The 123,960-nt window shown below is 45.1% G+C and overlaps 2 protein-coding genes, 1 non-coding gene and 1 pseudogene across 7 annotated transcripts; 2 read left to right on the top strand and 2 right to left on the bottom strand.

The window, feature by feature from the left end:
* Positions 1-8,544: 8,544 nt before the first annotated feature.
* LOC125996000 (zinc finger protein 585B-like) lies at positions 8,545-116,517 on the bottom strand. Of its 5 annotated transcripts, none has more exons than XM_049764949.1 (5): positions 116,299-116,517; positions 114,103-114,229; positions 13,502-13,582; positions 13,043-13,102; positions 8,545-10,801 (listed from the first exon to the last, which is right to left on the bottom strand). In XM_049764949.1, the coding sequence occupies exons 1-5, from the start codon at positions 116,329-116,331 to the stop codon at positions 8,730-8,732; spliced, it is 2,373 nt and encodes a 790-aa protein (XP_049620906.1). In that variant the 5' UTR covers positions 116,332-116,517; the 3' UTR covers positions 8,545-8,729. The 5 variants fall into 5 exon arrangements, with proteins under 5 accessions (XP_049620906.1, XP_049620907.1, XP_049620908.1 ...); XM_049764950.1 differs by lacking the exon at positions 114,103-114,229 and adding an exon at positions 14,805-14,931; XM_049764951.1 differs by lacking the exon at positions 13,043-13,102.
* Positions 22,864-28,136, bottom strand: LOC125996161 (nuclear receptor coactivator 3-like). Its single transcript, XM_049765110.1, is given in 11 exon segments — positions 22,864-24,112; positions 24,114-24,491; positions 24,493-25,024; positions 25,027-25,317; positions 25,320-25,424; positions 25,427-26,309; positions 26,311-26,381; positions 26,947-27,013; positions 27,219-27,550; positions 27,553-27,626; positions 27,628-28,136. Coding segments are annotated over 11 exon segments (4,284 nt in total). The 5' UTR covers positions 28,125-28,136; the 3' UTR covers positions 22,864-23,058.
* LOC125996874 (small nucleolar RNA SNORA22) lies at positions 87,054-87,183 on the top strand. Its single transcript, XR_007491536.1, has one exon. It is a non-coding gene; the product is annotated as a small nucleolar RNA SNORA22 (small nucleolar RNA).
* Positions 116,518-116,891: 374 nt separating the features above from the next.
* LOC125995960 (protein phosphatase 1 regulatory subunit 16A-like) lies at positions 116,892-119,824 on the top strand (annotated as a pseudogene).
* Positions 119,825-123,960: the final 4,136 nt, after the last annotated feature.

Genomic DNA, 123,960 nt, shown 5'->3' with positions numbered 1-123,960 from the left:
CTGGGGGAGGAGCGCCTTCCCACGTGCTCCAGGGGGCTGGGGGAGGAGCGCCTTCCCATGTGCAGCAGGGGGGAGGGGAAGGAGCAGCTTCTCACGTGCTCCAGGGGGCAGGGGGAGGAGCAACTTGCTTGCCTCCATCATCCCCGGAGTCCTTGCCGGATGAGAGCCAGCGAGCAGGGCCAGCTGCGGGAACCCGCAGCAGGCAAAGAGATCCGACATTTGGAGCTTTGCCAATCATGCCGCTGAGGCCAGTAGGGCCCATGATGTACAATGGGGGGGGGGGGAGATGCCTGCCCTCCAGTATTGGCCCTTCCCCACTTCTGACCTTTATAACTGGAAGCTTAACCATCCCTCTTTCTCTGAAGACCCTACAAGGTTAATTAATCTTTTAGATTCTCTGATGAACACCCACCAGCCTACTTGGGATGACTGCCAGCAGCTGCTTCGTACCCTGTTCACTACTGAAGAACAGGACCGCATTTTGGCAGCAGCCCAGAAAAATGTGATAGGATTAGATGGCTTGGTGACAACCAGACCTGATGTTATTGATGACTCTTTCCCCTTGCGGAGACCGGATTGGGACCCCAACACATATGAAGGTAGGGGGAATCTGTCCACCTATCGCCAGACTCTCATGAGAGGTCTCCGGGAAGCGGCTAGAAAGCCCACAAACCTGGCCAAGGTAAAAGAGGTAATACAGGGACCCGATGAGCCTCCCGGGGTTTTCCTAGAAAGGCTGATGGAAGCCTATAGGAGGTATACTCCTTTCGATCCAACCTCTGAAACTCATCAGGCTTCAGTCATTATGGCTTTTGTAGGACAGTCAGCAGCAGATATTAGAAAGAAACTCCAGAGGCTGGAGGATATCCAGGGAAAGACTTTACAAGACCTAGTAAAGGAGGCTGAGAAAGTGTTCAGTAAGAGAGAAACAAAGGAAGAAAGAGAGGAGCGACTAGAAAAGGAGAGGAGAGTGGCAGGAGAAGAGAGACAGAGAAAGGAGAGAAACAGAGGAGAAAGAGAGGGAAGAGAGAGAGAGGAGGGAAGAACGAAAGGACAGAAGAAGGAATAAGGAACTGGCAAGGGTCTTGGCAGTAGCAGTAGACAGATCTAGCACAGGTCAGAAAGGTAGGGACCTGGGCCTACGAAGACGCAGACCCCTGGACAAGGACCAATGAGCTCGCTGCCGCCAGAGGGGACACTGGGCTCGGGAATGCACCCAACCCCCACGATCCCCTCGTAGCACCCAACCCCCACGATCCCCTCAACCTTCAAGGACCCTGGCCCTTGAATCTGAATAGGGGGGTCAGGGCTCCAACCCCCTCCGGGAGCTCAGGACTAAATTTAAGGTGGAGGGGACTCCCATAGACTTTGAACTCGACACAGGGGCAGTATACTCGGTCCTAAAGAAACCTTTGGGACCCCTCTCTAGTAAGCAATCCTTAGTACAAGGAGCAAATGGAAGTAGCTATCGTTCCTGGACTACTTCCCGGACTATGGACTTGGGGAAAGGAGAAATCAAGCATTCTTTCCTGGTCATACCAAACTGCCCCTCACCTCTAATGGGACGAGACTTGCTAACCAAACTCAGAGCCCAGATAACCTTTGAAGAAACTGGTCCAGAAATTGCTTTTCTTAATCCCAGTGTCCAACCACTTACCACCTCCATCCTGACCATCAGGGCTGAGGATGAATATAGACTATTTACAAATGACCCCTTGCCATTTGAAAGCCAAGACACTGACTTTTGGTTGAGACTAGTTCCAGAAGCTTGGGCCGAAACTGCTGGACTGGGGTTGTCTACCTTACAGGCTCCAGTAGTGGTAGAGTTAAAAACTACTGCTGTCCCTGTGAGAGTTAGGCAGTACCCCATGAGTCAGGAAGCGAAGAAAGGCATAACTCCTCATATCCGGAAACTTCTCCAACAAGGGGTCTTAGTAAAATGTCAGTCAGCCTGGAATACTCCATTACTCCCAGTTAAGAAGCCTGGAACTGGGGACTATCGGCCAGTACAGGACCTAAGGGCAGTTAACAGTCAGGTGGAAGTCATCCATCCCACTGTGCCCAACCCATACAATCTTCTCAGCACCTTAAGTCCTGAGAGAGTATGGTATACTGTATTGGACTTAAAGGATGCTTTCTTCTGCCTGTCCCTACATCCAGCCAGTCAACCCTTATTTGCTTTTGAGTGGAGTGATCCTGAGGCAGGAATTTCAGGCCAACTAACCTGGACCAGATTGCCTCAGGGATTTAAGAACTCCCCTACCATCTTTGATGAGGCCTTGCACCAAGACTTAAGTCTCTTCCGCAGCCAGCACCCCCAGGTAACCCTGCTCCAGTATGTGGACGATATTTTGATTGCAGGAAAAACTGAAGAAGATTGCAAGCAGGCCACCCATAACCTGCTGAAGGAACTTGCTCGGCTAGGGTATAGAGCATTAGCTAAGAAGGCGCAGCTGTGCCAGAGAGAGGTGACGTTTCTGGGATACATGCTACGAGGGGGAAAGCAATGGCTGACGGAGGCCCGGAAGAAGGTCGTGGCACAGATCCCAGCACCTACTACTCGCCGGCAGTTATGTGAGTTTCTGGGGACGGCAGGTTTCTGCCGCCTCTGGATCCCTGGTTTCGCCAACCTGGCAGCCCCACTGTACCCCCTCACAAAAGGGGATGCAAAGTTTGAGTGGATCCATGAATGCCAGAGGGCGTTTGACTCTATCAAAACAGCTCTGCTCACAGCCCCAGCCCTGGCCCTCCCTGATGCTAGCAGGCCTTTTACCTTATAACTAGAAGAGAAAGGGGGAATGGCAAGGGGAGTGCTGACACAGACGTTAGGTCCGTGGAAAAGGCCGGTTGCCTACCTATCAAAGAAACTAGACCCAGTGGCCAGTGGGTGGCCTAAATGTTTGAGGGCAATAGCCGCAGCTGCACTTCTGGTAAAGGATGCAGATAAAATTTCCTTGGGACAAAAGCTAACTATAATAGCCCCTCATGCTCTGGAAAGTATAATTCGACAGCCCCCCGACCGTTGGCTCTCAAATGCCCGTATCACCCACTATCAGAGTATCCTTCTAGACAAAGGCAGAATAACTATCGGCCTACCTGTGATTCTCAACCCGGCCACCCTGCTCCCTGAAGAGTCAGAGACACCAGTGTTGCATAACTGCCAGGATTTGCTGGCTGAAGAGAGTGGGCTGAGAAGGGACCTACAGGACCAGCCATTAAAGAACCCTGACGTCATATGGTACACAGATGGAAGTAGTTTTCTCCAAGATGGAGAGAGACGAGCTGGGGCTGCAGTGGTGAGTGATCATGACATTATCTGGTCCAAATGCCTGAAAGAGGGGACCTCTGCTCAGCGAGCTGAGTTGATAGCCCTTACCAGAGCACTGGAAATGGCAGCAGGAAAAAGGGCAACCATCTACACAGATAGCAGATATGCTTTCGGAACTGCACATGTCCATGGTGCTATCTACCAAAGGAGGGGACTCCTGACATCTGCAGGAAAAGAAATTAAACACAAAGAAGAGATATTGCGTCTTTTATCTGCTCTTCTCCTACCCAAAGAACTGGCGATAGTTCACTGTCCAGGTCATCAAACGGGAAAGGAAACCGTCGCGTCTGGAAACAGAAGAGCTGATGAAGCGGCAAAGGCAGCGGCATCCCGCATGAAGGAGATCCCTGCACTTATTGTTACTGAACCCGACAACCTCCCACCAGTGTCAACTGTAGACTCCCTTCTTTCTGGAGAACCAGAGGTAAATCAGTATCTGCAAACTCTTCACCAACTCACCCACTTAGGGGTCAGAAAAATGATGGAGTTAATTAAGGAATGGCCTCAGGTACCAAAACCAGAGAGGCTAAAGGAAATGGCCGAAAAAATTGTAAGGTCCTGCCAACCCTGTCAACTGGTAAATGCCTATCCTACTAAGATGGGAACTGGAAAGAGACTGAGAGGGGAGAGACCAGGCCAACATTGGGAGATTGATTTCACTGAAATCAAGCCTGCCAAATATGGACTAAAGTATTTGCTAGTCTTTGTAGATACATTTTCAGGATGGGTGGAAGCCTACCCATGCAAGAAGGAAACAGCCCAGGTGGTGGCTAAGAAGATATTAGATGACATCTTCCCCAGGTTTGGACTTCCTCAGGTAATTGGGTCAGACAACGGACCAGCTTTTGTGGCCCAGGTAAGTCAGGGATTAGCCAAGACCCTGGGCATAAATTGGAAATTACACTGTTCGTATCGCCCGCAGAGCTCAGGGCAGGTAGAAAGGATGAATAGATCTATTAAGGAGACTTTAACCAAATTATCTCTAGAGACTGTCATAGGGGACTGGACTACCCTCCTACCTTCTGCCCTCTTCAGGGCTAGGAATACCCCTTTGCCCTCTTTGTGTAAACTAACTCCCTTTGAAGTGTTGTATGGTGCTTCCCCCCCCCCCCCGGTGCGAATGCTTTTTGAGCCTTATGATGTTTTCTCTCCCCCCTCCACTCCCTTAGCAGCTCGGCTGGCTGCCATCGCTGCCCTACAAAGCCAAGTCTGGAAAGAACTCAGACAGGCATATGAACCCAGAGAATTGACGGTGCCACATCCCTTCAAGCCGGGAGACCAGGTCCTGGTGAGGCGGCATCACTCGCAGACACTGGAGCCTCGGTGGAAGGGACCTTATGTCGTCCTTCTGATCACCCCTACTGCTGTTAAGGTGGACGGCATTGCTTCCTGGGTTCACGCCTCCCATCTGAAACCTGCCCCTGCTGACCTCAACCATAATGAGTGGAAAGTGGAGCGCACCGAGAATCCTCTCAAGATTCGAGTCCGGTGAACGCACTCTAGCCCTGATATGCCCTCTAACAATGCTCCTCCTGGCACTGGCTGAAGGAGGACTCGATCAGCCCATAAGCCCAGAAGAACTGGTAAAAAAACTATTTGGAAACCCCTGTGACTGTATGGGAGGCTATCAACTCAACAGTAGGCTCCTGTACACTCGAGCAGTAGACTGTGGAACTAGAATTGCTTACCTCCAGTCCCCTTCTTCTTCCCATGGGGGGGGAAACCAGAATGGGTGTGTAGAGAAAAACCTCAACCCTTGCCTCCCTCTTCGGGGGGGAAATGCCCTGCTGGATGTGTGGAGCTTACTCAAGTTCACTCCCAGTGCTATCGGGAGTATCGAGAGTGTACCAAAAATAACCGGGCATATCTGGTGGCCAGACTCACTGAAACTTACAAGGGGAGCATAGGAGGGAAATGGACAGTTAGTGGCTATAAATCTCCCTATGGAGCCGCAAGTTGCATGGCTGAAGTGGGAGACTTGGTCTGCTGGCCCCTAAAGGCGCCCATTCACATCTCGGATGGTGGAGGGCCAACAGACCAGGAAAGAGAGAAGAAGGCCATAGACTGGGCTACAAAGGAGGTGGAGACCCAAATGCCTAAGTGGCCTCGGCACCCCTCCCTCCGACCCCGGATGCCTGCTGAGAAGTTAGATCCAAATACTCATGGCATCCTAGAAGAAACTCACAAACTTCTTAATTTCTCTAACCCTACTTTAGCTGCTGATTGTTGGCTTTGTATGAGAATGGGGGAAAATTGGCCTTTGGCTATCCCTGTCCAACTAGGTAATCTAACCTTTGCTTCTTCTAGCTGTACCTATGTCAAACCCTTTAAGGTAGTCCCTTTTAGCTTTGAATCATCTGTTTTCTATTCGCATAACAGCACCGAATCCGTAGACCTGGGTCAGGTAGGGGCTACTCAGTGTTCAGAAGTCCTACCTGCTCCCTCTAGCCCAGGGTGTTTACCTCCGGGACGGGCATGGATATGTGGTGGAAATTTGGCTTACACTCTTTTTCCCCAGAACTGGACCGGAATATGCGTCCCAGCATTAGTGCTCCCCAACATTGACATCATCCCGGGGACAGAGTCCATCCCTCTGCCTAGCATAGATCTCTTAGGCGGCACCCGACGGTCTCGACGAGCTATAGTGTTCCTGCCCCTACTGGTAGGGCTAGGGGTAGCGGGTGGACTAGCAACCGGAAGCGCAGGGCTAGCCATATCAATAGACAAATATAACAAACTCTCGCAAAAATTAATTTCAGATGTGGAGACAGTATATAATTCCATTAATGATGTGCTGGACCAGCTTGACTCCGTGGCTGAAGTGGTATTACAAAACAGGCGAGGGTTAGATTTGATCTTGGCAGAGCAAGGAGGACTTTGTGTGGCTTTGCAAGAAAAATGTTGTTTTTATACTAACAAGTCAGGAATAGTGCGAGACAGGATCAGACACCATCAAGAGGAGCTTGCCCAAAGAAGAGAAGAGCTATTAGATGGTCCCTTATGGTCCTTATGGGGTGGGATTCTCCCCTATCTAATACCCCTACTGGGGCCCCTTCTGAGCCTTTTACTTCTGGTAGCCATTGGTCCATGCATAATCAATCGGATCACTGCGTTCATACGAGCCCAGGTTGGGGAAGTTAAACTTATGGTATTACGTCAACAATATCAAGAATTAGCTCATGCAGATAATTTTGACCAGGAATATCAGGAAGTGGAGGCCCCTGATCACATTGACTTCTAGGATTAGAAGTTTTACTACAGGAAGTGGGGAGATGAAAAGGAATAAAACCCATGCCAGGTTTTACTTAGGAAAGGACCACATGTTCACGAGCTTGCGTCTAGTGAAAAGGAAGTTCCGCATTCACCCCTACCTCACCAATGATTTGTGTATCGCGGCAGAAGTCCCGCCTTCACTCCCACCTCACCCAATGATCCGCATTATCGTGGCAGAAGCCCTACCTCACCAACGATCTGTTATTGTGGCGGAAGTCCCGCCTTTACCCCTACCTCACCAATGATTCGTGTTATCATAGTGGAAGCCCAGCCCTCAAGGAAGTGGCATCATTCTACTTCCTTCCCCTCCCATTTCCCATCTTATATAAGGGGGAACCAGCAGTAGCACGCGGTCTTTCTGGCTTTGCTCTGTTGGGAGGAGGCTATAGACCCTGGTATACCAGAATAAAAGAATCCACCTGAGCGTTTGCTTGAGTTGTTCTCCCTTCATTTCTCTGCGACGGAGCAGAATTTGGAATCCTCGGACCGTACAATAGCATCTTTGCATAGTATTTCTCCTTAAAGGTAACTTTTAGAAGTTTATTCAGAAGGCATTTAGCCCTTACTCGGTGTTAAGGTATGGGTTTAAAGACAAATGTACCAAGTTTCAGAAATCTTGAGTCTCTTCTCCGGATTCCTCCTTCTTCAGGGTCACTCAACCAATTGTGAAGAGCTTTGCTCTTCTTGGGTTTTGGTCACCCTCACCTATTCAGCTATGGTCTCTAGAAAGCTGGAAATAATCTTTCCTAGGTAGGAGGGTTAGCCTTGCTGATGTGGCAGCTGCTGTGACCAAGTAACTGGATGAAGGGAATGGACGCATCTGGGTTCACCACTCTTGCCTCAGCTCCTGCTTTCTATCAGCCATGAACCTAGATCTGCCCCTCTGGAAATAATTATCATGGGGTCAGCAGTGACTGTAGATGCCCAAAGGTGGCATAGATAGGATTAGGTCTTGTGAAGTTCTCTCTGCTGTTATATAGGAGACAAAAATTTGAGACCTAATGAATGCATTATTGTCCCACCTCTAAGCTTCCTCCAGCAGCAAAAGATGAGAACAAAAGATAAAGAACAAGCCACTGCACCAATGAGTGGGAAGGAAGTGGTCAGCATCTTGGAGTAGAAGGCTGAAGGCAACATACCTTTTCATGACTCAGCTTTAAGGTCGCACACTCCCTTTTTCAAGAAAGGCCATTTTGCAGGAAGTGAAACTGGAGACACCCTGAAGATTGTGATCACATTAGCAATGTGGTGTATTGCTGATAAGGAGGACAGGAAGGGCCTTTTGCTCAACCCTGTAGGGTAACTTCTGGAGGGACAAGTACATAACACTTAACTGAAGTTTGACATCCCCCACACTCCCACTACTTTTGCTTTTTTGAACTGTCCTACTGCTCCACCAGAACCAAGATAACCCAGTTGAAGTTACAGAATGTAGAGTGTGTGATGCTATCTTTGAGTGGGGCTGCCCAAGAAGTTACTGTGTCCTTTTTTTCCCCAAAGCACAAGAGAGACACTTACTCCTCCTAGAAGCATCCAGTGAAAAGAACCTAATACCAGATGTTTTAATTTTGGTACTGGAGTGATCAATTGCTTTGCACATGGCTGACCAGGGTTTGATATCCAGAACTCCAAATGACCCACCCACATGTAAATCTGAACACAAAGCAGTCAGCCGTAAGCACTGACAAGTGACCCAAACAAAGTACAATCGAACACACACAAGATCTTACTTCCAAGAAGATCTAGATGTCTCCTTCTATGACCTCATCTTTAATCCAAGATTTCTCTCCTTTGGCCTAGCAATCACTTTATTAATAAAGTATCATGACTGCTCTCAAATACTTGTTCAGGGACTGATTCTGTTTAGAACTGGGTGATAGTATGGATATACATCCATGCGATTCCTGCTGCTTTAAAGTAGGATGAAATATTAGGGTCAAGACTTTAAAAAAGCCACGTTTATTAGTGTACTGGACAAAATACAGAAGGAGTGTGCGCAGTCAACACACTTCCCTGGATGGCTACCTTCTCAGCTGTTATGCAGTTTGTGGTGGTTGCATTTGTTCTCTGTGGATGCTGAGATGTTACTTATGGTACACTAGTCACCAATGATTCAAACATAAGTCTTCTAACCTGTATGTGTCCTCTGGTGTGTGATGAGATTTGATTTCCATCTGAAGCCTTGTCCACACTCACTGCAAACACATGGCTTCTCATTTGTATGTACCCTCTGGTGTAAGTTCAGACCTGAGAGCCGATTGAAGCCTCGGCCACACTCCCTGCAAACATACGGCTTATCCCCGGAGTGTGTCTTCTGGTGTCTGGTGAGAGTGGATTTCACAGTGAAGCTTCGTCCACACTCCTTGCAAACATGGGGATACTCCCCCGTGTGTTTCCTCTGGTGTATTATGAGATGTGACCTGTAACTGAAGCCTCGTCCACAATCCCTGCAAATATGGGATTTCTCACCTATGTGTGTCTTCTGGTGTTTGATGAAAGTTGATCTCAGACTGAAGCCTTGCCCACACTCCCTGCAAACATGGGGCTTCTCTCCTGTGTGTGTACCTTGGTGTATGATGAGAATTGATCTCCATCTGAATCCTTTCCCACACTTTCTACACACATGAGGTTTCTCTCCTGTGTGTATCCTCTGGTGTGTGAAGAGAGTTGACCTGTCACTGAAGCTTCGGCCATGCTCCCTGCAAACATAAGGCTTCTTCCCGGAGTGTGTCTTCCGGTGTCTGGTGAGATTGGATTTCACAGTGAAGCCTCGTCCACACTCCTTGCAAACATGAGGCTTCTCCCCAGTGTGCAACTTCTGGTGTCTGACAAGAGATGATTTCAGACTGAATGCTTGCCCACACTCCCTGCAAACATAGGGCTTTTCCCCAGTGTGTGTCCTCTGGTGTGTGATGAGTTCTGACCTACATTTGAAGTCTCGCCCACACTCCTTGCAAACATGAAGCATCTTCCCTGTGTGTGTCTTCTGATGTGTGATGAGAGTTATTCTATCACTGAAAACTTGCCCACACTTCCTGCAAATATGGGACATCTCCCCTGTGTGCATCATTTGGATTTGGTGTCTGTGGAGATTTGACTGCTGACTGAAACCTTGCCCACACTCCCTGCAAACAAATGGCTTCTCCCCTGTGTGTGTTCTCTGGTGTGTGATGAGAAGTGACCTATATCCGAAGACTCGCCCACAATCCCTGCAAGCATGAGAACTCTCCCCTATATGTGTCCTCTGGTGAGCGATGAGACGTCTCCTCCCTCTGAAGCCTTGCCCACACCTCCTGCAAACATGGGGCATCTCCCCTGTATGTGCACTCCGGTGTGTGATGAGTAGTGACTTTGAAATGAAACACTGCCCACACCCACTGCAAAAATAGGGCCTCTTCCCCTTCCCCATGTGTGTCTTCTGGTGTGTGATGAGAGTTGACCTCCATCTAAAGTTTTGCCCACACTCCCTGCACACATGGGGTTTCTCTCCTGTGTGTATCTTCTGGTGTGTGAAGAGAGTTGACCTGTCACTGAAGCTTCGGCCACACTCCCTGCAAACATAGGGCCTCTCCCCTGTGTGTATTGTCTGATGTCTGATGAGAGATGATTTCTCAGTGAAGCATCGCCCACACTCCCTGCAAACATAGGGCCTATCCCCTGTGTGTATCTTCTGGTGTCTGATGAGAGATGATTTCTGAGTAAAGCCTCGTCCACACTCCCTGCAAACACAGGGCTTCTTTCCTGTTTGAGTCCTCTTGTGTGTGATGAGATTTGATCCATCATTGAAGCCTTGCTGAGGTGCAACTACTCGACCTGTGTTCTTTGGATTTTCTTTCTGCCCTGTGTTAGTTTCTTCCTCTATTGCCATCACATGTTTACTAGAGCTAACTATTTGACTGCAAACTAAACTAGAAAAGGTTGTTGGAATTCTTTCATGCCTTATATTCTTAGCCAAAGGTACGGAGCTTTCTTTGTGCTTTTGATTTTCAAGTATGTCAACCCTTGATACATCAACTTTGTGTTGCTGCCATTGGTTCTGATCACCTGGACAAAAATTCTCAGATTGAGGTAGCTTTCTCACAGATATTCCTGGGTGGATTCCAGAGGATTGATGAAGTTTCCTGTGAGGACTGAGGAAGTTCTGTATGGAGAAGGTCAGAGAGCAGAAGTGACATGGATGGATTTCTTGCATTGGTTCTGCTGAAAGAGGAAGGTTTGAGTCAGAGTGGATGTTGACAAGGCTGTCTGGACCACAGCTCTGTCTCCTGCTAAAGTGTATTCTCATAGCTTTCCTTATTTTGTTGATAAAGTAAGAAAAAACATGCTCCCAAACAGTATAGTGCATTTCTTTCTTTGGTTGGATTTGTGGTATCACCTAGAGGTGCCCAGAGCTTACTCTTAGCTCTGTGCTCCGGGATCACTTCTGGCAGGCTTGGAGAACTGTATGGAATGCTCGACTATATCTCTGGCCCCTAAATGGTTTCTAGTCATTCCATCTCTATTCACTAAATCTTTCAAAATTCAGAAAGTATGTATCTAGAAACAACTTTTTTTTTTTTTTTGCCCAGAACTTTGCTCAGGAGTTACTCCCATTTTTGAACTCAGCAAGTACTCTTGGCTGATTGGGAAAGACCAAATAGGGGCAGAGAATTTAACCTGTGTTGGTGCATGAAAGCCAACATCCTACCCACTGTACTACCACTTTGACCCCTATCCTGGAACTTTTTGAACCTTATGGTCTCATATGACATGTTCATACACAGCACCCTAAAATCATATTACTCTGCGATGTGGGTTCTAAAGATATTTTACTCTTCATGAATAGAGACACTTGAATTCATGAGGTCAAATTATCCTTAGTGACTTCCTATGAGGGGAAAGGTATTAACCTGGTTAGGAAGCATCTAGCTTGGAGTTGTACCAAAGAAGTAGGATTCAGTTATGGAAACAGAGATTATATTTGAATAAGTTTAATGTGAGCCTTGCCTTCTAAAATGGCATTTTAAAGCTAGAGATACAGTATAAGGTTTATAGTTTATGCCTGGGGTATGGCCAATCCCACTTCAATCACTGACACTCTATCCCCCAAGCACTTTGAGGAGTGATTACTGAACAAAAACCCAAGAGTCATCCCTCTGTATTAATAGGTGTAGCCCAACTTCTCTCTTTCCAAAAAGCCCAAAAGCCATAGTTAGGGAAAAAAAAATCATAATTCAACTGGCATGGCCCTAGTTTTTATCCATGAGCACTGTGTGGCCATGGAGCACTGCTGGATATCACCTAGTAATACTGAGCACAATAAAAAAAAATGGGAAGAACACCCAACTCTGCACACAGCTTAGATCCCCTTTATCACTGGGAACCTGTCACAGGCATGTCATCACGAGTAGCCTCTGAGAACCCGTGAAAAAAACCAGTACTGCTGTGAATGCAGGGATAAAGGAACTCTCATTCATTGCTGGAGGCAAAGATGTCTAGTCCAGCCTTTCTGGAAAACAAAATGGATACGCCTCAAAAAAGTGGAAACTGAGCTCCCACATGCTCCAGAAATACCACTCCTAGGTGACATAAAAATGCAGGTACACTCTAAGAACACAAAACACAGTATAAACATGCCCTCCACACACCTATGTTCATCACAGTACTATTTATAATAGAAAGAATTGGAAACAACCCGGGTGCCTGACATTGTTGTACATCTATACAATGGAATATTATGCAGTCACAAGGGAAAATGAAATCATGACATTTGCTTAAACATGGATGAACATGGAGATTATTATGCTCTTATTATGAATCAGAAGGAGAGAGATACATAGAAGAGACTCAATAGTCTGGGGGATATAAGTTAGTACATGAAAGATAATATGGTAATAATATCCAGAAACAATACAAAGGAAGGCAGGTAGGACAAGCCAATGATATGAACCTTGATACAAAGAGCAGTGAATACAGTTAGAGTACTAACTGTACTGATAATGACCATGACGATAGAGAGAGAAGCAGAATGCCAATCTCAGAGACAAGTGGGGTTGTGCAAGGGAGGAAAATGGGGGCAGAAAAGTTGCATTAATGAAGGGTGGTGTACAATTTATGACTGAAACTCAACTGTGATCATTTCTCTAAGCACAGTGCTTAAATAAATTTTTTAAATAAAAGCATTAATTGAATGAAATCTGGTTGAATGTAGTAACACTGATGAAGTGAATACATGTTGCTTTCTATTGCTAAATCAGTTGATATGATAAGGCAAGACAGGTAGGGAGCATCATATGAGGAGTTTGTCAAAATCCACGTTAGCTTTGTGCTGGACTCACTCATCAACGGTTTAAAACTACAGAAAAAAAAATTTGAGTGGGCCAGAGAAAGCACAGCAGGGAGGTTGCTTGTTTGCTGACATGAGTTGAATTCCCGGCACCCCATAATGTCCCCTGAGCCCACCAGGAGTGACTTTTGAAGCATGGGGCCAGGAATAATCCCAAGTCCCATCACTGAGTGAACCTGAACATAAAAGGAGAGGAAAGAAAATCACATCCCTGCAGATCTCAAAAACCCCAACATGATCCAAAAACAAAGACTAAAGTAAAGAAGAAAAAAAAAGAGAGTGGCTAAGAAGGGCACCACAACATGGGGTTGTGCAGCCACAGAGATCACAGACAGGGAGTGAAGAATTACAATCTCAGGACCTGCTCTAAATACACAGACAGGAACCAGAAAAAACAAAGGCAAGACAGCAAAGCTCCAGAACATTCTGGTACGAGGCAGCAAGGACACTGAAAGGGAGAAGAGGTCCTTCAGCAATCATCTGGGACTCTAATGCACCCCACCTCCAGCCCAGGGCCCCACTATCACACAAGCTCAGGCCACTCCACACCTAACCCAGGTCCTAAACCCACTCACCCGAAAAAACAGCTCTCTGCTGACTCTGCAGGGCTCCTCCTTCCAACCAAGAGATCAGCGCAGGCTTAACACCACAATACCCTGCCCAGAAAGATGATTCACAAGTTAGAGACACGGAAGGAAACTGAAGCCCGCACATGAGTCTAGAACCATAAAGAAAGTGGCCAAATCATGGAAAAAAATGAAGAACAGAATCCCTGTTCTCCATAGGCATGTGGGTTATTACCCAGAAGAAAACAGGTTGAAATGAAAGAGTCCAATCAAGGGGACCGGATAATACAGCAGGGGGATAGGGAGCAATAGGACAGTGTTGACCTCGGAACCCTCTGTAGTTGCCTGAGTCCCTCAGGGAGTGACCACTTAGTGAGGAGCCAAGATTAAACCCAAGCACTGCCAAAGCCCAGAGGTGGCTTAAAAAGAAGAGGCTGGAGTGATATTACAGTAGTTAGGGCATATGCCACGCACAGCTTTGACAATGATTCGATCCCCAGGACTACAAAACCCCACCAGAAGTGATTCCTGTATGCAGTCCTGGGCATAAGCCCTTGACTCCCTCTATAGTCCAAATACAAAAATAAACAGAAAAATCAAACTCTCCCTCGCCAGGCACAGGATGCAATGGTTTGGGGAACATGTTCTGCATGCAGGAACATCAGATTTTATCCCTGCCCAGCATTATATCCCAAGAGACAAAAGGGAGACCACAGGACGTGCTACAGGCTGGATCTTCTGAAATCATGAAAAGAACTTAAGTCACTTATCACTTTTGCAGTGATAGTCTCATGAGGATTCAAACAATAGCAGAGAGGGGAGCACAGGACCATAAACTAGGCCAAGCCAGGAATTATCACTAGCATCCTAGATGTTCCCTCAAACCTGTCAGGAGTGATCCCAGAACTCAGAATCCAGAATAAGTCTTGAGAACACACAGGTATGGCTAATACTGCCCCAGTTCACATCCCTTTCAGCCAAGCCCACAGTGAACAGGCCAGACTACAGGTTCTGTGCTCAAGGAGGACACCTGGCAGGCTCAGGGGAGCATATGCAGAGCCAGGGATCTAACCCAGATTGGTCTAGAGAGATGGCAAACCCACGACACAACATATGAATGATTTCTCTGGTCACTAAAAGGACATTTAAAAATATAAAGATGGACTCATCTAAGAAATGAAGTCAGAGGCTCAGGGGGTCAGAGCAATAAGGAATCACCATGTCCCCTGTTGCAACCAGATCCTTGCCTGATTCTGGGCACCTCCTCACCCCAGGATGTAGGCCATAGCAGAGGACCCAGGGCAGCTCTCACCTACAGCCTGCAGGTGCTCGTAGATCTCCAGCATGACGTCTCTGTAGAGGTCCCTCTGAGAGGCATCCAAGCATGGCCACTCCTCCTGTGAGAAGCTCACAGCCACATCGGGAAAAGTCACCATAGCCTGAGCACAAAAAAGAGGAAAGGGTCAAAGGCAAGGCTCACCCAGGGCCATGGGGAGAGGACAAGACCCCTCAGAGTCCAGAGGGACTCAAGGTCTCTCCCCTCTGCCCTTGTGAGCAGCAAACCTTCATGTCCCTCTCTCCATGGGTACCCAGAGGGGATGGTCCCCAGACATCGTGCTAGAAAACCAGATCAGACAGTATGATATGCTGACAGAATTCTAGAAGGTTCTTGGAGGTGCTGCTCTGCACACAATCTACCCCGGGCCAATCCTTCCACTAGATTCACTGAGCACTGGTGGGTGGGTGAATGCCTGACTACAGAGCCAAAAGAGCTGAAAAGGCAACTCTGCATTTTAAAGTTTGTTTTACACACACACACACACACACACACACACACACACGATTCATTGAGCACTGGTGGGTGAATGCCTGACTACACACACACACAATTCCTGACTACAGACTCTCTCTCTCTCTCTCTCTCTCTCTCTCTCTCTCTCTCTCTCTCTCTCTCTTCTCTCTCTCTCTCTCTCTCTCTCTTCTCTCTCTCTCTCTCTCTCTCTCTCTCTCTCTCTCTCTCTCTCTCTCTCTCTGCTCTCTCTCTCTCTCTCTCTCTCTCTCTCTCTCTCTCTCTCTCTCTCTCTCTCTCTCTCTCTCTCACTCTCTCTCTCTCTCTCTCTCTCTCTCTCTCTAGATCTCTCTCAATCTCTCTGTTCACTTAACCCTGGTGGGTGAATGCCTGACTACAGAGTCAAAGGCAACTCTGAGTATCGCCATAAATGCTAAACACACACGTGTTAGTTTAAACATTGTTTTACACACACACACACACACACACACACACACACACACACACACACACTCACTCTCTGAGTCATTCCTGAATTCTTTGCATGTTTGTTTGCAACTTGGTTTCACCCAAAACAAAGACTGTCTTCTATATAAACATGGACAGGACTGGCTCAGAATAGCCTGAGCTATCTGTCTTAACACCACTTGGGGGGTGGTCTCTATACTCAATAAAAATGACAGTTCTGGCAGGCAGTTTGCTTTCCATATGAGGGAGAAGACTGCCAGAATATAAATGCTTCACGCTCAGCCTGGTTTGGCTTATTTTATGCACAACCCTGATTAAGACTCCTTCACCTGGGATTGGAAATAAGCTGTGTGTGGGGATTTAAACACACCTGACGCTTCTGCCCTCAGAGCCTATCTCTACCAGAATACAAGTGGCAAAAAGACAAATTCAGGGCCAGAGAGATAGCACAGCGCTAGGGTGTTTGCCTTGCATGTGGCCGACCCGGGAGGGACCCGGTTCGATTCCCAACATCCCATATGTTCCCCAGCCTGCAAGGGGCGATTTCTGAGTTCAGAGCAGGAGTAACCCCTGTGCACTGTTGGGTGTGGCCCCCAAACCAACCAATCAATCAATAAAATAAATAAAGATAAAAAAAAAAAAAAGGTTAATTCAGTGTCCAGTGAGTGACACTGTGCTGGGGTTGTCAGCACTCACAGTTCACTTCCAAACAAATCCCTCTGGTGCTGGTAAAAATGACTCGAATACCAGCAAGTTTGGCTTCCAAAAAGATCCTATGCTCCTGCTTTCCAACTGAACCACAGCCACAGGACTGCAGGCAAGGAGACTTTGGAATTGCAACTGGTTTACTGAGAAGAAATGTGGCTACAAGGAGGAGGCCAGCTCTGTAGAGTGAAGGACGAAAGAGCTGAACTGCGAGTTCTGGGACCCAGGACAACAGTTCCAGGAAGGGCGCAGACAGGACCAACCCGAGGTCAATACCAGGCACAGACTAGTGTTCCCTGATGTCATCTGGAGCGAATCCTCTGCATACAGTCAAGGAAAAACCATGTGCACCTCAAATGTGGTGCAAAATTCAATACAAAACAAGCAGACACTGCACGGCACAATGCACCCAAAACTAAAACCAAACAAAAACCCAGAAGAAAATACACATGCAGGAAAGGAGCCTGCTGCATTCTTTCAGGTATAGAAGAAAATTCTTCACTGGGAGTCCAGAGTTAGGGACCCAAGGGAGAGTGTGCCATGTTCAAATAGAGGGTCTAGACTCTAGAGTGAAAACAGAAAGGAGACACGGGCATGGACATCGGCCTGGCATCTGGGAGCAGCAGCAAAATACAAAATACCTTTGTGCTAGACATACAAGACAATTGGGTAGGTGGTGGTGTTGGACAGCGCAGTCACAGGCTGAATCTCCGACACCCCATAAAGCCCCCAGCAACAGAAGTATGATTACAGGGCGGAGTCATAAGAATTCCCTTTTTACTGTGGTACTATAAATGACAAATCAATCAAAGAACTTCTCCCCAAGAAGGCAGGAATGAATGATGCAATTGGCAGAAATCCTGGAATCAAGTTCTTCTTTCTCACCAACACCAGGCTTCATATTACCAGCTCAACCCTGGAACCTGGCATCCAATAGAATCTTGGTCTAGTCAGGGTGACTCAAGAACACTGAGTCCGGAGGAAGGTCTGAGCACAATCTGGCGTGCCCTCCCCCCCCCCCCAAAAAAAATACAAGACAACAAACAAGGGAAAAAGTGGCCTCAAACTGCAGAGACCAGAGCCCCCAGATTCCTTCCTAAAATAGCTCTGGGCCCACAGGTCCTGGGTGACTTCGCAGTCCTGTCCTCCTATCTTGTCCTTCTCAAAGTCCACACTGCACAATTACCTGGGGATAGGATGTCAGACAGTGTGGGCCCATCTTATATCCGAACAGAAACAGCAAGGCACATTGCAGAAAGTCCTGGAAAAAGACAAAGCCTGAGCAACAAAGAGGAGCTTAATCCCTGCCCAGCTGCTTCCTTCTGGGTCTTGCTGGATCCTAACCAGATCTGCACATCTGAACCCGGCGTAAAGCACCTGCTGCTTTGTGAGGGGAAACGTGGAAAGCGCCCACACAGCCTGTTGTCCAGCAGAGGCATCCTAATATCCACAGCGCTCACTAAGGACCACGATGTGACCTGTGTCTGGCACTGGGAGAAAAGACGAAAACCGACCTTTTCAAGAAACAGACTTTAGGGCAGGAACAACAGCCCCGAGGGAAGGCGTTCGCCCTGCAGGCCACGGAGCCAAGTTGCATCTTTGGGATGGACCTAAGTCGCCCTGACCTTGCTGGGGTGGCCAACACGCCCTTGCAAAACCCACTATTTCGCATACAACCCGTCCTCAGAGTGAAACTCCCCAACAGCCACGAGAGCGCGCGGCAGGCGCTGTCCTTGCACAGGGACCACCCTGTCCTCTGGGCACAACCCAGGCCAGGCCGCCACCGTTCCAACAGGGGCAGCGCGGTGGCGGCTGAGGAGAGCACTGGGCGCAGAGCCAGGCACGGGGGTGGGGGGGCTGGACGCGAACTGCAGGGAACCCCAAGTGGCCGGGCCGGGCCAGGCGCGAACTTGCAGCCTCCCCGGGCGCCCCGCCGCCCACCTGGCCGACACACGCAGCGCCGGGCGCTCAGAAGGCGGCGGACGCACGCGGGGAGAAATCCATCGGGGCTCCGAGGGCCCGCGGCCGCGAGAGCCCCCGAAACTCGGCCCGGCAGCCAAAGGCGACTCCGCCCAGGCCCGCGCGGAGGGCGGAGGGCGGAGGACGGCGGGCGCGGGCGCGCGATCGCCTTCCGGCCGGCGTCTTAAAGGGCCAGGGCCAGCCCGAGCCCGCCACGGCCTGCCCTGGAAGGACAGCGCTGCCTGCCACCGGGACTTGAAGGAGGCGGCGCCAGTCGACCTGGAGGATCCCTTTCTAAGACTTTCCGAACGCGCCGCGTCTCTGGGGCTCGGCTGGAGCGCAGTGTGGCGCCAAGGAGCACAAGTGTGAAGGACAGTAGGGGTGCCCCAGAACTGGAAAGAGGAATGCCCTGTTTGCCATTTAGCCGGCATCACTGGGGCCTGATCGGTAGGACAGAGGGAGGGCTAGTGCGCTTCAGGCCGCCGGCCTGAGTTCAGTCCCAGGCATCTCGAGAAGAAGGTCCCTTAGGCAGCGAGGTGCAATTCCTCTGTGCAGAGCAGGAGGAACCCTGGACATTGCCTTGTGGCTCCTAAACAAGAGACTTTTTAAAAGGTCCCGCTCTAGCATACTCCTCTGAAACATCAATGAGTTTATATTTCCTTTTTAATTTTTTCCATATGAAATAGAAACCTTTATTTACAAAGGATGAGCAGCCGGTCAGTGTTCAGCAGCCGACCCTCTCAACCTCTCATAAGTCACCCCACACAGTTGAGTCTTTGCAGTGTTAAGTATGGTTTATAATTTTTTCTTAAACATTTAATTAATGTAAATTTGATTTAAACTGAATTCTCAATACTGTAAGTCAATTCCTGAGAATGTAAATATTGCTCTCAGAATGACCTTTCCATCTACTTCAAAGTTCTACCTTGTGGAAAAAGAGAAGAAAACATTCTGCTCCTTTTCCAAGCAATGACTCTGACTGAGCTTGCTATTCCATACAGCAAGGAACTCTTCTCTATCCAGAGGCTTCACACCAGTGGAGTTCCAAATGGAACCCATGTCTTCTGCAAAGAAGGACCTGAACAGGCATGTGGACAACTAGCAGTCTGGTCTGTACTCTCAGATGCATCTACTTCTGGCTCATAATGTCTAGAACAGCAAGCCAATGATGTTCTGTAGCACCCCACCCACCCCCTAAACACCCAACTCACCTTAGATATTAAATACTGATTAAGCAGATTCTGTTGACTGATATTTACACTTTTCCCATCAAGATGCACAATTCAGAAAAGTGGCATCATAATATGAACATTAACAATGTGTTTTTAAAGGAAGAAACATGAATCTCTATTTCACTTTGATCTTTATAAAGTATATATTTATATTTATATATCTTTGGATTCAGCAAAAAAGTAGGTACTGGAAATATCTCACATTCTAAAAGCAGATGAAAAGAGTACTTAAGTTGTTTACCCAACAGATACCAAGTTTTTAAAAAGTAGTGAAAGGTTGGGAGTAAGCAGAGGTAGGCAGCAAGAGTAGAAAGATTAGGCCAGAGAGATAGCATGGAGGTAAGGCATTTGCCTTTCATGCAGAAGGTCATCAGTTCGAATCCCGGCATCCCGTATGGTCCCCCGTGCCTGCCAGAAGCAATTTCTGAGCCTGGAGCCAGGAATAACCCCTGAACACTGCTGGGTGTGACCCCCCCCCCCAAAAAAAAAAGAAAGAAAGAAAGAAAGATTAGAGGTCAATAAATATAAATTATCTCAAAGACAACATCTATTTAAAGTAAAGTCAAAACCTTACACTTGCACTAATAAAATGAACAAGTAGAAAATATAAAAACTTAATAAACTTCATTTTTCTTCCACATGAAAGGGGAATGGCTGCCTTCCAGTTAACCTGGAGTCAGGGCTAAGGAAAAGAATCACAAAAGTTTTTAATTTTTAAAAGTCAAAAAAGGTGGGCCCGGAGAGGTGTTTTGCCTTGCAAGCAGCCAATCCAGGACCAAAGGTGGTTGGTTCGAATCCCGGTGTCCCATATGGTCCCTCGTGCCTGCCAGGAGCTATTTCTGAGCAGACAGCCAGGAGTAACCCCTGAGCACCATCGGGTGTGGCCCAAAAACAAAAACAAAAACAAAAACAAAAAAGTCAAAAAAGGGTTAGGAAGAGCACCATTCTGTGTCTCCCTCCCCACGCACACAACTCAGACACTCCTAACACAAACGTGACTCTAACAATAGGCTTTTTCTCAATGAGGCTTCTGTGGGCAGACAACACGACATGGGCTCTGATGAACTGACAGTCTTAGATTCGTTTTGTAACAAGTAGGGAAAGATGGTGTCAAATGCACTCTAGTGGGGGTGCTGCAAATGGCCCAAATTTCACATATTAAGTCAGAAATTGTATGATCTTACCTTCAATGTAACAAGAGACATTGTATGAAAGAAAAAACACACACACTTTAGACCTCGGTTATTGCTAGAAAATGACATCAAGGCTAGCAGAAACATTTGAAATAATTATATCATTCAAATGCCTGAACCTCGCAAACCAAACTCTTGACATTTCTGCCAAGTGTCAAAGAGTCAAAGTCCTGGGAAAAGGAGGGATGGAAGCCCTCAGCCTGAAGCTCAGGGGACTGCAGGACCTCAGACACACACACGTGAAACATCCCATTGGGGAATATACAGACAACTTGGGTGGACACCAAAAACTGCATATCAAATCCATCTCCCAGGACCTCCATGCAGGAACCAGGTCTTACAAGACAAACTAAGTGCACCTGAGTGAAGAAACACCACCCCATCTCAATTTGTTGATGCTATGGTTTGCTGCTACTGAACCTTGAGACTGCTTTGAATTTAGGATTCTTTTAAATTTGATTCTTGATTTATTTTTAAATCTGCCCTTATCTATCCAGTCTTTCCCCCAACTTAACCTGGTAGAGGAATTTTTTAAAATTGCAAATGTCTACATCTAAACAAAGTATTTCTCTTAAAATAAATGAGATTAAGAGATTGAAAAGGGGGCCGGGCGGTGGCGCTGGAGGTAAGGTGCCTGCCTTACCTGCGCTAGCCTAGGAGACGGACCGCGGTTCGATTCCCCGGCGTCCCATATGGTCCCCCAAGCCAGGAGCGACTTCTGAGCGCATAGCCAGGAGTAACCTCTGAGCGTCACCGGGTGTGGCCCAAAAACCAAAAAAAAAAAAAAAAAAAAAAAAAAAAAAAAGAGATTGAAAAGAGCGAGGCATCTAAGATTGGGAAGGAAGAAAGCTGTAGACCCCTGTCCCCTCCCCTAGACCCCAAAATCCAGGGATATCATTATGTTTATAACCTCACACCAATGTTGAGCTTACTGAAATCAACTATAGTAAATACTCAACTTCACAAACTGTAAAAATTAGTTGCTGTGACCCCCCAAAAAAGGAATGTACATATTTTACATAAATCAATATCTTAATGGTCCTATTTACAAAAGAAAACTATTCACAGAAACACTGCAGAATTCTGATTCAGAATGTAGTACCTGGCCTTGGGTTTTCTGCAGTTTATTTTCAAAAAGCATTATTGCTTTACCATATAGGCAAAGGGTGACATCAGTACTTTCAATAACAACAAAGCAGTTCTTGTCCAAGATTCAATAGACAAAAATCAGGAATGTGGTTCACCATTCCTCAAGACCTCTGAATATTGCATTTATCCAGTACTTTTTAAATAAAGTGCACTCATCTGCACATTAGCTTGTGAAAAAAAATGGCTACTGCTGCAATTAAATACTGTCAACTTGTTTTCCCTTCTACCAGACATTTACAGCAAGAACAATTCCTGGAAGTGAAGTATTTATTACAGGGCATTAGTTGCAGATGAAAATCCTAGTTAAGGGCCCAGAGAGATAGCACAGCGGTGTTTGCCTTGCAAGCAGCCGATCCAGCACCAAAGGTGGTTGGTTCAAATCCCGGTGTCCCATATGGTCCCCCGTGCCTGCCAGGAGCTATTTCTGAGCAGACAGCCAGGAGTAACCCCTGAGCACCGCTGGGTGTGACCCAAAAACCAAAAAAAAAAAAAAAAAAAAAAAAGAAAAAGAAAATCCTAGTTAAGAGAAAGTCCCAAACCACCAAAAACAGTGACAGAGCAACTGGACACTATCATAAAAGGAGAGCTCAGAATTGCCAAATTCACAAAACAGAGGGACAACACAGAGCTACTTGATAGTGACACAAACACAGAAAGGAGGCCAGGACTAAGTCCTTCGTCCAATATGACAACTAGAGAAAACATTTTCATCTCTTGATTTCTCTGATGTCCTCTGGCCCACTTACATTTATTTGAAAAACTGGATAGCCAAGCACAAAGAAGTGACAGAGAAGTTTTGTGATTAGTAAAACACCAGCCATCCAGAATAACATCCCTAAGAGGCGGAATGCTGAAACTAGTTCAGATTTGAACACCTTGAGACACAGGTAGATACTGTGCTTCAGCTTCACTTTCATTCCTGCTCAAGTGACATCCCTTGGACTACCCTTAACAGACAGCAAAGCTGTTCCTTTCTTCAATGACGAGTATCTGGAACAATAATTCTTCCTGATAATTCTGGTGCAGTATCATCTGTACAGTGATTTCCCTGTAGTTCCTCATGTGGAAATGTCAGCAGTATTTCTGATCAGGAGGCATAGGCACGCCGGACATGGCCATGGAGCTCATGTTCATCTGTGCCAGGGGCCCGTTGCTGCCATTCATATGCACCATGCCGTATGCCGCAGGAGTCCCCTGGTGGGCAAACTGCTGCTGGGAGAAGGAGCTGTGAACAGAGCTGTTTCCTGAAGGCCAGCCCTTCATTTCTGAGGACTGATACATCTGTGCTGCCTGAGGATGCTGCATCATAGGGTTCTGGGAAGGGCCCATTCTTGATGACATCATTGCATTGGGAGGACTCGATAGTCGACCAAAGCCTGGATCTGGTTGTTGTCCCATCCCAAAATTTGGTGGATATGGAAACTGCTGGGGTGGAGCTTGTGGCATTGCAGGTCCCGCCAAAACCCCATCCATGCTGGGGGACGCAGTCACATTAGGTGGTGGGCTGAAGGCCTGCGTCTGCTGCTGTTGCTGCTGCTGCTGTTGTTGCTGCTGCTGCTGCTGCATCACTGCCACCCTCTGCTGTCGGATGTGATGATTGATCAACTCTCTGCTGCGCTGGGCAACCATCTGAGCATTCAGAAAGCCCTGCTGGAAATTGGCCTGAGGCTGCATAATGGGCCTCATGACCACAGCTCCACCAGCAGTGGGGTTCTCCATTTTCATCTCAAGGGCCTGACGGCTCTGATTCAAAAACTGCTGGCCCTGCAGCCTCTGCTGAAGCTGCATTCTAAGTTGTTTGGGGGTGTTGGTCTGTGGTCTCATGATATTAGCCCTAGGGTGCATTCCCTGGAGAGGGAAATTGCCTTGCTGGTTCATCTGATTCATCATCGAGTTAAAAGACGGCGATTGTCCCTGAAGATGAAAGCCTCCTTGCATGGGAGGCCCCTGTGTTGGGTACATCTGCCCATATAATGCTGCCTTTTGATCCATTAGTACTGTTGCATCTTGACCTTGAAAAACATCCTGTTTGGGTTCCAAAGCTTGTCCTTGATTTACAAGTTCAGGTATGCCCAAAGCTCTGTCAATTTCCTCTAACCTTGTAGCATCTGTGTTGCTCAGAAGAGTGTAGTTGATCTAATAATGCCCTTTCATCATTCTGGCCTTCCAAGTTAGAAGGTGGGCCAAGCAAGTCATCCAATGAATTCCTAAGAAGTGGTCAGTTCTGAGTCCCATGAAGGCCTTGCTCCATGGACAATATGCCGTCTGGCCAAGAACCTGGTTGGTTAGATGGTGCTACTTGGCCATATGGACTGACCCCCATTCCCATGGGAATTTCACCAGGTCACATTTGAAGCATCTGCTGTTGCTGCTGCTGCTGGTGGTGGTGGTGGTGCTGCTGCTGCTGGTGTTGCTGCTGGTGTTGTTGTTGGTGCTGCTGTTGCTGTTGGTGCTGTAACATTGGTCTTGCACCTGGGATGCTATTGGACCGAAGGGGCATTGAACCCCCCCAAAGAAGGCCTGAGTAAATTATAATCAGCTGCTGGTCTTCCCATGGAATTTGAACTCATAGATTCTAGTCTGCTGGTCTTCGAGTTTGGTAATCCCCACTCTCCTGAGGACGGAGTCTGATTCATGGTCATATTTCTGTTTGGTCCACCCATATTTGAGACATAATTGTCCTGACTATCCATCATTCATGGATTCCCACCCAACATGGTTTGCTTTGGTAACATGGAGAAAACATTCGTGTTCTTTATTGGAGGGCTAGAACCAACAGTAACAGGACTTTCGAGAGATGCTGCTCGGTTATAAGGAGGACGGATGGGCTGCACAGATGGGGAACTCCTCAAACCCAGAGAATTAGTTCCTTGAAACATCTGTTGCTTGGTTCCCAGATTACTACCATTTGTGGGTATAGAATTATTGTAAAAGTCAGCACTAGTGAGATCACCAAGAATAGCATCTAGATTATCCAAGTCTCCAGGTCCCTCTTCATGTGTCTCTGTCTTAATTTTAGAGTCTTTCTCTTGACTGAGCTGGGAAGGGAGGAGCTGCTGCATAAAACTGGCTTACTATCCAGAGCTTCCACTTTGGGCTGAAGCTCTTTTGATAGTGTGTCACTAGGGTCATCCCGGTCCAGCAAATACCTAAGCAGAGCATTATTTTCCTTCTTCTTAGGACTTAATTGCTCCTGCTTGACAGTTCCATCCACACAAGATGCTGTACTACTACTGCTGGTGTCCTTCCCAGTGGCTTCTGCTGTGATCTTAGCTACTTCAGCGGGTGAATTCCCATTCTGCAGCAACTTGTGCAAAATCCGGTGCTTTCCTGCAGCAGTGACCCATGCATATTGGAAGTGGAAGACACACCTCCAGATGTTGAAGAGGAGACACCAGAGGGGCTGGTGACACTAATGGAAGAGTCTTTACAACTTGATCCAAGGGAGAGTTGGTCAGGGAGGAATGACCTCGCTCATCAGAAGAGCAGGTTAGTAACTGCAGTAATATTTTATGGCCTTTGCTTTCCAGAGGACCCCTCTGAGTCTCAGACCCTTCGACACTGCTCTCCTTACTTTCTTTGTCACTGAGATCCCTGTTATTATTAGATGGGCACAATGAACTTTCCACTGGATTCTGGTCACAATATAAGCCTAAGGGACTCTTAGAATCCTGACTATTTACTTTACTTGGTTGGTTAATAGTCATATTGGGAGAGTTGTCCAATTTGGGACCAGGTGAAGACAGAGTGGATAAAAGAGAAGTCCCCACACCCTCGCTGATAGCTTGAAGGGCACTGAGAGAACTGCTAGGAAAGCTGAGGTTCCCAGTATTGTTAGAAGATCCCATGGGAGAATTTACACCTGCAACAGGAGAAAACTGATGTAAAGCCATCTTCGGACTCCCACGATTTCGTGGAGAAATCATGATATTCTGCTGGTTGGAGTCAAGACCAGGACTCCCGTGTGGGGGGCTGCTCATGTTCAGACCATAGTTGTTATTCTGGTAGGAGGATGGGGACTGCATGCCTGGTCCAGCATTCATTGAAGTGATGTTACTGGAAGTTCCATACCTAGTTCCACTCATCTGCCCAGCAGTACTGGGATCGTTCAAGCCATATGTCCTATTGTTCAGCATCTGAAAGCCTTGGTTTGGTGACACGTTCATGCCACCTACTGAATTGCTGCACCCAGGTGCTGGAGGTCTAATGTCTTATCCCACAGGATTAGGATTTGGTCTATACCCATTCTGTTCCCGCTGAAGAAAATGGGTTGAAACAAAGCCATGACGATCGTTTGTTACAGGATTTCGGAAGAGTTTACTTGTTTGTTTGTGCAGATACTATGGTTCCATCTGCCAAAGAAAATCGATACACTGGGGTTTCTGCATGGCCATGTGTGGGGAGCCGAGCTGATGGAACCTAGAACAAAAGGGTGTCTCAGAAATCCCTGACCTTGCTATCCACGTGACCAGAGGCATCCATGCCCTGAGGACAAAGAAAATAGATAAACTCTATAGTAAATTCAAAGCAGCCCAATACACCCAGCCAGAGGAGAGTTACCCATGTAGAGTAACTTGCCTTTGTGTTAGCAAAAGATAAATGTGTTTACAGCTGATGTTTTATTTATGCTTGCTGAGTAAGATTTATAAGATCCTGTTTGGTAACGTTTTACATGCTTTCAGGACAAACATGTGCTCAGGTCTACCTCTTTACCCCTCCCTATTTCCTGCCCCCAGCTTATGCTAATGAGTGCTTGCAATTGTAATTGGTGGAAACTTGTAACACCCCCCATGATGTATTTTGCCTTTAAAAGCTGATCTCCCCGGGCAATAAATCCCTTTTGAACAGCGTGAGTTGCCTTAAGAGTCTTTCTTACTAACCTCTCAAGTTTATTTCACAGATCGGATCCCACAAATTATTAGCAACCCTCATTCCCACACCCCCGAGGGTCACAGCCATGTATATAGGCTTCTTGATAGTGCCGTTTCTGGGACCATGACTGCCCATCATTAAGACTAAAAAATCTGGGCCCGGAGAGATAGCACAGTGGCGTTTGCCTTGCAAGCAGCCAATCCAGGACCAAAGGTGGTTGGTTCGAATCCCGGTGTCCCATATGGTCCCCCGTGACTGCCAGGAGCTATTTCTGAGCAGACAGCCAGGAGTAACCCCTGAGCACTGCCGGGTGTGGCCCAAAAACCAAAAAAAAAAAAAAAAAAAAGACTAAAACATCTCTGAATACACCTGCGGATGATATCTTCAAAGTCTGGTCTCATGGAGGATCTCAGTGAATTTGTATCTATATTGACCACTTTACCTGAAAGATCATGTCTAGTGATAAAGCTCTCAGGGTTTGATGGAAATGCTCTTTCTCCTGTGGTAATGTGCCGTGCCACACAAATCATGCAGGACTGCAAGTCTTCCCCTTCTTCCATCATAGTTCTCGGCTGAGACAGAGCAAAGCACTGCATTGTTTCATATCTCTGGCATAGTTCAGGACTTGTATTTATATCTTCCAGGATGTCATGAGGTGTTTTCATCAACATACGGCAATTAAATGTATGCTTTTTTGTCTCTGGGTCTCATTTGTCCAAGTAACTCCATTAACTGTAGATTTTGGTAAGTTTTTAAGAAAATCCTTTGTCTTCTTCATGCAAGATACTATAGACACTTGTGTTAACCAGGTCCTCTTGCTTATATTGCAGGTACTGTGTAACATTTTCTGACACAAATACAATGTTTCCATCACAATTCACCACAAACAGGAAGCCATCCAATGCCTGAAGTAAAAGTGGTCCCAGGGAATCTTTATCGATAACTCCTTGTCCTGTGGAAGATACATCTACTTTCTGAACATCATCATCATTGGAAATAGCTTTTCCTTGCTCTTTTATTTGACGTATTTGTCTTACTGTTTCTTTTAAAACTGCACATTTATCTGGTTTGACATTAAAAGTGTCAATGTCACTAAGATTAGCAGATATTAGTTCAGCCAATTCTTCAATATATTTACTCTCCTGTTCCCATTGCCACTTTTCACCACTGTAGGTAAGACCTTGTCCAGGTGTATCACATGGCAACTTGCGTTTTCGTGAATCAGGGGCCAGGGGGTCCAATGCATTTTCTCCTAACCCACTCATGGTGACTAAGCATCAGCAACTTGTACTTGTCAACCTAGGTTTGATTCCAGTCACATTGGTCCCTCAAGCACAGCTAGGATTGAGTCCTAAGAGTGTAGAGCCATGGGGCCGGAGAGATAGCACAGTGACGTTTGCCTTGCAAGCAACCCATCCAGGACCCAAGATGGTTGGTTCGAATCCTGGCATCCCACATGGTCCTCCGTGCCTGCCTGCCAGGAGCTATTCTTTTTAATTTTTTTTTATAAACTATCACAGTTCCCACCAAGGCATGCTCATATTTAACCTGCCTGTGAGCTCCTGGTGAAGAATTTTCTGCCATACCTGAAGCATGCAACAAGTTCATTTCCTGCATGTTTATTTTCTTTTTTCCTTTTTTTTTTTTGTTTGTTTGTTTTGGGTCACACCTGGCAGAGATGGCTCTATGCTCAGAAATCGCTCCTGGCAGGCTCAGGGGACCATATGGGATGCCGGGATTCGAACCATCGTCCTTCTGCATGCAAGGCAAACGCCTTAACTCTATGCTATCTCTCCGCCTTGCATGTTTATTTTCTTGTGGGTTTTGTTTGGTTTTAGTTTTGGGTGCTTTGTGCTCTGCCATGTCTGCTTGTTTTGTATGGAATTTTGCACCACACTGGAGATGCACCTGGCTTTTCCTTTACTGTGTGCAGAGGATTCGCTTAAGGCGACAACAGGGATCACTAGTCTGTTCCTGGGGTTGACTTCGGTTTGGCCCTGTCTGCGCCCTTCTTGGCACTGTTGCTATAGTCCTAGGACTCGCAGCTCAACTCTTTTGTCCTTCACTCTGCAGAGTCTGGCCTTCTCCTTGCAGCCACATTTCTTCTCAGTAAACTCATTGCAATTCCAGTCTCCTTGCCTGCAGTCCTGTGGCTGTGGTTCAATTGGAAAGCAGGAGCAAAGGATCTTTTTAGAAGCCATAGTTGCTGGTATTCAGGTCATTTTTACCAGCACCAGAGGAATTTGTTTGGGAGTGAACTGTGAGTGCTGACAACTCCAGCACGGGTTTGATTCACTCACTGGACATTGAATTTGCCTTTTTGCCACTTGTATCCTGGTAGAGATAGGCTCTGGGGCAGAAGAGGCTGGTGAGTGTAAAATCCATGCATGCACCTTATTTCCAACCCTGTTGAACAGGTCTGAATCAGGATTGCACATGAAATAATTCAAGCCAGGCTGAGGGTGAAACACATATATTTTGGCAGTCTTCTACCTCATATGGAGAGGAAGCTGCCCGCCCAAACTGTTTTTTATTGAGTACAGAGACACCCCCACCTCCAGGTAGGAGAGTTAGGACAGAGTCAGGGCAGATAGCTCAGGCTATCCTGAGCCAGTTCCACCCAGGTTTACATGGAGACAATCTTTGTTTTGGGTGAAACCAAGTTGTAAACAAAGAGATACAAAGAAAGCAAGGATGATCTTTGTTTTGGGTTAAACAAGGTATAATCTAACAACTGCCGTTTTTTTGTTCAAAGTTTCAAGAGGGGTACTTAAATCCTGTTCTGTTGTGCTCTGCAAGAGGCTGGATCTCAGACCAGACATATAAAAGTGGTTGTTACTTTGCTTAGGTATAGTGAAAGTTGGCTGTACTAGCATCAAAGTTTAAATCGTATACATCCATCTCAAAACAATCAACCTCTTTCCAAATCTTTCCTTATCTTTTGCACATCACAAAATTTTTTCATAAACTTCTCTGCACATAAACATTAGAATCTTTCTGCAGAGACACTTAATTTGAAAATTCTTAAAACTCCTTACACCGGACACTGTAATATGAGTTTAGAACATCTAAAGTTCCTTTTGATAAACTTCGCTAAACAAATCACAAGAACATTTTCAGAAATATATATACATATATATAAATATATATGTATGTATGTATGTATATATATATGTGTAGTTTGAAAATAAGTTTGCTAATCATTCTTGTATTTGACTGTAGCAAAAGTCTGTAGTATTCATTTCCTTTTGTCTACTTCTGTGGACAAAGACATCAGAAAATTTTTGCAGACATATTTTGAGTATAAGTTGCTACATAATATAAACAATCAAACATAGCAATTGGGAAACATTGACTAGGTTAGCTGAGAATTTTTAAAACTAACAGGTTATGCATTTCCCTGGACTTGTGCAAACTAATATTAAGCCAGTAAAGTTGGACACAAAAGTTTTTGTTTACAGTGGGGTGTAGAACAAAACAGTAGCTGTTAAGATCCATACAGATAAAACACCATCTAACCAGCAATCTAGTTACTGACTGATGCAAATAGGATCAAGAGATTATCCTAAAATAAAGTTAATTTTCTGGAGGTAACTCAGGTGCAGGAGGTTCTGAAAGCAGCTCCTCCTCAGTTGGGTTTAGGTTGGACTTGGATACTCCATCTCCACTTTCTGTGATGACTGCTGCTGGCAAGCCAAGTTGGGGGGTCCCAGGTTACTACAAGCTACTACAAGTTGGGGGGTTCCAGGTTCTCGCTAAAAGGGTCTCTGGTAGAAGAAATATGGTAGATGTCGGAGTCTGGGATGTTGCCCCAGAGTCTTTGGCTCTCTCCCTTTCATCGCGTGCTTCTGTGTGTCTGAGGAGGCCTCTGCCACCATAGGTGGTGGGCCAGCTGAGTGCGGCCAGGGGATGAACCAACATAACCTATGCTGATTGGCAGCATATTAAATACCTTTCACTGGCCCTCCACCAGATCCAAATACATTAATAGCTTTTGGACCCCTCTCTTCATGACATCAAACTCCAGTCTCCTCATCTACAATGCTACAAAGAAGCTTCCTGAGATTGGTTTTCTTAATAGCTGTCCAGCAAACAAAGGCATCTCATTTGGTGTCATTTCTGTTGATAAATCCCTCACCATTCTGGACAGTGAATCATTTGACAGTGGCCAGGACTTGGATTGTCAGCACCAGTCTGTCCACCTGACTCAGTGCTGTGGATGCAGGTATATCTTCAGTTGAGTTGTTTTCAGACTCCTGAGTCTGCAGAGATGGTAGTGAGCTCATCCTCTTTGGTGGGAGATGGTGTTCTCTCTGGTTTAGTGCCAGTAGTAGATAATAAGTTATCAGCCCTGGGAAAGCCTTTATACCAAGAACTCGTCATCACTGGGAAGACACCCTTCCCCTCTTTTGGCATGTGTACAGGAGAATCTCTAGGGAGCCTGGTAATACAATCCCAAGTACAAAATGCAGGTAGATGGACCAGAGCAACATGAAGTCATTTATAATGGGGTGCCATGTGCACTGATGTTTCAGTGAAAGGCATAACACATTCAGTCCAGCTCGAGGGGGCCCATCATGGTGATTATCCACCAGAGGGTCAAGTCACTCACCATTGTTAGGTTCTTCTCATGTTCTTGATTAGCTGTTTGAATGCCAGTTGTAAAATTACCCCATGAGTCATATTTCCAAACTTGGGTGAGTGAGTCTGAATCAGGGTGTGCATGCAATAATCCAAACCAGGCTGAGGATGAAACAAATATATCTGCAATAGTGTACCTCATATAGAGAGCGAGCTGCATACCAAAACTGTTGTTTTTATTGAGTATAGAGACGTCTCTCAAGTGGGGGATTAGGGCAGATAGTTCAGGCTATCCTGAGCCAGTCCTGCCCAGGTTTACATATAAGACAATCTGGGTTCTGGGTGAAAGAAAGTTGTAAAACAAACAGATACAAAGACTCCAGGAATTGTCAGGCTCTGGTGCCAGCCTTCCCCTCCCAATGAGGTCAATTGTCACCCCCCACTTAGGGGGGCATGCACCAAAATTGCCTTCCTGGCTTTCCTGGTGCAGTCTAATTTTTTCTTCCAAGAAACATCTGCTAGAAGGCCCGCATAGAGGTCTATTATGCATGGATCCTTTGCGCGGATGGCTAGCGATATTTCTCTCATACCCACCATGTGACTGTGACTCTGCTCTCTATAACCAGGCCTCAGTGTTTCTCCAAAACAAAGAATATACAGTACAGAAAAAACCGCCAAAAGTCTCCTGCTGAGCTCTTTTGTGATCTCTCTCTCTCTCCCCCCATTTCCTTAAAGGTATCTGGTTTCTCTTTACCTGTCTCTTCATATGCTAATTCTAGCTCTGATCTCATTGGTTCATCCCCTTTTCTTTTCTCCCTGGCTATGCCCCAAAAATCCGATTCAAGAAATAAACTCTCTCTCTGGCCTCTCCCTCACAGCTTGTTTTCACCATGTAATTCTGTGTGGTTTCATTTATTTCATATCTCATAATTCATATTTCATATTCGTCCGCTCATGCATCCGCTTGATTGCCAGTGGAAAAATAAACCCACTAAGGTTTGCTTCAGGGACTTTTGTCTAATTATGATAAAAGTCCGCAGCAACCAATGCAAGAGTAGGTTGTCATCTCTTCCAGCCCATAGCTTTAGGCTGGACTTGGGAAAAGGAGGGAAGACTACGAGCCACAGACCATTCAAAGGAAAGCATTATCAGAGCAATAGACTTGTTTATTGAAGATTGGGACAAGGATTTTAAAGGAAATCTTTAGACAGGACACAGAATATGGGTAATACAGCTAAGGCATTACAGCAACAAGATGGTATATGAAGACAACAGTCACAAGGTACATGGCATCATTGACTCAGATAGACTCAGATAGTGGTTACAATGCCCATGGCATCATTAAATTGGGAAGTATGTAAAGATAGCAGTTGCATTTCTCATGGCTTCATTAAATTAGGAAGTATGTAAAGATCATGGTTGTAATACTTATGGCACTATTAGCCTAGATAAGTAGTTTAACCTGGATGACTTTCTCCTTAGCTCATCCCGCACTCATAACAGCAGGGACACAAGTCTCTAAACAGAGACTTTTCTTTTTATTCAAGGCCAGCTTGCAGAAATCCCCTTATTTCCTGGCCTCTCTCCCCACATCTCCATCTTTTTACTTTATAAGATCCACGTTTGTTATGCAGGAAGGGCTGGGGACCTATGGAGTTTGTGCCTGGCTTAGGTTGTCCTGGTAACATCTAAAGGATGTCCCAGAGTCTTACTTATCAGCCTATGGGTTATGGGTTTCTGCTAACATAATATATGCTGTAGCCTCTCTGTTTCCAGTTTTTACCATGAACTCATTTACTACATTAGCAAGCATTGCAACTGTGTGAAAACGGCTCTTTATCATGGCCACCAGATGATTTAAAATGAAAGGTCCAAAAGTAATAATAATACAAAAATATTTAACAGTCAACTGGAGTTTAGAAAGTAATCCAGAATCATGGCCAGATTCATATAATTCTAATCTCCACATCATTCGTCTTTTAAATATTTCTAAATTTTTCTTCCATTTTCTGTAAATTGTAAAAGCACACAGTTATGTTGAGTAACCCCAGATGAGCACACAACTGATGGTGTTTTGGTAATTTTAATAAAATCTTCAGTGTTATGCTTTATCCAGCTGCCTAAGCCTGTAGATTCACACCCCCATGCAGCACAATAATAATCCCTTTCGGTTCCACATGTACTTGTAGAAAAGAGACCATGACCAGGGCATATATAAAATTTAAATTATGAAAAAAGGTTTTTTTGCACTTAATGTAGAGCAATCATAAGATGAGTCATATGGGTCATGGTACCCTGGACCTATCCAAGGTATTTTTTGTTTGTTTGTTTGTTTTGGTCACATCTAGCATCACTCAGGGATTACCTCTGGTTGGTTGCTCAGGGGCTCTGGTTCTGCAGAATGGATGGATCTAGAACATGTTATGTTAAACGAAGTAAGTCAGAAGACCAAAGATAAACACAGAATGATAGCACTATTCTGAAGCACCCAGATCATACATCTTATACACAACTAACACTCAACAATCAAATAATAGGGTTTAATAGGGTAGAAACTCTAAACACTGTAATAGCCAACATATACTCGAGTGCAGCGCCCAAAATACATGAAAAAAGGAGCAACGCAAAATCTTGACCGCATTATACCACAAAGAAAACAGCAGCACTAGAAATAACAGCATAGGGAGAACAGGTATGTAATCAGCCTTCTACGACAAAGGCCCACAATAATCCCTTGGAGATCGTAATCAGGATCACAGGTAAAGAATACCACTGGAGGGGCCGGGCGGTGGCGCTAGAGATAAGGTGCCGCCTTGCCTGCGCTAGCCTAGAACGGACCGCGGTTCAATCCCCCGGTGTCCCATATGGTCCCCCAAGCCAGGAGCGACTTCTGAGCGCATAGCCAGGAGTAACCCCTGAGCGTCACCAGGTGTGGCCCAAAAACCAAAAAAAAAAAAAAAAAGAAATTGCTCCTGGCAGGCTCGGTGAACGATATAGGATGCCAGGAATCAAACTGAGGTCTGTCCTGTGTTGGCTGCGTGCAAGACAAATGTCCTACCTCTGTGCTATCTCTTTGGCTCCTGTCCAAGGTATTTTAATACTGGACCAAAAGGGGCCTATACAGTCACATAAATCAAATTGCAAGACCAGAAACCAGGATCTGGTTGGGTAGGCAGAGGATTCAACCATAAGAGCATCAACACCAGTTGCAGTTTTAATAGCTTGCCATTGCCACTTAACTGGTTGGTGCTGTGCAGGGGGTGACGCTAGGCGGCAGCTGGGTAAAAAAAGAAAGTAAGAAAATCCTTGGGGCTGGTGAGGTTGCGATAGAGTTAAAGTGTCTGCCTTGCAAGGGCTAGCCAAGGAAGGACCTCGGTTCGATCCCCCAGCATCCCATATGGACCCCCAAGCCAGGTGCAATTTCTGAACGCTTAGCCAGAAGTAACCCCTCAGCATCAAACGGGTGTGGCACCAAAAACCAAAAAAAAAAAAAAAAAAAAAAAAAAAGAAAATCCAGCAAATCTTCATCTTGCAAAACGAAAAGGAGCAGTAACTTCAGATTGGATTAACCAGGGTTAAGTCATCATTATCAGAATTTTTACTAGGTATATATTTGATATTTCTTTCTTTTTCTTTTTTCTTTTTTTGTTTTGTTTTTGTTTGTTTTTGGGCCACACTCGGCAATGCTCAGGGGTTACTCATAGTTTTCTGCTCAGAAATAGCTCCTGGCAGGCACGGGGAACCATATGGAACACCGGGATTCGAACCAACCACCTTTGGTCCTGGATCGACTACTTGCAAGGCAAACGCCACTGTGCTCTCTCTCCGGGCCCTATATTTGATATTTCTGCATGGGACTCAAATGAGTTCAGGTTTCTGTGGGAAACCACAGCCAAAGCCACGGCCCGCTAACAACAAAGGATCTAGATCCCTTAATTTCCCTGATTCTGGGTTCTTTCAAGAGAGCATCTCTTGGGGCTTGGCTTATTCCTTTTTTTTTTTTAATGTTTGGTAAAGGCTGACAGCCAATTCTATACTAGAAATTGAGTCAACTAAGTGTATAGGGGATCCTTATAATTTTGCACCTCGTGGAGAGAAGCTCTTTGTGATACACCTATCAATATTCTTGGCACAAAGTTATAAAAATCTTTCAGTTGTCTGTCAGCAAATATAAAAGCTGATGAGACAAAAATGTGACTAATTATGTCTAATAATCATTCGATTTGCTTATACAGTTTCTTCACACACATCCTGAAGCCTTTCTGCATATTCCTTTATATTCAGTTTGCAAATTTTCTCCAGTCCTGTTTGCAACCAACTGGTAATTTTTTCACAGAATTTCCTTCCTTTTTCCAGTATTCATAAATTCACACATCATTTTTTTTTGCATATATCACACACCAGCATTCCTTTTTCCTTAGCCATCTCTTCCTGGTTTTAGCCTTTGAGGGTACAGCTAAAGGATACAGCTTATTTCAGAATAACATAAAAAATAAAACAGCTGCAGTAGCCTATTTTAAATGCTCCAAAATAGTGAGTATTCCTTTTTAAATTTATTTAGGTCATATTTGATAATTAAATAAATTTAGAAGCTATGGTCTCTTATTGTTCCAATAAGTATTTCATGTTAAAATTTTATATTTCAGATTAACAAAAATTTTAGACCATTAAAAATACAAATTTTCTTAAAAGGATTATCAATATTTTTAATCCAGAGGAATCAGGTATGTCCTCACCACATACATTATTAGTTACTTTGCTCTTTTATTTTAATAACTTAGAACACTAAATAGTTATCTTTAACTGTTTCAAGCTTATAATTTTGCAGTTTCTTTTTTCCCATTCTTCTTTTTTGTCTTTCATTTTTTTTATTTTCTTTATTTAAACACCGTGATTACAAATATAACTGTAGTTGTATGATTACAGTCATGTAAAGAACACCCCCCTTCACCAGTGCAGGATTCCCACCACCAATTTCCCAGATCTACCTACTCCCCACCCCACCCACACCTGTACTCAAGACAGGCTTTCTTTTTCCCTCATTCATTCACATTGTTGTGATAGTTTTCAGTGTAGTTATTTCTCTAACTGCACTTATCACTCTATGTGGTGAGCTTCATGTCATTAGCTGCACCTACATGGGAGGATGGGGGGAAGTAAGGGTTGAGACCGAGGCAGTAAAATATTAGAAATGAGCTTTTTAGGGCAGTATCAAGGTCCCAAAACAAGATGGATATTATGGATATATAGAATATATGCACACAAAACTATCAATATGAAAACAAAGAGAAAGAATTTCCACTGACTGTCCCAACATAAACCAGTGCTAGAACAGCCTGCCCTCCTCCCAGAGCGCATTCCCATTAGTGTAGGGAGAGATAGGGGGAAAGCCTGTTGACCCCTATAGAGTCCACCTAGACCGGTGCCCAGGGAAAGACTGAGGTCTAGGGGAGAAAAACCCTATACCTGGCATGAGCTGGTCTCCAGAATCAAGGAGGAAACCGGAAGCCAGATGTCTGCTCACCCTCCTCCCCATGCACCTCCCCCCTGGAGTACAGAGGGAGGGGGGAAGCCTGAGGACCACTAAGAGTCCACCTGAACCCACTTCTGGCCATCTGAGCTGGCACCCAGGGAAGGCCTGGAGTCAGGGGAAAAAGACAAGGATGGCTGGGGGCCTGCCAAGCCTCCCAGCACTCCCCAGGCTAGGGAGGAAGGCTCTGGTATGGGGCCTTCCCAAACCCCATACCTGGCAAGAGCTGGTTTCCAGAATCAAAGAGGAAACTGGAAGCCAGATGTCTGCCTGCCCTCCTCACAATGCACCTCCCCCCTGGAGTACGAAGGGAGGGGGAACCTGAGGACCACTAAGAGTCCACCTGAACCCACTTCTGGCCATCTGAGCTGGCACCCAGGGAAGGCCTGGAGTCAGGGGAAAAAGACAAGGATGGCTGGGGACCTGCCAAGCCTCCCAGCACTCCTCAGGCTAGGGATAAGGGCCCCGGTAAGCTCAGTTTTTCTGATCTGTTAATTTAGTGTGAAAATTTCTAATTTCAGTTGACAAATCTTCTTCATGCTTAATTTTGCTCCAGTCAAGTTTATTGATGCTTTTTTTTTTGAGCTCCCTGAACATTTTCCATAGTTCTACTCTAAACTTCTTATTTGAGAGTATACCTATTTGTTTCCTACTTTTTAGATTAGAGGAGCCATCTTGATTTCTGTAAATATGGGGGTGTACTGCAAAATTAGTCCATTGGCAAGGCTGTAGATTGTTTCTTAAAATGTGCAGAAATGGAATTCAGGGGTTACAAGACAAGCGCGGCCGCAAAGCGAAGCAGAGCAGCCGTGTTTTGTGTATGGGTCCTGAAAAGGTTATAGTCCTTGGAGTCTAGGCAGGCTCAGTAGAAAAGAGGCAGAGAGCATGGCCACCGTACTTTATAAGTCTCTGGGTACCCAATCACATGGCAGGAATTGGCCCCACGTGCATTGGGTGGGGACATCTTAACGGTTGTGTAGTCCTTAGAGTCTGGGCAGGCTCAGTATAAAAGAGCCATTTTGCAGTTTCTAAAAATATGTCTCATAATATTTTGCTGCTTCAGTGTTTTTACTGACAGCTGAATTGCTAAATTTAGTAAATGCAAATAGTTTAACAAATTATATTAATATGAGGCAAAGATTTTGCTTCTTGCCCTGTAATATAAATAAGAGGCTTTTATCTGACTTTTAGTGTGTGTGTGTGGTTTTTTGGGGACCACACCTGGTGACGCTCAGGGGTTACTCCTGGCAATGCGCTCAGAAATCACTCCTTGCTTGGGGGACCATATGAGACGCCAGGGGATCAAACTGAGGTCTGTCCTAAGTTAGCACTTGCAAGGTAGACAAGACACCTCTTACCGCTAGCGCCACTACTCCAGCCCCATATCTGTAATTACTTCTTTTGTTTTGTTTTGTTTTATTTTTTTGGGTCACACTCAGCATCACTCAGGAATTACTCCAGGCTCTATGCTCAGAAATCACTCCTGGCAGGCTCAAGGGACCTTAAGGGATGTCGGGATTCGAACCACCATCCTTCTACCTACAAGACAAACGCCCTACCTCCATGCTATCTCTCCATCCCTGCGGGGTCCTGCAAGCCCCCCGGAGGGGCCCGGCCAGCAGGAATCAGTCGAGAGGCTCACGGACAACCGCACCTTTATTTAGCAGGGCTAGAAGCACAACCACACCTGTAAAAAATCTGAGAGAGGTTAGTAATAATGACCTTAGACGATCAGACCGTTCAAAGGTGACTTTATTGGGGTCCTGCATATCTTATATAGAGAAGGAGAAGGGGGCAGGTAAAAGGTGGTGTCAATCATACTTTTGGCGCGAAAGCCATGAAACAAAGGCAGTAAATCATTTTCCAAATAGGGCAAGTGGGAGGTGGGCTAGGGGGCAGGACAACCTACAAGTCATTTCCAGGAAAACATTTTGTGACCTTCTTAGCTGCATTCCTAACTCTTAACAATTAGGAGGTGGGGGTTAATGTTCTACAGAAATGATCTTAGACAGACAAAGTAACATATATCTAATGATAAATGCCTTATTAACTCAGGAATGTAGTTAAGGGAGTAAAACCTTAATTCTGGGAATGGTGCCGGGCTATGTTTGCTCTTCTCTGGGCCACAGAGTTAATTATCTCCTGCAGCTGCATTTTTTTTCCTGTTAACTCAAGGACTCACAGCAAAACTGCATGTAGGCAACTTTTAGGTGAAAAGCTGCACTAGGGCAGAAGACAGCAAAAATGGCCTTCGACAGGTCACAGTATCCAACATCTCCCCCTTTCTCTTCTAATAAAAGAAGGAAAGTCGTGAGTGGGTGGAAGATCCGTGTTTTAGGCTACAGGGTTTGACCAGGTTGGACATGGCCATCAGCCGCATTTAAAATGGTGACTACAGACGCAGTGGGTGTGCGCAGAGGTCCGAATTATGCGCCGTAGCCTTTTGGGGCCATGCCCTAACTGGGACCCTGCTAATCCCGTCGTAGGCATCTCCACAGCCGAGAGCACAAAGACCGGAGCGAGCTCCGTTTGTTAGCGATGCGCTCAATCTCCTGGAAACTTAGTGGCTGGAAGGGCGGCTTGGTGACTATAGCCAAGTTTTCACAGGAGTCACGTGGGGCCAATTGCTGGTAGTGAACCTGAACAGAGGTTTTTTCCTTATCATCTGCCTGATTTTTAACAAAGTCAGTGAGTTTGCGGAGAGCCCATGGGCCAAGGGAAAGGAGCAGCATAAGGCTAATAAGGGGGCCCAAAACGGTGGACAGTATCGTGTGGAGCCAAGGAGAAGAGAAAAACCAGCCCTGGTACCAACCTCGTTCTTGATCAAAACGGTTCTGAAATTCTTTCATACCATCACCAATGTGTTGAACACTGTCCCTAACTAGTCCAGTTTTGTCTTTGAAAATACAACATTGTTCCTTAAGGGCTACACAGACTCCCCCTTCCTTCATAAGGGCAAAATCTAAAGCACGGCGATTTTGAAGGACAACATCAGCAAGGGAACTGACGGTATCAGTGAGAAATTGTAAACTGGTTTTGATTTCATTAACGTCTTGTTCTACTGCCTGAGTGAGGATACGAAAGTTGGATTGAGAGGAGACAAGAGAGTAGATACCTGTGCCAGCGCCGGTAGTGCCAACAGCGAGAAGAACGGCAAGTGTAACAGTGGTAAAGGGCTCGCGACATTTGCGGGAGAGGGATGGAAAAGAGAAGGGATTGGGAGATGTTCCAGAAGAGGGAAAGATATGTTCAGAATGAATGGTAATTTTTGGAATGAGAATAACAAGAATGCAATAGTCATGAGAAAGGAGAAAAGAATGAATGACAAAAGGAGTAAGGCCAGAGGCACAGGCAAAGTAAGTGCCATTGGGTGCTAACAGATAAGTGTCAGAAGAGGAGGAATTGGAGATATCCACAGTGTCGTTGCACACATCGAGCAGCTGGCTAGGGAGCAAGGAGTCAGCAGGCTTGAGGCAAAGACCAGAGCCTACGACTTGACCGACCGTTATGCCATGTTGGGGATGTGTGTTCCAGCGTAGACGGGAGGGGTCTGAGGTAGAGGAGAGGTTGCCAAAAACAGCAACGCCTTCATAGAAAGGAGGTTGAGGAGAGAAACAAAGCCAACAGCGTTCATAGGCAGGATCCGTAAGAGCGAGAGCAGAAGCATTCATAAGGTTGAGAATAACTTGAGAGGATGGAGCAGGACCGAAGGGTAAAGTGAGTTGACGAAGAGAAGTAGAGGCAGAGGGGAGAGGGGAGGAGGGGAAGGGATTTGAAAAGGGGTACCTAAATTGGGGTGAAGAAAGGCATTGGAGCCTACAACAAGGGGGCGGGAGGCTGGTAACTGTTTAAGCAGGCGGAGGGAAAAAAGAAGACCATAATTGGTACCCTTAATGTAAAGTCTGAGTCCCCATTGGGCAGCCTGAGTCCAGTGATGTTTACGGCCAGCAGCGGTGAAGTTGATGAGAATGGGATTGCACCAACCACGGGTGGTAGAGGAAGCATCGCAGTTCAGAAGGGGCAGAGAAGGAGGAGGTCGTGTAACGGTGATGAAGTCCCAAGAGGAAGATGGGTGCCAGTAGGTAGTGCCTGTGGTCTCGCAGCCCCAGGAGGCGCAGAAATACTGTTCATGAGATCCGCATCTGATGTCGTCGTAGCGGGGATGGTGATGGCCGGGGCAGACGTAAAAGGTGGTGGTAGGGTGGCTCAAAACCTCTCTGCGGATGACAGAGTTACAGCCACCAGCGGCAGAAGCGTAGTAGTCGTAGTGGTCGACAGCACGGGGTTGAGGTAAGCGAAAACTGGAGGTGCCCCAAAACGAGCTTGCACCCATGGCGAGGGCACAAAGGTCGACTTGCAGGACAGGCCAAGGGATGGAGGTGGAGAGAATGGAGGTTTGATTGGCGACGTCGCCAGTCTCATTGATGATCTGCCAGGAATAATTGAAGACTCGGTAGCGGTCATTGGTCTGGGCTGGGCAGGCGGAGGGGAGCAGGAGCAACAACAGCAACAAGAGGGCGTGCATGTTCAGTGTTGATTTCAGGGACGACAGCGTCAACGGTGTTGGGTTCTGGAAGAGAAGGGGGAACGGGATTCTCAGGGCTAGGGGCCCTAGGCGGGTTATAATGCTTGACCAGCTGGTCCGGAAGCCAGCGGGTGTCACCGGTGTCGGTGTCATGGACACAAGCATGGCCTTTACCCCAGATGAGAACTGGGTGGGGCCCTTTCCAGAGTCCTGATCAAACATCTTTCCAAAGGACAGACTGGAAATTATTGGCAGTGTGTGGGTGCCAATAACGATCAGCTGCTGAGCGGCTTTGAGGATCTAGAGACAAGAAATTGAGCACAAAAAGTGCATGAGCAAGCAGAAGGCGGTGCTTGCCTCGGTGGGCATACAAGGTTTCACTTTCGCCTGCGAGCTTAAAGAGCATGTTTTTTAAGGTTTGATTAGCTCGCTCAACAATGCCTTGACCCTGGGGGTTAAAGGCTATTCCCGTTTTGTGCTTAATGCCAAATTTAGCACAAAAGTCTTGAAATTTATGGCCAACATATCCGGGGCCATTGTCTGTTTTAATAATTTTGGGCACTCCTAGAATGGTGAAGCAGTGAAGCATGTGGGCGATGACATCGGTAGAAGATTCTCCGGTATGTAAGGAGGCACAAATAAAACCACTAAAGGTATCAACAGTGACATGAACATATTTGAGCTTGCCAAAGGCTGAGAAATGCGTGACATCCATTTGCCAAAGTTCACCGGGCACGATGCCACGGGGGTTAACGCCAACGTGAGGTTCAGGGAGAAGAGAAAGACAGGATTTGCAGGAGCGAACAATTTCGCGGGCTTGTTCGCGAGTGATAGCATATTTAAGGCGTAGAGTTTGAGCATTGAGGTGGTGGAGGCGATGAGCGAGAGAAGCTTGCTGCAAAGGGGATTGTGAGGAGGGTGGAGCGGAGTTGGAAAGGAGGACAAGGGCGGAGGAGGGGGTACGGGAGGCAGCATCAACAAGGGCGTTGCCAAAGGTCAGAGGACCGGGCAGGCCTGAATGCGCTCAAATGTGGGACACAAAAAATGGATTGGAGTGTTGTAAAATAAGCTGTTGTATATTAGAAAAAAGGGTAAAGGTGGGAGTGGAGGGTTTGATGAAAGGCACTGTTTCTAAAAGGGGGAGAGAGGATGCAATGTTATGGCTATCTGTGTATAGGCTAAAGGCCTGAGGGACAGAGAGAAAAACTTGATGAACGGCCTCCAGTTCAACAAGTTGGGCAGAGTCGTGGGCGGTTGTTATAGTTTTTTGAGTGCCATCAACTGAAAGGGAAGCCGTACCGTTGGAGCTCCCATCGGTAAAGACAAGGGAGGCAGTGGAGATGGGTTGATGTTTAGTAATTTTAGGGAAAACGACAGGATGCTTGTTAAGAAAGTGTAAAAGTTTATCGGCTGGCATGTGTGTGGAAAGGGTGCCTTGAAAGTAAGTGAGGAAAAGGAGCCAGGCTTGGTTCTGGTCTGCAAGCCAGGCTAACTGTTGTGTAGAGTATGGGAGAATGAGGAGATCAGGATGTTTAGCAAAAAGTTTGAGAGAGATATCGCATCCTTGGTGCAAAAGTTGAAGAATAGATGAAGGGTATGTAGAAAGAACTTTAGAAGGAGAGGAAGGAAGATGAACCCAATAAAGGGGGGCAGTTTGCCAGAGAACTGCAGTGGGTGTAAAGGTGGTGGAGCAGACAATGAGTTGTAGGGGGATAGAGGGGTTATAGTAGGTAATGAATTGGTTTTGAATGGCATGATTAACGAGGTTGAGTGCAACACGAGCCTCCTCAGTAAGCGAGCGAGGGCTAGAGGGGTTGGAGTCTCCTTGGAGGATGTCAAAAAGGGGTTTAAGATTTCCCGTAGTGAGCTTAAGATAGGGGCGAAGCCAGTTAATGTCACCAAGGAGCCGTTGGAAATCATTAAGTGTCTTGAGGTGCTGCGTACGAATTTGCACCTTTTGTGTTTTTTACTTGGGAGGGCAGAAGTTCAAAGCCTAAAAACAGCTGAGGTGGAAACACCTGGACTTTATCAGCTGAAATGTTAAAGCCTTTGGAGGATAAAAGAGAAATGAGATCGGAAGAGGCAGAGTGTAGGAGAGATTCATCAGCACAGGCAAGAAGAATGTCGTCCATATAGTGCAAGATATAAAGTGAAGAGTGCAAGGTGCGAAAGGGATCAATGAAGGAAGCAACATATTTTTGACAGAGGGTAGGACTATTGGCCATGCCTTGAGGCAAAACCTTCCACTGGAAACGAGGACAAGGACCAGCGCAGTTGGAAACTGGGAGGGAGAAGGCAAAGCGTTTGCAATCATCAGGATGAAGGGGAATGGAAAAGAAACAATCTTTGAGATCAATAACCATTTTAAAAGTGTTAGAGGGAATGGCGGACGGTACCGGAAGGCCTGCTTGAGCGGCTCCCATAGGGACCATTGTCTTGTTAATTGCTCTTAGATCATGGAGAAGGCGCCACTTGCCGGACTTTTTGCGAATTACAAAAAATGGGCGTATTCCAAGGGGAGGTGGAAGGTTCTATATGACCAGCTTCAAGCTGTTCTTTTACAAGCGCTGAAGCAGCCTGGAGCTTTTCAGCGGATAGCGGCCATTGCCCTATCCACACAGGTGTGTCGGTGTGCCATGTGATTTTTTCTGCCGGGGGTACCGGTGTGGAGCTAACTGACATGGAGTACACAGAGTTGTAGCCAAGCCCTTGGCGGCCAGGATTGGGTGTTGGCTGAATAGGCTTGGGAATGCCTTGCAAATTTTTACCCAGGCCTTTGGAAGGCGTATAGCCTTGATGCATCATTTGGGCCAGAGCAGCAGGGTTTCTGCATTTGACGATATAAACACCCATTTGCTCCATGATGTCCCGACCCCACAAATTAATGGGCAGGTCTGGGATAATGTACGGGCGAACAAGGCCAGTGTCTCCATCCTCGTCTTGCCAGACCAATTTATTGGCACTGATGAGGACTTGCTTTACGGTACCTGCGACTCCAGAGACGGAGTCAATGGAGGCAGTCGTCGGCCAATCGGGAGGCCAGTCAGTGGGAGAGAAGCAGGTAGTATCCGCGCCAGAGTCAAGAAGGCCCGTGAAGGGCGTGCCTTCGATTGTGATTACAAGCGGGGGTCTAATTTTACACATGGCACGAACCCAAAATATATCGGAGGAGCCGGGATCTGAGTTGCCGCGGATTTCCGGGAGAGAAGGCAAAGTGGCGTTGAGGGGGAGCGGAAGGGCTTGCGCGATACGCTGCCCAGGCAATACTTGGACGGGGTAATAGGGGGCGACTGCGAGAAGTATAATTTCTCCAGTATAGTCATTGTCTACTATGGAAGGTTGTATGATTAGACCTTTGATAGTCATGGATGCGCGCCCAATAATCATAAAGAAATGTCCGGACGGTGGCGGACCAAAAACGCCTGTGGGAATTTGGCAAACACCATGCTCAGGGGTTAATAAGTGTGGGGAGGAGGGGTACAAGTCCAGTCCTGCGCTCCCCGGGGTTGCCCTGACAAGGGAGGCTGCTGTGGTGGGAGCATTGAGGGGGGGACTAGTGGCTGATGCTGGCAAGGCTGCTGTTGCTGCTGGTAATATGCCTGGGGAGCTGGGTTGGGGTGGACCGGCTGGCTGGGCTCCGAAGCCGGAACAAAGCGTTGGATTTGAGGGCACGGGGCCCGGGGCCGGCCCCTGGTGGAGTTTCCCTGAGCCGAAAGGCGGTGGTTAGGCTGCAGGGGATTGCCAGCTATGTCTTTAACGGCATGACACTCCGCCACCCAATGGCGGCCACGGCGGCAACGTGGACAAAATGGAGGGCGGGGGTTTGCTGCGCCTGTCTGCATGACAGGGGCTAAACGCTGAGGGCATTGAGAGATAAAATGTCCAGCTTGTCCGCACGAATAACAGACTTTGCCCGAGGATTGGGTTTGAATGGCAGCCATAGCATGAACAACTCGATGGGCAATGGGATCAGCATCACGGCAAAGATCAATCATGTCATGAATGGATTTGTGAGCCATGCGTTCCTTTAAGAGGGCTTTGCAAGGCGTATTGGCGTTTTCATAGGCAAGGTGCTTGACCAAAGGATTTGTCATTTCAGAGGAAGAGATGCCTGCAATTCTCTCTACAGCCTCTAGGAGGCGACTGATGAACGCATTATAGGGTTCATCTGGTCCTTGTATAATTTGACTAAGCGGAGCATACGCATCACCCTCTTTAGGTAAATTTCGCCAGGCTTTCATGGCGGTGAAACCTGTGTTGGTGAGGTAATCAAGGGGAAATGTGCGTTGCTGCTGCATAGTATCATATGGGGCAGAGCTGGAAAGCATAAGGCAACATGTTTTATCTCCTCTAGCTAGGTCACGACAGGTTTTATAAAAGTCAGTCTCCCAGAGCAAGTAAAGCTTATGCGGCAGCGCGTTGGAGACAACACGCTTCCATTCAAAAGGTAAAAGAGCACTGCCATTTCCCAGTGACTCAAGGCAGGATATAGTATAAGAGGCCTGAGTGCCATAATTTTTAACTGCCTGGAGCAGTTCATTAAGGTCCCTTTTGTTAATTGTCTCGTAACGCAAGTGTGTCTCACCCTCCAGAGGTCTGGCGCCGCTAGGTTGGGCTTCCTCTCCTTCCGAGTCTGTGTTGTGCTGGGAGCCGGAATCAGCCGCTGATTCGGCGGTGGCCTGGGCCTCGCGTTCACGCCGCACCCGGCTACGGGTGCGGGGACCAGCGGGCGGCGGGGGAGGGCAGGAAGTGTTGGGCGGTGGAGGTTGCTGAGAGGGAGGCGGAGGAAGATTTTCTCCATTAGGAAGGAGAACAGGGAAGAAGGATTGTGCAGTTGGATTCATTTTATGGACTTCATGGGCAAGCTGAGAAATCATGGAAGTAATGGTGGTGAGGTGAGAGTCTAGGGCAGTAGGAGGAGGAGGTAAAGGCGGAAGGCATGTTGGAGGAGCAGGAATAATGTACGGCGGAGGCCCTGCAGCAGAAGGGCCTTGGTAGTGAGCTGCTTCTTCCCCTGGGGCTAGAGTGTCTGGTGGATTGAATTCCTCAGGTGGAGCTGAGGCCAGGGAGGGATACAGGCGAGAGGCACCTGAAAGGTCTTTGAGAGCAGTTTTTAGCTTAGAGGCAAGGGAAGGGTTAATAGTATCAGGCATAGACGCAGGGGCAGTTGTAGAATTTTTAGGAGGAGGTGTAGTGGCGGTGAAAGCTGAAGAGGAGGAAGATGGAAGGTGGGATAGAGAATTAGAACGAGAAGGAGCCCTGGAACACTCACGAGAAGCTTGTTCGAGATGAGATTTGGCAGCACAGACAATTTCTTTGGCAGTTTCCTCAGTAATTTTAGCTACAATGATGTCTCGCAGCAGGCTCCAATATTGCAATATTATTTTCTCTGTTTTGGGTTCCTTGTTAACCGTAAAATGATCACTTAGCTCGTTGCCTATTTTATCCCAAGTGGACGCAACAATTTCTGGACGGGTAATAACAAACCAAGGACAGACATCATGGATAAACATCAAAAAATTGCAAATATCTTTTTTGGTAACCTCTACATGTCTGCTTTTCAATTCAGACTGTATTTCTCTAATGAATTTAAGTTCAGTACTCAACGTGGCACCCATGGTAGCGAATCCTATGGGTGAAGCCCCAAAAGCCAATCGGGGCAGCGGGGAGAACGACTTGAAAAACTGCAGTTTATACTTGTTAAGGCTAACTCGTTTCTACGCTACCCTGATGGGGTGTACCTGCGTTTTACGAAATGGCTCCGGATTCGCCGCCCTGTAGTCATTCGAGTGTGGTGGTGGTCTTCGGGCCCAGCATTGGGCGCCAAAATGCGGGGTCCTGCAAGCCCCCCGGAGGGGCCCGGCCAGCAGGAATCAGTCGAGAGGCTCACGGACAACCGCACCTTTATTTAGCAGGGCTAGAAGCACAACCACACCTGTAAAAAATCTGAGAGAGGTTAGTAATAATGACCTTAGACGATCAGACCGTTCAAAGGTGACTTTATTGGGGTCCTGCATATCTTATATAGAGAAGGAGAAGGGGGCAGGTAAAAGGTGGTGTCAATCATACTTTTGGCGCGAAAGCCATGAAACAAAGGCAGTAAATCATTTTCCAAATAGGGCAAGTGGGAGGTGGGCTAGGGGGCAGGACAACCTACAAGTCATTTCCAGGAAAACATTTTGTGACCTTCTTAGCTGCATTCCTAACTCTTAACAATTAGGAGGTGGGGGTTAATGTTCTACAGAAATGATCTTAGACAGACAAAGTAACATATATCTAATGATAAATGCCTTATTAACTCAGGAATGTAGTTAAGGGAGTAAAACCTTAATTCTGGGAATGGTGCCGGGCTATGTTTGCTCTTCTCTGGGCCACAGAGTTAATTATCTCCTGCAGCTGCATTTTTTTTCCTGTTAACTCAACTGCTAATCATAGGTCCAAAAGAGTTCACTATTAAACAACCCTATATATATTTTTATCAATAAAAATCCAAATGCCAAATTTCATTATAGGGCCAATAATATATTAATTTCTAAATACCAATTGCCAAGTTACCTAGGCTTTACAAGATTAACTCCACCACTTCAGCAAGTGACAAATAGGCACTGTGGAATAGTTTCCAAATTAACATATCAAGGATAACTAGTACTTTTTAAATCCAAGCCTTATGGTAACTTAAGTTGTAAGGCCTCAGAAATATAAAATATGAGTAATTTTACTTTAATTTTAAAAGTTCTGCATTTTATACCTGGTGGCAACAGTGTTATAAAATTCAGTTATCTAAATTTGGTTATCTCAGCAAAGGCTAACCAAAGCACTTTGGGCACAATTTTCTATTTTTAGATATCTTTAAAATTAAAAGCTTCTTTTATTGAAGCAGTATAAAAACCCTAATTTTTAATACTGTTGTATACAGCCCATTTGAATTTTTTAATATAATTTTTATTTTGATCATAGTGGCTTACATATTGTTGACAATATTATTTTAGGTATATATTTACATGAAATCAGGGGGGATTCCCATCACCAAATTGTTCTCCCTACACCTTCCTTTTTTTTTTGTTTTGTTTTGTTTTGTTTTTTGGTTTTTGGGTCACACCCGGCAATGCTCAGGGGTTACTCCTGGCTGTCTGCTCAGAAATAGCTCCTGGCAGGTATGGGGGACCCTATGGGACACCGGGATTCGAACCAACCACCTTTGGTCCTGGATTGGCTGCTTGCAAGGCAAACACCACTGTGCTATCTCTTCGGGCCCACACCTCCGTTTTTGTCCTACCTCCCATATCCTCTTCCCTCAGCCCCAGGGCTGCTAGAATATGTGGTCCCCTCTGTATCTAACCTACTACTTAGTAGTCTTGCACCTGTTTGGTCTTGGCGCCTCACTTATTTCCCCTCTAACTGGGAGGCAGGACTAGCTAGTTCAAGTTGCGTGGTTTTGTTTGAAGAAGAGAAAAATAATAAACTGGGGTAAGAGTCTAATACGCCAAAAATGGGCGGAATCCTTCTAGAGGCTCTCATCATCGATTTGAGAGACGAAGGAGAAAAAGAAGGTGAAACACTCCACCAGTACAAAAATAAGTGTCAAATACCCAGTGAGGACTCCAACAATAATGATAAGCACCACAAACAAACAAACAAACAAAAAACCTCGCCATGGTCTTGAAATAAGAAACCTGGCATAGCACATAAAGAAAGAAAAGAAAGGAAGAGAAAAAAATAAGTATAACTGGGGACAACAACTTCAATAATCACACCCAAACAGAGAAATCAACCAAAAATAGATAGGTAAATGATAATGATAATAATAATAATAATAATAATAATAATAATAATAAATAAAGATAAAAAATAATATATAAAAAATAACCAAGATTTTGTGCTTTTTTTTCCCTCCTGCCCTGGCACAGTAAATATTGGGGTCATTCGAAAAGGAATTCACTTGGCCTAAGAGATATGGGTTTTCTCTGTCCTTGGAGTATATTGTCATGGGATTAACTATAGACTCTGTTCAGGATCATTTACTCTCCTGGTGGTGCTTTTGTGGTGTTTGGGAGACTTCTGCTCTGTCCTGGGTGATACAATCAGACCTCTGTGTCTAGAGATCTCAGTATCTGCACAGACCCAGGGGTGGGACTTATGATGCAGTCAGTCTTTGTGGTTCTAGAAGTTCTGTTCCCTCAGTGTCATTTTAATCCATCTTCTGTTGTTGGTGATCTTGGTCTTTGCACTGAACCTAGGATGGTACCTAGGATAGCGTCTTTCTTTGTGCTTCCAGAAACCCCATTCCGTTACAATTGTCTCTGCCAGACCTTTGGAACTGGGGATCATGTTTATTGTGCAGGTTGTAGTTCAAATCCTAAACTAGGGCGTTTTTTTATTGGTTCCAAGATGTATACAGTCTGGTCATGGTTCTAGCAGCCAGTCATCTGTAAATCGCGATCTTGGCTTTTGGGCCTACAAAAGGGTGACAAGTCTTCTGATTTTGTCTTGTCGTTAGCTGGTAAGGTAGGATAACCTGCTCTTAGGTCAAGTTGTTCCCATTTTCCTCGTTGTAAGGATATCATATTAGAGCTGGCACTTGTTGGTGATCCCGCAGTATTAAGGCTGTCCTGGATGGGATTTGTTTCCTACAGCTGTTGTGAAGAACTGTGCCGTTTCTATGTCTGGGATCCAGGGTTCAAGGCTGGACGGGTGGTATCTAATCACCTGAGGTCTAAGTTGATTCCACATGACATATTTTCAAGGTAGGAGATATCCCTGTATTGTAAACAACTATGAGTTCCTATCTCTAGTAGATAAGAGCTCTTTTTTATATGTAAGATTTCCCCTTTTTATAGTGTGCCTTTGCAGGGAGAAATGGTGCTACATTATATTGTCGGTGTATTTGGGGGTGGACAGAGGGGAAAACAGAAACAGGTCACATACCCAAAAAAGATAAAAGATAAAAAAAAAGAAAAAAGAAAAAAAGGAATAAAAATGTATGTGCTCACATATGTATATGTAGGACAGACATTTTTTTTCAATTTTTTTTGTGGTTTTTGGGTCACACCCGGCAGTGCTCAGGGGTTATTTCTGGCTCCAGGCTCAGAAATTGCTCCTGGTAGGCACGGGGGACCACATGGGGCGCCGGGATTCGAACCGATGACCTCCTGCATGAAAGGCAAATGCCTTACCTCCATGCTATCTCTCCGGCCCCTAGGACAGACATTTTTTTTAAATGAGTTAGTGAAATATTTAAAGGACCAAAGTGATGCAAAAGACTACCTTACATTTGGGGAAAAGCAGGTAAAAAGGTGGTGTAATACAGGTCTTGTGCTTATGTTGGAAGTACAGGTTTTCCCATTGTCTTTTGGGTTTTTCTTGTGGTGTGTGGGTTCCCAGGCATCTTTCTATCACACCCCCTGACCTTCTTCAGATTGGCAAAAAATTTGTGGCAGGGAGGTCTTGGAAGAGTTCTTGCATTGGGGATACTTTTGGACCTAAGTCCGGTTTCAAGTAACAGTCCATGTTAGGGGGAGTTGGTAGGGAGCGCCGCGCAGCATGAGTCCGCAGGGGAGTTGGCTGTCTTTTCTTGCAGGAGACAAGGTGTGGGTTTGACTGGGTGTCCCCTCGCCTGGGTGCTGGGTACTGGTTCATTGGGGTAGGAGGTCAATCTTGATGCTTAATAGATTAAGGACTGAGGGTGAAGAGTTTTTATACAGTGGGAGGTCTGGATGGGATTGAGGGGTGAAGGGATAGTTGGATTTCCAAAGGGGAAGGTATATGGAAGGGGAAGGGAGAAAAGAGAAAATACATTAAAAAGAAAGGGAGAAGAGAAAAGGAAAAAAGTAAAGAGAAGAATAGAAAAGAAAAAAATAAAAAAAAAAGTAGTGAGAAGAGAGGAGAGAATAGCAAGGGAATGCTAGTTTGCTTGAATGTTTTTGATGAATAGAGCCTGTAGTTTAAGTCTGTATGTCGCAGTTACTGCTTTGGTGGTCTGACTGGTCACGTGCTTCAATTCCTAAAAGAAGGTATAACCTAGAGATAAAGTGTATGTTAAAGAGTTTTCTTGGGGCCATCTCGTAGTGCAAGCTAGGTATGGTATCTTGTGTGGTATCCTGAGCTGCCATCTTAGTTTGTCCGCCCTTTATATCCAAGGACGCCTGTGGACAGAAAAGCTGAGAGGTTATTTTAAATATAGTAAGATAAAGGCATTAAAACATAGTGTTATGGGATGTTTCCATTGGAGTCAGTGATTTCCCGTGGTGTTCTTTATCTGTGTTCCTGTATACAATCTCTAAGGGATTATTGTGGGCCTTTATTGTAGAAGGCTGATTACATACCTGTTCTCTCTATGCTGCTGTTTCTGGTGTTGCTGTTTTCTTTGTGGTATAATGTGTAGTCAAGAGTTTGCGTTGTTCCTTTTTCATGTATTTTGGGCACTGCTCCCAAGTATATGTTGACTATTGAAGAATCAAATAATTAATGATGGTGGTGGATGGTGAAGGATTTCTCTCTGCCACCCCAGGCCACGTGGCTCTGCAACCCCCATCCAACCGGAGGGTCCCAGGCCCAGGTGAATGGCGGAATCAAGACTCACTCACAGGCAGGCATCAGGAAGCATCAGCTTTATTCATCCCTATTCACCACATGTGTGTGGCCTATCTCATAACCTTTTAAGTATTCAGCCATTCTTAGCTACCCTGAATCTTAACTCCTTTCAGCCATCTTCCTTTGACTTCCATCCTGGTCAAAGACCACAAGAGGCAAAGACCCAAAAGCCAGAAAGCCCAGCAGGGCAGAGAGCCAGCAGGGCAGGAGCCCCTAATCCCCTGGCTCAAAGGCTTATCTACTTTTTTCCAAGACTCCTCCCAGGAATGGGCGGGGTCTTGCAGGTAAGGTTACACATAATATCTGGTTCCCAAGACCCCTCCCAGAAATGGGTGGGTCTCAGGTAGCTACACCTAAATCCAGGGTGGAGTTACATTTCCCCCTTCTGTGAAATATAAAAGAGCCTTTTGTAATTCTGACTCCACCTTTAGCCAAAGGTGGGTTAATATTTTCATACAACAACGTAATAAAGTGAAAATTAATATACCAGCCCTTTTCAAAAACATAACATTTTTGCAAAATATACTATACACCTGTAACTTAAAATTGTCTTAATGCTTTTTTACCAAGCACTATTCCAGAACTTTCATGTTCCTATACTTTTAAACTATATTGGGGGAACTTTTTGTTCCTATTAACCTTCCCTACACAGAGGTACTACAGCATAAATGCATAACATATATTTTAAAAACAGGCTAAGTACATAAAAATACACACAGTAAAACATTTTGCAACTGAAAATATTAACTATGGAAAACAACACATTTAAATTATAAAGAAAATGACTAATTAAGACAAAGATGCAGGCGGTTAGAAATCAGATCTTTAAATGGGCTAAACTGCTAATACTCCTATTTTTTTTAAACCACTAACTAACTAAAACTTATCCCATCACCAACTATGAGTAAAATATATGACTACCCGCTTAGTCCCTACACCTAAAGTCCAGATGCTGGTTTGTCCCACGCTGATCTCACCACGTGGCTTCTGTAAACTTTCTGCAGGCCAGTTTGCTCGAGCCATTTCACCTTTGTGATTTGGAGGGTGGAATACAGGTTTGCCGCTTTTCCGGAGCAGAGTTGAGCCGAGCTGAGCCCCAGGCATTCCTGCTTCTGGGCTGATAGGAGCTTTTCACCGCTTTTTTGTTGCAGGGCGCACGTTTTGTGCTGATTGTAGCTGCCTGCAGAACGGGCATTTTCTGCTGATCATTTTGGCCGCTGCTTTTTTGCAGGGGGCTTTTGGATGTTCAGAGTTCAAAGTTATTTAAACTAAAAGTGCAGTCTGAAATTTCCAAAATCGAAATCCAAATTCAAGCCGAAGGTTGTTCTCAGAAAATCAGTCCACTTTAAATACAGTCTTTTTTCTCCTCCGTTTCCAATCTAGGCTTTTAATCAGTCTTTGAGGAGGTCGAGGTTTTTGTTTATTGTAACAAAGTCTTAGTCCTGGGCCTGGGCCTGGGATGGAGGTGATGCAAGCTTTCATCACCTTTGTTTCAATGGCCTTTGAGCCCCCAGATGGGGTGTTGGCCATCTTTGAAAATTGTGGCACGTGGCCCAGGGTTTTGGGCTCAGCGCATACAAAAAGAGCCAAAATGAAACTGAAAAGCAGAAATCTCACCATCATTGCTGTTTTCTTGGGTCCAGGATTCAAATCACAGTTCGAGTGCCAATTGAAGAATCAAATAATTAATGATGGTGGTGGATGGTGAAGGATTTCTCTCTGCCACCCCAGGCCACGTGGCTCCGCAACCCCCATCCAGCTGGCGGGTCCCAGGCCCAGGTGAACGGCGGAATCAAGACTCACTCACAGGTAGGCATCAGGAAGCATCAGCTTTATTCATCCCTATTCACCACATGTGTGTGGCCTATCTCATAACCTTTTAAGTATTCAGCCATTCTTAGCTTAACTCCTTTCAGCCATCTTCCTTTGACCTCCATCCTGGTCAAAGACCACAAGAGGCAAAGACCCAAAAGCCAGAAAGCCCAGCAGGGCAGAGAGCCAGCAGGGCAGGAGCCCCTAATCCCCTGGCTCAAAGGCTTATCTACTTTTTCCAAGACCCCTCCCAGGAATGGGCAGGGTCTTGCAGGTAAGGTTACACATAATATCTGGTTCCCAAGACCCCTCCCAGAAATGGGTGGGTCTCAGGTAGCTACACCTAAATCCAGGGTGGACTATTACAGTGTTTGGAGTTTCTACCCTGTTAAACCCTGTTATTTGATTGTTAGGTATTAGTTGTGTATAAGATGTATGTTCTAGGTGCTTCAGAATAGTGCTACCATTCTGTGTTTATCTTTTGTCTTCTGACTTACTTCGTTTAACATAACATGTTCTAGGTCCATCCACGTTGCTGCAAAGTCTGTGATTGTATCATTTCTGACTGCCATGTAATATTCCATTGTGTATAGATACCACATCTTAATGATCCATTCATCTGTTGTTGGACATCGAGGTTGGTTCCAAGACTTGGCTATTATACTGAGTGCTGCAATAAATAGTGGGGTGCACACGTATTTTGGAATGAATGTCCTTCCAACTTGCAGCCCATTTAAATTTAAAATGACAAAAGTTTTCCTTGCTTCAAAATCCCTAAGGGGTGGGTGGTGGTTTTTCTTTATCTGTTTTAAAACATCTAATTTTATTTGAGAAAGTGGCCACTGCTCCACACAGACAGGTTTTCCCAGTCACCAGGTTATGGTACCTGAGGGGTAGTGGCTTCTGGTATTGGGGGTGGACTTGGCCACCACCTTTAGGTGTTTTGGGGACAGAAGCCTTAGATTGCCCTGCCAGAGGCCAGACCCTAAAATGAAATCCAGCAGGACAAGCCAGTCTTGTGTGGCCTGAGTACGTAACCTAAGGCATTGGCTATTGCCCAAGCCCCAGAGCCCAAAGAAATACCACAGTGTCCTATCAGTCAAACATTCCAGGCAGCTTATGACATCTTTGAAGCTTCACTAGCCTTGAATTAAGAGTAACACTGGTCCTGTGTTTCTGATATAAAGATAGCATGTAAGATTAACCACAAGATGCTCTCTGTAAAGTTGTCTGTACTGCAAGCTGTTTCATCCTGCCTTCTCTCCACCCCCTGTAAAACTGTGCATAAAAGAAGCCTGTGTGCTGGGGCGAGGTGGCGGTAGAGGTAAGGTGTCTGCCTTGCAAGCGCTAGCCAAGGAAGGACCCACGGTTCGATCCCCCAGTGTCCCATATGGTCCCCCCAAGCCAGGGGCAATTTCTGAGTTCATAGCCAGGAGTAACCCCTGAGCATTTGTCAAATGGGTGTGGCCGAAAAACCAAAAAAAGAAAAAAAAAAGAAAGAAAAAAAGAAGCCTGTGTAGCTCAATAAAGTCGGAACCTTGACAAGCCTCCATGCTTGGTTCCCTTCTTTCCCCCCAATTCTCTTTCAGGCTGGATCCCCTTTACACCCACAAATAACTGAGTCCCGCTGGACGGTACATTGCCCCAGTATATTCTTGTCCTAAGACATTAGAGGATAAGCCTCTGGCTATGAGGGGTATTATAGCTCTTGACTTTTTTCTGAATCTTTCCATATTAACTGATTAATGGTTTCAATAGAGGGGATATCTCCCCTACTTTGGACACTCCCCATCCAGTAGGCTGGGGACCCTACTTTAAGGGTGAAGAGTCCTTAGCCCCAGCCTTTTTAGTACTTCCCCTTGGGGAAATGGGTCTCAGGGCTGCCCAGATTTAGGTTAAAGGTTAGTTACCCCATTTTTTTTTTTATCAAATTTAGATTTACAGTCAGCCTGCCATTGAAACCTGTTTTTTGTACCACAGGCATGAAGTGAAAGAATCTTTTTTGTTGCTCCCTCTCCCTGTTGATTAGGGCACTCACAATATTTTTGATATTATCTTGCAACCAATTTTTAGAAATTTCTTTTTTTTTTTTTTTTTTTTTGGTTTTTGAGCCACACCCAGTGACGCTCAGGGGTTACTCCTGGCTATGCGCTCAGAAGTCGCTCCTGGCTTGGGGGACCATATGGGACACCGGGGGATCGAACCGCGGTCCGTCCTAGGCTAGCGCAGGTAAGGCAGGCACCTTACCTTTAGCGCCACCGCCCGGCCCAATTTTTAGAAATTTCTAAAGTCAGAGAACATTTTTCTTTATTTTCAGTAGAAATTTTTAAAAGCCCAGGGCTGGAGAGATAGCATGGAGATAAGGCATTTGTCTTGTATTCAGAAAAGCAGTGGTTCAAATCCCAGTATCCCATATGGTCCCTTGAGCCTGCCAGCAGCGATTTCTGAGCATAGAGCCAGGAGTAACCCTTGAGCGCTGCCGGGTGTGACCCCCCCAAAAGAAAACTTTTAAAAAGCCCAACTTTTTTCCTAGCTAGTTTATCTATTAGCATAGAGACAATGATTTTCCTAAGTGATTTCTCTTGTTAGATAACAAGCAAGTTCCAAGGCCACTTAGTTAAAACACACAAACACACTTTTTTTTTTCAATACAGCCTTTTAAATTTTTATTTATTTATTTTTGTTTTTGGGTCACACCTGACAGTGCTCAGGGGTTACTCCTGGCTCTATGCTCAGAAATCGCCCCTGGCAGACACAGGGGACCATATGGGATGCTGATATTCAAACCACTGTTCTCCTGCATGAAAGGCAAACATCCCACCTCTATGCTATCTCTCTGGCCCCAGACTTTTTTAATTTTGTTTTGTTTTGGGGTCACACCTAGCAGCAATGCTCAGGGATTACTCCTGGCTCTGCACTCAGAAATCGCTCCTGGCAGGCTCAAGGGACCATATGGGATGCCAGGATTTGAACCATCATCTGTTCTAGGTTGGCTGTGTGCAGTACAAACACCTTACCACTGTGCTATATTTTCGGCCCCTCTACAGCCAATTTTTAACCTAAAATGTGGCAATACTCAAACATAAACATAGCAAACTGCACAGCACAATTTAAACACAATTTTTTTTTTTTTTTTTTTTTTTTTTTGGTTTTTGGGTCACACCCAGCAGCGCTCAGGGGTTACTTCTGGCTCTACACTCAGAAATTCTCCTGGCAGGCTCAGGCGGCTATATGGGATGCCGGGATTCAAACCACTGTCCCTCTGCATGGAAGGCAAACATCCTACCTCCATGCTATCTAGCCAGGCTCTAGTTAAATTATTTAAAGAAAATGCATTACATAGTTGACATACTGATAATATATTTTAGGAAGACCAAAAGCAACATTAAAAGAAATAGAAAATTGAAAGAAAAACTGAAGAGATAGAAGAGAAAGGAAAAAATATTTTTGTTTTTTTTTTTTTTGTCACACCCGGCATCACTCAGGGATTACTCCTGGCAGGCTCAGGGGACCATATGGGATGCCGGGATTTGAACAGATGACCTTCTGCATGAAAGGCAAATGCCTTACTCTCCATGCTATCTCTCCAGCCCCATGGAAAGAATATTTTTGAAAACTATTGACTCACAATGAATTCATTGAAGCGCCAGCAGAAAGTTTAGTAAGCTCTTCTTCCTTTTTTTTTTAAAGGATGAGTTAAAAAAATACAGCAATAACAGTGTGAGAGTGGCAATTGTTGTTGTTTGTATAGGCCCAGCAAAATGTGGGTAAAATGGAAAAAACACAAAACCCTTGTCCTAAATACAAAGAGACCTTATCCCTGAAGTTCTCTGGCATAATACCGACTATGGGCTCCAGGCATACTAGTTTGTCCAACCCCTGAGTCATTCTCTGTGGTCACAGCAAATTTTTTTCACACATTAGCTGTTGTTGTTGTCTGGTTTCTGTAGTTAAAGATTCTGGTTTCTGTGCAGAAGAATTCTGGTTTCTGTGTGGTTTTTTAACCTAAAATGTGGTTTCTGTGTTTCATCAAAGTCAAGATGTGGAGCGTCCTCCAGTTTCACCTCACCATCAGATGTGGAGCATCCTGCCCTGCAAGCAAGTTGCTGCTGTTGCTGAGTCATCTGGGTGTCAAAGGAACACTTTTTGGAGTAAAGTCAATGCCAGGGTAGTGGCAGTGTCCCCCCTGGTAGAGGTTTGCCTTCTGGTGATGTTGTAGACAATTGTGGTTGTTCTGTAGATGGTCAATGGTTCAGGGGTGTACGGGCAATGTCCATTCTTCGGAGGCCTGAGCCAAATCATTATGCCAGTGTTCAGGGTATAAGGCCTAACTGTATTACAAAATTTGTGTCCCTATCTCTATTAAATAATAACTTGTTTGCATGTGTGCAGTAGTATTTCCCATTTTAATGCACCTATGCAATAGAGCAGGGGTCCTCAAACTTTTTAAACAGGGGGCCAGTTCACTGTCCCTCAGACCATTGGAGGGCCTGACTATAGTAAAAACAAAACTTATGAACAAATTCTTTTTTTTTTTTTTTTTGGTTTTTGGGCCACACCCGTTTGACGCTCAGGGGTTACTCCTGGCTATGTGCTCAGAAATAGCCCCTGGTTTGGGGGGACCATATGGGACGCTGGGGGATCGAACCGCAGTCCTTCCTTGGCTAGCGCTTGCAAGGCAGACACCTTACCTCCAGCGCCACCTACCGGCCCCATGAACAAATTCTTATGCACACTGCATGTATCTTATTTTGCAATGAAGAAACAAAACAGATACAAATACAATATGTGGCCCGTGGGCCATAGCTAGAGGAACAATGCCACCATGTAATATTGGTGCCTCTGGGGAGCCAAGGGAGCAAGTCCAACAATCCCCTTAACTTGTGAATACACAATTTAAATGAAAACACAACACAAACTGACAAAATGAATAAAGAATTTTCACAATCCTCATTCCTTAGGGGGAATAGAAAAAGTAATCCTTGATGTCAATAATTACCAAATGCAAGTTACTAGGAATGGATACCCCTTAGGGCGGGTTCCCTGATTTATTATTCTCTTAAACATATGCCATTTCCCAGAGGTCTTTTATGGGCTGGTTGATGGTCTAATATGGCCAAGTTTTAGATATTACTTGATTATATGGTTTAAAGTGTCAATTTTAATTGAGAACAGAGGCCAGTGTTTTACCCAGACTGGGTCCTCCTTCCGTTTTAATTGAGGGGGGGCTGAACTCTTGGGATGGGTGGCATATCCTACATTTTGTTTAGAAACGTATGCTTTTGCTTGCCCCAGTTTATCCTGTCCTATTAATAAATCATTTCTTAAGCCTTTGGCTACTAGGGGCTTTATAAAACCAGAATCTCCATTTGAATTAACCCATTTAATAAAATCCTTAGTTTTAAATGTTTCTAGTGGAAAGTTGCCCACACTTTGCACTTTGGGTCCTGCAGACAGGTTCCATTTACTTTGAGTCTCCTTAATTCTTTTTTTGTTTGTTTGTTTGTTTTGGACCACACCCAGTAAAGGGGTTACTCCTGGCTAGGCACGGTCTGTCTTAGGTCAGCATGTGCAAGGCAAACGTCCTACCAATTGTGCCACTGCTCTGGTCCCAGGTTTCCTCAATTCTAACAATGATTCTATCTGTTCCAGAATCCAATAGCAGAGAAAACAGTTTGCCCCTATGTTGACATTTTCTTGGGGGTGTTGTGGCCACTGGGGATACTACTAGAGGACTACTCTTGACTGAAATTACAGTGGGGGGCATTCTCACATTCAAAAACATCTTGAGCACTTGTCCTTACTATCCTTATCTGATCGTAGCTCTCTAAGGGCAGGTTTTTTTGCCTTTAGAGGAAAAATTTCCATAACCAGAAAGGAGAGATAAGGGCACTAGGTATAAACTAACAGGTGTGTATTTATTTTTGGCCTTACCCAGAGTTGCTTTTTAGCTCTTTCTGCCTCTGTAGCCAGGCATTCATCCACCATTACTCAATAAACCTAGTGGCCCTCATTGGTCTGTGCAGAGCAGCACCTCCAAAATCTTCTAAAATACTGTCTGCATATCATACTGTCTGATCTGGTTTCTAGCACTATGTCTGAGGACCATCCCCTCTGGTGCCCATGCAGAGTGGGACGTGGAGGCTGGGTGCTCACAAGGGCAGAGAGGAGAGGCCCTGATTCTCTCTAACCCTGAGGGGTCCTATATGCTCCAGAAGGCCCTGGGTAAGTCTTGCCTCTGATGCCTACTTTGTGTGCTCAGGCTACGTTAACCTTCCCTGACATTGCTATGAGCTTCTCACAGGAGAATTGGCCATGCCTGGATGCCTCAGAGGAAACTCTACAAAGACGTGATGCTAGAGACCTATGAGCACCTGCTGGCCATAGGTGAGAGCTGCCCTGAGTCCTCTGCTGTGGCCTACATCCCAAGGTGGAGAGGTACTGGGAATCAGGCAGGGATCTTGGCTCAACAGGACATGTGGTGATTCTGCTGAGCTCCGAGGTCAAGCCTCTCCCTATTGTTCTGATCCCTTGATCCCCTGACTCTATTTCTTAGATGAGTCCATCTTTATATTTTTAAATGTCCTTTCAACAACCAGTTAAATATCATACTTTGTATCAATGGTTTGCAATATCTAGGCCTAACTGGATTTGATCCTCATCTCTGTATATGCTCCCCTGAGCCTGCCAGGTATCCTCCCTGAACACAGAGCCAGGAGTCTGCCCTGTCTACTGTGGGTTTGGCCAAAATGGATGTGATTTCATGAACTGAGAGATCTTAGCCACATCTGTGTGTGCTCAGGACTTATTCTGGATTCTTAGTTCTGGGATCACTCCTGAACTTCAGGGTTTTGGAAAACATCTAGGGTGCTAGTAATCATTTCTGAGTTGGCCTAGTTTCTGGCCATGTTTTTCCCTCTCTGTTATTGTTTCAATCCTCATGAGACTGAATGCAAAATTTATAAGTGACTTAACGTTTTTTCATGATTCCAAAAGATCCAGCCTATAGCACATACTGGGGTCTCCCCTTTGTCTCTTGGGACATTATGCTGGGCGGGGATGAATTCTGATGTTTGTTCATGCAGAACTTGGTGGATCCTATATGATTCTGGGGATCGAGCCATTGTCAACCCTGTGCATGGCATGTACCCTAAATACAGTAATACCACTCCAGACTCTCTCTTTTTTTTTTTTTGGTTTTTGGGCCACACCCGGTGGTGCTCAGGGGTTACTCTTGGCTGTCTGCTCAGAAATAGCTCCTGGCAGGCACGGGGGACCATATGGGACACCGGGATTTGAACCAACCACCTTTGGTCCTGGATCGGCTGCTTGCAAGGCAAATGCCGCTGTGCTATCTCTCCAGGCCCCTCTCCTTTTTTTAAAGTTTAAAACTTTAATCTGTCTGCCAACAAGAACCCCCAGCCTGGCCAGCCAGGGTCATCCCCCGAAGGAGATGAGCCCCTGTTACCACCCGCAAAAGGAAGCATGCACCAGACGTGGCTTTTGCCTTCCTGGTGCAGTGCCTAATTTTCCTCCCAAGGATTACCTGCTAAAAGGCCCGTTCAGAGAAGTCAATCATTGACCATTTGCATGGATTATTGGCTATAATTCTGACATGGCTGTGACATTACATTTTCTCTTAATTTGAAATTTTGTCTCTTTTGCCACTACAGAAATTTGGCCTTAGCTACCCTGCAGACAAAGAAATGTCGGTACCAAAAAGCCCGCCAAAAGTTCCCTGCTGGCTAGTTTATTTTGTGACTCTGACTTCTAGTATAATCTGGCGCCAGCAGCTTGTTTTTCTGAGTCTAGCTCTATGATGGTAAACAATTATTTCTGTCCCCCCAAAAATTTCTTTTCCGGTAACTACATAAACATCATAAATATCTCTGTCTCTCTCCTCCTGGTTTCTTGAAAAACCTGCTCTAGCTCTTGTTTCACAGCCCTCTAGCAGGGCTCTTTCTCACCTACATCAAATAGTTATTTGATATGTAGATTCTAGGCCTGGTCCCATTGTACCATTTCTCCGGAAGATCTCCTGTTCTTTGTTTTCCCTAAAAACACCTTGCATACCAGAGTTTGTACTTAAAAATCTCATCAGCTGAACAGTAAATTTGTCTCTCATCCCTTGGACGTGGGTCCCCATACAATGCATTTTGTGTGGTCTCATTTATTTCATTTTCACATTTCATATTCGTCCATCTTGTATACTCGCTTATTCCCAGTGAGGATTACCTGACCCACTAAGGTTTTGCTTAGGGATGCAAACACGTCCACAGCAAGCCCCTCCCAAGGTCATGATGAAGATTATATAGGTAAGGTATATAGGGAGATTCAAGCTTTTTGATGATCCTTAAAATGGTTGGCTCTTGTCTAGGGGTACCTTCCTATCTCTCCCTTGTCCTTCCCTGATAGACTCCCTGGCATGGCCAGGTAGCTTGGGGCAGGGTTTATGGAAATAAGTTTGTGAAGACTTAAACATGTGGCTTACACCATGTGGTCCTTAGAAAATGGCGTCTCTCAGAATGACTTAAACATGTGGCTTACACCATGTGGTCCTTAGAAAATGGCGTCTCTCAGAATGGTTTCACTCATCTATAGGTTTTAAGAAAAATGAAAGACATTTTTAACAGTATCTCAGAGACAAGAGAGATGAGGACTGGTAGGTGCAGCTCATGACATGAAGCTCACCACATAGAGTGGTGTTAGAAATAACTACACTGAAAAATATCATAACAATATGAATGAATGAGGGAAGTAGAAAGCCTGTCTTAAGTACAGGTGTGGGTGGGGTGGGGAGGAGGGAGATCTGGAAAATTGGTGGTGGGAATGTTGCACTGGTGAAAGGGGTGTTTTCTACATGACTGTAATCATACAACTATAATCATATTTGTAATCACGGTGTTTAAATAAAGATAATTAAAAAAAAAGAAAATGGCGTCTCTTCCTGCTCTGAACCTGAGAAGAAGCCAGCCATGAAGCCTTTACAAAATGGCATCCCTCCTTGTTCAGAATTCAGGTCTCAACATTCCCTCCTCTTCTTATGGACCTAGGATCAAATCTTTGACTCTCCTTGAGGTTCCTCAACCTTGTCCCTACTTGTGGGCACATACTGGGACCTTAGCACAATCATCTTAATCTGGGAGGTTTTCCAAGGTGATATTGAACCACTGTTTATACCAGGTGGCAGAATCTTTCTGATGCCTTTTCCACTCCTGCAAACTAACCTTCACCTGCTGCAGTGTCTGATGGGTGACACCTGATTTGTTAGCATAGAAACATTGTTCCCCCAGAGTCTAGGTCTAGTCCCCATCTGCTCTGGAAAGCAACTTCAGCTAATATCCTGATGAGCATCCACTTGATAAGAGAGTTTATCTTGTTCTCACCCACCTTCTCCTGCCAGGTATGACACCTGGGGTGTGAGAATGACTGATGATGCAGAAATAATCTGGGTGTGCAAAAACAGTGGCAAACATACAGTGGGTCAGTTCCTTGATACACACAAAGCCATGTTCCATTTAGACTTGATGGGAATTATTTCCTCCATGCAACTATGTTGACTTCTGCAGTCTCATTGCAATAGTCTAGGGGAGGGAAGAGAAGGGGATACGGCAAGGGGAGGGAACCTTGGTGGCCCCTCCAGAGGTGGGTAAGAGGCAGATGCCCAAACCTTGTATTCCCTGCAGGGTGGTCTCTGCATGAGACCTTGAGCCTTAGCCTCAGGGTTCAGCTTCCTCTGTGCTGCCAGGTCAGCCTCTCTTTTTTAAACCACCTCTGTGCTTTGGCAGAGCTTGGGTTTAATCCTGACTCTTCACTCAGTGCTCACTCCCTCAGGGACTCAGGGAACTACAGAGAGTGCAGAGGTCAAGTGCAGGTTCGCCATGTGCAAGGCCAGCACTGTCCTTTTGCTCCCCTATCTGGCCGCTATATTATCCATCCCTCAATTTTACTCTTTCATTTCAACCTGTTCTTATCTGTGTAAAAACCCTATGTGCCTATGGAGTGCAGAGATTCTGTCATTCATTTTTTTCCGTGATTTGGCTACCTTCATTAGGGACCTAGACTCATGCGTGGCCTTCTGTTTCCTTCCCTCTCTCTAATTTGTGAATCCTCCTTCTGGGCAGGATATTGAGGGTTGAAGCCTGGCTGATCTCTTGGTTGGAAGAAGGAACCCTGGGGAGGCAGCAGAGAGGTGTGATTGCAGGTGAGTGTGGGAAGATCCCTGGGAACAGGACCTGGGTTAGCGGCCTGGCCTGGGCATGTGTGAGATGGGGACCCTGGACTGAGAGGGGGGTGTGAGTCTGACTCCCAGATCATTGCTGCAGGACATCTGCTCTCTTTCATTGTCCTTGCTGCCAAGTCCCAGAATGTCCTTGAGATTTGACTTTGTTCTTTATGGTTCCTGTCTTGGTCCTGTCTAGGTCCAGCAGGTCCTAAAATTGTGAATCTTCACTCTCTCTGTGCTCTCAGTGGATGAACAACCCCATTTCAGGGCCACTTCTCTTCCTTTTCCTTTCCTTTGTTTTTAGATTATGATGGGGTTTTTGAGATCCCCACGGAAGTGACTTTTTTTCTCTCCTTTTATTTTCAAGTTCACTCAATGATGAAATTTGGTGTTATTCCTGGTCCAATGCTTCAGGAGTCACTCCAGGTGGGCTCGGGACATTATGGGGTGCCAGGAATTCAACTCGAATCAGCAAACAAACACCCTCCCTGCTGTACTTTCCTGTGGCTCACTCAAATAATTTTTCTTTTTTTTCTCTCTTTTTTTGGTGTTTGGGTCACACCCGACAGTGCTCAGTGGTTACTCCAGGCTCTGTGCTCAGAAATTGTTCCTGGCAGGCACTTGGGATCATGTGGGATGCTGGGATATAAATCACTATGGTCTTCCAGGGACCCCGACCAGCAGGTAAAGCTGGAGACCACGTCAGTAATTCGCGGTTCTCGAAGAAGAATCCGGCCTGGAATAGAAGAGGGGCTGGGAAAATGAGACTCGAGACGAGGGTCCGATCAGGAGTCCGTTTAATGAAGGAAAAATTAGACCTTTTATAGACAATGCAAAACAGAGAGAGAGTAGGGGCGGGGAACAGTAGGAATTGCTGTGATTTTCCACGGGAACATCTTGATTTTACAAGGTTAATAAGATTATCATCAATCAAGAGATTTACATTATTTTTGAGCAACAAAGTACAAAATCTAATCTCAGCTTGGGCCTTATGACCCCTGTCTTTACAAGGACATCTTGGAGCCTAGTAACTCCCCAGCTCTAGGCTATTTCTATTTCTTTGGATCCAAGGGCAAGGAAGGCCACATGCAGCTTGTAAAAAGCACTTTGGCCAAGATTTTCAGAAACTTCATTTTGATTAGTGAGAGGGCTTTTTAATTATTCCAAACAGTCTCCAACAAATTCCCCCTTTTTTATTAATTCAAAGATGGGTGGAAACCCTGTCTTAGGCTGTCTGGTGGACCCCCAGTGTCAGCACCCGAAAAGTAGCGGCTCGGGGAGCGCGCAAGAAGGTTCTTGCATCAGTGCATGTAGGCTGGAGTGCCCTACCCCTAAGAGCCTGCACAAAGTTAAAGAATGGGGTGTGCTCCTGACTACTGGCACCAGGCTAATCCCGTCAAAGGCATTTCCACAGCCGTGTGAGGAAGGATTTCTTTCGCTTAGAAAGCCGTTCCAGTTCCTCAAAATCCAGTTCTTCAGGGGCGCTCTCTTCGCCCTCAGTAGTATCAGCAACGGGGGGCTCATGAGGCTGGAGCTGCTGGTAGTAAATGCCCACAGATTTTTTTGTAGCCTCATTAATCTGGGTTTTTATAAAGCCGGTTAGGCGGCAAAATGCCCATGGACCAAAAGAAATGAGCAGCATGAACCCAATGAATGGGCCAAGCAGCGTGGATAAAAGGGTGGATAACCAGGGAGATGTGGAAAACCAATTTTTATACCAGCTTTCTTCCCTGTCCAAGGTTTTCTTGGTTTCAGCTAGACTTTCTTCAACCTTTTTTATGCTATCCTTAACAAGGCCTAACTTATCTTTAAAAAAGCAACATTCTTCTTTTAAGGCAACACACTTTCCTCCCTCCTTTAAAAAGGCAAGGTCAAGGGCTCTGCAATTTTGCAATACCATTTCAGCCAAGGAGCCAACAGTTTGTTGTAAATAATCGAGACCCTTTTTAAGCTCCTCTATATCCTTAACAACAGTGTTTGTTAGAAAGCCTATAGACCCCTCAGTGCGGATGAGGGAATAGATACCTGTACCTGCACCAGCGGCGCCAAGGCCAACAAGGACGGCCAGTGTGATGGCTGTTACAGGTTCGTGTTTAGCACGAGAGAGACCAGGGGAGGTACCAGAGTGAGGCAATAAGTCTGATTCGGGTCGAACAGTGAGTTTGGGCATAAGAATTGCCAAAAGACAATAATCACGGTGAGCAAGAAAAACATTAACAATAATATGAGGGGTTAATCCGGTGGAGCAAACAAAAAAGGTGAAATTTGGGGCAGTAAGAAAAAGAGCTTGTTCATGAACATGAAATGTTTGATTGCAGGTTTCTAGCAAGGGAACGGGAGGAATCATTTGGGGGCCAAGGAGACAGAGTCCATACCCCATGACTCGTCCCACTGTCAGTCCGTGTCTTTGAGGCTGTGTACCTCAGCGAAGGAGACCAGAGTCATTGGTGTAGAGGGGGGTTCCGAAGGCTGCAATGCCTTCATAGAACGATGGGACCGGCGAGTAGCAAATCCAGCAGCGTTCGTAGGGGGTTATGGAGAGAGCTTGGCAGATGCATTAACCATTTGCAGGATGAGGTCAGCCGTGGAGACAGGTCCCGCAGGGATAGTAGGCTGGAACTTAGTAACAGCAGTGGCGGCAGCATCTGGCTTGGCTGTGAAGGAGCGGGGCAGAGGAGGGGGCAATGCCTTGGGTGGTGCCTGGGGTAAGAAGGGGCCACCACCGGAGCGGTGCAAAAGAGGATTGGGGCCAACAGCTATGGGGCGAGAAAAGGGGATTTCTTTAAGAAGTTTTATGGAAAAGGTAAAGCCCTTGTCATAGCCTGTACAGTAAAGGCGTAGGCCCCAAGTGAGAGTATTGTCCCAAGAGTATTTTTTGCCGGCTGTGGTAAATTGGATATGCAACGGGTTGCACCATCCTTTGTAGCAGGGATGCAGGGAACGTAATGGCCGCTTGATGGGGGGTCGAAGGCGGCGGACAGTGATAAAATCCCAGGAGGAAGAGGGTGTCCAATAAGTGTCCCCAGTTGTTTCACAGCCCCAAGCAGCGCAAAAAAAGCTAGATCTGTCTCCACAGTTGTGGGCAAAGGAGCGATCGTGTTGATCTCTATGGAAGCCTCCAGGACACACATAAATGGGTGTGTCAAGCAAGGATGATCGGCTTAAAGCGCTGTAGCAGCCGGGAGTAGCCTTGGGCTGAAGATCATTGTGAGGAGAAATAAAATCAGGGGTGACCCAGTAGTCGCTAGGCGTAGGAAGAGCACACATATCAACAAAAAGATCCGGCCATGGAACTGTGGGAGCTATAATAGAGGTGGCATTGGCTACATCACCAGTCTCAGTAAGAATAACCCAGGTAAAGTTATAGACCTGGTAAGGGCCAGGAGCTGCAGCAAAGGCAGCAGGGGTGGGAGGGAGGGAGCTAAGAGTTAGGAAGAAGAGTAGTGGCAGGTTGTTGAACTGATTCTGCAGGTTCAGCGGCCAAGCTGTCATTTTTATTTTCGCCATCTGCAAGAGAAAAAGGAGAAGAATTCTCAGGGAGAGAGTCCCTGGGTTCATTGTATAATTTAACCAGTCTTTCTGGTAGCCACCTAGTTTCGTTGGTGGTGGGGTTGTGAATGCAGGCATGACCTTTTCCCCAAATGAGAACAGGGTGTGGTCCTTGCCAGAGGCCTGTGTGTACGTCTTTCCAGAGGACCTGTTTGAAATCATCCTTAGTAGCCGGGTGCCACAAATGGTCAGCGGCGGAGCGCTGTTGCAAATCCAGGGTAAGGAAATTTAAGACAAAGAGTGCATGATTTAAAAGAAGCCGATGTTTACCTCGGCGTGCATAGAGCGTCTCGCTTTCATTAGAAAGCTTAAAAAGCATGTTCTTTAATGTTTGGTTTGCTCTTTCCACAATGCCTTGGCCTTGGGGATTTAGGGGGATTCCTGTCTTGTGGGTTATTCCCAATTTTGCACAGAAATCTCTAAATTTGTTAGCAATATAACCTGGGGCATTGTCCGTTTTAAGCACAGATGGTTGTGGAATAATGGTTAGGCAGTGCAACATGTGAGCAATGACATCCTTAGCCGCCTCGCCAGTTTGCAAGGAGGCACAAATGAAACCACTAAAAGTATCAACAGTGACATGGATGTATTTAAGATTTCCAAAGGCTGCATAGTGAGTAACGTCCATCTGCCAGAGTTCTCCTGGAGTTAGGCCTCTAGGATTGATTCCTACATGTGCTTCAGGTAAAAGAGAGATGCAAGATTTGCAGGATTTGACTATCTCCCTTGCTTGGTCTCTGGTGATTTTAAATTTTAGCCTTAAGGTTTGGGCATTCAAATGATGTAACTGATGGGCCTGGATGGCTCGCTGGACGGGGGTGTTATGCAGCAGGGCAGGCATAATTTGAGTGGCTTGATCTACTAGGGCATTTCCCTCAGCCAAAGGTCCAGGGAGGGAAGTGTGGGCTCTAATGTGTGCTACAAAAAATGGGTGGGATCTCATAAGTATAAGTTTTTGAATTTTTGCAAAGGCAGGCTGGGCATTAGAAGTGGATTTAATAAAAGGTACAGTTTCAAGTAATGGAATAGAGGTTGCAATGTAGAAACTATCAGTATAGAGATTGAAGGGTTCAAAAACTGTTTCAAATACCCTTTGCACTGCAGCCAGTTCTACAAGCTGAGCAGATTTGTGCTCGGTAGTGAATTTCATGACCTTGCCCTGAACGCTCAAGGCCGCGGTGCCATTAGAACTACCGTCAGTAAACACAAGAGTAGCCCCAGGGATGGGCTGTATTTTTGTAAGCTTGGGAAAGACAACAGGGTGAATTTGCAAAAATTGAAGCAGCTTGTCAGGCGGGGAATGATTATCCAACTCCCCAGAAAACCCTGTAAGGAAGACCGCCCATTCGTCCTGATTAAGCAAGAGCCATTGTACTTCCTTTTTACTATAGGGGATAATTATTTTTGCCGGATGGCAACCAAATAGCTGAGGGCCTGCTCGCACCCTTGCTGTGCTAATGATACTACCAAGTGTGGGTAAGTAGTGAGTGTTTTGTCTGGGTTACTGGGTAGGTGTACCCAGAAGAGTGGGCCCTGTTGCCACAAGAGGCCTGTAGGAGAGAATTTTGTGGAAAAAATTAATAACCATAAGGGTTTATCTGGGTTGAAATATGTGATGAACTGGTTTTGTATGGCTGTGTGGACCAAGTTCAGGGCTTTGTAGGCCTCAGGCGTGAGGTTTCGAGGGCTGCTAGGATCTGTATTCCCTTTGGCTATGTCATATAAGGGCTGAAGTTCTCCAGTGGTTAGTTTTAAGTAGGGGCGTAGCCAAGTGATGTCCCCTAAAAGTTTCTGAAGATCATTAAGCGTTTTTATGTGACTGGTCCGGATCTGAACCTTTTGAGTTTTAACTTGATTGGGGAGTCGTTCAAAGCCTAGAAACAGCTGTGGGGGATAGAGCTGTACTTTGTCCTTAGAGATAGTAAATCCCCTAACTGTGAGCTTACTTATGAGGTGTTCTGCTATTTTGTTTAATTTTTGAACATCCTGTTCAGCGATTAAAATATCATCAGTATAATGAATTATATATGCAGAAGGGTAAGCAGTTCTGAGGGGGTCAATAGTTTGTGCTACAAATTTCTGGCATAGCATAGGGCTATTTGCCATGCCTTGCGGCAAAACCTTCCATTGAAAGCAAGGGTTAGGCCCCGCACAGTTAACAATTGGCAGACTAAAAGCAAAACGCTTACAGTCATCTGGGTGGAGAGGAATGGAAAAGAAACAGTCCTTTAGATCAATGATAATTTTAAAGCTATTTTTTGGAATGGCCACCGGGGAGGGCAGACCTAGCTGGAGCGCCCCCATAGGGACCATGGTTTTATTTATCTCCCGGAGGTCGTGGAGCAGCCTCCATTTTCCTGATTTTTTTTTAATAACAAAGATGGGGGTGTTCCAAGAGGAGGTGGAGGGTTCGATGTGTCCTGCTTGGAGTTGCTCCTGCACTAACAACTGGGCAGCAGAAACTTTTTCAGAAGACAGCGGCCACTGGCTAACCCAAACAGGGGAGTCGGACTTCCAAGTAATTTTATCTGCTTGGGTAGCAGGGGAGCCAGAAACCGCCATCAAAAAGGCTGTTGAGGAGTATTGTAGCCTAGGCCATGCCGATCTAACTTAGGTGTGGCTTCAATTGGATTAAGCATACCTTGCAAATTCTTTCCAAGCCCTTTGTGCAACTCATACCCTTGGGCTAGCATTTGTTGTAGTACACGGGGGTCCTTGCACTTAATCAGATAAAGACCCATTTGTTCCATGAGATCTCGCCCCCACAAATTTATAGGGAGCTCAGGAATAATATAAGGTGTGATAGTGCCCTTGTCTCCCTCATCATCGACCCAGTTTAAGGGGCAAGAGCTTAAAAGAACCTGCTTGACAGTACCAGCAACCCCGGAGACACTGTCAAGGGTGGGGAGGGCGGGCCAGTTAGAAGGCCAGAACTGGGGGCTAATACAGGTAGTGTCCGCCCCGGAATCTAGGAGCCCAGTAAAGGGTCTTCCTTCTATAGTAATGGTTAGAGGGGGTCTTACTTTGCTGATAGCTTTAATCCAATAGACCTCGGAGGAGCCAGGAGTGGAGGCACCACGTGTCTTGGGGAGAGCTGGGAGGGTTGTATCTAATGGTAGAGGCAGTGCTTGGGCTAGGCGTTGTCCTGGTAAAATTTTCACAGGCCCGTAAGGGGCAGTGGCTAGCAGCATAATTTCTCCTGTATAATCATTGTCTACCAAGGATGGCTGAACTATCAACCCTTTTATAGTAGAGGAGGCACGACCGATAATAAAAAAGAACATCCCTGGAGGTGGGGGGCCAAAAACTCCAGTCCCTATGGTGACTACCTTGTCTTCTGGTGTCAATACTGCTGGGATGGACACACACAAGTCCACTCCTGCGGAGCCTGGGGTGGCTCTGATAAGGGGGGCTGTTGTGGTGTAAGCTCTATCAAGTCCTGCTGGAGGTTGGGGTTGCTTTGGGCGGGAGCCACAAACTGCTGCACCGGGCGAACCGGTCTCTGAAGCCCCATTAATACTGATTTTTGTGGGCCCTGGGGCCGGGCCCTCCTGCCGTTTCCCTGATGGGGAGGAAGGGGGTTGCCTTCAATATCAGTCTTAGAATGGCAAGAGGCCACCCAGTGCTTGCCACGGCGGCATCGGGGACAGAGGGATGGTTTAGGCTCAGTGTTAGCTGTGGTGAGCACTGGGGAGTGCTTAGCCATAGGGCATGTCTTGACCCAGTGTCCCGGTTGACCGCATTTAAAACAGGTTTTTCCATTGGACTGGTTCTGAAACGCCACTATGGCCTGGCCTATTTTATTTACAAAGGGGTCTGCCTCGCTACACAGACGGATCATCTCATTTAAAGGTTTTAGCTTATTTTGGCCACGAAGAATGGCTTTGCAGGTTTCATTAGCATTTTCGTAAGCAAGTTGCTTGACAAGGGGATTATTATAATCTGCAGAGCCCATAATCCTTTCTACCGTTTCCAGGAGTCTGCTAATGAATTTATTGTAGGGCTCCTGGGGGCCTTGCACTGTTTGAACCAGCGGAATGGTGGCCTGTCCACTTTTAGGCATGGCTCTCCAAGCCCGGAGGGCAGCAGCATTGATCTGAGCCAAACAAGCAGGGGAAAGCCTCTGTTGCTGTACTGTAAAGGAGGCAAAGGTTCCCGTGCCGGTAAGCTGTTCATAGATCTGATCTGGGAGGGTAAAACCTCCATCGCCCAGGTTGGCCTGTTGCCTGCATCGGGCCAAAAAGTCCGTCTCCCAAAGTATATAGTCAGAGCGTGGCAAGGTTGTGCTAGCAATTTCCTTCCATTCAGCAGGTAACAGTTCTCCTCCATCTCGGACTGCCTCAAGACAAGAGAGGGTGTAGGGGGCATTATGGCCATAGGTATTTATGGCTTGAAAAAGGGTTTCTATAGGTTTGTGTTGGAGGCGTTGGTATCTCCTAATCTCTGCCATGTGGTTGCCCACTGAAGGTGCAGATTCAGGGTTATCAGGGACTTGTTGTGGCTCTTCCTGAATGTCCTCAAGGGACCTAGCTAAAGCCTGAGCCCTCTGCCCAGCCTGGGCTCTATCTAGGCTGTGGCTGCGAGTCACAGCACCCGTGCCCCTTTGGTGGGATCGGCCCCGATCCTCCGGCAAGCGGGGTATGGGAGGGGGCAGGGAGGGGGTAGGCAAGGTAACTCGCTCAGGCTGTTGATTAAAAAATACAGGGAACTGATATGAGTCATAAGAGGCTTGAAGCCGGGCAATTTGTTCCTTCAGACTTTTTATCTCCTTAAGTTCTCTTAATTGTGCCTCTAGGTCGGCCTTACATTTTTTGAAGTTAGAGGGGACAGTCTGCCGTGCTAGAACCTGGGGTAGATTAGGCAGGCGGTCTGCGCTATACGGAGGGGGGGGAGCGCAGGGAGAAAGCCGGCCATGATCATAATGTGCAGCCTCGTCCTGCAGGGACAGATTGTCTTCAGTATCTAAAATCTCCTCCTTAGTGGGTGCGCTGGCAATTATGGGGAAGAAGCCCTTGGAGGGTTCCAAGTCTATGTCTATAAGGCTTTCTGTTTTGGGAGGGGTGCTGCTGGCCCGAGATTGACTGCGGGAAGCCATTTCTACAATGGCTTCAGCCTTTTCAACAATGTCCTTGTTAACAGGGCTTTCCCCAAAAGAGTCTAATTCTGCTCCTGTAATAATTTTTCCAAGAATAGTCCAATAGAACTGCATAACCTTTCTATCTTTCTCTTTACCATATTTGGTATAGTATTGCAAAATCTCATCACCAATTTGTTTCCAAGTACTGGTAACTATTGGGGGTCTAGTGACTACAAACCATGGACAAATATCATGTACACATATAAAAAATTTAACTAAGTTTTTTCTTCACTTTAACGTTTCTTTCACGCAGCTCTTTCTTAAGATCTTTAATAAAAACCTCTTCTTTAGATAAAGTAGCCCCCATTTTTCCGGGGCGATAGTCCCAAATCTCTGGGACGATTGAACGGCGGTGTTAGTGATCACTTAGTCTAACCTTCCTGCACCCTGCCCTTAATATAAGGGTCTTACCGGCGTCTTGTGGACAGGCTCCCGGGACTCGCGCCTTTTGCCGTTCGGCCGGGTGTTCTGTTCTTCGAGCCTCGTGCTGGGCGCCACTTATGGTCTTCCAGGGACCCAGACCAGTGGGTAAAGCTGGAGACCACGTCAGTAATTCGCGGTTCTCGAAGAAGAATCCGGCCTGGAATAGAAGAGGGGCTGGGAAAATGAGACTCGAGACGAGGGTCCGATCAGGAGTCCGTTTAATGAAGGAAAAATTAGACCTTTTATAGACAATGCAAAACAGAGAGAGAGTAGGGGCGGGAAACAGTAGGAATTGCTGTAATTTTCCACGGGAACATCTTGATTTTACAAGGTTAATAAGATTATCATCAGTCAAGAGATTTACATTATTTTTGAGCAACAAAGTACAAAATCTAATCTCAGCTTGGGCCTTATGACCCCTGTCTTTACAAGGACATCTTGGAGCCTAGTAACTCCCTAGCTCTAGGCTATTTCTATTTCTTTGGATCCAAGGGCAAGGAAGGCCACATGCAGCTTGTAAAAAGCACTTTGGCCAAGATTTTCAGAAACTTCATTTTGATTAGTGAGAGGGCTTTTTAATTATTCCAAACAGTCTCCAACAAATCACGATCTGTCCTAGATCAGTTGTGTGTAAAGCAATTGCCCTACTGCTGTGCTTTCTGACACTCAAATATGTTTTGTCTGTAGTTTTAAATCTTTGATGAGTGAGCCAAGCCCAAAGCTAATATGTATTTTGACAAACTCCTCATATGATGCTCCCAACCTGTCTTGCCTTATCATGTCAGCTGATTTAGCAATAGAAAGCAACATGTATTCCCTCCATCCGTGTTGCTGCATTCAACCAGGTTTCATTCAACTAATGAGTTTATTTAAATGCTTTATTTAAGCTCTGTGTTTACAGAGCTTAAATTCAAAAAAAAAATTTTTTTTTGGCAGAGCAGAGCAGATCTGAAAGAGAATTTCATGCGTAATACAAAACATGGAAAACTCTACTATAAGTGTATATCAGTATATATACAAAGTTATTGTATAACAGTAACTTTATGATAATCATAGGCAAGAAGCACTGTGAAGAAAGTCCACCTAAAATTATCATTATGTCAGCGTCTTAAAACCTAAATTGAGGGAAATAAAGCAATGATGTTAAAATAAAAAGAGTAAAAGTCGTTAAATGAGTATACCTAGAAAGAAAAACAACATTAATATGATGAGAAATTTCTCTTTCAGGTGAACCTTGACTAAATTAATTTGTAAAATTTCAGGATTAACTGAGACCTAGAGCAATAATGAAAGTAAGACATAAATCCATCCTACAGGAAACACATTGGGGATTCATGATTTTCAATCTATATTCATTGATCATGCCTGTGGAAAGAATCCTAGAGCATTAATAGCAACTGATAAGGAAGTGAAATGATTATCTGGTGTTCATCGTAGATCTTTAAGAAGTATAAAACAGGATGTATGCTGCTGTGGATTTCACCAATGTATTAGGGACTTTTTTGATCTTCTTGTCATCAAAATTGATCCAGTGTTGTTTTGCAGCAATTTTACAGTATGAAGTACAGTGCCCATAGTGAACTTTACCATAATGGTTTGACACCGATGATAAGTTGTATTTCTTAATCTTGCTTTTATTCTCTGAAGTGACTTCCTCTAAATTGAGGTCTTCTAAAGGAAAATCTACATAAGTTTGCAATTTTTTTATTTGTTTGCTATCAAAAGCAAAACGTTTCAAGTGTATTATAAGTACTGATGGCAGTTTCCATAAGTACGTTTTCTTTGAAAAATCCCTTCTAGTTTTGCAACTGTTGCACAGAACTTTGTTGTCATTTCTTAATTCTTCTTCTTTAAAAAATTCAGAGAGGCATTCCTGTAATGTACATTTATCTGTAGATGTAACAGCCAGAGACAAATGAACAAATGTCTCATAAACCTCAGACTTTTGGTGGCAAGTGAGACACTGGAGTATAGATTTGAATTGTCCTGGAAAGAGATCATAAATAATAGATTTGTGAGCCTTTTGGTGTTCTGGACTAAATTGTTCATAATTTTCATTTTCCATGAGATGTGTAGTTTTTTCTGTCATTAGATTTATGGTAAGCAAGTCCTGATGTAGTCCCTCAATTAGGAACATCAATAGTTCATGAGGATCCTGCTGATTGTGTCCAGCAAACTGGTCATTAAGTAAACCAATTGTTACTTTGAAGCTTTCAGGGTTAATATATCTATGAAATCCATTTCCCATGGTTTTGATGAGCCGACCAAATTCTTCTGCTAATTTACCTTTATGCCCCATTGGATTTTTCTTGTTAATATCCTTTTTATAATGATCTTTATGAAAATACTGAATCAAGTCTGAAATATTATACAAGCATTGCAATATTGAGTTCATGTAGCAAGAGTTTCCTATATTTTGGAGCCCAGTTAAGACAGGTTTCTGTCTTTCCTTTTGCATCTCGGAGTGTAAGGGTTTATCACTACCATCAGTCTCACTCATTGTATGGTGTGTGACAGCTAAATCGTTGTTCCCTGCCCCCAGAGATCTCAGCAATATTACTGCTGTTAGTGTCTGAAGTATTCTGTTTTTCCTCTGAAAGAAAGTTTGTAGTCTGAACCTGATCATTTGTGCTAGCCCGATTTCTAACAAGGCGTAATGGAACCCAAAATTTCTTGGGAGGGTTGTCATTTATAGAAACATAGGCATAACCCCTTCCTCTTAGGAGAAGATATCCAGCTATTCATTTTTCATCCTCCTTGATCCAAATAGGTTTATGGGTTGTTTCTTGTCTCTGAATATCTTCTTTAAAATGTCTTTCCGCTGCAGTGTAACTTTCCCCTTGGGGTAAGTTAAAGTAATTTAGTGTGATAAGAGTCAAGGATAACAAATCCGTTGGTGGTAAACCTCTTTTTCTATTTTTTTGCAATTGAGTTTTTAAGGTTCTGTGAGTCCTTTCTACAATGGCCTGTCCACTACAATTGTAAGGAATTCCTCTGAGATGTCTTATCTGCCATTCCTTACAAAAAAATTCAAAAGTTTTGCTAACATAGGCAGGCCCATTATCAGTTTTTATAGAATATGGAATACCCATCACAGAGAAACATTGTAAAAGAAAACTACAAGCAGCCTTAGATTTTTGAGAAGACATGGGAATTGCCCACATAAACCGAGAATAAGTGTCCACCACAACATGAAGATAAGGTTTCCTTGGAAATAAATCTGTTTGAGTTATATCCATTTGCCAAAGTTCGTTAGACTGTAAGCCTCTTGGGTTTGCTCCTGCTATGTGAGTCTTTTTTGTTAACGGTGCACATACGTTGCAGTTTTCTACAATTTCTCTAGCTTGCCTCCATGGAATTTGGTAATTCACATGTAAACGGTGAGCATTTGTGTGTAGGGTTGAATGTTCCTCTACAAGTGATTTAAATATAGGCATTGCTAGCAAGTCAGCAGTTTTATTTCCTTGAGCCATCGGTCCTGGAAGACCTGAGTGGGCTCTAATATGCATGATGAAGATGGGCTCGGTTCGTTTTTGAAGAAGCTGCTGTAATTGTTTAAGTAAGTTCTGTATGATCGGGTTATTAGCATTAAGGGAAGCAGTGGCTATCACATGACATAAATTTACCACATACAAAGAATCAGAAACTATATTCATGGCTTCAGATACATTTTCTAATAGGTAAATTAACGTTGCTAATTCAACTTTCTGTGCAGATTTATATTTGGTATCTATGGTCATATTGATGTTGTCTCCAGTTATTCCTCCTTTTCCATTTTGGGATCCATCAATGTAAAAAACCTTGGCATTGGGAATAGGGGAATCCCGAACAATTGAAGAAATAACAAACTGAGTTTTCTTTAAAAAGTCCCAAATTTTTCCTGCTGGATAATGGGAGGATATTTCTCCTGTGAAATCTGAGAGGGCCCTTTGTAGAGATTCATTAATTGGCAATATTGACTCAATTTCCTTTTTTGGTACTGGCAAAACTATTATATCTGGGTCAAAACCTAGTAAAGATATAGATCTGAGTCTTGCCTTGATAATAATCTCTGAAATCAATTGCAAGTAGGGGACAACTGAGCGAGGTTGTTTGTTATGTAAATACACCCATTCCAAAGATCCTGACTGTTGCATCAAGGCCCCTGTGGGGGTTTCTATAGTAGGGAAGATTAACAGTAATACCTTTTCTCCTGGGATGAATCTTGAGAGAAACGATTTTTGTAGTCTGCTCAAGAAGATGTCCAATTCATTTTTGGCAGCTGTTGTTAAATTTCTCGGGCTATCTAAAGCAGGATTACCCTCCAATGTTTTAAACAGATTAGATAACTCTGCATTTGGGATTCCTAGTGCAGGGCGGAGCCAATTTACGTCACCTAAAAGTCTCTGAAAATCATTAACCGTTCTGAGGTTTTCTTTTTTGATAGAAAATTTTTGTGGACGTATAGACATCCGGTCCAAAATAAAACCCAAATATTGATACGGTGGCATTATCTGTATTTTTTCTAAAGCTATTTTCAGTCCTGATGTTTGTAAACAGTCAGTAACATAAGAGTATAATTCCTGTAAATCTGTTTCATTGTTCATTGTGAGCAAGATATCATCTGTATAATGAAATATCATGGCTTGAGGAAATTTTTCACGAGCAGGGCTCAAAACCTTATCTACAAAAAACTGACACATGGTTGGGGAATTCAGCATGCCTTGGGGGAGAACAGTCCATTGGAAACGTCTGCAGGAATGGGTATTATTGAGAGAAGGAACTGAGAATGCAAAACGTTTTTTATCATCTGGGTGGATAGGAATATGGTAGAAGCAGTCTTTCAGATCAATTATAATTAGTGGCCATTTCTTTGGAATAACTACAGGTGATGGTAAACCAGTCTGCAATTTGCCCATAGGTATCATGGATAAATTTATAGCTCTAAGATCCATCAAAAGTCTCCATTTACCGAGTTTATTTTTTATAGTGAATATAGGTGAATTCCATTGAGAAAAAGATGGTTCAGTATGTCCTAAACTTAGCTGTTCCTCCACTAATTCTGTCAGCACCTTTAATTTATCAGTTTTAAGGGGCCACTGACCTGTCCAAATTGGTTCATCAGATTTCCATTTTATTTTTATTGGTGCTGGTGTTTTTAAGGTAGTGGCCCCTACTAAAAATTTTTGGTTTTTAAATCAAAAGAAGGTTCGGGCTCTTCTGGAGCTAATGGGATGTGGAATTCTGCTTTCCACTGTTTGTGTAGGTCACGGCCCCACAGGGATGGTGAAAATGGGCCCACGTGAGGTCTGATTATTGCTTTTTGATTTTCTGGGCCGTAAAATAGCATAGTCCTCGTACTCAACAGACAGGAACTCAGGCCTCCTATTTCTTCTAGGGAATACGGGATTTCCTGAAGAGGCCAATTTTCTGGCCATTCTTTATCAGAAATTATGGTAACCTGAGCACCCGTATCTATCATTCCATCAAAGGGTTGGCCTTCCAAGTGAAGTTTGATCATTGGGTGTTCATCTTTACATTTAGTAACCAGAGCCACGATTGGGTTTTGAGCAGCACCCGGATCTGTGCTTCCAAAACCTCCAATTCTAGTCTTATCTGAAGTCCCAAATTTGACATAAGGCACTATTACTATCTGGGCAGTCGCTTCTCCTTTTTTAAAGGTCCATGTAACTGGTACAGTAATAACTACAATGATTTCTCCCATAGAATCTGAGTCAATGACACCAGTGATTACTGATATACCCTTTATGTTGAGGGAACTTCTGCCAAGAATCAAACCCATAGTATCTGGGGGTGGTGGGCCTACAATGCCAGTTTCTAACATGTAAGAGCATGCTCCTGGGTAAATTGTAATGTCCTCTGGGCATAATATGTCTAATCCGGCACTCCCTAAAGTGGAGTGGATTAATTCCCTTATCGTGATGAATTTTCTTGGGCTGGGCTTAGTAGGATTATTGTCTGTGAACTTTGCCCCTGATTTGGAAGGGCCTGGGGGGAGGCCCTTTGGGTGTTTTCCTGCATCTTGTATGTGTGTTCTTGAGGAGCTGAATTTATAAGGAGATGACAATTTCTTTTGATATGTCCCTGTTTTCCACAATGGTAGCAGGCAATTTGCCTCCTGGGGACTGTGTTGAAACCTCTACTTAGGTTATTATTAATGAGGTTTCTGGATCTGCAATCTTTCGCCCAGTGGCGACCCCTTTTGCATTTTGGGCAAAGACCTGGTTTCCGGAAAGTGTTCTGTCCCTGATGGGAGTAAGGCATTGTTCCCTTGGTAACTGGGAAGGTTTGTACTGAGTCTAGGTGGGGTGGGGGTTGGGGTTCCACATAGACATTCAGGCAGGCATAAAGGTAATCATTCACATCTGACTTTTCATTTAATGTATTCAATACTAATCTACAGGCTGAATTTGCATTATGATAGGCCAAAGATTTTACTAGGAAGTTTCTCATCTCCTCATCTTCCACGTGTAACTTCAGAGCATCTTTAATCTTACCTACAAACTCTGCAAATGACTCATAAGGGCCTTGGGTAATTTTTTAAAAGTTTCCTCTACCAATGCTGTTAGAATCAATTTTTTCCCATGATGACAATGCAATCTCCCTAATTAAATTTAAGATTTCCTTACGTAAAGTTGCTTGTGTCTGAATATTTGCAAATTGATTTTCTGCCATCAATAATTCATACGATAGAGTAACACCTGCCACTTGCTTTTTCATACCATCCAGGCTATATAATTTAGCTTTTACGCCTTCTGAATAGTACATTTCCCATTCAGTTCGCTGTTTAGATGACAAGCATATTTCAGCGATTCTTTTAAAATCATACAAAGTCCAAGATGAGTTATGACTCCAAAGTCTTAATAACTCCACACTGTATGGCGATTTTGGCCCATGCTCTTTACATGCTCTTTTAAACCGATCTAATTCTTCCATCTGATAGGGTACATAGTTAGAAACATTTACCCCGTCTATAGGGGATAAGGCCTGATTAGCAAAATTACTCTGAATAGAGCTCTGAGAAGGAGGCATCCCTCGTGGAGTTAGCACTGGAGGTTGATCATTATCTGAGTCACTACTGTCAAGCAATTCACTAGAATCAGGCTTAACATTCTGAGTTGTTTTTCTTCCAGCAAAAATTCCTATATTGTTGATGGTGGGGCTGGATTCGTCAGCCCGCACCTTGGTCTGAGTTTTCGTCAGATAGATTTCCTTATTATCTATACTGGTTTTAGCCTCACCATTTCTACACTTTCTATTTCCTAAATACCAGCCAATAACTATGCTCATAATAATAATGTTAGTCAACACAGAAATTCCACAAACTATGATGGCTGGAAACACTGCAGTTTTCATTTGAAATATAGACCACAACCATCCAACTGCAGTGATTGTCCTTAGATCAAAACCAATTAGTTTTAAACAAAATGGAATGATCCACTTGTATACTAGAGCACCAATGCGTAAGACAAAGGGTGGTAAAATCCACATGACTAACCACAGAAACCATTTGATGGTCAGCATAGGAAATTTCCAATGAAGTATTTCACTTACAGTTATTGAGGGTCCAGGTTCTGGTTGTTCAGGCACCATTATGTAGCAAGTCAGCCCCTGAAGAGGTTGACTGATGGTGGGATGGAGAATGAGGCCTTTTTCTTCCAGCTCGAAGCACGCGTCTGCCACCCTGTCTAGCCCACGGTTCTGAGGTGAAACGGCGGGTAAACAGCTCGCAGACAGTCAGGATCGTGGAGATATTTGCTTTATTCGGATGGACAAAACTGAAGTCCAAAGACTCAGATTCAGTTCCAGCCAGCCAAAAGCCCCGGACTTCCACAGACCCTTGTTTTTATACTCCAGAGTCAGGTACCACCCAATGGTGGGATCAGATACCAACCAATGGTGGAAGCAGAATCAGGTCCTACCCTAGGGTGGGGGCAGAATGCCAGGTCACACCCTAGGGTAGGGCACAATCACCTAATCAGTTTAGGGTGAGCAACATAGTAATCCCCCAAAATATTTACATACACAACAATGAATGAGGGGCTTTCCCACCACCAGTGTTGTCCTCCCTCCATCCCTGTTTCCAGCATGCATCCCACTTCCCCCTCCTCAATCCCCTGTAATGCTAATGCAACTGTTCCCTATGTACAGCTTGTTATAGATTGGGTATCATTTCTGTTGTCATTGACCTTGAATTTTTTAATCAAGTATGATCATTTTTTATTTTCACCAAATGGACATATGACTGTCTGGTCTTGGTATCATCCATTTTTCTCCCTCCAATTATGGTACTGATCAAGGTAATTTCAGTAATGTGGCTCTATTGGAGATATAAGAAGGAATATGGGAGGAGTCCATCTAGGTGCTGTAAGTATCCCTTTGGAAGAAGAATGGGGAAAGAAGAAAAAAAGTAACAAAACAAAATGGGACAAGGCAAAAACAAAACAGAAAACAATAAGGGAGTGTTATCCCATCCCCCATTCTTCCTGTAACTTTACCTGCTAATAAGACCTGCCTATTTCTGGGAGGGGTCTTTGGTGTGTAACAGAAGGTTTTGCGTGAAGGGCAGGATTTGGAGGATGGGTAGAGAAGAAAGCAGGAGGAGGAGAGATGGCTGAGAGACAAGGTACAATGCAGGGCTGAATAGGGATCCAGAGTAAAAAGTTATGAGAGAAGCCACACATGTTGGCCAGGGCATGAGTAAAGCTGATATCTTCTGGAACATGACTGCTGTGGATTTTCTCTCTGCTGTTATCCTGAACTTGCAGATCTGCCAGCTGGAGGGGTTTGCAGACATGTGGCCTGGGCTGGAGGAGAAAGGCCCCTCCATCACCATCCACCACCATCCAGCCCCATCCAAGGGCATTTATTCTACAAGGGAGTAATAAAAAAGTACAAAAAGAACTAAAAAAAGAGTAAAGAAAAAATGAAAATCATCAGCTATGAAGAAACAAACAAACCAAAAAACCAAAAACATAAGCAAAAAAAAAAAAAAGACCAGCAACTTCCAACTTCTTAAAAAAAGGGTTGTGTTTCATTTTTTCTTTCTCTTTCTTTTTTTGCATATGCACAGTAAACATTGGGAAAATTAGAACAGGAATTCCCATGGCCTAAGAGATACATGGTTTCTCCACACTTGAAGCATACTGCCATGGGAATAACTACAGGCATCATACTCACTCTTTTACACACCCCAAGGTCTTTTTATGGTGGCAGAAGACTTTCCGCTCCGATGAGGGCAATGACATCCCGCCTCTGTAGCTGAAGATCTTGCTATTTGCATAGGTTATCGGGCGAAGGCTAAGAGAGAGGGTTTTGTTTGTTTGTTTTTATGGTTCTAGGATTTCTGTTCCATTTCTGTTGTAATTAGTCTTCTGTAGTTAGTGGACTTGGTTTTTGCTAGATCCTAGGTCAGAGCCTAGGCTATAGTCTTTCAGCATGTTCAGATGTTCTGCTCATTTGCAGTTGTCGAAGTCAGACCTCTGGGATTAGAGAACTTGGTTTTTGCATGAATCTGAAGCTGAGGCCTGGTCTAGGAACTTCTTCATTGGCCTCTTGCTAGGTTCTGTCCAGTCTGTGTTAGTCAAGATCAGTCTTCTGTAAATAGCAATTTTGGTTTTTGCTTAGGGCAAAGGATGACATGTCTTCCAATTGTATCATACCTCTAGATGGTAAGATAGGGCAGCCCTCTCATAGCCCAAGACTGTTTTTTTATTGAATTTTGGCATCATTCCTGGCAGTTCTCAGGGCTGACTCCTTGCTTTGTGCTCAGGTTTATGTGTGAGTGGGTCAAATGGTGTGCTGGATATCAAAGCCTGGTCAGGCACATGCAAGACAATTGATCTACTCACTGAACCATCAAAACAGCACCAAAACTATTTTATAAGATACATAAGTTATTAAATTCTCTTCACTTGGGTGCTTCTAGGAGTAGGCATGTCTTATGCTTTGGGAAGAAAGGGAACAATGAAGGGATTGGCACTCTGTCTGCCCTGCTGGGCTCTCTAGGTTTTGGGTCTTTGACCAGGATGGAGGTCAAAGGAAGATGGCTGAAAGGAATTAAGATGCAGGGTAGCTAAGAATGGCTGAATGCTTAATTGGTTATGATATTGACCACACATGTGGTGAATAGGGCATGAATAAAGCTGATGCTTCCTGATGCCTGTCTCTGGATGAGTCTGATTCCGCCATTCACCTGGGCCTGGGACCCGCCGGCTGGATGGGGGTTGCAGAGCCACGTGGCCTGGGATGGCATCCACTTCCATCCAGCCCCATCTTTAATTATTTAATTCTACACATATACACAATGGAATATTATGCAGCTGTCAGGAGAGATGAAGTCATGAAATTTTCCTATACATGGATGTACATGAAATCTATTATGCTGAGTGAAATAAGTCAGAGTGAGAGAAAAAGATGCAGAATGGTCTCACTCATCTATGGGTTTTAAGAAAAATGAAAGACATTCTTGCAGCAATAACTTTCAGACACAAAAGAGAAAAGAGCTGGAAGTTACAGCTCACCTCATGAAGCTTACCACAAACAGGGATGAGTTTAGTTAGAGAAATAACTAAGTTTGGAACTATCCTAATAATTAGAATGTACGAGGGAAATAGAAAACCTGTCTAGAGTACAGGCAGGGGTCGGGTGGGAAGGAGGAATATTTGGGATATTGGTGATGGGAATGTTGCATTGGTGATGGGTGGTGTTCTTTACATGACTGAAACCCAAACACAATCATGTATGTAATACATTTGTTTAAATAAAAAGTTAAAAAAAAAGGGGCCGGGAAGGTGGCGCTAGAGGTAAGGTGTCTGCCTTGCAAGTGCAAGTCAAGGAAGGACCGCGGTCTGATCCCCCGGTGTCCCATATAGTCCCCCCAAGCCAGGGGCGATTTCTGAGCGCATAGCCAGGAGTAACCCCTGAGTGTCAAACAGGTGTGGTCCAAAAACCAAAAAAAAAAAAAAATAACATGATAATTGTGGGAGACCTCAACATGGCCCTATCAACACTTGATAGGTCAACCAGACTGAAACCCAACAAAAACATACTACCCCTGAAAAGAGTAATGGAAGAAAGAGGACTGGCAGATATATATATAGGACACTCCATCCCAAAAAACCTGGATATACATTCTTCTCCAATGTACATGGGTCATTCTCCAGGATAGACTACATGCTGACACATAAAACATAGCTCCACAAAATCAAGAGAATATAAATCTTGCAGGCTACCTTTGCTGACCACAGGCTCTAAAAATAGATGTGAACTACAAAAACACACAAAAGAAAAACTTTAACAATTGGAAATTAAACACCCTGCTACTGAGCAACCAGTGGGTCCGAGATGAGATCAAAAAGGAAATCAAAACTTTCCTGGAAACAAATAATAATGAAGACACAAACTGCCAGAATCTATGGGACACAGCAAAAAGTTCCTGAGAGGAAAATTTATAGCTTTACAAGCACACATCAGGAAGGAAGAAGGGGCATACTTGAGTAACTTAATGACACAGCTCAAAAAATTAGAAAATGACCAACGAAAGGAACTAAAAATAGGGAGACAGAAGGAAATAACAAAGTTGAAAGCAGAAATCAATGAAGTAGAAAACCAAAAAACAATCCGAAAGATCAACGAAAGCAGAAGTTAGTTCTTTGAAAAAATAAACAAGATTGATAGACCATTGGCAAAACTCACAAAGAAAGAAAGAGAGAAACCTCATAACCCATATTAGAAATGAAAAGGGGGAGATCACGACAGATATTGTAGAGATCCAAAGGGTAATCAAAGACTACTTTGAGAAACTATATGCTACTAAACATGAGAACCTAGAAGAAATGGAAAAATTCTTGGACACTTATAACCTTCCACAGTTAAGTAAGGAGGATGTAACATATCTACACACCCCCATCACTACTGAGGAAATTGAAACTGTAATCAAACATCTGCCCAAAAAGAAAAGCCCAGGCCCAGATGGATTTCCTAATGAATTCTTTCAAATCTTTCAATCTTCCATGAAATTGAAAAAACGGTAACACTCCTAAACAGCTTTTATGAAGCCAATATCACCTTGATACCAAAACCAGACAGAGATGCTGCCAAAAAAGAAAATTACAGACCAATATCCCCGATGAATACAGATGCAAAGATCTTCAACAAAATCCTAGCAAATAGGATCCAATGCATCATCAAGAAGATCATACACTATGACCAAGTAGGTTTCATCCCAGGAATGCAAGAATGGTTTAACATCCGTAAATCTATCAACATAATACACAACATCAACAACAAGTGTGGGGAGCCTAGCTGATGGAACCTAGAACAAAGGTGCCTCAGAAATCCCTGACCTTGTTACCCACGTGACCAGAGGCATCCATACCCTGAGGACAAAGGAAATAGACAAACACTAAAGTAAATTCAAAGCAGCCCAATACATCCAGCCAGAAGGAAAATTATAGAGCAACTTGCCTTTGTATTAGCAAAAGATTATTATGTTTACAGCTGATGTTTTTATTTATGCTTGCTGAGTAAAATTTATAAGACCCTGTTTGGATCTTGTACTTTCAGTGTAAACTTGTGCTTCCAGTACAAAAATGTGCTCAGGTCTACCTCTTTACCCCTCCCTATTACCTGCCCCCAGCTTATGCTAATGAGTGCTTGCAATTGTAATTGGTGGAAAACCTGTAACACCCCCTGATGTATTTCACCCTTAAAAGCTGATCTCCTCGGCAAAAAATCCCTTTTGAACAGTGAGAGTTGTCTTGAGGATTTTTCTTACTAACTTCTCAAGTTTTCTTCACAGATCGGACCTGCTCGAGTAAACCCAGGAATTACTAACGACCCTCGTTCCCACACCCCCGCGGGTGGGGTCCCCCACCGAAGGTTGCAGTGGCACCTCACATGGAAGCTCGAGTTACAGATCACCGATCGGACGGCAGAGCGACAAATCCGGAGCTAATTTATGTCAGGTAAATCAAGGTGACATAAAATTAGTCAGTCTAATACCTAGATGAAAACCGCCGTCCCATTACAGTCCCAGAGTAAAAATGGGGACCAGCCCAAGTAGAGGGGTGAAAATTATTATAGATATAAAAGAGGAACTTAGAAGTAGAAAGATTAAAAGTTAAAGAGGCTTGTTGAAATTTTTGGATCTGCTCAAAAGCATTATTGTTAAGTCAAATCTTGACCCTGAGAGCTTGCAGATTGTGAAAAATGCACAGGAGCATTTAAAAATGGCCTCCTGTGCCGGCTCCCAAGGCAGTTCTTTTGTTGATCTCTCCAAAGGAAACTCAGAAACTTCTCCCTCCCACCCCTCCTCTCTTACTGAAAAAAAAAATAGTGCTCTCTACCAGCGTTTACCCCTCCCTTCGAGCTGTTGCCTCAGCTCCTCCAGACGCAAAACAAACTGTTGCTGCTTTCCCCGCCCTCCTGGCCAGGCTGCCTCTACAGCGACCAACGCATAGGGCGGACTTTCTAGCCTGCTCCAGTTTGCTGCCAGAGCCCCCCACCCCAGCCCTTCCGGCTGAGGGCGTCGTGGCGGCCGCCCCAGTCCCCAATGCTCCCATAGATGGCACAAAGCCTCCAGAGCACCCCATTCATAAACAGCTATCCTTTCAAAATGCCAATGATACCTGCAAAAAATTTTAAGAGGCAACCTCCAAAGAAAAACCTTTTGGTGTTTTAAAATTTAAACGGACACACAAGTATTAAAATCTGAGTCTTTTATATTTCTATTAGAAAATTAATTTTGATTCTTAAGGTATTTAAAAAATTATGTGAAAAATGATGTGGTTAACCTTTTTAAATAATATAGTTAATTTTATTGCGCAGTTAACACCCAAGTGTGCTTCATAATACCCTTAGTTTTAATTTTGTGCTACAGCAATGGTTGTTCTTTACCTTTGCATTACAACAACTATCCTTTTAAGTGTATTCAGAAAGTCAGCACATTATACAAATCTGTACATTTGTGTCAAAGTGAAGAAATCTAGTATTGATGAAAAAAATATATATTTAATTTTATGAGTAATATTATAAAAGTAACTAAATTTTATAAGCAAATTAACAAGTATCAAATATAATTTTGGTCCTAAGTTCTAGGTGTGGAAATGCATCAGATATCTTTAACTATATTTTATAATGTCTAAACATCTTGTTAATTTGGTATATAATTTTTACAAATTATTCACTTAAAGTCTTCATAGTAGGAACAGTTGTTTGTTAAAAATTTTAACACTTTATTTCAGCTGCCTTACTGTTTTCCTGTTAAACTAATTTAAAGAAAACCTGTTCATTTACAGCAAATGATATCATACTTCAGAGTGGAGACTCCTTCTACAGTGCTCATTAACCATTTTACTTAACAATTTTTTTAACTGCTTACATTTTACTTCATGTTTTAAACTTCAAATTAGGATTGTTTTAAAAATGTTTGTTGCTAAATCTAAACCTTAAAATTTATTTTCAGCAAAGTTCCACTCCAGCTACATTAAGTACTTCAAAAAACTAAAAGTTTTTCTACAAAATTTTTTTTCTTACAAACATGCTGGCTAAATATTTAAAAGCGCTTGTTAATTTTTCTAATGCAAGTGTTGAGTCAACCCTTTTGTCTGTTCATGTGTGTGTTGTGATGAATGAAAGTGGCCACAATGTTGTGTTTAGTGTTGTTTTGTTTTGTCTGTTTATTTGTTATTTCTACATTTCATGACAAATACAAATTTTAAAGCCTTATCCATTTTTGAAATTTCAATTAATTTTTTTAACCTGGTTCAGTCTAGTCATCTGACAGACTGTGGCATCCTGCTAAAAATCATGTGTTAAGCTAGCTTTGTCCTGACAGCATGGCAGAAAGTGTAGGGGATGGTAAACCCCAGATTTCTCAATGGCCATCGGGGATAACTTTTCCCTGGATAATTTCTGGACTTTGCAATCACCCAGCTTTCCTGCTATGTGTAAGTTAAGGCCTAAAGAATATAGATTTGTGGCTAGAGAATAGCATCTAGCTTTAAGATAACTAAGAAGTTCAAGAAAAATCATTTAGGTTCACTTTAAAAGTTTTCTGAAAAATTGGCAATTGTTAATTATAAATTTTTTTATGCTGAAGTCTGACAGAGGTCAGATAACATTCCCGTGGTATTCGAAAATAATTTGTGTAATGTAAATTGCTAGTGTCTTCTGCCTGTAAACCCAGGCTAGAAGACTAAGTAAATTCCTATTTTTTATATGAAGAATTAAATTCATGGAAAATTGAATAGCAAAAAAAAAAAAAAAAAAAAAAAAAGCCTCCAAGTAACCATTTTACCTCCTGCCAAGCTCTTTCCTTATAGACCTCCTGCAGCCTCCTGCAGTCCTGTCTTCATCCACTTCAAAAGAGCCTGTCACCCCTCCTGCTAGCCCGCCATTCCTGCGGATCTGTTTCTGACTGACTCTGCCTAAGGACAATGCTGGATTTGATACTCCGCCTGGCTGCCCTTGATGCCCACTGCCACCAACCACCTCCGTCGCATCAAGGCTTAACTTTAAAACAGGTCACAGGCATGGGACTTTGCTTACTCGGACCATATATGCGCCCCCCCTGTCCAACCATCAGACATTTGCGATCAAACCATTGTGGTTAACAACTCCATCTTCATTAATTGGTTTGCTCCACTGGACTTTCTCCCCATATTGTTACTGAAATGTTTCTTGCTTATCATGACTATTAGCTTTGTTAATGCCTAGATTAACCATGAAACCTGTTGATCCAGCTTCCACCTTGAACCTCATCCTGCAGATGGTCAACGCCTCCACCATCACCGACCCCGCCTACCAACAGTGCTAGATCTGCTATTCATCTCAACCACCCTTCTGCCTTGGTGACCCTTTGCCTGTCTCCAACCCCTTCGCTCTGCACTGCAGCCCCGAGCCTCACTTCGGCATCACCTTGGGACAGGTGGTGGGACTTGAACTTTGCCTTCTGGGCCCCAATATGCTTTTCCCTATTCTCCTTATTGAAAATTGTAATCAAATTCTTGTCCTTAATTCCTCCTTTTAGTTCATGATTGCCCCCAATTTAACGTTTTTTTTTTGCCTGTTTCACTGGTTTATCTCCCCCATTGTTTCACATTTGTTTCTTTAGTCCAAGGACTGTGTTTTGGTTGTTTTAATGCTTAAATTGACTGTTAGACTAAAAATTGCTTTATTACCTCTTAGATATAACTTTGTGTCTCTCTCCCACTGCAGTAGAAATCAGACACTGTCTTCACCCTAACCTTATTGATAGGCCTGGGTGTTATTGGTGTGGGCACAGAAATTTATTCATTGGTTCATACTCTAGAATCTGTTAATGCCTTATAACTGTTGTTAGAAATGTTTACAAACTTAAAAGAAGTTTACACTACTTAACGCACTGTTGAATCCCTAGCAGAGATAGTGCAGAAAAACCGCCATGGTTTAAATTTGGCATTTTTTTTGAGGGAGGGGGGAATTTGTGTCATCCTTAAAGTAGAATGTTGCTTTTTAAAAATAAACTCGGCTTAGTTAAAGGTAGCATTAGACCTGTGGAAGAAAGTCTAGAGGATAGAAATAGACAGAGGGATTAAGATGAGTCCTGATATAAAATTGGTCCTCTACCTCATCCTGGCTGTCCAAGCTGCTGCCTAATTTGGTCCTTTCATTGGTCCTTTTTTGCTACTTTTTCCTTTGGCCCCTAGGCATTCCATCGCCTCACAAGTTTTGTTAAGAATCAGGTTGATGAGGTTGCCCTAACGTTCAGTGTAGGTCCAATATCAGTGGCTCTCTTAAATGCACCCCGTAGGACATGAAGCTATGGATAAACCTACGCTTCAACCTCTGAGCTTTAAGGAGTTTTGAGTATCTGGCTAAACGCCCTCGCTTGCTCTGCTTCAGGCTGTGGAGATAGCTTGGTGCCAGAGTCTAGGTGCAAACATGGCATTCCTAATATTTTGAGCGCAAAAACTTTTAATTTGGTCTCTTATTGCCATGTCCAGAACTGGAAGCCCATCAAAGTAACCTAAGACAGGCACTGCACCCATTTTGCTCCTTTTCTTTTATTATTACAGAGAAGGGGGAACTATGGGGAGCCTAGCTAATGGAACCTAGAACAAAGGTGCCTCAGAAATCCCTGACCTTGTTACCCACGTGACCAGAGGCATCTATGCCCTGAGGACAAAGGAAATAGACAAACACTAAAGTAAATTCAAAGCAGCCCAATACATCCAGCCAGAAAGAAAATTATAGAGCAACTTGCCTTTGTGTTAGCAAAAGATTATTATGTTTACAGCTGATGTTTTTATTTATGCTTGCTGAGTAAAATTTATAAGACCCTGTTTGGATCTTGTACTTTCAGTGTAAACTTGTGCTTTCAGTACAAACATGTGCCTAGGTCTACCCCTCCCTATTACCTGCCCCCAGCTTATGCTAATGAGTGCTTGCAATTGTAATTGGTGGAAAACCTGTAACACCCCCTGATGTATTTCGCCCTTAAAAGCTGATCTCCTCAGCAATAAATCCCTTTTGAACAGTGAGAGTTGTCTTGAGGATTTTTCTTACTAACTTCTCAAGTTTTCTTCACAGATCGGACCTGCTCAAGTAAACCCAGAAATTACTAGCGACCCTCGTTCCCACACCCCCGCGGGTCGGGGATCCCCCACCGAAGGTTGCAAACAAGAACAATAAAAACCACATGATCATATCAATAGATGCAGAGAAAGTGTTTGATAAGGTCCAACACCCATTCTTGATAAAAACTCTCAGCAAGATGGGAATGAACGGAACCTTTCTCAATCTAGTTGAAGCCATTTATCACAAGCCAATGGCAAATATTATCCTCAATGGAGAAAAACTAAAAGCCTTTCCTCTAAATTCTGGTACAAGACAAGGTTGTCCACTCTCACCACTCCTCTTTAACATAGTACTGGAAGTGCTTGCTATAGCGATCAGGCAAGAAAAAGATATCAAGGGAATCCAGATATCACAAAGAGTGGTGAGTGCAATTATAGAAATAACTACACAGATAAGAGAAGGATGTCAAGAAGGCAATCCTATTCACATTAGTGCCACACAAACTCAAATATCTTGGAGTCAACTTGACCAAAGAAAACTATAAAGCCCTGCTCCAAGAAATAAGAGAGGACACATGGAAATAGAAACACATACCCTGCTCATGGATTGGCAGGATTAACATCATCTAATGGTAATACTCCCCAAAGCATTATACAGATTTAATGCGATCCCCTTAAAAATACCCATGACATTCTTCAAAGAAGTGGATCAAACACTTATGAAGTTCATCTGGAACAATAAACACCCTCAAATAGCTAAAGCACTCCTAGGGAAAAGGAAAATGGGAGGCATTACTTTCCTCAACTTTAAACTGTACTACAAAGCAATAGTTATCAAAACAGCATGGTATTGGAATAAAGACAGACGCTCATATCAGTGGAATAGGCTTGCGTTCTCAGACAATGTTCCCCAGATATACAATAGCCTAATTTTTCACAAAGGAGCAAGAAATCCTAAGTGGAGCAGGGAAAACCTCTTCAACAAGTGATGCTGGCAGAACTGGTTAGCCACTTGCAAAAAAGTGAACATAGACCCCCAGTTAATATCATGTACGAAGGTAAAATTTAAATGTATTAAAGACCTCAATACCAGACCTAATACCATAAGGTATATAGAACAACACATCGGTAAAACACTCCATGACATTGAGACTAATATCATCTTCAAGGAGGAAACTGCACTTTCCAAACAAGTGGAAACAGAGATCAACAGATGGGAATACATTAAGCTGAGAAGCTTCTGCACCTCAAAAGAAATAGTGCCCAGGATACAAGAGCCACCCACCAAGTGGGAGAAACTATTCACCCAACACCCATCAGATAAGGGGCTAATATCCAAAATATACAGGGCACTGACAGAACTTTACAAGAAAAAAACATCTAATCCCATCAAAAAATGAGAAGATATGAACATTTTGATAAAAAAAAAAAGAAATACAAATGGCCGAAAGGCACATAAAAAATGCTCCTCATCACTAATCATCAGGGAGATGCAAATCAAAACAACGATAAGATACCATCTCACACCACAGAGATTGGCATACATCACAAAGAATGAGAACAATCAGTGCTGGCGGGGATGTGGAGAGAAAGGAACTCTTAACCACTGCTGGTGGGAATGCCGTCTAGTCCAACCTCTATGGAAAGCGATATGGAGATTCCTCCAAAATCTGGAAATTGAGCTCCCATTTGACCCAGCTATTTTACTCCTAGTGATATACCCTAAGAACACAAGAATACAACATGAAAACCCCTTCCTCACACCTTTATTTATTGCAGCACTATTCACAATAGCCAGGCTCTGGAAACAACCAAGATGCCCTTTAACAGACAAATGGCTAATGAAACCATGGTACATATACACAATGGAATATTATGCAGCCATCAGGAGAGATGAAGTCATGAAATTTCCCTATACATGGATGTACATGGAATCTATCATGCTGAGTGAAATAAGTCAGAGGGAGAGAGAAAGATGCAGAATAGTCTCACTCATCTACAGGTTTTAAGAAAAATAAAAGTCATTTTTGCAACAATCCTCAGAGTCAATGAGAGGAGGGCTGGAACTTCCAGCTCACTTCATGAAGCTCACCACAAAGAGTGGTGAGTGCAATTATAGAAATAACTACACAGAGAACTACCATAATCATGTGAATGAATGAGGGAACTGGAAAGCCTGTCTGAAGTACAGGTGCTGGTGGGGTGGGATGAAGGAAGATTTGAGACATTGGTGGTGGGAAAGTTGCACTGGTGTGAAGGGGGTGTTCTCTACATGACTGAAACCTAATCACAATCATATTTGTAATCAAGATGTTTAAATAAAGAAAAAATTTAAAAAATAATTTTCAACTGAAAAAAAGAGTTTTGCTAGAGACCAACAGTCAGGCAGCACCATAAGCTATGGATTTTGTCCAACCTACGATGCCCCATATCAAAAGATATGGCGGTGATGTAGGGACAGAGGGTCACCTGCCATGCCCTTCCTTTGAATGTCCACTTCTATGTTTGTTTGAATAAATTAGAACATTTTTTATTTTGGGACATAATATTTGAGACACTCATCTAGTATGACTCACCAATGACCTCTGATAGTGCACAAGAGCTCATAACCCTGTTCCAGACACTGCACAGAGGAAAGTTTTGCCCAGAAAGGCAAGTCTGCAATGGTAGAGTCTCTACAGTTTGAGGGCCTGGAAGTCATGGTCAAGGTCTAATGTAGCAAGAAACAGTGTGTGTGTGGCAGTCAGTTCACAGCCCTGGTTCTGAACCTGAGATTTACAACTCACTCATTAACCCCATGGCCACGAGCTTGAGAGTCTTAAAAGGAGAGTGCGAATCAGGGAGATGCAAATCAAAACAATGATGAGATACCACCTCACTCCACAGAGAATGGCACACATCACAAAGAATGAGAATAAACAGTGTTGGTGGGGATGTGGAGAGAAAGGAACTCTTATCTACTGCTGGTGGGAATGCTGTCTAGTTCAACCTTTATGAAAAGCAATATGGAGATTCCTCCAAAAACTGGAAATCGAGCTCCCATACGATCCAGCTATACCACCCCTAGGAACATACCCTAGGAACACAAAAATACAATACAAAAACCCCTTCCTTACACCTATATTCATTGCAGCACTATTTACCATAGCAAGACTCTGGAAAGAACTAAGATGCCCTTCAACAGACAAATGACTAAAGAAACTGTGGTATATATACACAATGGAATATTATGCAGCTGTCAGGAGAGATGAAGTCATGAAATTTTCCTATACATGGATGTACATGGAATCTATTATGCTGAGTGAAATAAGTCAGAGAGAGAGAAAAAAATGCAGAAGGGTCTCACTCATCTATGGGTTTTAAAAAAAATGAAAGACATTCTTGCAATAATAATTTTCAGACACAAAAGAGAAAAGAGCTGGAAGTTCCAGCTCATCTCAGGAAGCTCACCACAAAGAGTGATGAGTTTAGTTAGAGAAATAACTACATTTCGAACTGTCCTAATAATGAGAATGTATGAGGGAAAAGGAAAGCCTGTCTAGAGTACAGGCGGGGGTCGGGTGGGAGGAGGGAGATTTGGGACACCGGTGATGGGAAAGTTGACCTGGTGATGGGTGGTGTCCTTTACATGACTGAAACCCAAACACAATCATGTATGTAATCAAGGTGTTTAATTAAAAAAAAAAAGAAAAGAAAAGAAAGTTAAAAGAGCAACTTATAAATAATATTAAATACTCAAAAAAAAAAAAAAGAAGAGTGCGAATCCTAAGAGGTGGAGGCACAAGTAAGTATCTGGGGGCTCAAGACAGGGAATTTGTAGGTGACAGATGGCCCCAGGTGTTGCCTGTTTTGTGCCTGGGAGTCTGTACTGCATCCCCTTCTCTGACTGGGATCCTGATGCCCCTGTAGCCTGTGCTAACTCACAGCCTTGTGCACCCATGTGGAAGTTCTGAAGAAAAGTGCTCAGTTACATAATATGAGGACAAATAAAGCAACATGCTTCACTGTTTAATCACCTTCCAGCATCCCCGGCCACCTCCATGCAACTGGACACAGAAAAGGTGCAGCTGGACCAATAGATGGTGCTGCAGAAACAACTCTTGACTAGCTGTAGTTGAGAGGATTCAGAAAAATGCAGATATAGAGAAAATACTAAAGAGCTGAGAGGCTATGGTCTCCTTCCCTACTGCCTAATCTCACTCACATTTAGGTCTCCTTGAACTACAGAGGAGGAGAATCAGGTGCTCTAATTATAGATAAACACAATGCTGAAACCAGAGAGTTCAGAGTTCCCCGGGGGGGGGGGGGCAAGATTTCCCTTTGGAGGCTCAAGAGCTGAGGCACTAACAGGTCCTGCTGAAGAAGAATACTGTTCCACCTCCCTGAGTTGTCTGATCCCTGGGGCTCCCCAACAACAAAGGAGATTGTAGTATAGGAGGCAGTGGGAATAGTGAGAATGGTGGGAAAGATAAAAAGAGCATCAAGAAACTGAATTGTCCAGGCGCCCTGAGAGAGAAGCTCTAGTGAGTCACACACACCTTTCTATGGCTCCTGGGACACACCATCCTGTATCTTGGATTTCCTCCTCCAGTTTTCTCCACTTCCAACCTACTGCACTTCATTTAATAGGATGCAGAGATGGTGAAGTGTCAGTGATTGTCTAGAGTGACCATAGATAAACTAGGCATGCCATGAAAAATGGCCAAAGAAAAGACAAAAAAAGACCACACACGTGACAGAGACAGAGGGCAGGATTGGCCTCCTTTGTCTCATGCCAATTTTGAGAGAGCTTTCTTGCACCTAAAGACACTGGCAGATCCAGAAAGAACACTACGTTGAACACATGAATATTCTGTCTGAGTCTAACAAGATATTTGGCAACAAATTCCACATGGCCTTTGAGCAGGTTCACTGTGACCTGTGTCTGCTTAATTCAGGGAGTAGTTGGTGAATTCATTCAGCAAAGAAAGCTAAAGAGTGATGATTTTTTTTTTATGCTCAGGAGCTCAGAGTTCAGGCCAGAAATTGAACAGAGGTAAATTCTACTCAGTAGCAGCAGAGCCATTTGCCACCTCAGCCTTAAAACTCCAAGAATCTGGGGCTAGAGCAATAGCACAGCATTAAGGCATTTGCCATGCATTGCATGTGGCCAACATGGGAAGAACCCAGGTTCGAATCCCAACATCCCATATGGTCCCCCGAGCCTGTGAGCCTGCCAGGAGCAACTTCTGAGCTCAGAGCTAGAAGTAAGCCCTGAGCACTGCTGGGTGTGACCCATTAAAAAAAAAAAAACTAAACCCCAAGAACCCTGTGAAGGGCGTGTCATTCCCAAGAAAACCCCAAATGCTCATCCATTCTTAGTTCTTACCCACAGACAGAAGTTAAAACCTGAGAACAAGGAAGAGATAGCATGGAGGTAGGTCATTTGCCTTGCATGCAGAAGGACGGTGATTTGAATCCCGGCATCCCATACGGTCCCCAGAACCTGCCAAGAGCAATTTCTGAGTGTAGAGCCAGGAGTAACCCCTGAGTGCTGCTGGGTGTAACCCCCCCCCAAAAGAAAAGAAGGTAGTGACTCCAGAAAACACTGAGGCAGCTGAGTCAATGAAGATGGTGGAGAAACATGAGCCTCCCAGAAACACAGATGCCAAGAGGACTCATTGAGTGAGATGCCCCTCATCTGTGCCCCTAGGATTTCCTCTTCTCAACTTGACTTCCCTTCTTCTGATGACTCTTAACTCTCATATTTCCCCTGGCATCCATGAACCAAACTGCACCCCCACTTTCTTAAATGCACATGTACCCAGTGAGAGCTCAGAGGAAAGTGTCCTTTCATGGCATCATCACAAGCTCATCCCATCCTACCTCTACTGCAGCCAACATTCTGCACCTTGACCTTAGTCCATCTAGAGAAAGCAGACAGGCTAGCACTCAAAGGAGAAAGCAGAGAACCTGTGTGTGGGCAGAGCAGGACACTCTCTCAGCTCTGGCTAGAGCAGACTGCTGCAGTTTCAGGGACCAAGAGGCAGACTATCCCCCAGAAAAACCATGGTTCCAAATGCTTCAGTCAGTCCTGATCTTAGTTCTATGTTTGACTTGTATTGCTTTTTAAATTCAACGGAGATTTAGATTCAACGGAGGTCAACCCCCCAAAATATCCTCAACTTTGTTAATTCTGGGTCTCCTGATGCCTCAGGAAAGGGGAGTACATTAGAGGACTATGTAGAGTCACTGAGTCACCCAGGATCTGCATGAGAAAAGGCCAAAGGAAAGACAATAAGTCCTGATGCTTGGCAGATGCAGAGGAGGGCCTGGCAGAAGCCCTCTCAAGCCCAAGTAAAGAGAGAACTTTCTGGCAGCTCAAGAGACAGCTGAAGCAGCTGTACATGCAGAGACCAGTGCCTTTAGCTCATGACTCTACTGTTCCCAAGTCCACATGTATCTTGGTATTATTCATCCAACGGGCCTGAAAGCAGGTCAGCTGAGAATATGGTCCCCAATACAATGCTTGTGCCAAGCCACAAGGGAGGGAAGAGGGTTCAGGGTAGAGGAACTCCTGTGATACCTTCCTTGGAGGGTCCAATTCTGAGTTGCTTGTGAAATGTGTGGAAGGAGACTGGAAGCATACGTGGCTTTGCTATTCTACAGCTCTGAAGTATGAACAAAAAACACCTATGTTCTGGGGAACAGTATGCTATGCTAAGATGGTAGCTAGGACACTGCTACTGTCCAAAGCTGACAGTTGCTTTATGAAATAAGTCTCGCCTTCAGGGATTCTTCAAGGAAGGGTAACCTACGAGTGTATTTGGAGTGGTCAGGTCTGTTGAAGGAGGGGGTGCCCCTCCCAGAGTCCCGGTCCTAGTTATCCTTCACCAGAGCTCTGCATGATCTGCATGTGGGGCGAGTAATTTACGGGGCCTCATGTTCAAAAGAAGTTTGGCCTCTGAAACACAGGAATGATGGAGGGAGTTTCTGTGGCCACCAGCTTGGTGGGACAACTCAAGACAACCAGGCTCCCGGATAATGTCTCTGTCACTAGTCACATTCAGATTACATCAGGCTTTTCAGACTCACCATTAAGTTGTGGGTCCTCTGCTGAAGCGAATCCCTCAGTGGGAAATCTTCTCACTTTAAAAATAGAGGAAGTTTAAGTCTTGGGAAATGGATATTTGGATCCCCATGGGTTCCCCAAAATCTTCCTGCATCTAGTCCCCTCAGATGCTACCTGAGCTGGAATCTGATGTCTGAAGGAGGCACCAGACCATGCTTTTCCATGATATGTCCCCTCCGTTGTTTAAAAAAATCTTGAGTCATTCAGTGGCAGGGTGTTGGTGGGTGACAGAAATAGAACACTTTTTGGTTTTATTTTGGAAATGGTTTTGGACCACCAATTGAGAATTGCTCATGAGTGATTCTAGATGGGACTTTAGGAACTTGGAGCCAGGGTCAAAAAGAACAGAAGCATATTTGGCCTAATAGGATGAGTCTGATTATGCCAGGGTCTCTGGGCCATTCAAACTTAGATGTCATGGTCAAGGTTTGAAGTGGCAGAAAAGTGTGTTTTTCTTAGGAAAGGGGCATTTCTCAGCCCATCCTGGGTCATTTGACCTCTCACCCTCTGTGTACTCCATGGCATTAAGCTTTGGAGCCTTAACATGAGGAGGGAGATTCCTAGGAGTGGGGGTTTACTGGAAAGGTAGCAGGATAAGGTGCCAAGGCACCTTAAGGGCCTGGAAACAAGAATATCAGGGGGGTAAACAATCCCAGGGACTGCCTCCATTATGCTTCAAGTGAGTGCCAATGCTTGACCCTGGCATCTCCTGATTCTGATCCTTTGGCCTCTGCCACATTTGCTCATTCCAGTTTCCTGCCAACATGTGCAACTGAAGAAGAAAAAGCCACAGTCTCTACAGGAAAGGGATCAAATCTAAACCAATCAGAACCATCAAAAACACCTGATCACTTACTGAAGCTGGTATCTCAGGACGAACAGCTCAGCAGGCTCAAGGGGAAGCTCCTGGACCAGCTTCAAAGGAGGAAGCTCTGAACAATCTCGACCTAAGAACAAGGCAGAGATGGAGAACCTCCAAAGAAATTGGAAGACACAAGGGAAGAGGGTCCACTGGCTCCTGGGCAGAAAAGCCTGCATCCAACTCCTCACTTCTCCAACTTTAACACTCCTGATTCCCAACAAGCAGTAGAATGAGCAGGTCGAGGCCCAACTGAATGCAGTACTGAATCCACTGAAGAGTGTCAGGTCCCTAGGAGAGAGAAGTCACCTTGGGGGGATTAAAAGGCAGAACTGCACTTGAGGCTGAGCCCAGGAGGACCCACCCAGGACACTGCACTCCCCGGATTTCTAACCCAGGAGCTCCATCTGCGAAACAAATAGGAGAGGAGGAGAGAAAGGTGTTGGCAAATGTGGACAGGACACGAAGACTTTTGAGTCTGCCATGTATTCTACTTGCCAAAGTGATCGTGTCAAGCCTGAAACACCCCTCCATGGCCTACTGAACACACCCAACTTAATACTGATTTTCTTTCTGAATTTCTGTAGCCACAAGTATATTGCAGGTGCCAAGGGGCCAACATCCACTACACAGAACTTGGAAATCCACTTATCTAGTGAGGGATATGAAGGGAGGGAGTATCCTACCCAGGATGTCCCAGAATTTCACCCCAGGCCATCTGAGGTCTCCTGCTTCACCAAAGCTTACCATCAAAATTGACGGTCCCTGCTCAGAAGCCCAGCCTCCACCTTTTTCTACATTTGCTCCCGATATTTTCCCATTACTGCTCCCGCCCTCAGCCACTCCATACTCCCTTCATCTAGACCACAGGCAGAGATGGTGGATGGAGGCTCGGACCTATCAAAAGCCACAGGAAGATCCTATGTGGGTGAGTCTGGCAGCTACAGAGGCAGATGTGGGAGACTAAGGAATATGAGCACCAGGAGGCTTGGTGTGTTTAGGGTAAGGGGGGGATGTGGTAAAAATCCTCAAGGACCACCTCTATCCTAACGATGCCAAGCTGCCTGTGGTCAGTGCTGGGATCTGGCAAGTTTGCTCCTCCTCAAACCCCTTCAGCTTGCCATGAGACCTCAAAGCCACAAGTGAGAGGCAGAAGCACCCTAAAGTGGCTATAAACAGGCCCAATCCTACCTGCCAGCGCCTCTAGGCAGTGTCCTGGGGCCATGATGGAGTCTGGTCGAAGATGGAAGATGAGCCTATTAATGCTGTGGTTGGCACTCAGGTGCTAGTTGCTAGCAGACGGTTGGGAGAAGCAGGCTGGTTCCTGCAGCAGCCTCTAGGGTTCTACAGTTGGGAGGGATGTTGGAGGAGTTAAGGGAATCTTAGTACTGATAGTTATCTACTGTTACTGGCAGTTAAAAATTACAGTTTTTTATTTTCTCTTTCAGTACTGTGCTATCTCTTGACCACATATTTTTCTCTTTCTTTTTCCACTCTGGAGAAGCCCAGGTTCTCTCTTGAATATGAAGTCCACACTGTCTCTCTCTTTTTAAGTCTTAGTACATAGGTTTCTTTTAATAAAAACTATCTTGCTTCATAGAAAGTAAAAAATAAAGGAAGAGAGGAAGTGGGGAGGGAGGGAGAAAAGGAAGGAAGATGATGTGAAGTAATTCCTTGGAAACAATCCTGGAAAGGAGGTTTCAAACAAAACAGAGCAGGAGAGGGAGGTTGCTTGCTTGCTTTGATCCAGTTGACCTGAGTTCAATCTCTCAGCACCACTTTGGGTCCTCCAAGTCCTGCCAGGAGTGACCCCTAAGCATTGAGCCAGAAGTAAGACCTGAATCCGGGGGCTGTAGCAATAGCACAGTAGTAGGGCCTTTGCCTTGCATGCAGCCAATCCAGGACAGAAGGTAGTTTGAATCCTGGAATCCATATGGTCCTCCAAGACAGGAGCGATTTTTTTTTTTTGTTTTGCGGCACAATCGATAATGCTCAGGGGTTACTCCTGGCTTTGCACTCAGAAATCGCTCCTGGCTTGAGGGACCATATGGGATGCCAGGACATGGTCCATCCTAGGCTAGCACGCACAGGCAGAAGCCTATGGCTTGCGCCATCACTCTGGCTCCACACCAGGAGTGATTTCTGAGCATAGCTGGGAGTAACCCCTAAGTGTCACTAGGTGTTCCCCCCAAAAAAATTTTTTAAATGACCTGAGTCCTAAAGAGTGTGGCCCAAAACGAAAGGCAGCCTTCTTAACCATGATTCCCAGAACCCCGTATCATCCTTCAAACACCACTAGGAGTGATCCATATATGTGGATTCAGAAGTAAGCCCTGAGCGCCATCAGTGTGGTACCCAAATAAGGACATCCAAATATTAGTACAAAACATTTTTTTATTTTTAAATAACCTTGAGGCACAGAGTTTGCTGTTTACATTGCTGTTTTATTCATATCATGCAGAACAATAATATATTATATTGGTTCTATCAGAAGGTCTTCAGCAAGAAAAATAAAATTATCCCAGGGCCTAGTTCCCAGCATGCAGGGACCTGTCCAGTTTTCTGGCTGCAGGGTGACTGAGAGGATCCTGCCCACACACCCAGAGGAAATGCAAGAGACTCTTTTACCCACATAAACTCCCATGAGACCTCTGAGGCAGTGGTAAACACTGACAGTGACATAGGAAAGAAGCATCTTGAGACTACAAAGTAAGTCATGGTAAAGCAGCACAATACTCCAAACTCCTGGTGGGTGTAGATATCAATCCTGCAGACCAATCTGCCCTAATTCTCTATACCACCTCCTGAAATGGAGATCAGAGTGGAAATGCTTAGGATATTCCTGGAGCTATAGAACAGTGGAACATACAGCCAATAAAATTCAGGAAAAAGTGAGAGCAGAAATGAGAAAACTAAAACCAGAAATGTTTGTGGCTAGAGTGATAGCACAATGGTTAGGGCTATCACAATGGTTTTTGTTGCACATGACCAACCCAATTTAATCCCAGATATTCCGTATGGTTCCATGTGCTGGCCTGTAGTCATATTTAAACACAGAGACAGGATTAACTCCTGAGCATCATCATGTGTGCCAAAAATAGAAACAAAATCTAATCAAAACAAAATGAATGTCACAACTGAAGAGCATGGTAATCAAAGTGAACCCCAGCTGCTGTGGACCAGATGGTGATTTGGGAGTGGTTGGGGCTGTGGAAAGAGGGGTCATCGAGGCCACAAACCCTAGGCCTACTTATGTGAATGCCAGGGCTCTGTGTGTCAGCTGTGGGGCACACAGATTCAGTGTCGAACATGAGGGTCTCATTTTCCAAGAAATTTCTTGGCTTCCAAGAAATAATTAGGAGATTATGGAGGGAGTTTCCCTTGGCCCCAGCTTGGTGGTGAAATCAAGGCTCAGAAAATCAAGGAAATCAAGGCTCCTGATTCCTCCTCGAGTATTACTAGCCATAATCTGTTAAGATTTGGGTCATGTGGACTGACTGTTCAGCTGTTCATAGGTCCCCTCTGTGCAAGTAACCCTCTGACTGGAAACCGTGTTCTGGTTCTTACCTTGGGAAGACTGAAGCAAGAGTATGAGGGATATAGAGCCCCGCTGGTTTCCATTATTTCCTTGGACTCGCCCACTCTTCTGCCTCAGATGAGTTGCCAGAAATTGTTTGGAGGGAGAGGTCCCCTGACTATGCCCTTCCTCCAAGTGGTCCCTCTTACTTTACATTTTTTTAGTTTGTGGCCAATGTTTGGTGTCTATCCATATGTGCACCTGAACTAAGTCAAAGGTCCTGAAGGACGAGGCATGGAAGGAGAGAGAAAGGAAGGCAGGTGGAGTTCTTCAGCTCAGTTGGGATAAGCTGACCCGCACCTGCAGCAGCCTTTAAGATTCTAGATATGGGACTTGGGGTGGGGTTAGGGAACCTCAGTACTGGCAGTTTTTACTGTTCCTGGCATTAGAAGTAAAGTTAATGGATGGTTCTTTAAAGCCCATGCTGTCTCTTGAACACATATTTCTGTTTTCTTCTTCAACTCTGAGATGCCCATGTTCTCTTTTGAACATGATTTTCTCTCTTTCTGTCCCCTCACATTTTACTAAGAAAGTTTCTTTTAATAAAAATGATCTCTTTTCGAAGGAAGGAAGGAAATAAGGAAAGGAAGAAAGGGAGGGAGGGGGGCCGGGTGGTGGCGCTGGAGGTAAGGTGCCTGCCTTGCCTTCGCTAGCCTTGGACGGACCGCGGTTCGATCCCCCGGCGTCCCATATGGTCCCCCAAGAAGCCAGGAGCAACTTCTGAGCGCATAGCCAGGAGTAACCCCTGAGCGTCACAGGGTGTGGCCCAAAAACAAAAAAAAAAAGAAAAGAAAAAAGAAAGGGAGGGAGGAAGAAGTGAGGAAGAAGGCAAGAAGGAGGATGGAAGGAAGAAGGGAAGAAGGAAGGAAGAAGGGCCCGGAGAGATAGCACAGCGGTGTTTGCCTTGCAAGCAGCCGATCCAGGACCAAAGGTGGTTGGTTCGAATCCTGATGTCCCATATGGTCCCCCGTGCCTGCCAGGAGCTATTTCTGAGCAGACAGCCAGGAGTAACCCCTGAGTATCGCCGGGTGTGGCCCAAAAAACAAAACAAAACAAACAAACAAACAAAAAAAGAAGGAAGGAAGAAGAAACAGAGGGAGCAATGGAGGAAGGAAGTAAGGAAAGGCAGGAAGGAAAGATGAAAGGAAGGAAGAAAGTAAAGAAGAAGAAAGGATTTTGCAGGAAGCACACCTAGAAAAGTAGATTTTTAAAAAGCAGGGCAGGATATGAAGTGTCATAGGCACAGCACTTTCCTTGCATTCTGCTGATCTGGGTTCCATCCCAGGCACCAATTATGTTCCCCAAACTGCCAGGAGTGATCCTTGAGTGTTACCCCATCCCTCATTCTTCTTGTAACCTTACCTGCTAATAAGATCTGCCTATTTCTGGAAGGGGTCTTTGGTGGGTAACAAAAGGTTTGGCCTGAAGGGCAGGGAAGGAAGAAGAGGATTTGGAGGATATATTGAGGGAGAAACATGAGGAGGAGAGATGGCTGAGAGACGAGGTACAATGCAGGGCTGAATAGGGATCCAGCATAAAAGGTTATGAGAGAAGCCACACCTGTTGGCTAGGGCTGTGAATGAAGCTGATATTTCCTGAACCCTGACTGCCTGTGAATTTTCTCCCTGCCGCTATCCTGAACCTGCAGACCCGACAGCTGAAGGGGGTTGCAGACACGTGGCCTGGGCTGGAGGAGAAAGGCCTCTCATCCCTACATCATCATCCACCACTATCCAGCCCCATCCAAGGGCTTTTATGCAACACTGAGCACAGCAAACAGTCTGAGTTCTGCTGTGTAATGCAGCCAATCTATGTATGATCCCCAGGACCTCGGCTAGTTTTCCAATTCCCAGCAGGAGAGATCCCTATGCACAGAGCCAGGAGAAATCCCTGAGAACACCCAAGAGTTACCCTCAAACAAACATACAAACAAAAAGATGAGAACTGTTGTATTAAATATTAATTATAGAATCCTGGTGATGGATGGATGGTGAGGCTTTTCTCAGCTCAGCTCAGCACCTGCAGCAAGTCTATAGGTTCAGGATAATGACAAGGAAATTATTCACAGCAGTCATGAAGTTTTATTATAAGGCCCTAATCGCCATGTGCATGTCTCACATGGCTTCTGAGCTAAACAGTCTCTCAGCACCCAAACTGTTTCTCCTCTATACCTGTTGCATCTTCCTTCTGAGTCTCTCTTTCACCCTTCCCCCAGGCCACTTGAATTACCAACCACAGACTCCTCCCATCAGTGGGAGGGTCTCACTATCCAGGTAAGAGAGGCAGGAAGTTAGGGCAAGGTAACAGAGAACAAGAATATTTTCTAGAGGTTCTGTTCCAAGCAATTCAGCAAGAAAAATAAAATGTTATCTTTTGAAGAGAGAAAAGTAGAAGTACTTGCAGGTGATATTATCTAACTGAAATATGGAAAAGTCTATCAAATTCATTGTACACACAATTAATTATATTCCTATATATTTCAAGTGAACAACCAAAAAGTAGAACAATTCTACTGTAATCCCATAATGAAGAATAGAATATTTGGAAATGAACTTAGGTATCAAATTTTCAATTCTAGCAAAAGAGAACATTGATAAGAGAATTTAAAACCTAAATAATTGAAAAGCCACAGCATGTTCCTGGACCCAAAAATGTAATGCTGTCCAATTCCTAGAGTTCCAGCAGCTGGAGGAGACCAGGAGCTGGTGGAGCTGGTGAAAGTGCAGAGAGGCCTGGTGAGAGAGAGGAGCAGGGGGCTGATGGCAGGAAGGCCTCTTTCCTCTCACCCTCCCTGCCTCCTTACCTGTTGTGTATATAAACATACAAGGGGCTGACTTGCAACACTTACCTTCTTCCTTCCACTATGAAACTCCTAAGCCCCATCAGGCTGGAGAACCAGCAGCACCTGGCCCATCTGAATGTAGTTCTTAAAGCCAAGTAGTTGCCATGAAGGACAAGACACCTTTGGCAACGTGGGGATGTGGCTACCTGAAGATGGATCCAAATGGGCTCTGCCAAGGCCTCTCTGCCTCTCTTGGTTGTCTAAATCCAAGGGATTCCCCACAAGAAAAGTAAGTACAAACAGTGGAAAAGGGAAAGGCTGTGGAGAGAAGGTTGTGGAAATGGCAAAGCTGGACATGGCAGAGAAGGTGGAAGTGTGGACATAGTGGAGGTGGTACAAAAGCTGAAGATGAGGTGCCGAAACTGTGAAGTCTTTGGAGAAAGAACAAAACAACTTCAGTCATCCCAGAAACCTGGACATCCACAAAGCCTCAGCAAGCAAGGCACCCCCATTTGTGGCCCCTGGCACACAGCCAGGGTTTCTCTCAAATTTCTCTCAACCTCAGTGTCCCCTGGAGCCAAAGGAACAAAATCCACCTCCCCGTGCCTTGTAGCCCCAAGAACCTTGTAAGGAGTCCTAAGGGATCCAGAGGACAGCACAAGGAGCAAACACCACCCTACCTCTTGCCCACAGATGGAAATCCTACCTGGAATCAAGGAAGACCTGAATTCAGAGCCAGACAAAAGATCTTTACTCTGGATCAGCCCTCAGAGTTCTGTGAGCAGCATGAGCCCCAGCAAAGTCACCTGGTTCTGAAGCCAGGATTGAGCTGAGTTCCTGGCTCATATTTATTTTACCCAGCACGTGGTCTCTACCTATTAAAATCGCTTTAATCTAAACCAACTATATCGTTTCTATCTTCCTCTACCTCCTCCTACCACTCTCCTCAATCCCCTTCACCCACCCTCCTACTTGCACTCCCCTTCCCCCGTTTATTCCCTTCACCTCTCAGAATTGAGAGTTGGTTTTTATTACTTGGTGGGTACACAAGTGCACAGCACCCTAGAGCAACTAGAAGATCCAAACAGGATTCAGATTCATTCCCTGCATAAGATTCATAGTGCCTCCTCGACACCCTTACATGTGTGGGGAAGTAATTGAAAATAGAAAAAAAGTCCAAAAAATTAAATTAAGAAATAAATTACTTATACTTAACTGGGTGGGAAAGACCCATGAGGGCCACTGGGAATCAGAGCAACTTTGAAATCAACCAGCACATGCCCGGACTCCTGCCACACATGGCAAAATGGAAGAAATTTGCCCAGAGGGAAAAAATAAAAAGTGCGGCAGAGGAACATGATGGGCACAGAAAAGCCTGAGGCTGCAGCTACCTCTGAAAAACATAAATGTTCTGGGCACGTGTCTATTGCTAGGTTAGTTAGACGAACTCTGTGTGCCCCAATGGGTTTTGTCTTGGGGCTACACTGGTGATGATCGGGAGTTATTCCTGGTTCTGTGCTCAGATATCACTCATAACAGATTCAGGGTCTCAGGCTTCAGGAGTGGTGCAGAATGCTCTCCACCCCGGCCTGACACTTCACTCCTTTGCTGTTTCCGCCTAGTCCTCAGCTCCTCCTCTCCTGCCTTTGTGCCCATTCTGGGTGCTCTATTGCTCTCACTTCCTGCCCAGTCACTCCCTCCTTCCCTTCCATCAATTATAAAAATCTCTAAAAAGCATTCAATAAACTAACTTAAACAGCCATATCTATTGCCAAAGATCCCTTTAAGGTATATATAAAAAAAAGAATATAAGAAGATTTCACAAAAAGTGTGTGCTGATACCTCTGAGTGGGACTGACCAGGAAATTACTGTGTCCTTTCTTCCAAAAACACAACACACCTACTCCTCCTAGAGTAATCTAAGTGAAGAGAACTTAACTGATGTTTCTTATAGAAGTTTTGGTGCTGAATTGAGGTTCAGTGTGTACATCAACTACTTTGCATATGGCTGACCAGGGTTTGATATCCAGCACTCCATTTGACCCACCCACACAGAAATCCAAGCACAAAAGAGTCAGTGTGAGCACTGCCAGGAGTGATCCCCACACAAGACACAAATACACGCAAGGTCTTCCTTCCCAGATCTTGATGTTTCCTTTCATGACTTAATCTTAAATCTGAGATTTCTCTCCCTGGGCCTACTGATCAATTTATTAATAACCTTACTTTATACTTTTTCAAGAACTGTTTAGATAGTATGAGTTTTCTGTCCATGTAACTTCTGCTGCTTTCATGGGGAATGGAAATATTAGAGATCAAACTATATGAAAACAAAGTTTATTACTGCTTAGTGCAAAATATACAAGAAGTAAGCTGTCAGTACACTTCCTGGCCACCTGGTCAGCTATGCAAATTGTGGTGGTTGCATTTGTTTTCTCTGCTGAAATGTTTTCCTGAACATTAGCCAGCAATGACTCATGCATAAGAGTTCTAACCTGTGTGTGTCCTTTTGTGTGTGATGAGACTTGGTTTCCATCTGAAGCCTCGTCCACACTCTCTGCAAACATAGGGCTTCTCATCTGTGTGTGTCCTCTGGTGTGTGTTCAGACCTGAGAGCTGACTGAAGCCTCTACCACACTTTCTGCAAACATAGGGCTTCTCACCTGTGTGTATCCTCTGGTGCATGATGAGATTTGATCTCAGACGAAAGCATCGCCCACAGTCCCTGCAAACATGGGGCTTCTCCCCTGTGTGTATCCTCTGGTGTATGATGAGTTTTGACCTCTGACAGTAGCCTCGCCCATACTCCATGCAAACATAGGGCTTCTTCCCTGTGTGTATCATCTGGTGTGTGATGAGAGTTGATCTGTCACTGAAACCTCGTGCACACTCCTTGCAAACATGGGGTTTCTCTCCTGTGTGTGACCTTTGGTGTCTGGTGAGATGTGAGAGCTGACTGAAACCACGGCCACACTCTGTGCAAGCATGGGGCTTCTCCCCTGTGTGTATCCTCCTGTGCGTGATGAGAGATAACTTCCATCTGAAGCCTCGCCCACACTCCTTACAAATATTGGGCTTCTCCCCTGTGTGTATCCTCCTGTGTGTAATGAGAGATAACCTCCATCTAAAGTTCCGCCCACACTCTCTGCAAACATATGGCTTCTCCCCTGTGTGTATCCTCAGGTGTAAGAGAAGAGATGACCTCCATCTGAAGCCCTGCCCACACTCCCCACAAATATGGGGCTTCTCCCCTGTGTGTGTGCTTTGGTGTGTGATGAGACCTGTGAGCTGACAAAAGCCTCGTCCACATTCCCTGCAAATATAGGGTTTTTCCCCTGTGTGTGTCCTCTGGTGTGTGATGAGATGTGATTGCTGACTGAAGCCTTGCCCACATTCCCTACAAACATGAGGTTTCTCCCCAGTGTGTGTCCTCTGGTGTATGATGAGAGTTGACTTGTCACTGAAAGCTCGCCCACACTCCCTGCAAACATAGGGTTTCACCCCAGTGTGCGTCTTCTGGTGTCTGGTGAGATTTGACAGCTGACTGAAACTTCGACCACACTCTCTGCAAACATATGGCTTCTCCCCTGTGTGTGTCCTCTGGTGTGTGGTAAGAGTCGACCTGTCACTGAAACCTCGCCCACACTCTCTACAAACATAGGGCATCTCCCCTGTGTGTGTCCTCTGGTGTGTGATGAGTTGTGACTTCCGACTGAAACCTTGCCCACAATCCCTGCAAATATAGGGCTTCTCCCCTGTGTGTGTCTTCTGGTGTATGATATAAGTTGATCTCAGACTGAAGCCCCGCCCACACTCTCTGCAAATATGGGGCTTCTCGCCTGTGTGTGTACTCTGGTGTGTGATGAGAGTTGACCGCCATTTGAATCCTTGTCCACACTCCCTGCACACATAGGGTTTTTCTCCTGTGTGTATCCTCTGGTGTGTGAAGAGAGTTGACTTGTCACTGAAGCCTCGGCCACACTCCCTGCAAACAGGGTTTCTCCCCTGTGTGTATTGTTTGGTGTCTGGTGAGAGATGATTTCAGAGTGAAACCTCGTCCACACTCCATACAAACATGGAGATTCTCCCCTGTGTGTGTCCTCTGGTGTGCGATGAAAGTTGTCCTCCATCTGAAGTCTCGACCACACTCCTGGCAAACATGAGGCTTCTCCCCAGTGTGTGTTCTCTGGTGTGTGATGAGAGTTGATTTCAAACTGAAGCCTCGGCCACACTCCTTGCAAATATATGGCTTCTCAACTGTTTCAGTCAACTGGTGTGCAATGAGATTTGATATGTCACTGAAGCCTTGCCCAGGAGCAACGACTCTACCTGTGTTCTTTGGATTTTCTTTATGACTGCAAAATAGACTAGAAAAGGTTGTTGAAATTCTTTCATGCCTTATATTCTTAGCCAAAGGTAAGGAGTTTTCGTTGTGCTTTTGATTTTCAAGTATGTCATTCCTTGGGTCTTCAACTTTGTCATTATATGGTTCAGAATGTTGCTGCCATTGGTTCTGATCATGTGGACAAAAATTCTCTGATTGAGGTTGCTTTCTTGCAGATGTTCCTGGGAGGATCCCAGAGGCATGATTAAGTTTTATGTGACGACTGAGGAAGGTCTGAATGGAGAAGGCCAGAGAGCAGAAGGGACATGGATGGATTTCTGGCTTTGGTTCTGCTGAAAGAGGAAGGTTTGAGTCAGAGTAGATGCTGACAAGGCTCTCAGGGACAATTGCTTTATCTCCAGCTAAAGTCTGTTCTACTAGCTTTCCTTATTTTGTTGATAAGCAAGAGAAAACTTTCAAGCTCTTAAATAGTCTGGTAAGTTTCTTCGCTTGGTTGGATTTTGTGGCCATACCCAGAGATGCTCATACTCATAGCTCTGTGCTCCGGGATCACTTCTGGTAGCCTTAGAGAACTGTATGGAATGCTAGACAATATATCTGGCCCCTAAAAGGTTTCTTGCCATTCCATTTGCATTCATTAAACCTTGCAAAATTCAGAAAGTCTGTATCCAGAAACATATTTGTTTTTGTTTTTGGCCAAACCTCACAGTACTCAGGGGTTCCTCCCTATATCTACTCAGCAAATACTCCTGGCTGGCTGGGGAAGACCATATAGAATCTGAGAATTTAACCGGGATAAGTGTGTGAAAGGCAACACCCTACTCTCAGTACTATCACAATGTCCTCTACCCTGGAACTTTTTTTTTTTTTTTTGGTTTTTGGGCCACACCCGGCATTGCTCAGGGGTTACTCCTGGCTGTCTGCTCAGAAATAGCTCCTGGCAGGCACGGGGGACCCTATGGGACACCGGGATTCGAACCAACCACCTTTGGTCCTGGATCGGCTGCTTGCAAGGCAAATGCCGCTGTGCTATCTCTCCGGGCCCTACCCTGGAACTTTTTGACAAAAGGTCTTATGTGACCTTTTCGTACACAGCACCCTTAAATCATATTACTCTGTGATATGGGTTCTAAAGATATTTTACTCTCCAGAGATGAAGTGACATTTGACTTCATGAGGTCAAATCATCCTTAGTGACTTCCTATGAGGGGAAACATATTAACATGGTTAGAAAACATCTACCTTGGAGTTGTACCAATGGAGGTAGGATAGGGTATGGTTAGAGATTATAGGTGATTTAGTTTAAATGTGAGTCTGCCATCTAAAATGGCATTTTAGGTGTTAGAGACATAGTACAAGGTTTATGGTTTATGCTTGGCCTGTGGCCAATCCCAGTTCAATCCCTGACACTGTATCTGATCCCCCAAATATTTTCAGGAGTGATCTCTGAGCACAAACCCAAGAGTATTCACTGTGTATTAATTACTAGGTGTTGCCCAGCATCTCTCCAAACAGCCCAAAAATCACAATTAGGGGCAAAACCATAATTCAAGTGACAAGGCCCTAGTTTTGATCAAGAACTGTGCGGCCAATGAGCACTGCTGGATGTGACCTAGTAACCTTAACTACAATAACAAATAGGCAGAACACCCAACTCCACACTCAGTTTAGATCCCCAGTACTGAATAATCCTCCAGCACCACTGGGAACAGTCAAAGGCACATCATCTCGAGTAGCCTCTGAGAACCAGTGAGAAAAACAGTGATGCCGTGAATACAGGAATTAAGAAAAGAAACTCTTTCACTCATTGCTGGAGGGAAAGATGTCTAGTCCAGCCTTTCTGGAAAAAATATGGACATGCCTCAAAAAAGTGATAACTGAGCTCCCATATGCCCCAGCAATTACATTCCTAGGACACATGAAAAAACAGGTACACCTAAGAACACGAACACAGTACAAACATGCTCTCCACTCTCCTATGTTCAGCGCAGCACCATTGATAATAGCCAACTCGGGTGCCCAACAACAGATGAGTGGAAACTGTGGAATACCTAAACAATGGAATACTATGCAGCTATGAGGGAAAAGTGAGGTCATGGCATTTGCTTAAACACAGATGGACAAGGAGATGATTATGTTCATATTATGAATCAGAAGAAGATAGATATAGAAGAGACTCACTCATCTGTGAGGTGTAATAAAATATATGAAAGACAGTATGGTAATAGTATCCAGAAACAATAGACAGGATGGTTGGGAGGACCAGCTGATGATATGAATCTAGCCACAAAGAGCAGTGAGTGTAGTTAGAGTAATAACTGCACTGATAACTACCATGACAATGATAGAGAAGCAGAATGCCAGTCTCAGAGACCTCTAAGTGGGCTAGTTCAAGGGAGGGAAATGAGGGCAGGAAAGTGGCACTGGTGAAGGGTGGTGTACAATTTATGACTGAAACGCAACTATGAACATTTCTGTAAACACAGTGCTTAAATAATTTAAATAAAATAATTAATTGAATGAAACCTGGTTAAATGCAACAACACAGGTGGAGTGAATACATGTTGCTTTCTATTGTTAATCAGCTAATATGAACAGTCAAGACAGTTTGGGAGCATCACGATGAGGAGTTTGTCAAAATCCTTATTTGTGCTGAGTTCACTCATCAATGGCTTAAACAGACAAAAAATATTTGAGTGGGCCAGAGAGAAAGCACAGCAGGATGTTTGTTAGTTTGCTGACCCGAGTTCAATTCCTAGCACCCCATAATGTCCCTCGAGCCTACCAGGAGTGACTCCTGAACCATGGGGCCAAGAATAATCCCAAGTACCATCACGGAGTGAACCTGAAAATAAAAAGAGATCAGAAAATCACTTCCCTGCAGATCTCAAAAACCTCATTATGATCCAAAAACAATGGCCGAATTAAAGGTAAAAGAAGAGAATAGCCTGAGAAGGGCACCCCGACATGGGGTTGTGCAGCCACTGAGAGCACAGACAGGGGGTGAAGGCTCAAATCACAGGACCTGCTCTTAATAGCCAGACAGGGACCAGAAAGAGCAATGGCATGACAGCAAAGCTTCAGAACATTCTGGGACTCAGCAGCAAGGGCAATGAAAGGGACCAGGAGAGCAATGATCCGGTAGTTAGATGCACCTCCACCCAGCCAAGGGTCCCAATCTCACACGGGACAGCACCTCCACCCAGCCAAGGGTCCCAATCTCACACAGGACACTCCACACCCAACCCAGGCCCTGAGCCCAGGGTCCCTTCCCACACTCACCTGCAAAAACGATTCTCTGCTGCCTACCTAGGGCTCCTCTTTCCAACCAAGAGATCAGTGCAGGCTTCACACCACAATGCCCTGCCCAGAAGTACAATTCACAAGTTAGAGACAGAGAAGGGACAGAAGCCTGTGCATGAGACTAGCTCCCTAAGAGGCCAAATCATGAATAAGATCAAGAACAGAATCCCTGTTCTCCATAGGCACATGGGTTATTACACAGATGACAACAAGTTGAAATAAAAAAGTGCAATTGAAGGGACCGACTACTACAGCGGGGGGATATGGGAACAATAAGACAGTGCTGGTCTTGAAAGTAGCCAGCATGCATTTGACTTCGGCACCCTCTCTAGTTCCCTGAGTCCACAGGGATTGAGCACTGAGTGAAGAGCCACGATTAAACCCAAGCACCCCTAAAGCCCAGACATGGCATAAAAAGGTGAGGCTGGAGTGATATTACAGTAGTTAGGACATGTGCCATGCACAAGGTTGACAATGCTTCAATTCCCAGAACCATATAGGATCCAACAAGCTCCACCACAAGTGATTCCTGACTGCAGACCTGGGCATAAACCCTGGGACTGCCTGTACAGTCCAAATACAAAAATAAACCAAAAACTCAAACTGTTCCCTTCCAAGGAACAGGATGCAATGTGTAGGGAATATGCTTTGCATGCAGGAACATCATATTTCATCCCACCCAGCATATTGTAACAAGAAACAAAGGGGAGATCCCAGGATGTGCTACAGGTTGGATCTTTGGAAATCATAAAAGAACTTAAGTCACTTATAAATTTTGCAGTCAGTCTCATGAGGATTGAACAATAACAGAGGGGAGCACGTGACCATAAACTAAGCCAACCCAGGAATGATCACTACTACCCTGGATATTCCCCAAAACCCATCGAAGTGTTTCCAGAACTCAGAATCCAGAATAAGTCCTGAGCACATACAAATGTGGCTAAGATCCCCCAGTTCATGAAATCACATTCCTTTTAGCCAAACCCACAGTGAACAGGGCAGACTCCTGGCTCTGTTCAGGGAGGATACCTGGCAGGCTCGGGGGAGCATATGCAGAGACGGAGATCAAACCCAGTTAGGCCTAGATATGGAAAACCACTAACACAATGTATGAAAGATTTCACTGGTTGCTGAAAAGACATTTAAAAATATAAAGATGGACTCATCTAAGAAAAAAGTCAGGGACTAGGGAGTCAGAAAAATAGGGAGGGGTTTGACCCTGGGGCTCAGCAGAATCACTTCATGTCCTGTTGAACCCAGATCCCTGCCAGATTCCCAGCAGCTCTCCATCCCAGGATGTAGGCCACAGCAGAGGACCCAGGGAAGATCTCACCTACAGCCTGCAGGTGTTCGTAGGTCTCCAGCATGACGTCTCTGTAGAGGTCCCTCTGAGAGGCATCCAAGCATGGCCACTCCTCCTGTGAGAAGCTCACAGCCACATCGGGAAAAGTCACCATAGCCTGAGCACACAAAGTGGAGGGGTCAGAGTCAAGGCTCAAGCATGGCCATGGGGAGAGGATAGAACCCCTCAGGACTCTAGAGAGACTCAGGGAGTCAACCTTCTGTCCTCGCAAGCACCCAGCATCCATGTCCTTCTCTCCATGGGAACCCAGAGGGGATGGTCCCCAGACATCATGCCAGAAAGCCAGATAAGCCAACATGATATGCAGACAGTATTCTAGAAGGTTCTTGGAGGTGTTGCTCTTCACACAGACTACCCAGAGCCAATATGTCCAATGGATTCACTGAGAACTGGTGGATGAACACTTAGCTACAGAGCCAAAAAGAGCTAAAAAGCTACTCTGGGTATGGCCCCAAATGCTAAACACACACCTGTTAGTTTATAACTTGTTTAACCCCAAAATAAAGAGCATCCCTGAATTCTTTGTATCTGTGTGTTTACAACTTGGTTTCAACAAAAAATGATTGTCTTATGTGTAAACTTGGGTGGGACTGGCTCAGGATAGCCTGAGCTATCTGCCCTGACTCTGTCTTACTCTCCCAATTGGGGGTGGTCTCTGTACTCAATAAAAATGACAGTTCTGGGGCCAGAGAGATAGCATGGAGGTAAGATGTTTGCCTTGCATGCAGAAGGAAGGTGGTTCAAATCCTGGCATCCCATATAGTCCCCCGAGCCTGCCAGGAGTGATTTCTGAGCTCATAGCCAGGAGTAACCCCTGAGCACTGCTGGATGTGACCCCAAGAAAGAAGATAGTTCTGGCAGGCAGCTTGCTTTCAATAGAAGGTAGAAGACTGCCAGATATACAGATATACATGTTTCACCCTAAGCCTACCTTGCATTATTTCATGCGGAGCCCTGATTCAGAATCATTCACCAGGCATTGGAAATAAGCCGCGTGTGGGATTTTACACACAACAGCCCCTATCTCTGCTTGGGATACAAGTGGCAAAAAGGCAAATTCAGTGTCCAGTGAGTGAATCAAACCTGTGCTGGGGTTGTCAACACTCACGGTTCACTCCCAAACAAATCCCTCTGGTGCAGATGAAAATGAGCCGACTACCAACAACTATGGCTTCCAAAAAGATCCTGCAGCCACAGGACTGCAGACAAGGAGACTTTGGAATTGCAATGGGTTTAGTGAGAAGAAATGTGACTGCAGGGAGGAGGTGAGACTGCAGAGTGAAGGACAAAAGAGTTGAGCTGTATGTCCTGGGATCCAGGACAACAGTGGCAGGGAGGGTACAGACAGGCAAGTGTCACTTGATGTCGCCTGGGGCAAATCCTGTGTGCAGTCAAGGAAAAGCCCCAGCACCTCCACTGTGGCACACAATTCAATACAAAACCAAACAAGGAGACACAGCACAGCACAATGCACCCAAAACAAAAACCAAACAAAACCCTGAGGAAAATACACATGCAGGAGAGGACCCTGCTGGGTTCTTTCAGGCAAGACAGAAAATTCTTCACCAGGAGCCCAGAGTTAGGGACCCCAGGAAGAGTGTTCCAGACCGCCTGGAGGGTCGAGAGTGAATACAGGAAGAAGACATCGGTACAAGCATTGGCCTGGCATCTGGGAGCAGCAGCAAACTACAAAAGAACTTTGTAAAGGATCAACAAGACAATTGGGTAGGTGCTGGTGTCCAACAGGGATGTCACAAGCTCAATCCCCAACACTCCATAAGGCCTCAGCACCAGAGATATAATTCTAGACTTCAGAGTCAGAAGAATTCCCTTTTGCTGTGGTACATAACTGAGAAATGATCGAAGAACTTTTCCCCCAGTGAGGCAGGAATGATGTTTCTATTATTACCAAGAGCTCAACCCTAGAATCTGGCAACAAATAGGATATTGGACCTGCCAGGGGTGACCCAAGAACACTGCGTCTGGAGTAGACCGAAAAAAAAAAAGACAACAAACAAGAAAAAAGTGGCCTCAAACTGCAGAGACCAGCGCCCCCAGATTCCTTCCTAAAACATCCCTGGGTCCACAGGTCCTGGGGGACCCTGAGGGGCTTCACACTCCTGTCCTCCTACCCTGTCCTTCTCAGAATCCACACTGCACCCTTACCTGGGGCCAGGATGTCAGGCGGTGTGGGCCCATCTTCTCCAGCCTGGATTATTCCCAAAGAGCAGCAGCAAGACGCATTTCAGAAAGTCCTGGAGAAAAGTCACAGCCATGAGAAACAAATGAGCACAACCTCTGCCCAGCTGCTTCCTACTGGGTTTTGCTTGATCCTAACCAGATCTGCACATCTGAACCAGGCATCCAGCACCTGCCCCTTTGTGAGGAACTGTGGAAAGCGTCCACACAGCCTGCTGTTCAGCAGAGGCATCAGTAAGGCACAGGGCTTACTGAGGCCCACGATGTGACCTGTATCTGGCACTTGGAGAAAAGACGAAAATTGACTTTTTCAATCAACAGACCTTTAGGGCAGGGACAACAGTCGGGGGGCGGGGGACGTTTGCCCTGCAGGCCGCTGAGCCAAGTTGCATCCTTGGGGATGGACCTGTGCTCCCTTCCTTGCTGGGGGTGGCCAACACTCCCTTGCAAAACTAGCCATGTCGCATCAAAGCCTCCTCCTCGGAATAAAGCTCCTTCCCTCCTTCCCCAAGGACCCACCCAGAAGCCGGGGTCCGGGCGCGCCACGGGGAGCGAGCGGGATGTGCTGCCACTTGCACAGGACGATCAATCTCAAAGCCAGGGCGCAGCCATCCCAACAGGCGCAGAGCGGTGGCATGGACGGACGGCGGAGAGAAAATCGGGGCTCCGAGGCCTCTGCGGCCGCGGGGACCCCGAAACTCTTGGCCGGGCACCGACGGCGACCAGCCTGGCAAGGAGGAAGAAAGATGGCCGAGTGCGCGACGTCACCTCTGGCCACGTCTTAAAGGGCCAGCTTGTTTGATTTGATTTGATTATTTATTTCTTTTATTTTATTTATGAGTGCAGAGGCGGGAGTAACCCCTGAGCATGCTGGGTGTGACCCCCACCCTCCCCCAAAATGCAGAGGTCTTAGGGACACTTACTGCGGATCAAACCCAGGACCTTAGCCACGCAAGGTGAGTGTCCCACCCTGTCCTTCTCCAGCCCCGTGTGCTCTCTTATTCCCAGGAAGCAGAACATAAACGTCGTGAGATACTAAGATATTTGCAGCTTATGGAGATTGGAGAAATAGTTCAAGGGTTAAAGCACTTGTCTTATACACAGTCAACCCAGTTCGATCCCAGACATTGCCTGGGCCTCCCATTCACCATACTTCTGAGAACTGCAGGATGTATTCCAAAACCCCCTTCCTAAAGAAAAAATGAAGTCTGGGGCTAAGGAATGCTCCAAGGGCAAAGATACAGGTTCGATTCCCATCATGCATGGTCCTCAAAAGATCACACATAACCTGTGAGCACCACTGGGGATGGCTCCAAAACAAAGAACATGCAGCCAGAGCATGAATTGGTCACATGAAATTATTTTTATCCACGAATACATGGGAGTTGAATGGCACCACAGCAGGAAGTTCAGTGCCTCACACTGGTTTCATTAGGATGCAGCATCCATTCAGAAGGTGGCAACCTCCAAATGGTAAAAGTCTACCAGATTATATACAATAAAGCACGTGTACAAAAAGGAGGTGCCGCAGTAAAAAAAAAAAAACGGGGCTCACCCCAGTGGTGTGTGGACTACAGTCGGGGGCCCAAGCTTCCCGCCGGAGCATGCTGTCTCAGCCTGGTACCACTACACAGAGGACAGACTTGCAAACACACTGCTGGCCCCTCAGTGCTCTGGTGCTGGGCCTGGCCTCTGTACTCGTGACTCTTCCCTCAGAAGTGGGCATGTGCTGACTGTGAAGCCCAAGCTGCAGGGCTGGGCCAGGCATGGCTGCTCCCAGGCCCCACCCCAGCTAGTCCTGAGCCAGGACAGTGAGGGACCAGGGACCACAGTGCCATCCAAGTCCAGAATGAGGCTGCCTGCACACTCCAGTTTCCCAGGCTGCCCTCACCAGTCACTTGCCTGCCTCAGTGCCTAGAGTCCTGAGAGACACATGGCCCTTGCCCCCCTTGGCCTGTGCCCCGCAGGCTGGCCAGAGCCTCCTAGAGGGCCCTCCTGACTCGTCCTTGCCAGGGGTCGAGGGCACCAGGAATTGAGAAGGGGATGCCCCCACAGGCTGTATCCTGCCCTGTGCAGCCGAGCACCTAGAGCTGCTGGCAGAGATGCCCATGGTGGGCAGGATGAGCACACAGGAGAGGCTGAAGCATGCCCAGAAACGCCCTGAACAGCAGGTGAAGCTGTGGGCTCAGGCCGAGACCCACAGGGGCCTCGGGGACAGGTTCCAGCAGGAGGTGACTGGCAGGCTAAAGCAGTATGTCCACTTCCCTCCAAGTGTAGCCCTGCTAGAGGTTTTCGCCTGCAACAACCTGTAAGAAGTCTGCCAGTTCCTCAGCAGCGAAGTCAGCCCTGACTTGGCTGTCGGACAGCCTGACAGTACTGCGCTGGAGCTGCATCCATGACTTCTGAGAGATGGTGCAGCAGCGCTGGGAAGCAGGAGCCTTGCTCAACACCTATGACCGCGAGTCCTAGACTCCATTGCATGCTGAGGCCACTTGTGGCCACCTGCACCTGATGGAGCTGCTCATTGCCCAGGTCACTGACCTGCTGGTGGTCAACACGGATGGTGTGAGGATGAGCAGACTCTGGACTGCCTAGAGACAGCCATAGCCAACTAGGGGGTCACCCCAGCCAGCACTGAGAATGCCTGGGCCTTGCTGGAACTGCACATGTTGGATGACATACAGTGCTAGTTGCAGGCCGGGGCTGATCTGGACGTTCCACGGGACCACAGGGCCACTCTGCTCCACATTGTCACTGCCAATGGAGTCAGTGAGGCGGCAGTTCTGCTGCTGGAGCACCAAGCCAGACTGAAAGCCAAAGACCTGGATGGCTGGGGGCTGCCACACACTGCTGCATGCTGGGGACAGATGCAACAAGTTGAGATGCTGGTGCCACATGGCGCAGACCCGAACACCAAGTCCCTGATGGAAGAGACGCTCTAGGCATGTGCATGGACAAGGAGGTGCTGGCCAAACTGCTGGAACTGAAGCACAAGCACGATGGCCTGCTGCAAGAGGGCCCCCAGCGATCACTTCTGAACCACTGCAGCCACCGCTGCAGCCCCGCAGCCCCAGAGCCCCAGGATGAGGACCACCAGACGGATGCGGCTGAACCTGAGAGACGAAGACCCTGAGGCAGCCAGGCCACATAATTGCACAGTGGAGGGCATCTCTGGACAGCATCTGTACTCCAAGTGCCTGGACCACAGTGTTTCCTCGCAACTGAGCCCTGTGGAGAGTGTACTGCCAAGGGCCTAGTCAAGGCCAAGGCCCACCACACACTGGTAGAGCTGAAGCGTCAATGTGCTGCCACCAAGCTGCAACAGCCCCTGTCTGAGGGGCCAGAGCCCCCTGAGCCTTGCCCTCTGGAGAACCCCCAGAGTCCTCAACCCCAGGATGGGGCCAGGATTGGAAGAGACCTGCCTTTACTCAAGCTCACAGATCCCTCTAAGGAGGCTCCTGTGGGCATAAAAACATGCTGCCTGCTCATGTGAGGGTCTGTGCACACTGCCCGCCTCTGCACTGGGGACTCTCATGTATGCAGCTGAGGGCTTCCCTACATGCAGCACCCTTGCACCGCCCCCCCCCCCCATGGCACGTTGGGCCAAGACTGTGTCTGGACCCCCGCCCAGAGAAGCGTCACTGGAGACTTGATAAAAGGCATTCTACATAAAACAAACAAACAAACAAAAAACCCAAACCAAAACAGCCTATAGCTAGACTATGGGTTAATGAGGATCCAACCAGTCAACCATTTACAAAGCAAATGCTCTAGCTACATTGCTGTCACCCTGGCTCCATCCAGCTCCTTCAATGTTTACCTTCTATATACCTATATATAATACTATGGGTTTTTTTAAAATTAATTGATTTTAATTAGATTTAACCATAGGTTGTACAATTGTAACTCCCATCCAAGTACTAACCAGGCCCGACCCTGCTTAGCTTCCGAGATCAGACGAGATGGGGTGCATTCAGGGTGGTATGGCCATAGACGTACAATTGTAACTCAATGTGAAAGTTTTTATTTATTTATTTATTTACTTTTTAATTTTTTTATTTTGAATTATGAGAACAAAAGATGCAAAGAAAGAGGACAAGGTAAACTTACAGTGGAAGGACAATCACCCATAACATAATTCTCAGAAGAAGTCCCCTTGCTGATATCTTAACTTGGAATTTTCAGCCAAAGAACGTTAAGATAAATAAAACAGAATCCATGTACAATTACTTTATCCCTCAAGTCCCCAGATTGTAGCACATTATAATATTTCTTAACAGCACACAAGGCAATCTAAAGCCATAAAACTGACGTAACTCCTTAAACATTAGAGGCATAGTATTTTTTACATTTCCATGTACATGCATATTAGTTTAAATTAACCTCAAATTTTAAGTGGGTGCATTTTAAGGATTAGAGTCAAAGGAGCCCAGTAAAAACGGTAAGTTAACCTCAAATTTTAAGTGGGTGCATTTTAAGGATTAGAGTCAAAGGAGCACAGTAAAAACGATGTTAGAGTGGCAAATGTTGTTTGCATAGGCCCACCAAAATATGAGAGGCATGGAAAGGAATAACCTTGGCCTAAATACAAAGAGATCCTAACCCTGAAGTTAAATGGTATAAGACCAACTCTAGGCTTCAGGCAAGTTATCGTCCGATCCAAGACATTGTCCGTAGTGCCAACACACTTTTCACACAGTCTCTGTTGTTGGTATCATGTTTCTATATTAAAGATTCTGGAATCTGCATATCCTACATTGAAGTCATGATGTGGAGTGTTGCCACATCCCACTCAGGAGAGGCACACACCACAAGGTAGAGTGCCCTCCTGAAAAGGAATTATTTGCCAAAAAGGCCCGCTTAGAGCAGTCAAAATCACTTGACCCTTTGCGTGGAGTGTTTGGCCATAATTCCAATAGTGGCTGTAACTATCTCTCTCTTTATTTTTAACCAATATTAGAAATCAGGCCTTAGTAAATTCTTTCTAACAAAGGACAGTACAATCCCGCCAAAAGTCTCCCACTTAACAGCTCCCTGTAATTTTTGCTACTTTGGCGCCAAGATCAGGTTTTTCCCAAAACTTAGCTCATAGTAAAGTAATTTTCAGTTTTCCCCCAAAACTCTAAAACATTCCTCTCTCTTCCCACTTCCCTGAAAACTACCTGGTTCCTTTCTGCTTACCCAAAACAAAGCAAGCCCAAAACAAACTGCCTTTTCACCTTCAGTATCGGCTCTTTAATATGCTAATTTAAGCCAGAGTCCTCCATTCTTTTCCCAGTCTCTTTGATGTCAAGAATTTGCACCTGCTTTCCAAGCCTCTAACCTTTAAAAGTCTGCCAGCTCAAAAAATAAATTTGTCTTCGTCTTTTGAGACATAAGTCCCCATACATTCTGTGTGGTTTCAATTCATTTCTACAATATTGTTCCGTCATTCGCCATTCCGTGTGCCCACTCTCTCCCCGTGGAATTTTTTCTCGAACTCCATGAAGGATCTGTTTGCAGGCGCTGAAGATTTGCAACAGAATTGGCTCACAGCAGAGTGTCTTCTTGTTTCACCTCACCATGAAAGGGCAATGCAGGAAGCCCTGTCCTGTAAGCAGGTCGTTGTTGTTAAGTCTTCTCAGTATTTAGGGAAGTCTCTTTTGAGCAGGATGATGTCTGAGCAGTGGTAGGGTCTTCCGTGGTAGAGGATTGCTTCCAGTGATGTTATAGATAAACCTCACAATTAAGGGGAAATACAGCAAGCCCTGTCCAGTAAGCAGGTCATTGTTCTTGTTAAGTGTTCTCAGTGTTAAGGGAAGTCTCTTTTGAGTAGATCGATGTCAGAGCAGCTGTAGGGTCTTCCCTGGTAGAGGAATGCCTCCAGGTTATGTTATATACAACCTTGGATGTTTTGTAGATGTCTTCTCTAGATCAGGGGTGAATGGAGAATGACCATTCTTCTGAGGCCTGTGCCAGGTCTTTATGTCAATGTTTAGGGTGTTAGGTCTCATTGCACTACAAGATTTGTGTGTTCCCATCTCTATTAGATAAGAACTTATTGGTATGTATAGTATTTTCCCATTTTAGTGTGCCTAAGCAAACAAGAAATAAAGCCACGTGGTGCTATCAGATATAGGGGGGCGTAAGAACATTTCCAACAATACCCATGACTTGGTTCAAACAGAAGCATTAAACTAAGGGATTCTTTCACACCAAATTCCATACTGAGCAGTTCACAAAGAGAAGATAAAAAACATGGGGGGGGGGGGGGAATCATCACTGTAAAAGAAAATATTCAGCAAAAGTTATAGCCGTCAAAGAAAACACTCATAAAATGTTGAAAAGAAATAAGTGTCCTTTTTATGTCTTTTAAAATGTTTGATGGGTGTTAACTCCAGGGCACAACTTTGGTCTGTGACTTAGGACTCTACAGTACTTAAATTAGAAAGGGTAAATGAAGAGTAATGATGATAAGGAGTTAAGGAAGTTAAAGAGAAATATGATCCTATGAAGGGGTATGCAAAAGGGCAGAGTACAAAATGGACATTCTGCATACATGAAAACATAATTCAATGATAGTGAGTATTATTAATGTTTCCTGTGCACACAGGGGCGAGAGCCCCCGCGCGATATTGAAAATATAGACTGGACAGAGATTACAAGTGACTTCAAGAAGCTGACCCCACTAGGCCTGGTTAAGGAGGCCTCCGGCATGGCAGGGGCCTGCCAAACCCTCTCCTGCTAGACTCCCGGCTCCCAGGAAGGAGAGATCCTTCAAGAAGCTGGGAGGCCAGAAGTTCAGAGCCCCACCCAGACCCTCCCTAAGGAGCTGCATGGATAATGGGGGAAGGCCTAGGGTACCTTCAAGCTCCACCTAGGGACCCAACTCACCGGCTTGCCCAGGCATGTGGCCCGGGGAAGCCCTGGAGATCTGGAGCAAGGCGGTAGAGGGGTGCTTGGGTTACTCAAGTCCCACACCCCCACTAGGCCTGGTTAAGGAGGCCTCTGGCATGGCAGGGGCCTGCCAAACCCTCTCCTGCTAGACTCCAATACTATGTTTTTAATTAATTAAATCCTTTATTTAAATACACTACTTGCAAAGTTGGTCATGATTGACTTTCAGTCATACAATATACACCCCTTTAACAGTGTTCATTTCTCAGCACTGATGCTCAATTTCCCTCCTGTACTTCCCTACCTGCCTCTGAACCAACGTTTGACTTCTCTATCTTCTATTTTTTTTTTCTTTAGACCCTGGTTTGCCTTCTTGTTAATGAGGGGGAAACTATGTATGATATTTTATTTCATTTCAGCTCACAGTTTCAGAGTGATAAGTTCAACTGTCTCTGTCACTCTCAGAATGGTCCTTCTGTACCGTAACCACACTACAATTCGTGGCACGCTTATTACAAATGACTGGTTCTACTGATACACGTCTTCATCATACCTAATTCATAACCTAATGAATGTTACCTAAATATGAACCTCTCAAATCATGTCGAAGGCCCACTGAGAAGTTTTCCCTCAGTGTGGATGCCTGACCAAGATTTCTATATATGAAAGTGAGAGATCTCATCAGAAGGCCCACTGAGAAGTGTTTCCTCAATGTGGATTGCTGATCAAGATTTCTTTTTAGAAAAGCTGACA

The sequence above is a fragment of the Suncus etruscus genome, chromosome 18, assembly GCF_024139225.1.
Source record: "Suncus etruscus isolate mSunEtr1 chromosome 18, mSunEtr1.pri.cur, whole genome shotgun sequence".
NCBI classification, from domain to species: domain Eukaryota; kingdom Metazoa; phylum Chordata; class Mammalia; order Eulipotyphla; family Soricidae; genus Suncus; species Suncus etruscus.
Note: the sequence above shows the minus strand (reverse complement) of the source record. Positions and strands in the feature narration are given on the sequence as shown.

Excerpts from the sequence above, each read along its gene's own strand:
- LOC125996000 (XM_049764949.1), bottom strand. The coding sequence starts at position 116,331 with ATGGGCCCACACCGCCTGACATCCTGGCCCCAG. Across the intron at positions 114,230-116,298 it reads GCCTGACATCCTGGCCCCAG|GCTATGGTGACTTTTCCCGA; the intron begins GTAAGGGTGCAG and ends TTGTGTGCTCAG. Across the intron at positions 13,103-13,501 it reads GCAGAGAGCTGTTTTTTCGG|GTTCACTCAGTGATGGGACT; the intron begins GTGAGTGGGTTT and ends TTTTATGTTCAG.